This window comes from Tenrec ecaudatus, chromosome 9, assembly GCF_050624435.1.
Source record: "Tenrec ecaudatus isolate mTenEca1 chromosome 9, mTenEca1.hap1, whole genome shotgun sequence".
In the NCBI taxonomy this organism is placed as follows: domain Eukaryota; kingdom Metazoa; phylum Chordata; class Mammalia; order Afrosoricida; family Tenrecidae; genus Tenrec; species Tenrec ecaudatus.
The window spans coordinates 19,797,635-19,941,813 of NC_134538.1; the positions used below are offsets into that span (position 1 = coordinate 19,797,635).

Sequence of the window (144,179 nt, forward strand, 5' to 3'; positions counted from 1 at the left end):
TTTTGTTCTTTGATGCCTTATAACTGTTCCCTTCAGAACCATGTGGTCACACAGGTGGTGTGTTCTTCCCTGTGGGCTTTGTTGCTTCTGAGCTAAATGGCCACTTCTTTATCTTCAGGCCTTTAAGACCCCAGATGCTATATCATTTGATAGCTGGGCATCATTAGCTTTCTTCACCACATATGATTGTTCACCCGCTTTGTCTTCAGCAGTTGTGTTGGAAGGGTGAGCATCATAGAATGCCAATTTAATAGAAGAAAGTATTCGTGCATTGCGGGAGTCCTTTAATAGAGGCCCAATGTCCTTCCACCACCTTAATACTAAACCTGTAAATATAGGCATGTAGATCTATTTCCCCATCCTCGTGTATGTATATATATATATATATATATATATATATATATATATATATATATATATATATATGCATATGTACATATCTTTGTCTAACCACCTAGAAATTTTCATTATCCCTAACCTGCCCAAACAAACTCACTGCCACAAAGTCAGTTCTGGCTCATAGTATTTCTCTATAGGTGTCTGAGATCAAAATCTGTACAGCTTCATTTTCCTCTTGCAGATGTGCTGGTGTGGTTGAATTTCCAGCCTTGAGGGTAGCAAATGAAGCCAGAATTCATTTCCTCCCCTAGAAATGAACCAAATCAAGCAGATGCCATCAAACCCACACCAACTTCTAGGGGACTCCATGTGTGTTAGATCACAGGGATGTTGCAGAGGGTTTCAGGGACTGGTTTCTCAGACTGGATCACCCTGGCTTTCTTCCCTGGAGACTCTGAATAGACACAAACTTCCTGACTTTCCATGAACACCTATCCATGGTTGGCTGGTCCTTTGTACAATGGAAAGTGTGATTAAGGAGAGGGTTGATCTCAGAGCCTCAAAAGCATGCCTCAGGTGCAGACTAACAGATTTGAAAACTTCCATCTGTGCTGCAAAGGAGAGCCTTCTCTCCTCTAGTAAAAGACTGACATTGCTGAGAACCAGGTTCCAGGGTCTCATTGTACGAGTGGCTGAATTACAACGGCAGCTGAATTGCAGATCTAGAGTAGTGTCTGAAACCAAAGTAAGGGCATTAATTGGGAAAAGTCGGGACCCTGAAACATGGGATGGAAACATATGGGCTGATGATCCAGAACGAGAGGATATTGAGCCCTTAGAAACACCTGAGCTGATTAGCCAAACTATTCAAGTTGATATGCCAGGTGGGGCTGCATCACTAGCATTACCTGAGGAAGATGCCTCACAAGATATTGCTGAGAGCACCCAGGAAACACCCTCACCACCCATTGTTTCTGCTAGACCTGTCACTAAAATGAAGTCTCAGAAACCTTCTAAAGGTGAGGTTGAGATGATTATCCAAGAAGAAGCGCGCTACACACATAAAGACCTGCTCGAGTTCTCAAATACGTACAAGCAAAAGCCTGGAGAATATCCCTGGGAATGGTTACTAAGGGTGTGGGATACTGGTGCACGAAATGTAATATTAGAGCGGTCTGAGTTTCTGGATATAGGACCCCTAAGCACAGACTCTTCTTTTAGTATCTCTGCGAGACAGGCTATAAAAGGTTCTAAGTCATTATTTGGTTGGTTCAATGAGGCATGGACTACCTGATGGCCTAGATTAGACCAACTTGAAGTACCTGACCCCCCTTGGTACACTATAGAGGAAGGCATGCAAAAGCTTAGAGAAATTGGTATGTTAGAATGGATCTATCAAGATATTCCCATAGACCCAAAAAGGGGGTGTCCTGAGGACATACCCTTTACCACAACCAAAAGGAACATGTTTGTGAAGTGGTCCCCAGCATGTCTTAAGACTCCTGTAATTGCTATTCTATGTGCACCAGGATTAACAGTGGGCACTGCCCTAAGTGAACTCCGACATTGCCCACAATGGGGCTGATTGGTCCCCGTGATGGTAGAGGGCAGGTGTCAGCACTGAATCAACAGAGACAGGGTGGGCGTGGTTATAATAGGCAACAAGTTTTCAATAATAATTCAAGCAACCTGTCTCGTGTGGAATTATGGCATTGGCTACTTAGCCACGGTGTCCCCAGGAATGAAATAGATGGGAAGCCTACTGAATATTTACTTGATCTGTACAGGCAAAAGGATGGTAGATCAGGTGAACAGCAGAATAGACAGTCACGATTGCTCAATCAATTCCCAGACCAGAGCCAATTTACAGACCCACAACCCCTTGAATGAAGGGGAGGCTGGGTTCCTTGTAAGGAGGACCCTGCTACATAACTGAAGGCTCATACTGTTAGTCTTTCTTCTAGCCTTCCCCAAAGGGACCTGTGGCCTTTCACAAGAGTGACTGTTCATTGGGGGAAAGGAAATAATCAAACTTTTCGGGGATTACTAGTCACCGGCTCAGAACTGATACTAATTCCAGGAGACCCAAGATGTTTCGAAGGCTCACCAATCAGAGTGGGGGGGCTTATGGAGGTCAAGTTATCAATGGAATTTTAGCTCAAGTATGCCTCACTGTGGGTCCAGTGGGCCCCTAGACCCATCCTGTGGTCATTTCCCCAGTTCCAGAATGCATCATTGGAATAGACATACTTAGTAACTGGCAGAACCTCCATATCGGATCCCTAAAATGTGGAATAAGAGCTATCATGGTAGGAAAGGCCAAGTGGACACCATTAGAATTGCCGTTACTTAGGAAAATAGTAAACCAAAAGCAGTACCGCATTCCTGGAGGGATTGCAGAGATCAGTGCCACCATCAAAGGCTTGAAAGATGCAGGGGTGGTGATTCCTACTACATCCCCATTTAATTCACCAATTTGGCCTGTAAAGAAGACAGATGGATCCTGGAGAATGACCGTGGATTATCGTAAACTTAACCAGGTGGTGACTCCAATTGCAGCTGCTGTCCCAGATGTGATTACATTGCTTGAGCAACTTGATACTTCTTCTGGCACATGGTATGCAGCTATTGATCTGGCTAATGCCTTCTTCTCAATACCAGTCTCAAAGGACCACCAGAAGCAGTTTGCTTTCACCTGGCAGGGGCAACAATATACTTTTACAACTCTCCCCCAGGGGTACATCAACTCTTCTGCCCTGTGCCATAATTTAGTCCGAAGGGACCTTGACCACCTGTCTATCCCACAAAATGTCACACTGGTTCATTTTATTGATGGCATTATGCTGATTGGACCCACTAAGGAGTATGTATCAAAGACTCTAGATTCATTGGTACAATATCTGCATACAAGGGGTTGGGAAATTAACCCAACAAAGATTCAGGTACCCTCAAGAACAGTAAAATTTCTAGGGGTCCAGTGGTGTGGGGCATGTCGAGATATTCCTACTAAAGTGAAGGATAAGCTATTACATTTAGCTCCCCCAACGACAAAAAAAGAGGCACAATGCCTAGTGGGCCTCTTCGGATTTTGGAGGCAACATATTCCTCACTTGGGTGTTCTTCTTCGACCTATTTATCAAGTGACACGACAAGCCTCCATTTTTGAGTGTGGCCCAGAACAAGAAAAGGCTCTTCAACAAGTTCAGGCTGCCATGCAAGCTGCTTTGCCACTGGGACCATATGATCCAGCTGACCCAATGGTGCTAGAGGTGTCAGTTGTAGATAAAGATGCAGTGTGGAGTCTTGGCAGACCCCTATTGGTGAATCACAGCGTAGACCATTGGGATTTTTGAATAAAGTCTTGCCAGCATCTGGAAACAACTATTCCCCCTTTGAAAAATAGCTGTTGGCCTGTTACTGGGCCTTGGTGGAGACTGAGCGCCTCACCATGGGCCACCAAGTCACCAGGAGGCCTGAATTACCTTTCATGAACTTGGTATTGTCTGACCCACGTAACCAAAAAGTTGGAGGTGCGCAGCAACACTGCATTGTTAAATGGAAGTTGTATATAGGAGATCTGGCCAAAGCAGGACCTGCAGGAACAAGTAAGCTGCATGAAGAAGTGGCCCAAATGCCCACAGTCTCCACTCCTGTCACATTGCCTCCTTTCTCTCAGTCTGCACCTATGGCCTCCTGGGGAGTTCCTTACCATACTTTAAATGAAGACCAAAAAAGTCATGCTTGGTTTATGGATGGCTCTGCACGATATGCAGGTTCCACTCGTAAGTGGACAGCAGCAGCACTACAGCCCCTTCCTGGGATCTTCCTAAAGGACTGCGGTGAAGGGAAATCTTCCCAATGGGCAGAACTTCGAGCAGTTCACCTGGCCATTCAGTTTGCATATAAGGAAAAATGGCCAGATGTGAGATTATATACTGATTCATGGGCTGTGGCTAATGGCTTGGCTGGATGGCCAGGGAATTGGAAGGACCATGATTGGAAAATTGGTGACAAGGAGGTGTGGGGAAGAGGTATGTGGATAGACCTCTCTGAATGGGCCAAGAAAGTAAAGTTAATTGTATCTCACGTGAACGCTCACCAAAGGATTACCTCTGAAGAGGAGGACTTTAATAATCAAGTGGATAAGATGACACGCGCTGTGGAGACTGGTCCTCCTCTTTCCTCTGCCACCCCTGTTAACGCCCAATGGGCACATGAACAAAGTGGACATGGTGGCAGGTATGGAGGTTATGCATGGGCACAGCAACATGGACTTCCACTCACCAAGGCTGACTTGGCCACTGCCACTGCTGAGTGTCCCATTTGCCAGCAACAGAAACCAACATTAAGTCCTAGATATGGTACAATTCCTCGGGGAGATCAACCAGCAACTTGGTGGCAGGTTGACTACATAGGACCACTTCCATCATGGAGGGGACAGCGTTTTGTTCATACTGGAATAGACACCTACTCTGGATATGGATTTGCATTCCCTGCATGTGATGCTTCTGCCAAAACTACTATTTGTGGACTTACAGAATGCTTCATCCACCGGCATGGCATCCCACATAGCATTGCTTCAGATCAAGGAACTCACTTCACAGCAAATACAGTGCGGCAATGGGCCCATTCCCACGGAATCCACTGGTCGTATCTTGTTCCTCATCATCCTGAAGCTGCCGGCTTGATAGAAAGTTGGAATGGGCTCCTAAAGACACAATTATGGTGCCAACTAGGTGGCAACAACTTGCGGGGCTGGGGAAATGTTCTCCAGGAAGCTGTATGCGGCCTAAACCAGCGGCCAGTATATGGTGCTGTGTATCCAATAGCCAGAATTCATGGGTCCAAGAACCTAGGGGTGGAAGCTGGAGTGGCACCACTCACTATTACTCCTAGTGATCCCCTTGCAGCATTTTTGCTTCCTGTCCCAGCAACCCTGTGTTCCTCAGGCCTGGAGGTCCTGGACGCGAAGAAAGGAACCCTCCCACCTGGAAACACAGCACGGATTCCACTGAGCTGGCAGTTGAGAATGCCCCTTGGGCACTTTGGACTTCTCATGCCTTTGGATCAACAGGTCAGGAAGAGTGTCACCGTACTAAGTGGGGTGATTGATCCTGACTACCAAGGAGAAATTCGACTGGTACTACATAATGGAGGTAAAGAAGAATATGTCTGGAATCCAGGAGATCCCATAGGCCGACTTTAGTGTTACCATGCCCTGTTAATAAAGTAAATGGTAAGTTACAGCAACCCAATCCTAACAGGACTTATAATGACCCAGACCCCTCAGTAATGAAGGTCTGGGTCACCGCGCCAGGCCACAAACCACAGCCAGCTGACGTGCTTGCTGAGGGCAAAGGTAATACAGAATGGATAGCAGTAGAAGGTAGTTCTACCTATCAATTACAACCACATGATCAATTGCAAAAGCGAGGCTTGTAATTGTCAATGTATATTCTTTGTATGTGATTATTGCATATATTTCCTTTGTTCAAGTATGATAGATATAATTTGACCCAGTGTGTTTTCATTTACATGTATGATAGATGATTGATGATAAGTATAAGTGTGATTTCATTAATATCTGGAAATTATATAAGTATGTATGGTTAAAGAATTTTGTACAGGTGCCGGGTTGGCAAGGGGTGGATTGCGATAGTTTATTGTGCCAGCCTGGCCGATAAACACAAGTATGATTAACTGATGGGTAGAGGGATAAATGGCTTGGTGAGCCTCGCCTTGATTTTTCTGTGCCTCAGTTTAAAGGGGTACACTACCTTTGGGATGCCTAACCTGTGGACTGTGTCGCTGTAAGTTGAGGTCCCTTTAAGCCCACACGTTTGGAATGTTCATCTCTGGAGCTGGGTACTGACAGTTGATGACAGTTGGGGACCTGTCTTGCAGTTTGCTGCCTGGATATATATAGCCCAGCTCTCTCTACAGAAGGCGACTGGCAACTGGTGGCTCTCAAGCCTTAAAGGACTGCTAGTGTCTCACTGCTTTATAATTTAGCTGTTAATTTCTTATATTATCTATCTGTATATAATTTAACGGTTAATTTCTTGTATTATTTTATCTATCTTTATAAATATATTTATATATAATTACTAGCAATCTGGTTTGTCTCACTAGAGAACCCTGTCTACCACAGCCCGTAAGACTTACAGACTTGGAAACACTAATGAGCAGTTTCACTCTGTCTTATATGGTCAAAATGAGTTAAAATGTACTTGGCAGCACTACATTTGGTTTGGTTCATCATAGGGGAATGGGAAGGCTTTGAAACATGTCACCTGATGCACTGCTGTGGATGAGACTTTGAAAGGCTTATTGGGTCGACATGACCTTACGCTGTTGTAGCAGAATTGTAGAGTGACTGGGGAAGCTCCTGTGACTTTATGTCATAGCTAGTTGGCGATGCTGTGAAAGTTTATCATGAAAGTGCAACCTTTTCTATGTTGCTGTTAGGTGGCATCGTGTCCATTCCAACCCCTAAAGCCCTCTATATAACTGCATGAAACACTGCCCCGTACTGCACCATCCTGACAAATGTTCCCACGTTTGAGCCTATTGTGACAGCCCCTGTGTCGATCTATTTTGTCCAAGACCTTTCACTTCTTTGCCTCTCTCTCTCCCTTACCAAGCATGATGTCCTCTAGGGACTGGTCTCTCCTGAAAAACTGTGGGAACAAAAGTATGACAAGCCCCCACTGCTGAGAGAATGCTAGTCTAGTGGTCATCATGCTCAACTAGTCTGCCTCCCATGATCTGCAACTGTGAAAAAATCTTTAAAAAATCTAAAATGTGAAAAACATCTCAAGGCCTGGTGTGTAAGTCCTAGGACTCTGACACAGTTTAACTGTCAAATGAATTGAAGTTCAGTCAACTTATAGGAAAATTGGAACCTAACTGCATTTTCCCAATCAGCAAAAAGAAGGACATGTGATTATGATACTTCATATATTGTGCTCTTTTGTCCGTATACCCTATGAGTGTAGTGTGTATTTATGTGAGTATCCAGTATTTTTGTGGGGAGCAGAGCAGTCCAGAATAATTACATGACAGTAGCTTTGCGTCTCAGAGTGGGAAAATTTTGAGACTATCTATAATCTTTATTTTTTAAATCATTTCATTATGGCTCATACATTTCTTATCACAATCCATACATACATCAATTGTGTAAAGCACATTTGTACATTCATTGCCCTCATCATTCTCATGTCCATCAAGGAATTTCTGAAAGAATATTGAAAACACACTCCATTGGGCTTAACATGTTCATAGGAAAATTCTATCTTCTTTCCAATATTATGATATAATTTCAATATTATTTCATCTATCCACAAAGTGTTTTAAAACCCTTGGTATGTACATCATCAGGGAAGGTGGTGACTCCCTTCATTCCACCTCTCATCCAGGGTGGGGTTTATTCTCATGACCATTGTCAAGGTAAAGGATCCAGTGGGATGCTGAGAGATTTGCCCAAAGCTGAGCCTCCAATTTGTGGTCCCCTTTTCACAAAATTCTCTACTATGTGTGTTGTCCCAATGTTCTTGGAAGTAATGTTCACATAGAAGTTAGGAGGAAGAAAGAGTGTGCTTAGAAATGAGAAAAGGGGCCTGAACGCCTTTCTCAATTAGAGCATGCTACTTAGGAAATCCGAATGTTTCTTGTGTGCACGGTCTTTGTGGCAGCCATTTCATTTACCTCCTGATGAGGCTCCTGGCTTCTTAACCACTGAGAGCTACCATGGTGAGGGAGGCTGGCTTTCCATCTAGTTTCTGACACAAGATGGAGAACAGTCCTGACATTTACCTGGTTCACACTTGGGGCTTCTAACATGCATGTGACCTCTTCACCTTCCAGATTAAATTTCAAAACCTGGTGAGACTCTTCTCACCCTAGGCCTCTGCATTCTTCTGCAACCAGACCTTGTCCAGAAATCAAGGTTTTCCCCTGGATGTTCTTCTCCTTGTGAGTGTTAAGAGTCTCAAAATGTGTGGACATGAATGAGACCTCTATTATTTGTCATCCATGACTATTTTCTGTGTCCCTAATTGTCCTGCACAGTGGTGGGAGCCTGAGGAGCAGGAAGTGCATCACATGTCATTTCCCGCAGTTGTGCTTCATCGAGCGACGCTCTAACCAGGTAGTATCACCAGAGCTGGATGTGCTCGTGCTTTCTGAAGGAGTCAGAGTGTCTTTTTACAGTAAGCTTTGGTAGCATAACATACTATGCTTCATCTCTAAAGGGTTTCTTCTTGAGCTCCAGAATCAAGACTACATAATGTTTCTCCTTGCAGTTGAACCCTGTGACAAGTGAGAACAAGTCACGTTTACTGCTTGGGACACACACCAAGGGGCCACAAATTTCTGCACAGGAATAGAGCTGGTCTACATGGGTCATCTGGGATGGGCAGGTGCAGAGGTCAAACCTCTAGCCAAGTGGAGTGTGGGGTAAGAAAGCACAAAATGATTTCTTTTATCATCCTTTCCATCCAAAGCATAGTACTTCTTCAAAGTATTTTTCCCACATTATTTGTTATAAATACCATAGGTACTCTAAAAACCACTCATTTATGAATTGTATATGCACAATCACTTGTAATCACATATGTATATACACATTTTGTACCATGTGTTTCTATCATATACATTTATATAATTTTTCTTGGATGGTTACTTCATACTGAATGAAAATAAAACACAACATAACAAAATGGGTGAGATTCAAACTAAAGAGTATTTTGTAAAGTAAATCAATATATTATGCCCAATCAATTCTGACTGATATCAAGAGTACCTATATTATAGAAAGAAAAATTAAAAATCACTGAAATGAAGTCAATTTTGACTAATAGTGATCATTTAGGACAGAGCAGAACTGTCCCGGGGGCTTTCTGAGACTATCAATCTTTATTTAAACAATCACCATCATCTTTATACTGAGATAGAAAGATCAGATATTAATTACCTCAATTTCCTCTCATAATGGTGGAAAAATAAGGATGTTTTATTATAGTTTAGCAGGAAAAACTAACGTTTTCAAGTGACATAAAATTTAAAGAACACAATAAGTAAATCAATTAAGTTGAAACTCATTCTCCTGGAAGTTCAAGTAAATTGATCAAGAGATAGTTTGCTTGATGAAGACAAAGAGGGAGAGAACATGAATGTCCTATGCAAGATATTAGAGGGAGACATCACTGTACAGTGGCTGGATCTTAAAATGAAAAACTGGGAATGCTGTATGAATCACTTTATGAAACAAGGAGATTCCATGATTGGGAAAAATTAAGTAAAACTAAAGTAAAAAAATAATAATACTCTTAAACAAGAAATAGATTTATAAAAAGATAACATGTTGACAGGAGGCATAACCACCCTGTGCATCCACATTAATAAAGTAGGATTCATTCTGAACTCTCATATCACACAGGTTGTTATGTGTATAGAATAGTGATTAAAATGAAAAACTTCCTTAAAAAATTGAGACTACATTACAATCACCACAGCAAAGCCTGTATCCAAAGTACATGAGTAACTCTTATGAAAACTCTGTTCTATGAGGCTTAAGGAGAGCTCCAGCCCAGCTGTTCTCTTCCTCTGCTCCTAAACAGGGGAGGAAATGTAAATGCAGCGCTTGGTCTGCTGAGAAACCAGGCAGTGGCCCTGTCCTGGGAGCTTTGGGAGGGAAACCCCAGTCCAGCAACCTCTGCTCTTTGCATTTTGAGCTAACACAGGGAATGAATCATGAACTTTGGACTGAGTTGGGCTTTCATGTTGGGAATTTTACATGGAAACATGTAAAACGGAGTCCCTGTTGTGTGTACATTTTCTTGTGTGTTTGTCTTCTAATAACAGTGCCTTTCTCTTTGTCCAGTGTTAAGTGCAACTGATGGAGTCAGGGGGTGATCTGAGACAGCCTTGGGGGTCTCAGAGACCCTCTTGTGCAGCTTGTGGATTCTTCTTCAGTGATTACTGGAAGAGCTAGGTCCAGCAGGCTCCATGTGGGTGGCAGTGGACTGGAGTGGGCCGTGATTATAAGAAACAAAGCTAACGGTCAAACAACAGAGAATGCTCCATGTGTGAAAGATAGATTCACCATTTTGAGAGGATTCCCAAAGCACCCTGTATTAATTGTGGTGGGTTACTACAGTAAGGTCCTCAATATATGACTTGAGAAGGGCTGATTCCTCAAACTAGAGTTGATGTTAATGATGTATAGAGAGTTAAGTTTTCAGAACTTTCATGTGTTTATGTGGCATGACTAAAAATGGAAAGTCACACCTAAAAACAACCACAAATAATCAGTTTGTGAAATGTATGAATCTAGGAAAATGTGAAGATGTCAGAAATGAAACTGAGCACATGAAGATCTGTATCCTAAATATTCATTAACTGAAATGGATTCATATAGCCTATTTTAAATCAGATACTTCTATGATCCACTTTTCAAGGAATAATAGATTAACATGGAATGGCATTACATTAATTGTGGTGTGTGTGTGTGTGTGTGAGATAGGACAATATCCCTTTACCTACAAAGAAACTCAATAAACAATAACATCATTCAAATTAGGCTGCAAACATGGATGTCAAAGTGAAATAAATGGAAGCTTTTAATAACTTTGTCATTCTGAAATTAATCAACCACGTAAACAGCATGTATTGAAAATTACTGGAAATTAGAATGTGAATTGGAAAGAGCTATTGATGGTTGGAAAACATTAAGCTAGAGATTGTATAAAAGAACTTTGCAAAACCAATTATTTATTCATTGCTAATTTCATTTTCTGCATTTGAGTTATGGTCGTGGTGAAAAATATTGAAAATAGCATATGCTGCCAAAAGAACAGATATTTCTTGCAAGAGTTACAGCTTGTGACGTAAGCACCCACTTTATTAATAGCTAGAGCCTTTATTAAACAGCTGGATTGAGAATGGGTTTGCTCCTGGAAACCTCTTGATCCAGAACAAAGACATTCCAGGATTTTTTTAGTTTAGACTAGTGGGCTGGCTTAAGTGAAAGGATATTCTAGCTATTACTTATCAGGTTGGCATGGTAACAGGATTCAGGGAACAGCACAACTGCAGGTACTAATTAAAGGTCTTACAAGATAGTGTACATTTCTTTCTGTTTGGGCAGGCAGTTTGGAGACTTCTTGAAGCGGGAGGAGAAATGGGTGCTAACTGGTAGTGGGGGTTAAAGGCAGTTTAAAACAAAATGGGGTTCAGAACACAATGGAATTCCTCATGTTAAGCTAGGTTACTACCCCTGAATTCTCCTTTGAGAGGATGGCAAGACTTCGTCTAATATACTTTGGACATATGGTCAGGAGAGGCCACCCCATGGAGAAGGACATCCTGTTTGGTAGAGGGACAGTCCAAAAGAGGGGGCCTTCCTCAAGGAAATTTGGTTTACGCAGTGGCTGCAACAAGGTGATCAAATATAGGAACAATTGTGAGGATGGTGTAGGATGAGCCAGTGTTCTGTTCTGTTGGGCATAGAGCCGGTGTGAGTCAGGACAGACAACAGCACCATACAACAAAATCATGAGTGTTTTTCATTATGTTTAATAGTGTTTATGACTGGCATGAGATCACTTGAAATGTGTACCTATTTTTTTTCACTGATAATTCTTATAGTTCTAGGACTTACATTTAGCTATTTAATCCATCTTGACTTTGTTTTTGTACATGGGGTGAGGAATTGGCCTTATTCCTTTTTTGTGTATGCAAATGGAGATCAAATTATTCCAGCTTTTTTATTAAAGAAGATACCTATGTCCTACATAATGTGTTTTAGTCTTTTGATAACAATCAGGTGTGGGTAGGTCTTTGAGTGTATTTCTGAATTCTCTGTTCTAATTCATTGGTCTATATAGCTTTCATTGCACCAGTAGCAACCTGTATTAATAACTGTAGTTGTATCTGGGCATTAATGACTCCGTTTCTTTTTTTAAAAGAAGTTATGTTAATCTTGGGGTTCCTTTCCATATAAGCTTAGAAATTTATCTTTAAATATTTTGAAAAATAATCTGAGAATTAGATAGGAATTTCATTGAATTTATAGAGTGCTTTTGGTAATATTGGTAGTTTTCCTATAGTAGGTCTTCCAATCCATGAACATTTATCATTCTGTTTGTGTAACTCTGTTTTGGTTTCTTGAATATTGGCTCTCTTCTTTTGATTTTTAAGAAATACATCAGGATTTTTATTTGAATGCTCATGTAATTCTTAAAACAAATCCATAATACAGGAGTCACTAGTTTTTCAACAAAGTTTTTAATAATTCTTTTTGAACAAAGTGCCAAACTATTATTAAAATACAATCCTTAATCAACTTGTAGAAATAGCAAATGTGAGGCTATGCAAACTATGGTGGTAGCAATATATATTGAATACGTTAAGAAATTCTGGAAGAATGAGCATGTCAGTCTATTAGCAAGTACAGCCTAGATGATCCTTAGAAACCAGCACAATGAAACTTGATATTTTGCTTAGGACATGCCATTCCCACAGCCCCCACCCTCCCCCCAAAAAAGCCCCTCCTTGCGATTGAGGCCATGCTAACTCATAATGTCCCTATAGGACAGGGTAGAGCAGTACCTCTGTGTTTTCAAGACCGTAATTTATTATGGAAATAGAAAGTTCCTTCTTTCTCCTGAGGAGACATGGAAAGTTTACAACTGCTGACCTTGCATTTAGTAGCCCACAGCGTTAATACTACACCATCAGGACTCCTAATGCTCTTGTCATTAGCAGGAACAAATTGCTGTAGAAGGACATCGTGTTTTGTAAAATAGATGTTTGACAACAGAAAAAGGAGGCTCTTAATAAGATGGATTGATATAATAGTTGGCAACTGGGCTCACACATAGAAATGATTGAGCAGATGACACAGGAATGGGCAAGGTTGCCTTGTCTTCTATTTTAGATAAGGTCTTTTAGATTGGGGTTAACCTGACAGCACCTATAGCAAGGATAAGGTAACAAACATGGGAAGTCATTGAAAAATGTATAAATTATTATTTACAAAGATATGGAATAATATTCATTTCTGGCACAACGTATAAAGAAGGATTTATCTTGGAGGAAATGAAGTTAGAGTAAAATGGATTAAACGTGGTTTGTCGTGGGTCACGAAGAAATAATTGAACTTGGCAGAGGGGAGAATCCAGTATAATATCAACATTAACACTCAAAAAGTTACTTTCACTGCATTTCAATCATTACATCCTGTGTGTGTGTGAATTGTCTTATATTTAGATGAGAAACATCTACCATTAGCATTCAGAACAGAAAGCATCAATGATAACTCATTAAACTTGGGGTTATCTCTCACACACTATTATTAAGCAGAGCTACTCCAGCACCAATAAAAAATAAGGCATTGATCAGACCCTTTAAGACCAAAGAATGCATTTTAATTCCCTGCATCATATATGCACCCCACACACTTCATGTAATTGAAATCAGAGGTTCTCTGTCTTACATACTATCCAGCAGAGCTACTGCATTACCGATTACTCATAAGCTATTGATAACAAAGTCTTTCACATGCATTAGATGTGGAATCTTTCTCTCTTTTTCTTTTTTTTGGCAGCTTGTCTAAGTAAGGAGGCCCCAGGACTTCTGTAGGCTCCTATAATGACATGGGAATTAAAACCAAAACATTCAGTGTTGTGTTAGATTCTGTGGAGGCAATTCTGATTCAATTAGCCCAAATGTTGTGTTTTGATTTTAAGATGTCACATTAAACAAACAAATAAAAAATATAACGGGCATGGCCCAGCTGGAAGGTCTATGCGGGAGGCAGAGTCTTCCAGAATCCAGAAGCCCTCCTTAAAGTCATACAGACAACATTCAACTTGGATATAATAAAGGTCTTGTGTTGGTCTGGGTCAACTAGAGAAACAAATCCAGAGACACTCATTTGTGTGTAATAGGGAACTTTATATCAAAGAGTAATTTGTATTAAAACATCCCAGCCCAGTCAAGATCAAGTCCACAAGTCCAATATTAGCCCATATGTCCTATACCATTCTTTAAATTCCTCTTCAGACTCACTCAGAACATGCAATGATGCCAAGTGCAGGAAAATCACCAGCCAGTGGCTGGTAAGTCTTGGGTGTCAAATTGCAGTGGAAGAATTTCTGCACTGGTGTGGATCTCCATGTGGCTTCTCCAGCTCCAGGGCTCTGGCTTCATCAGCCTAACGCTATGTGGCTTGTCAGCAGGAACACGAAGCAGATAGTGGGTGTGCCGCCTCCAGGCATGAAGACAGAAGTTCCCAGAATCCTCAGGAAAAGGCCATGCCCACACAGAGTAGGCATGATTGGCTATGACATGATTGAGTCCACACTCCACCCCTATAACCTATTTAACAAGTTGACATGAAAGTATGTAACTACCACAGGTGTCCAACGGAAACTGACAAGAGGACCCTTTGTACCTTTGCCCCAAGGACCTCAGGTTGCAGGCCCACAAAGACTTGCATCCTAATACACATGAATTTCTTGACCTAATATGTTTTAATGAGAAAAATTTATTAAATTTCAATATCTTACCTCATATAAAAAAACATATACCTAGTGTTCACCAGAGCAGAGTTGAATGGCAAAATAAAGAACTAGAGATTATGAAAGAATAACTAACTTGTTCTTCAGTAGAAAGGAACCAAATATTTGAAGGTTTAGGATTGCTCTACTCTGGTAGATGAAAAGAACCAAGTGGAAATGGCAATACCAAAATTATAGGACAAATGAGACCTAACCAATTGAAAACAAAATAAAACCAGGATCTTAGAGGAGGATTCAAGACTCTTGAATATTCATTGTTGGATCAGAAAAGTTTGACCACATTATCTACTGTTGGACAATGCCACTGCTACATGGCCACATATAGATTTAGCCTTTGGTCAAGAAGGTAAAACATACTTCAGACTTGGTAGGAAAGAGAAATATACATGGCTGATTCCTTGGTGACCTTTGACTCAGATACACCTGAGCAAGTCTGTTTTAATACCAGAAACAGATTTGACATATAAGGAACTGTGGTTTCTAGGATTAGAGGCCACATTGTTTTACATGTAATATGAGAAATAAATTTTCCTTCCTGAAAAAATATCTTCTGTGTCCTGGTTTCAGACCAGGTTGACAGTGGTGTCATTAGCACTTTGGGGTTTGTTCTAGTTAAGATTGCTGTATACAATTTCATCACTTAAGCATGGATGGGATTCCCTATGCAGTGATTCACCTATCTAATGCTCTCTGCTGGGACCACTGACAGCATCAGTCTTTCGGTTGCTCCAGAAAGGACTGTTATTTCAGCACAACACTACAGTGAAATATTACTGTTGGGATCACAGAATTAAAAATTCCCTTGAAAATATTTTGACTCATACTTATGTTATAAATCCACATACCATATGACAGCCAAATTCCTCTAAAGGACTTAAGAAGATTTTTTAATTGAAAATATTAGAAAATAGTGAGTGAAACATTATATATCTATGAGGTAGTAAGCTATTATTTCTACATAACAGAAAATAATTCATAAAATTTACGTAGTATGTATAGAAGTCATTAGCTAAGAAAATGGAGTACAAATTAAAAACCCATTACACTATTAAGAGTGGTAGAGCTTCTTCATAATTCCTCAGACTTCTCTGCATGGTGGAACTTATACATAGACAAGTTTCAGGATTTACCAAACCTGTCACAACATTCCTTAAATTCCTAAGTCTTCATTCAACTCTGAGTTCTGATAAGTTTAGTTAGCTGTGAGGAGTGACTAAATTATTTCTCACATTCATTACATTCATAAAGTGTCTCTGCAGTGTGAATTCTCATATGTCAAGTGAGGCTGGAGGATCGGTTAAATGCTTTTCCACATTCCTCGCATTCATAAGGTCTCTCTCCACTGTGAATTCTCATATGTTCATTGAAGACTGAGGAGCGAGTAAATGCTTTTCCACATTCCTCACATTCATAACGTCTCTCTCCACTGTGAATTCTCATATGCTGAGTGAAGTTTGACAATTGAATAAATGCTTTTCCACATTCCTCACAATCATAAGGTCTCTCTCCACTGTGAAGTCTCCTATGTCGATTGAGATTTGCAGACTGATTAAATGTTTTTCCACATTCCTCACATTCATAAGGTCTCTCTGCACTGTGAATTCTCATATGTTTCTTGAGTATTGAGGCACAAGTAAACGCTTTTCCACATTCCTCACATTCATAAGGTCTCTCTCCACTGTGAAGTCTCATATGCAGAGTGAGGTTTGAGGACTGATTAAATGCTTTTGCACATTCCTCACATTCATAAGGACTCTCTCCACTGTGAATTCTCATATGTTCATTGAAGTTTGAAGATCGAGTAAATGCTTTTCCACATTCCTCACATTCATAAGGCCTCCCTTCACTGTGAATTCTCATATGTTTCTTGAGTATTGAGGGGCAAGTAGACTCTTTTCCACATTCCGCACATTCATAAGGCCTCCCTCCACTGTGAATTCTCATATGTTTCTTGAGTATTGAGGCACGAGTAAATGCTTTTCCACATTCTGCACATTCATAAGGCCTCTCTCCACTGTGAATTCTCATATGCAGAGTGAGTTGTAAGGACCCAGTAAAGGTTCTCTCACATTGTTTACATTCATAAGACTTGGCTTTATTGGAGATTTCCAAATCATCTGTGAATCTTAAAGATTCTCTTAAGATTTCTTTATATTCATAGAACTTGTATCTTGTTAGAAATTCTGCTGGCGTGTGGATATATATTTTTTCACATTTCCTAAATTTGTCAGCATTGAATGGAGTGTGAAACTGTTCATTATGGTCTAGTGAAGAAAGACTCTTGAATGGTTTTCTGTATTGAAAATATTCCATGGGATATAACTATTCTGGTCTTTGTAATGGAGGAAGAATAGAAATTTGACTGGAGAACTCATCAGTAGTATTTTCCTCATATCTTCCCCAGGATGTGATTGGAAAATATCTTCTATTAAAAAAAATTATTATTTTAAATTTTCTACATTTTCATCATTACAATAGACAGTAAACATACACACACACCCTCAATTGCCTAACAAATCATTAGATTAAAAACCTGAGTATAATATAACCATAATTTTCAATGAATGAATAAAATATGGATCAATGATATAACAGGATATAAGAGAAGTGTTTCCAATAATGAAAATATAACTCACATAGATTAAAAACATACAGTGGTAGGACTATTAACACATATAATTAAGGATACACAAACACAGATATATATATATATATATATATATACCACAAAATGTTTGTACTATTAAAGTTAATGTCGACAGTTTGAATTAATTCAATGGCATTTTGAGCCACAATTGGATTACTAAAACTTACATAAAATATTAATTGAAGTAGGTATAAATATTATTTATTCATATATTTATATATTACATTAAAACATAAATATAGATATAAATATCCACTGCAATTGATTTATTATATTCCTAATGAGCCTAGAAGAAGGACTAGAAATGCTATTTTTATAAGAAAATTTCTTATTTGCAGTGGCTGATATGTTAGAACCACTGTCCTTACATTTAGTAACCAAATGCTTAATATAATGTACCACCAGGATCATAGTTCTCTGTCTACAGTTCCATAACATACAAACTTTCATTTGCAAACGCATGAGTGGGGCATCAAATTTTTTGTGGACAATTCCATTTTTTTTTCTTTTCAATTCCATTTTTTTCAGGGACTATATGTCTCGAAATTCCTTTAATTGACTCAAATCTGACTCATATTGACCCTATAGGACCATGTAGGAATGCCCCTGTAGTTTTCTGAGATTATAACTCCTCCAGAGTGTAGAAGGCATCCTCTTTCTCTCATGAAATGGCTGGTGGTTTAGAACTGAAGACCTTGTGCATAGTATGGCAATAAGTAATCACCACAGCAAGTGAATTAGGTGTTGGGCTACTAAGTTATAGTTCTGTTAAAAAATAAAGCTATTCTTCAGGAATAGGATGAGATTATCTACTTCCATAAAGACTAATATCCTCAAAACGCCTATGCAGTATTGCACTCTGCACTACATTGTACACTATGATTTCAACTAGAAGAGCAGTGGGTTAATATGTGTAGATGGTGTGTTGATAGTGTACAAATTGTATATATCATATAAAATGGATACTTATATATGTATAAACATATATCAACCTCTTTCTCGATCCTTTTCATCTTTAGTGTTTTATCTGTCTTAATTCCACTACCTTTTAAATTTAATCTTCTCATTATAAGCCATATATGTTAGTTTTCCTGTTAATCTTCAAGGATGCATTTACTTGTCAATTGCTGTTTGAACACTGTAAAAACATTGAATGGACAAAATGTGGAAAATTATTTCTTATCTCAGTTTACTCTTGTCTATGCTTAATGCTCTCTGGAGAGAGAGGGATATGTTATTATCTGATAAGATAATCTTGGCTCATATCGACTTATCAATAATAAGAAGGAAATTATCAAAGTATTTCTTCCCCGTAATCTCTGGATGGTTCAGAAATGCCATATTTTGTGTTATTATCTATGTGCTTAATCATCTGTACCACATGTAATTAAAATGCCAAAATACTTGTCTCAGTGTCGTTACATATACAACATAATATTCCCATTAAACCCTCTCCTGGAGCATTGCTTACTCTCAACTAAATTACACTCACCTCAAAAGTGGGGTTTGGTTATCCCACTTTCCACGGCCATGAAATTCACAGAGTTTTTGTAAGATGGAAGCACTTGTAGCATTTCTCGAGAATCTTCCCATTACATCTTCAGTGGGTAGGTGTTCTTAGTCATTAACATTTGAGAATCAGAACCAATTTTGTATGTTGAAGTTCACAATATGAAATGAAATTGAAAAGCATTAAGTACAGACAAGAGTGAGTTGTGAAACAAGAAATACTTTTCCATGTTTTGTTCAATGTTTTTACAATGTTCAAACAACAATTGACAAGTAAATTCACTCTTGAAAATTAAAAGGAAAACTAACATATATGGCTCATAACTAGAAGATCAAATTTTAAAGGTAGTGGGTTCAAGACAGATATAACACTAAAGATGAAAAGGAGATATTTTTCTCTTCATTGACATAGGTGGTATTGCTATGCCTAAAGTAGCAAACAAACAAGGATAGGCATTTGTGCAGAAATTTTTTTCTTAGTCAAATGAAATTTTTCTAACTGATTTATCAAGAGCAAGTTATTCAGTGAAGAGCTGGTCAATGCTTTATTGACACACTAGGCCTGGGTGAATGTTCTGCATAAACATGCTGCCCAATTAGCATTTCCCTAAAGTGACCCAATACATTGATTTTCCAGATCTCTGCAAATAGGTATGTGTGAATTATTTGCAAAAGAATCTTTTTTTCCTCCCAAGTTTAATGAACACACAAAAACACTGGGGGCATAGGTGCTACACATTATGCCACTAGCTACAGCATCAGGAGTTTGATACCAACAATCTGCTCTGTGGAAGAAAGGATGCTTTGAAGATCTTGTAACCATAGGTGCTCTTCTTCTGGTGCTTTATCAGGTAATACTCCGTTATGATTCATATATTTGTCAGAGGCTTATACTGTGGAAGTGGAACACCTTTTCTGTACTACTAGTTTCCTCAGTTTGCAAGTTCCACAGGCACCTCTTCACCAAGAGCATGACTGCTAGTAATTGAAATACATGTAGGGTGACTCCCAGAATAGCAATATGCAAGCTTTGACAGTGTGACAAACTAACAGAGTAATGGCAGAATGTAATAAGTAGAGATTTGATATCATGGGAAACCTAGGATGTAATTGGTCCAGAGAGCAAATTAACTTAATTGTTTTATTTCACCAAGTATTATTATCATTAGCCCAGTTACTGGGCGACAACAGTGTGTATTTGGCAAATCACGAATTAATTTAAAATAATGAAGATATTCATACCTACTAAAGCTAGGTTTGAGATGGTCTCCACCATCACATCTCTGAAGAGTTGTTTCTGCGAAACATCCAGCAATGTCCATTCTTCTGGGGTGAAATCCACAGACACATCCTCTACAGTCACTGAGACCTAAAATATCCCACAAAATACATTTTATAATAATTATTGTAATAAAATAGAATTTAATTATTATTTAAATAATTGTCATAAATTATATTATTAAAGCATCATTTTAATTTGGTTCATCTAAGGATTAATTACTACAAATTGTGTGAAATAAAAGATTAGGTTCATAATCCTGAGGAACCTTCATTTCATAGGGAGTGGCTGTATGGTTTTATGTTCTATAAAGTCTATCTTAGGGTTCAGCCATTATTCTCATTCTCTGATCATCTGCATAAACTTCTCCTAAGATTTTTTGTTTTGGTGATCCAAATGGGTTTTTATTAAGGAGAGAAGGTGATAGAGCAGAGAAGAGAAAGAGAAGAGGAGAGGAGAGGAGAAGAGAAAGAGGGGGGAGGGGAAAGAAAGGATTGAGAGAGAGACCACAGCAAAAGAACTCTCCTAAGATTTTATCTCATAGATATAAATATAAGAACCCATCAAGATTTTTTCTGAAAAAATCTATTACCTGCATTTACATTTTCTATTTACTTCGTGAAATCTCAAGTTTATAACATAGGAAGCGAATGGTTTCCCAATTAGGCTAATTCCTGCCTACATCCAAACTTAAGAATTAATAATAGTCAGAACTCTCTACTATATCAACACCACCTCTTCTGTGTGTGGGGAGTGTGTTTTATGGGTGGGGTTGGCAACACCTTTCATAGAAACAAATAAAGATATTTTTAAATACTTAAGGGAATGCTGAAATATTATCAATTAAGAAAATAGTGTACGACAAGCAGCGTTTTTGTGTCACTGTTTGTATGTTGCCTTTCATCAAGCATTGAAGGACAAACCAAATCATCAAGATCTGAACGGATTGAACATATAATTCAAATGTTCTGTGAAGGATTAGGAATAAAGAAGGTTTCAGTAATTGAGTGAATATCAATGTATATGTTTAATAAGCACGTGCAAATCTGGAAATGGTCCATGCTTCCAAATTTGGAAAACAAATACTTGTCCACAACTATTGGAAATTCTTATTGATTTGCATCGCAAAAAGGATATATTCAAATAGAACCTGCAATATTTCAAGCATTATTAGTATTATGTGACAAATGTAAATTTCTGCTGAAAATAATTTTAAAACAGCTGTGATTCTACATCAAAGTAAGATGGGTTGAGAAGAATTCTGGAATGTGAACTTCTGACATTATTGGTGACATCAGATGGTTCTTGTACAAGATTTAGTAAGATAATACCTTAAAAATGTTAGTCTGTTTTATTGTACTTAAGGAAACCCTTACAGTAGAAAAAAGAGGAAGTTATTCAAACAACAATGGGATATAAAAATAATAATGACTATATATTTAGAATAAGGAAGGACTATATGTTTATAATAAGGAAGGACTATATATTTATAATAAGGAAGGACTATATATTTATAAGGAAGGACTACTATATATTTAATTTTTAAAACAAAAAATCTGAAAAACTAGACATATGGAGAGCACGGTATCAGGATGGGAGAGATTAACTTTAATAACTTCTCATGTGAAAATATAGATATTTCTTGCTGAAAGTGAAGAGAATGAGAAGAAATGACTGATGAAAGTCAAAGATAATAGCACTGAGTATTGATTAAACCACAGCAAGCAGGAAAAAAAATCCACATAAAGGAACATCCTAATAGTTTGACCATAAATTGAAATCAAGATTTGCATTTTACTTGGATCCATAATCAGTGTGCTTGTAAATAGCTGTCAAGAAATCAAAACATTTTATTGAGCAAATACTCTGCAAAGGACCTACTTAATGTGCTAAATCAATACGTCACTTTGGTACTAAGTTTGATTCAAATCGTCATATTTTCATCAACCTATATAACCTTTTCTAATGCACAATAACTAAAAAAATGTAAATTAATTCATTTGAATTTTGTTGTATTGGTGCAGAATATTGACTATACCTTAGATAGCAAGAGGAATAAGCAAATCTATATTGGAAGATGGAGCCCTGGTGGCACTGTGGGCTGCTAACTGCTAGGTCACTTTGAAACTACCAGCCACTGCACGGGAGAAAGTTGAGGGTTTCTATTTCCATATGAAGCTACAGTGTATGCAAAGGGGAGAGTTCTCCCCTCATCTTTACATCTGTTTGAGTTGGAATCATTTCTAGGGTAGTTAGTTTGTAGTTTTTCATCTCTTAGAAGTACAGGATAAATGCTATGAACAATTAGAGATGGTGAGCTATCATCCCATAAACATAGGATATGTTATAGGAAAAGAATTGTCCAGAGAAAAAAGGACATAATTGATTTAAAAAGTCAACAAAAATAGACCTTCAATGGCTGTAGTTTAACAATAGCACAAGTTCAAGACTGAGCAGATGTCCCTCTGTTGCACCAAATCATCATTAGTGAGGAATATTTCTACAGTGTTTACCATCACCATCAATAAAAATAATGAGTAGGGAAATCCCACATATTGACCAACTGGAAATACTGTCATCCTACTCATTCCTTTGATGAGGCTATGAGAGGATTAAGTCTCTAAACAGTGGAAGAGTTTGATCTACCATTTTTGGAACTATCTAGAAGAGGTTTCACTGCCTGAAGGGAATGAGAAAAATTGTATCCATGGAGCAAGGATGACCCTTGGCAATATGAGAATTCAAGTCTTCTGGAACAGAGTCATATCTAGATCATCTCAGGAATTTCTTTTGCCCATCACAGTGAATCAAGGCCCAAACTGGGATTTTGACACCTTATTTAACCAGCTCCAGGTCACAGACAGAAGAACATCACAATGACGCAGGATTCAATCTTGTTCCCCAGTATATCCTCCCATAAGAGTGCTACATTTAAATTGACCTCTTACAAGCAGATGGCTAATTGCTATCTGACTGGTAGCTTTAACTATAGGTGCAGACATGTGCTATTGCTCTCTAGGATCTGAAGATGGTCTCTCACCAGTACCTATCCCCAGCACTGGTATTAAGCTACTTCTCCAATGAATTCATGGACTTTTAAAGTGTAGGTATAGCCCATTTTGATATGTGCATGGTGACCTGTATTTAGTGCAGCTTAATGCTCCAAGAGTAAAAAGGTTGTTGTTGGAAATAAATCTCTCTCTCGCTGTCTGGACCAGGCTCCTGAAGTCATGATAGTGGAGGTGAGCCTACCATGCTTTATCTTGTATGGTGTCTCTTTATTTTCCCCTCAGTTACACAACTCCCTTCTGAACCCATTCGATTTAGGGGGCTGGTCCGCCACAATTTGGTGCCTGAAATAGGGACCAGGTAAAGGTCTCCACAGAGAAGCATTACCCCTTGAAATGGTGTGTAACTTCATTGAACAGAAGAGTGAATAGTGGAAAAAATTTAAATTGAGCATCCAGTTTGGGGATTAGCAGATACATAATGATAATAATAATAGAATATATATTTTAAATATAATGGGGCAAGATGGAAGTAAACCTAATACCTGCTGTTTCTCTCATTCACTTACTGAAAAACAAGAGGTAGCAGAAACAAAAAAAAAAGATGCAAGGTTTTTTACAAGTACTGAAACAGAATAATCCATGGTTTCCCAAGGCAGGAACCTTTCCTCTAGAGATCTGGGAGAAGGCTGCTGTAAATGTAAAGAAAACACACACAGAGGGGTGTAGTATTCCCATGGAGACATAGTCTCTGTGTATACAAGTTAAGGTGGTTTGGGAACCTCTACAGACAGAGCAGGAGAGGAAAGAGGAACATCAGTGTAAAGAAAAGTCTGAAATACAGAAACAGGCAGAAGTTATCGAAAATGAGGATGAGATCATTGAAAAAGCATTTAGACAAAACTGAAGAAATTTAGACTGATTCCAAAGAAAGGTTCATGGCAAATGCCTCTGCACCATCTGAGGAGTGCAGCACAGTGAAGAACCTTAACCATCAAAGGAAACCGGCCTTACAGTAGATAAGGTCAAGATGAATACAAACCATCACAACTTGTGCTAGTTACATAATCTGGTGTCAATTTGAGAGGATTATGAGTGAAGGGGTGGAGTCTGGCCTGTCAATCAAGATATAACCGATGTGGGCATAGCTTTCTCCTGAGAATTCTGGGAACTCCTCTATTTTCTCCTTGGAGTCAGGAGACACTTCTTTCTCTATGCTCACTGCCTTGGATACTTTCCACTGACAAGGCCTGCTCCCTGGGAGACGATCTACTGACAAGACACATGGAACTGTGCTAGTGCCCTGAGCTGGAGAAGCCACATGGACCTACCCTGATGCATCAGGCCTCTGGAGCTGGAGAAGTCACATAGAGATCCCTGCCAGCGCTGAGATGCTTACAACACCACTGGATCCACAAGACTTCTGAACCACTGGCCTGTGGTCCTCCTGCATCACTGCTTGTATTTCGTGATTCTGAAGAGGATGTGGTAGATTGCTATCAGGCATATGGACTAATATCGGACTTAAAGATTTGATCTGGACTGGGCTGGGACGTTTTCTAAATGTACAACTGACCTTTATATAAAACTCTCTCTTATACACATATGAGAGTCTCTATGAATTTGTTTCTCTAGAGTACCTGGACTAACCTTAAGTCATCACAGGGAGCCAGCCTTACAGTAGGTAAGGGCAAGATGAATACAAATCATCACACTTTCAATCATCAGAGGAGGTCAGCCTTACCCAAGGTAAGGGCAAGACAAATACTCAGCATAACAAAGTGTCTTTACTTTCAAAGGTAGAGAAAGGAATTGAGGAAGGAGATTTAGAGACCAGATTAGCTTTCCCTGTTCCAGTAACTGAAAGACCACCAATGCAGACAACCCATAGAGAAAAGGAAGTCTGATATGGGGCCTTCCCCTTTAAGCTGCTAAAGGACATCAACAGGCAGGTGCAATCTAATGCCTGGATTCCCCTTTGGTGACTAGCACAATTAAATCTCTCGCTGACACTGAATGCCTCATCCGTGCAGTCTGGAACGACTTAAATATGGTTTGCCTCTCTCCTTCAGACTTCTTGCAGCACCGAATCTGGTGAACTGAAGGAGCTCAGACACAGGCTCACAGGAACACAGAACAGGGGATCTTCATACGGATAGATCAGTTAATGGGGAATTGTAATTTCATAACAGTGGAAACGCAATTGTAGATTACCAAACAAGCCTTCTCACAAATACAGGATGTTTGTCTACGGCCTTGGGAAAAAGACAACGCCTTCAGAGGAGAAAGAACCCAGGAGCAGGGCCATTCTCTAGTGTAGTGAAGAGTCATATATAGTTTTTGTGTCCCAATTCCAGGGCTCTACGGAAACCTGTCAAATGCACAGGCAGCAGAAGATGTGAGTCACAAACTATTTTAGGAAAATTCTAACGAGGACTGCAGAAATGAAATAGCCCTGACAGGAATGAGGGCAAGCTCTTAGACTATCTCAGGATATGCCAGGGAGTGGGATCTGAAGTGCACAAGGTGGACTGCCTACCGTCTGCTTTGACCAACTGCACCGAAGCTCAAGGAAAATGTTTTAGCTGTGGGAAAATGGGTCATTTTCAGAGAGTTCCCACAGGATAGGCCAATCAGCCCAGCCAAGAGGCGTGATCAGTAGCTTGCACCAGAACACAAGCAAGGACCACCAAGATCCGGTTTGAAATAACCAGGACCTGTACTCCCCACAGCCACCCCACCTGCAGGAAGGGAAAGCATCAGGCACTTAAGTTTCAGGAATAAGGGAGTTCTATGAGCAAACGCTACCCAGCAGGGAAACGGAGTGGAGCAAGCTCCAAACCCGCCCAGCAAAGCTTAGGAGATACAGCTCAAACCTAACCCAACACACAGATCCTTAAACACAATTATAGGTATCACCAGTCTGGCAGCAAGGGGCGGCCCCTAACCAAACTTGCAAAAGCCCAGTCATTGTTCTCTTTGCTGTCAGTCTTAACTAGCCAAATAAAGGCTCAAGGGCTCTCAAGGCAGTCTGTTGATAACAAAAAGCAGGAGTCTCTGCTGGATAGGGCAGTACAGCTTTTATCAGGGAGATTTAACCTAAGTACTCAAGGCATCCAAATTGATATTGAAGTTATCAATCAAAGTTATGAAGAAAAGCTAAAAGCTTTAATTGAATAAGAAATTATTAAAATTGGTACTTGGGAATCACTGCCTAAAAGAACTAAACGGCATTTATTAGGACGCTCCACCCGCAATTCTCAAGGTGTTCAAATTGCTGCTGGAGTCATTGATCAAGACTATGAAGTAGAAATCAGGGCAGTAGTTAAATCTGAAGCACCATGATTTACAAAGTAGAAAGATCGCTTAAGCCAATTATTTTTGCTTCCTTTTATTCTTAGAATTAAAACACATCTCTCAGGAAAGCACACCTGAAAAAGTGGACCCTTTTATGAATCAAGGGGTCGTTTGGAATGCTGTTATGGGCAAGCAACAGTTCCCCAACATGGAATTAGAAAGTGAAGGGAAAAGGTTTTTATATTCTGGATATGGGGTCACACACATAAATCACCCACAAGGACCTAAGGCCAGTCCACACAATTCCCCTATGTCCAGCATGTAGGGAATAAGAGGAGTTACTAAAGAAACAATATCACAAAATGGGAAAATCCTACAGTTTAAAAAGCCTGAAGGGCAGTATGACTTAATTTTTTTGTACCTCATAAGGGTGCTCAGAAGTTTAATTTTTATTTTTTAATCGTTTTACTGAGGGCTCATACAGTTTTTATCACAATCTATGCATACATCCATTGTGTTGAGCACTTTCCAAATATAGTACGGCTTAATTACAACTGAAGTCACACCTGTAACCTCATGGGGAGCAGATCTGTTGTATAAATTAGTTCAAAACCAGCTGAACAAATTTATTGAGAACTTTTACAGTCTTTCAAATTATCCTAAATGTATTAAGAAAACTCAGAAGTTCCATCTGATGTCAGTCTTTTGAAAGCTTCCTCTACAGATAAGCTCTCTTGATTCTCTGAGACCAAGGAGCTAAAATTCATACATAATGAATTCTACCTAACTAGTTTGACATTTTAAAAATCAAACCAATTGCCTGGGTTAACTTACAGGGCCTTAAAACCTCCATTATTAAAACAGAAGGGGGAGAAGAAGAGAAACATTTGGTCTTTTTAACGAAACATTTTTTCTCCCTACTAAAAGTTTCTAACAAAATTAGGGCACATAAACACATTTTCACGTCTGCGGAAGGAACTGATCCTCAGAAGACCTGGTAGGATGACAATCACGTTTGGGTTCTGGGTCGCTCATCTCCTGTAGGAAGGGCTGTTCACTTTTGGTTTTGCACAAGAAAGCATATGGTTTCCTCTTAGGAGGGTGCAACCTCGTATGGAGAAAAATGAACACTATGCAAAAGATGAAGAAATCACCCAGTCTTAAGAATGATTCTGCTTATGAAAAAAAAAAAGAAAAGAATGATTCTGTTTCCAGGTTGCTAACATACCAAAGGGCAGGGTTATCTGTTTGTGTTTTCACAGGCAAAGGGGGTAAGTGGATTTCTCTTCAGCCAGCTTGGCCCAGAAGAGAAAGGATGGCTGAGGGTGTTACCTGAGAGTTGAGAAAACGGCCTATAGACCCCTGTCCTGTTGCTGAAGTTATCCAAAACATCAAGAAGACCTCAGAGATTCCTGAGACTGGCAATTGCTGCCTGCTGAGACTGATAATCACCTCTACCATTGCTGAAGCTAAGAGACACTCCAGGCGTCTATTATAACTGAACATTTATGCAAAAGGGACTGGACTTTTACAACAGATTGTTATTTGCTAAAAGATCAAGATTATGGACTTTCAACATTAATTGCTGGTTAATATGGATACCAGAACATTGAAATTTTTCTGTAACCTTTTCTTTGTACAATGTAACCTTACATAATTGGGCTTTAATTAGAAAGCATTTGCAGGGTTAAAGAGAGACTTTTCTTTAGATATGATTCACCTAAAATGGGCAATTTTCAATACATCTAAGATGGGCTAAAGTTATCCCCTAGTTCTAAGGAAATTAAATAATCGGTAGATGTTTTAGGGGGGCTTGACCTACCTGCCTGGGTCCCAAACATTTTGCATAGTTTAAGTCCTAGTTTAATGCTTATTGTAATTTTATCCTTGCAATCACATGCTGCTTCTCTAGAAAACTAAAGCATATGAAAGAAAATCATGTAGATTCTTCTATCTTCATGATTTTATACATAAGACACAATTTTATATGTAAACCCAAGGGGGAATTATGGGAAACAGAACGGGAAGAGAGTGTATGGGATGGATTCTTTATTCTCATATCTTAAGAGGTCTGGCAGGCTGGGTTTCTAGGGTTAAGGGAGGCCTTCATTCTTGTGAGTTGGAGATCCCAATCACATTCTCATAATCCATATTGTTCCACACTATACTTTCCCATAGTAGGGCTGCGTAAAGTTAACTCTTACAACACATGGCTGATTGCTAGCTAGCCGGCACCTTTAACTATAGGAGCAGACCTGTGCCATTGCCCTCGAGGTTCTGAAGACACTCACTCTCCCCTACCTGTACCAAACACCGGTATTAGGTTACTCCTCCAATGTATTTTAGGATCAGTGCACAGCCCACTGTTTTATGTATGTGGTTAACTGTAACTGGGGGAGGGGGGAGGGAGGAGCTTGCATTCCCTGAGATTATAAGCTGTTATTGGAAATATTATCTCTTTCTCTGTGTGGACCTGGGACCTGAATTCATGGCAGTGGAGTTGAGCCCCTGCATGCTTTATCTTGTCTGATGTCTCCTTAATTCACACCTCAATCACAAAACCACTCCCTTGGGCCCATTCAGTTGTTCCCCAAACCTTTCATAAGGTTAACTTATGGAAGAACCTTAGATACTGGGGCATAATATTCCTAAATTTTTTTTATCTGACCTCCTTCTGTATAATGTAAATAACCCAGGTCTCTTTAGTACTCACCATTTTGTCGTTCCAGCTTCTTGAGGTCAAATCAAAGCACTCTATAAGTAAAAGAAGCAGAGTCACTAGGAAGTTTGGAGTCAGGTGAATGAATTTGGTCCACACACAAATAATAAGTTGAAATCCCTTATGATGAATAAATGGGCAAGACAATAGTCTCAGGTTTCTAGCTCTCGAGACTTGACTATGTTTTGTGTAGCTAATCTGTGATCTGAAGTAGAAAGGATAGAGTGTTGAGTAAGTCATGTCAGGTTCTTGACCTGAACTTCTTGCCATAACTAGTAACCATGCTGCCCCCTGGCTCAAGGCCATGCTCCACCAGGGCTAAAGAGTTCACTGAACTTAATGGGAGGAATAAGATTGACATAGAATGATTTCAACAGTCAACTTAAACAACATGAAGTATCTTCAAAAACGAATTAAGCCATGCAAAAACAAACAATTGATAAAACACTTTAAGAGAAACAGAAAATACAATAGCCATCTTGACAAAAACCCAAAGTTGACCCTTGGAAAAACCAGTATAAGTACCAAAAAATTAACAAACCCAGGGACAAGGGAACAATATGGGATCCAAATTGGTGTTGAGGGGGGAGTGGCAGGCCTGGTAGGGAATGATCAAGGGTAAGGTAACGTAACGAAGAGGTATAGCTGTAACCCAGGTGGGGACGGAGCATGATGGTGGGGCAGGAGGAAAGTCAAGGGAAATAGAGGAAAGAGATAGGAGGCAAAGGGCATTCATAGAGGTCTAGACAAAGACATGTACATGGAAATATATATATGAGGATGGGGAAATAGATCTGTGTGCCTATATTTATAAGTTTAGTATTAAAGTGGCAGAAGGACCTTGGGCCTCTACTCAAGCACTCCCTCAATGCATGAATACTTTCTTCTATTAAATTGGTATTCTGTGATGCTCACCCTCCCGACACAACCGCTGAAGCCAAAGCGGGTGAACAAGCAAATGTGGTGAAGAAAGCTGATGGTGCCCGGCTATCAAAAGAGACAGTGTCTGGGGTCTTAAAGGCTTGAAGGTGAACAAGCGGCCATCTAGCTCAGAAGCAACATAGCCCACATGGAAGAAGCACACCAGGCTGTGCGATCACAAGGTGTCGTAGGGATCAGGTATAAGGCATCATAAAAAAAAAAAAATCTTACCATAGTGAATGAAAGGGGAAGTGCAGAGTGGAGACCCAAAACCAATTTGTCGGCCACTGGAGATCCCCTCACAGAGGGGTCTAGAGGAGGAGATGTCAGTCAGGGTGTGATGTAGCACAGATGAACAATACAGCTTTCCTCCAGTTCCTAAATTCCCGCCACCCCCCCACTACCATGATCCGAATTCTATCTTGGAAGTCTGGAGAGAGCAGAGGTTATACACTGGTGCAGATAGGAGCTGTGGATGATACCTTTAGGACCAGGGATGTGAGGGGTGATACTGGGAGGGAAGAGGGTGAGTGGCTTGGAAAGAGGGGACCGATTACAAGGATCTACATGTGACTTCCTCCCTGGGTGATGGGCAACAGAAAAGGGGGTGAAGGGAGATGCCGAATAGGGAAAGATATGACAAAATAATAATTTATAAATTATCAAGGGCTCATGAGGGAGGGGGAAGCAGGGAAGGAGGGGAAAAAAGAGGACTTGATGCAAAGGGCTTAAAGTGGAGAGAAAATGCTTTGAAAATGATTAGGGCAAAGAATGTACAGATGTGCTTTATACAATTGATATATATATATATATATATATATATATATATATATATATATATATATATATAGAAAAGAGTTGTATGAGTCCCTAATAAAATGTTTTTAAAAAGTACCAAAAAATTTAGCTATGAAAGATGTTTGTGTAACTGTGTGTTAGAAATAAACCTGAAAGGGGCAAAAGCTCTCAAACATTATGATACCATTGGGGATGATTGAATCTCAAGTACATAGTATTTATAAATAATGACTAGGAAATTAGAACCTAGTTTCAGATCTCACATTTTACCCCTACTATACCAGCAAAAGGGAAAGAATAAAATTGGGGCCAAACAAAACAAGTAAGAAGTTGTGAAATCTATGTTATTTTCTAATTTGAGTCTAATTCCTGTTATACAAGCTTTAGAGTCCTTTTAGGAATACACACATACACAATTCTCTTTATTAAAGTTTAAGCATAGCTTAAGGAGGCCTATGTGGGATGAAGGTCAATGACACACAGCTTCATATCTAACACAGAACCCAGCAGTTCAAACTCAACCTACAACACATAATTGAAAATTACACCAACCTCATTTTACTCAGACCAGCAAGTAAATCTTATAACAGAATGAACACCCTGTAGAAGACAGTAGCACTGCACCAGAGCCTTATCTTCAAGGCTGTGACCTTATGGAATCTGACTGTGCCATCATCTCTAGGAATATCTTTGTCCTGTAATTCCTTAATTCCAGCAAACAGCTGGTGGACTTGAACCAATGGCTATTATTTTGCATCTAAGATCTTACTCATTGCATTTCCTGATTCTATATGTAAGAGAAGAAGCAGAAAATTGAAACAGGAAACAAGCATGTCCATGTCACAAACAGTCTGCATTACTGGACACATTTTCCCTCAGTAGGTGAACGTTAGAGAAAGTCAAATTAAAATCTATCTATGACTTGCATTCAGAGACAAGGGATACTTCGCTGAACTCAAACTAAAAGCTTCTCTTAGAGAAAACACACACACACACACTAACTTGGTTTCCAATACGAAATGATATTGTTGTAACATTTGATGATTTGAAGGGGAAAAAACTTAAGGAACTGGAATTGACATCTACTAGACTATAATGTCAGTCCTTGGAGGACAGCAGACTTGGTAAATAGCAAGTTCAGGAAAAATAGAGGAAGACATTCACTGAGATGGAATGACATGGTAACTGCAGCAATCAGCTCCCAAATAACTACTGTGAGAATGCCCATGAATTGGACAATATTTTTTTTCCATTTTGACATAGGCCAACTATGAGTCAGACTATGAGGGTGAGTATGAGTCAGAAACGATTCCAGGGCCGTTAACAACAGCCAAAAACATCAGGTCAAAGGCATTTTAGGATCCATAAATATAATTTAATTCATGAATCATACATCTCAATGAAATATTCTCAACATAGGAATGCAAATCTCCCAGTATAATTCTTATGGGGCTAGGCCCACCCTGATTCTGCCAGGAAATTCCTGTTACAATCTTCCATTTATTACCAAATCACCTCCAACCACTTACTAATTGATGTTCTCTTATGCTGCACCTAGCCACCTTCTCAGAAACATCAGGAATAACAAGCTAAGAATTTACCAAAAGCCAAACGAAACAAAATAAATACAAACCCAAAATTATTCAGAAGAATGAACTAAATAGGTAAAAGGGCTACAAAGCCCAAAGACATAAAAACATCACAGTGTGATTTTCTCTGTGAATTAATGTATAATTTATAGTAATTCTGTGAACTTGAAGTCCTTAAAAGATACAAGTAGTTAATATGGTCAGCAACTAACAGGAGAGTTGTCTTCATTGAGGCCTGGTGACCTCCTTTAGAAAAATCAAACTTTGAAAACCCTGTGCGGCTCAGTTCTTCTCTGACAAAATGTCTCCCTGCGTTAAAACCAATGAATACCAAGTGCTCTGTTAAAACGCTTCAACCCTGGAGACACCGGATGGGGCAAGATATGACAAAATAATAATCTAAAATTATCAAGGGTTCGTGAGGGAGGGGGGAGTAGGGAGAGTGGGAAAAAATAGAGGACCTGATGCACAGGGCTTAAGTGGAGAGCAAATGCTTTGAGAAAGATTGGGGCAGGGAATGTATGGATGTGCTTTATACAATTGGTGTATGTATATGTATGGATTGTGATAAGAGTTGTATGAGCCCCTAATAAAATGTTTTTAAAAACCAAAAACGCTTCAACCGTATACTATGAAAGCAATTGTGACTCACAAGGCAAAGTTACGGTGAAGGAAATCTATTTCTGTGCACCAAGCAATATCTTGATTCTGCAGAGTGTTTCCTGCTAACCACCAATGAAGCCCCACACCTTTAGGCTTCACCTTTCATAATCTGACCATATTCTAACCCCATCCACAGCCATGTAGTAGGATACATTGTTTCAAAGAACCTATGTTTTCCAGTGAGACCAGTCTTGAAATAGAACATCTTGCTATGTTAGGCAGAAGACCCAAAGAAGGTGCATCCACACAGTGGCTGCAACAATGGAGCTCAAGCATAACCATTGTGAAGATGGAGCAAGAACTTATAGCATATCTGTGTGTCCTACAGGAGGGTCATTATTACCCAGAACTAACTTGAGAGCCTCTAATAACACCAAAACAGGGGATCATCTCCCCCACACACAAAAAATCATATTCCTTTTCGGAAGAGACCAGAAATATCACAGGAAAGGTATGAGAAAAGGTCCGCTAAATGCCATGAGTGAGGACCTGCCCATGTCAGGCAGAAAGATCATGCCCAGAAAAATTAATTACTGGGGGAAGGAGGAGAAAAAAGAGGGGGTGATAACAAGGCATCAAGTAGATAGATAATGTTTTGAAAATGACGATGGCAACACATGTTTGATTTATGGATTGTTATAATATCTGTAAGATATACAGATATAGACTGGGGTCTTAAAGACTTGAAGATAAACAAGCGGCCATCTAGCTCAGGGGCAACAAAGTCCACATGGAAGAACACACCAACCTGTATGATCGCGTCGTCCCGAAGGGATCAGTTATCAGGCATCAAAGAACAAAAATTCCTATCATTGGCTGCACACCTCCATGATACAATTGCCGAAGACAAACGGGTGCATAAGCAAATGTAGCGAAGAAATCTGATGGTGCCCGTCTATCGAAAGAGACAGTGTCTGGGATCTTAAAGGCTTGAAGGTGAACAAGCGGCCATCTAGCTCAGAAGCAACAAAGCCCACATGGAAGAAGCACACCAGGCTGTGCGATCACGAGGTGTCAAAGGGACCAGGTATAAGGCATTATGCAAAAAAAAAAGAATATATGTATGTATATGTGTGTGTGTGTGTGTGTGTGTGTGTGTATTCACCATAGTGAATTAAGGGGGAAGTGCAGTGTGGATACCCGAGGCCCAAATGTCGACCACTAGAGATCCCCTCATAGTGGGGTTTAGAAGAAGAGATGGGTCAGTCAGGGTGCGATATAGTACCGATGAAGAGCACAGCTTTCCCTCAGATCCTGGATGCTTCCTCCCTCCAACTACCATGATCCGAATTCTACCTTGCAGCACTGGATAGGGCAGAGGTTGTACACTGGTGCATATAGGAGCTGGAGGCACAGGGAACCCAGGGTGGATGATACCTTCAGGACCAGGGGTGTGAGGGGCGATGCTGGGAGAGTGGAGGGTGAATGGGTTGGAAAGGGGGAACTGATTACAAGGATCCACATGTAACCTCCTCCCAGGGACATGGACGACAGAGAACTGGGGGGAAGGGAGACTCCAGATAGGGCAAGATATGACAAAATAACAATCCGTGGATTATCAGGGGCTCATGAGGGAGGGGGGAGCAGGGAGGGAGGGGGAAAAAAAGAGGACCTGATGCAGAGTGCTTAAATGGAGAGCAAATACTTTGAGAGTGATTAGGGTAAAGAATGTACAGATGTGCTTTATACAATTGATGTATGTATATGTATGGATTGTGATAAGAGTTGTATGAGCCCCTAATAAAATGTTTAAAAAAGATATACAGATATATGATATCTGCAAGAGTCTCCATTAAGTGATTTTTTTTAAGAAAAAGAACAGACTGGTAACAGCAGTTGGCAGGTTCCAGATCCTTGAATCAGACGTCAGTGGATTCACTGCTCCAGAACTGGCACCCAGGAAAGGCAACCCGACTGCAGGACCTGAAGTGATTAGAATCCAGATATGAAAACCTAGCTGGAGAAAGCCTGCATTCACTCACTTTCAGTTATGTTATGGGGCAAATACATCAGGTTTGCCATGAGGTGTGTTATGTAACCATGACATCATTTTTTTAAATTTTATTTTAACAATTTATTGGGGCTCATACAATTCTTTTCACAGTTCATACACATACATACATCAATTGTACAAAGCACATCTGTACAGTCTTTGCCCTAATCATTATTTTCTCTTTTCTTCTTTTACATTTTATTAGGGACTCATACAACTCTTACCACAATCCATACATATACATACATCAATTGTATAAAGCACATCCATACATTCCCTGCCCCAATCATTCTCAAGGCATTTGCTCTCCACTTAAGCCCCTTGCATCAGGTCCTCTTCCCCCCCCCTCCCTCCCCATTCCCCCCTCCCTCATATGCCCTTGGTAATTTATACATCGTTATTTTGTCATATCTTGCCCTATCCGGAGTCTCCCTTCCCCCCTTCTCTGCTGTCCCTCTCCCAGGGAAGAGGTCACATGTGGATCCTTGTAATCAGTTCCCCCTTTCCAACCCACTCACCCTCCACTCTCCCAGCATCGTCCCTCACACCCTTGGTCTTGAAGGTATCATCCACCCTGGATTCCCTGTACCTCCAACCCTCATATGCACCAGTGTACAGCCTCTGTCCTATCCAGCCCTGCAAGGTAGAATTCGGATCATGGTAGTTGGGGGGAGGAAGCATCCAGGATCTGGGGGAAAGCTGTGTTCTTCATCGATACTACCTCGCACCCTAATTAACCCATCTCCTCTCCTAAACGCCTCTATGAGGGGCTCTCCATTGGCCGATACTTGGGCCTTGGGTCTCCACTCTGCACTTCCCCCTTCATTTAATATTATATATATATATACACATACATACACACACTTATATCTTTTTTTTTGCTAGATGCCTTATACCTGGTCCCTTGGGCACCTCGTGATCGCACTGGCCAGTGTGCTTCTTCCATGTGGGCTTATTTGCTTCTGAGCTAGATGGCCGCTTGTTCCCCTTCAAGCCTTTAAGACCCCAGACACTATCTCTTTTGATAGCCGGGCACCATCAGCTTTCTTCACATTTGCTTATGCACCCATTTGTCTTCAGCGATCCAATCATGGTGGTGTGCAGTCAATGATATGATTTTTTGTTTTTTGATGCCTGGTAACTGATCCCTTTGGGACCACTGGATCACACAGGCTGGTGTGTTCTTCCATGTGGACTTTGTTGCTTCTGAGCTAGATGGCCGCTTGTTTATCTTCAAGCCTTTAAGACCCCAGTAACTATCTCTTTTGATAGCCGGGCAACATCAGCTTTCTTCACCACATTTACTTGTTCACCCACTTTGGCTCCAGCCGTTGTGTCGTGAGAGTGAGCATCATAGAGTTCCAATTTAATAAAAGAAGGTATTCATGCATTGAGGGAGTATTTGAGTAGAGGCCCTAGGTCCTTCCGCCACCTTAATACTTGACCTATAAATATAGACACATAGATCTATTTCCCCATCCTCCTATAAATATTTGCATGTACATGTCTTTGTCTAGACCTCCATGAATGCCCTTTGACTCCTAGCTCTTTCCTCCATCTCCCTTGACTTTCCTCCTGCCCTACTACCATGCTTCATCGCCACCTGGGCTAGAGTATACCTCTTCTCTAAGCAACCTTACCCTTGATCATTTCCCACCATGCCTGCCACTTCCCCTTCTCTACCCTTTGGGGTCCCATGTTTTTCCCTTGTCCCTGGGTTTGTTAACACCACTTCCTTACCCGCCCTATCCCCCCACCCCAAGTCCCCCAGAACTGTCGGTCCCGTTGTTTTTCCTACAGATAGTTCATCCAGCTTGTCCTATTCAGACAGACCTGTGGAATCACTAATATGCACGAAAACTAGACAGAGGAAAACAAAGCAACAGTATACAACCAGACAACAAAACAACAAAAACAAACCACTGACAAAGAACAGAATGAAACAGTTCACAAGAGAAAAGCTTGTAGTTAGTTCAGGGATCGTTTGCTGGCCCGACATCATTTTTTAATGCAAGTTTCACTGGACCTTGGAAAAACAACTCTCATTCTACATCTAATCCTATAAATGCGGAAGATAAAAGAAGAATCAAAGCCTTTGAATTGCGGTGCCAGCCGAGAATTTGAAAGTGCCATAAACTGCCAATAGAACAACCAAGTTCCTGAAAGAAGGAAGACCTGAATGCCCTTAGAGACCAGCACAGCCAGCATGGACATGTTGTCAGAAGAGAAGAGTCTCTGGAGAGCACAGCATATGTGGTAGAGTGAAGGGTCTGGGATAAAGTGAAACGCCCACAAGGACAGATTGCACACACAAGATGGATGGACACAGTGGCTAAAACAATTGAATCCAACAAAACAACAATTGTGAGACTGGCACAGGACTGGGTAGAATTAAGTCTTGTTGTATCTGGGGTTACTATGCTTCAGAACCGACTCAATAGCAATGAGTAACAACACAAAGATGCATCAAGGGCCAAGCACAAAACTGTAAAAGTAAGGGTCCATAAGTAGAATTTATGAATTATGCATCTAAAAGAAAGAGTCTCACCAGAGGAATTCAAATCTTCCCAAACTATTCTTAATGGTTAGACCTATCCAGATTCCAATCTGAAAATCCTATCACAGTCTCTTATTTAGGTCTATGTTATCTCCACCCAACTTCTAATTGATCCACTCTTAAGCCCCACCTAGTAATCATCTCAGAAATATCAGTAGCAGCAAATTACCTGCAATGCCTTTCCCCTTAAAACCTTAGAGAACTTTACTAGAAAATGAAACAAACCAAATATGAATGCAAACTCAAAAATCTTAAAAGGGAGAATTTAATTAGAAAAAAATTCTTTAAAACTTTCAACATAAAAATATCACCGTGGGTCATTTTTCTTCTTGAGTAAAGTGAAATTAATGGGAACTTCTTTGAACTTGGAACTCCTAATCAAACACAGATAAAATGCTTAGTAGCTAAGTTAGAAGATAGTTGGTTTCTCCTCAGAGACAATTTAAGAGTCAAGCCTATTGACTTATTTTTGAAAAAACAACCTTTCAAACTACTAGGAGGCATGGTTATTCTCTAAAAAACACGGGCTACCATAAATTAAAAACAGAATATCAAAAGTTTAAATACTCTTGAAACTGAGAATATAAAGACAACTGTCTCTCACAAGCAAAATATATCCTGTGAGATTGTCTCTAGAACAACCAGGGGCAGCGAGATGAAGGGCCAGGACTCCACCATGACGTTCACTGTCTCTCTGTATCTCTGGGCAACAGCTATCATGAACAACAGTGGGAAAATTTCTATGGTCAGCCATTCCAGTGAGGCCATGGTTGAAGCCTCATGTTGCAACAAACTCAATGGAAAATTCCAAAATACTGGGTGGGTCGCTGAGCTCATTCTAATGGATCTACTCCAAAAGGAATCGTGGACTCTGAATGGTAAGTTGTATGCTCAGACCTCAGGAGAGCCCAGCCCTCCACAATCTTGGCCCCAGAACCCATACTCACTGGAAGGCCTGGAGTCAATGCTGTCTCATAGAGACCCTATAGTAAAGGGGAGAACTTCCGCTGTGGAGTTTCCAAGACTGTACCCTGTACTAGAGTAGAAAGCCCAGTTTTTCTCGCATCCTGCTACCCCATATCAGAAACACTTAGGAAATATTCCAGTCACGCCACTCACCTTTTCAATTTACAGATGTAGATGCTGGCAAGGCTCAGATATCAGTCTGGACCCTTCTCTTGACTCAAGTAGGTCAAATGCCCCCTGAATCCAAGATGGGAAGGTCAGATGGTAGGCTGCTTCCTCACGGGCTGTGCAGATGGATAAATCCAAGCTATATATGAAATGTGGCAAGATGCTCTCTCACGTATGGAGATCCACACGTCTGGAAAGTCGTGTAGACCTGGCCATAAGCTGCAGATAGAATTCACTTGAATTTATACTGGGGAAAACCACACCCAACAGGGTAACACCTCCCACTTCTCAGCTGCTGACAGCAAATCTCTTCATGGAAGTGATGGCATTATAGAAAACCCTGTCACCTAGGCTAATTCGTAATTCCTAAACTTCTGAGAATCCTGGCCTGGCCAAGTCGACACAGAACCACAGCCATTACACATTACCCACTGTGCCACCAGCCCAAGTAATTTCAATAACAGTAAAACATGAAAGGGAAGGAGGATGAGCAATACACTTCCAGAAATACCTTCATCAACCTGGATCCCATATAACACCGGAAGATTTTGACATTTTGAATATTTATGGTATCTATCTGGCTCTGGCCCTTAGCAGAAATTCACTGCAATTGTGTCTATTGTTACTCAGAGCAGCTTTATGAGGAGAAAAAAAGAACCCCTTTGGCTTTCAAAAACCCTCAAGCTCACTCCTAGGCATTCAATTCTCAGACATGACAACCCTATTGGAGGAACGGCTCCTGTGGGATCCTGACACTGAAACTCTTCACAGGAGGAGAGAGCACTGTCTTTCGCCATCGGAACAGCTAGCTGTTTGGAACTGCAGACCTCGGGGACACAGCCCCTCTCTCAACCAGTATGCCACCAGGGCTCCGTTGGTCTTGTGATATTTGTGAGAGGTTTATTGTGCCAACCTGGTCAAAACACACAGGTGGGATTAATAGAAGGGCAGTTTAATTTAAGGGTGGAGAGATAGATGGCGTGGCAAACCTCGTCTGTCCTATCTCTTGTTCTTTGGGGGTCGGACCAGTGTGTCGCTGCTTTAGCTAGTTCTCTGCTTCGGCTAGCAAGGCTCACTTCCTGAGAGAGATCCCTGAGAAGCCACGTGGACCTACCCTGATGCAGCCCTAAGTCCTGGAGAAGCTGCGTGGAGACCCCTGCCAACACTGAGATGCTTACACCACTGATTCTGCTTTCCTCCTGCATTCAGTCATTGTGTGTGTTTTGTGAGATTGAGGAGGACTTTGTACATCAGTCAGACATGTGGGCTAATGTTGGATTTAAGGGCTTGGACAGCACTGATTGGGATACTTTCTTAATGAACACTTACCCTTTTTATATAAAACTCTCTTAGACATATATGAGTTTCTGTGGATTTGTTTTTCTGGGCTCCCCAGACCAACACAGTGAGCTAAGATCCTGTTCTAAATATATTATGGTAACTATTTGGTTCCTGTGGTTTTATGTTAATGTCTCCCCCTTCCCCGCCCCCCATGATGGGGAATGCACAAACAAAAGAGTACATGCAAGGAAATCATCTATCATCTCAAACACACATACGTTGACACTGACTCGGATGTGAGGATAGGAACACATAACCTGATTTCATTTGGAGAAGCCCTCAGGAAGAACAACACCACAAAGAGGGGTGGGGGAGATTGTGGGGTGCATTGGTCTTACAAGGGGGAAAAACAAACCCGCACTTCCCTTGTCAGCCCTCTCATGTGGATTCCAGGGTTATTATATTTGATGAATGTAAGTTTTGTCTGGAGCTCTGCTAAAGCGAGAAGTGATTAACTGATCTTCTGACTGCAGCATTCTTTTATTTTTAAATCATTTTATTGGGGCTCATATAACTCTTATCACAATCCATATATACATCAATTGAGTAAAGCACCCTTATATTCGTTGTTCTCATTATTCTCAAAATTCGCCTTCCGCTTGGGTTCCTGGAATCAGTTCATTTTCCTTTTCTCCCTCCTTGTTCCCCTCTCACTCATGAACCCTTAATAATTTATAAATTATTATTTTATCTTATCTTACACTGCCCGGTGTCTCCCTTCACCCACTTTCCTGTTGCCCATCCCCCAGAGAGGAGGTTATATGTAGATTCCTGAGATAGGTTCCCCCTTTCTGCCTACCCCTTCCCTCACGGTATCGCCACTCTCACCGTTGGTCCTGAGGGGTTCATCTGTCCTAGATTCCCTGTGTTTTCAGATCCCAACTGTACTGGTGTGTATCCTCTGGTCTAACCAGGTTTGCAAGGTAGAATTGGGATCATGAGAGTTGGAGGGAGGAAGCGTTTAAGAACTAGAGGAAGGTTGTGAGTTTCATTATTGCTACATTGAACCCAGAGTGACTCATCTCCTCCCCACTACCACTCTGCAAGGGATGACCAGTTGTTTACAGATGGGCATTGGGTCCCCATCATGCATTTTGCTCATTCATGATATCCCCACCCCCACCGCCTTTGTTGCTTGAAACCTGGTCCCCTCGGCCCTTTATGATCACACATGTTGGTGTGCTGCTTCCACGTGGGCTTTGTTGCTTCTGGGCTAGATGGCTGCTTGTTTACTTTCAAGCCGTTAAGTCGCCAGACACCATATCTCTCAATAGCCGGGCACCATCACCCTTCTTCACACTTGCTTATGCACACATTCGTCTTCAGCATGGGGAAGGTGAACACAGAATGATGATTTTTGTTCTTTGGTGTCTGCTACCTGATCCCTTCAACACCTCGTGTTCACTTAGGCTTGTGTGCTTCTTCTCTGTGGGCTTCGTTGCTTCCGAGCTAGATGGCCGCTTGTTTGCCTTCAAGCCAATAAGACCCCAGATGCTGTATTTTTTTGATAGCTGGCACCATCAGCTTTCCTCACCACGTTTGCTTATTCACATGGCTATCTTCAGCAATCATGTCGGGAAGGTGAGTATCATGGAATGACCATTTAGCTGAATAAGGTGCTATTGTATTGAGGGAGTGCATGTGAGGAGGGAGGCCCAATGTCCACCTGCTACCCTACTGCTGATCCTATAAATATATGCACATAGTTCTATTTCCCCCATAATCATAAATATATTTACATATGTACATGTCTGGATTTAGGCTTCTATGTATGTCCTTTGCCTCCTACTCCTTTCCTCTATTTCCTTATGCTTTCCTCCTGTTCCACTGGCATGTTCAGCCTTCATTCTTGTTTCAGTAATTCCTCTGTTACCTTGCCCTTGGCCACTCCCTTCCAGTCCTCCCAGTCCCTCCCTCCACTGGTTTTGAACCACTTATTTTTCCCTTGTCCCTGGGTTGGCTAACACCTCCTCCCTTCCCTGACCTGGCATGGATGTCATCAGCCAATTCCATGAAGGGCCTGGCGTGAGTAACAGTTGCTGGTACTTACTCCATATCCTACCTATACACTGTGAATACCTGATTGAAAGTCACCAGAGATAAAGCCAAGAACATTTTTCATCTTCAAATGGACAGCCTCAACATTGATAACATAACCTTCTAGTTCAATAATGGGGATACGGAAAAGAGATGGTGGTGACCTGGTCAAGTGTGCAGCTACATCACAGTGTGATCCTTAAATTGCACTGCCAACCACCAGCAATAGATGTTATGAGTTGAGTGTGTGCTAGAATGACCAGGTTCACGTAATGCCATCCAAGTCTATGTGGAAACTGAATGACTCCAATGATCTTCAACTGAAAAATATTGTATCAATTGCTTGAAATCCTGAATTTTAGTGAACCTCATGAATTTTTGTGAGTTTTTTTTTTGGGTGTGTACAAAGCTTTTGCTTATTCTCCCCAGCAAATACTGGCTCAGAAAAACTCAGGTGACCGCCACCTTGTTCATGGATTTCCACTTTGGTAAAATAGACATTAATTGCCAGATACACTGACAGTTTAATAATTCAGTAAATGAGCAGTGTCAACTTCAAGACTGGAGAAAATACTTGTCATGATCGATATAGATGAGAAAGACATCTTAATGGGAATTCAACATTAAAAATGCATGTGTAAGGATACTACTACTGAGTTCATGGTCAATAATATGCAAATAATTCCAAAATCAGACAATTTGTGAGTTGGGTAATAAATTCAAGGTTGAGATCCCTGTAGTTATCAAGGAGTCACACCTAAACACAAATAGAGAGGCAGACTTGGGTTGTAAATGCTCAAATTTCAGGTGAGCCAGAGTCCCCTGGGTAAAGAATAGTTAAAACTGACTATGCTCCTTCCTAAAATTTTAGGACCAGAATGGATCTCATTTAATGCAGAGTGCCTTTGTCTCAACCCGGTGTAGTTTGGTTTAGGATCTGAAATACTGTTTTTGGATCTTATTCTTAGTTTGCCCTGTCTATTAAACAACTCTTTCCCCCTCCCTTCTCTGATGGATGTCTACACGTGAAGTCACGACACCTGACTGGTTTGCACTTTTCTGAACATTCTCTGCCCAATAAAGGGGTCTCTCTTCAGAATCTTTCATTTCTTAGAGAGTACAGAGTTAAAACCTTGTCTTGGCTAGGGACCAACTTTTCTAGTTGGCAACTTCTTTCCTAAAACACGATGGCACGTGAATCACTTTATTTGCATTAAGGTTTTCTTTAGCCATCAGGACTGGGATGCAGTGATGGTGTTGCTTGTTACAGCGGTGGGGATTGTGAGGATCTTGGCTAAGGTGGGGAAAGACCTGGTTGATTACCATTAGTAGGAGACCAATGCCTACTGGAGACATCCTGCCACAGGCTCAGGGCATCTGAGCATTAATAAAATACAGAGACAGAAGTGAAGGACAGCCTCTGGCCCCAGCTTACTGCTGCCTAACCTTAGTTATATGGTCTGAAGGGCACCCACCACCACGTGATCCATTTCCTCAAGTATTCATGAGTTTCTGTTGGACATTGCCACAATTCACAGAGCCCAGAAACATGAGGAAATCTACTCAAGGGAGGAGTGGGTGGAAAAGGGCAATGTATGGCATCATGGAGGAGTTAGATATCTGAGGCATCATCAATCCCCATCTCCTTGGGATGGGTCTGGTATTAATTCTTCTAAAAGATATGAAAATTACTAAGGACTTTGAGGAGGTAACTAAGTGGCATCAGTGTATAAAAAAGAAGTGTGTTTTGGAGAGTGTGAGGTAATGGAGACACTGTGGGGTGGACCTGATGGTTTCAAGGAACTCTATACTGCCCAGTCTCTGCCGCACAGGATATACGGGAGCCTCAGGCAGGGCAGGAGCAATGAAGGGCTGGAGGGAGAGAATTCTGGGCTCAGAAATGCTGGGCTGTTCTTTGACCATTCACAGACACCTCCTAGGAAAAGTGTTTTCTCATTGCAGACTAACACACAGAAGGGTTCAAAAGAAGAATTCCGCTACAATGGCTCAGAAGAAACAAAGGAGCCTCTATTTATAAGAACACGCTCCCTCTTATGCAAATCATTCTTCAGGCACTAGGTTAAAATACAAGCCATGGGCACTAAAGGCTATCAGTTCTCTTCTGACAGGGCTGTGGGTCCCTTGGGAAAGCACAGCTTTGGTCTAAAGATGCTATTGCTATGCATTCTCCTGTGCCCCGTGACAGTTCCCCAAGGTGAAGATCTCAGATTATCAATGCGGAACCTGGGGATATTGACGGAGATCAATTACCTTCATTTGCACGTGTCCTGTGCCAGGTGCAGCTTCAGGAGTCAGGCCCAGGATTAGTGCAACCCTCCCAGAAGCTGTCTCTCACCTGCACTGTCTCTGGTTTCTCCATTACAAGCAGTGGTTACTGCTGGCACTGGATCCGCCAGTCCACAGGGAAGGGGCTGCAGTGAATGGGAGGCATGTGGTACGATGGTGATACATATTATAACTCGTCCTTCCAAAGCCGACACTCCCTCACCAGAGACACATCGAAGAATCAGTTCTCCCTGCAGCTGAGCTCCGTGACTGCTTAGGACACAGCCATGTATTACTGTGCAAGGGAAACACACAGAGAGGGGAAGTCAGTGTGCTGAACCCAGACACAAACCTCCCTGCAGGGGAGACAATGGGCAGCAGGGGGCATGCAGGACCCACAGAGCACAGACAGCCAAGCCCAGACAGGCATTGATGGACGACAGGATGTCCAGTTGGAATTAAGGCTTCCTCTGTTAGCTCTCAGCATCCCCAGGGACAATTTTGCCTTTTCATTTATTTTTTTTTTCAGTCTAAATTTTCTCCTTCTCAATACAGGCTTGAAAGGAGCAACTAACATTTTCTGTTTGAAGTAGAAATATAAAAATCACCATGACCCTTTACTATCTTCTTTATTACATATTTTTTATTTTTTGACAAACAGAACACCATAGACATTCTCATCCTACTTGCCACTGGAAAATTGTTTATATTGCAAGAAAAAACAGGCATGTACATACTCATCGGTGCAATTCATGGTTTTAAATATCGTGAGTTCAAATGGTGCATTGGTCTAACAGTGCAGGGCAGGTCCTCTGAGCTGCCTCTCTGCATCGCTCCTTGACTCTGTGAGGAGTGAGTGATCGATGAGCTCTGTCTCAGAAAATAATTGTTTTGACTTCTGGTGCCCATAATGATGCAGCCCATTGTCTCCATTTATGCAGAAATAAGTGTTCTGGGCACAGGAAGACCCCTGGCATGTGAGACAAGGTCAAATGGAATGGCCTGGAAAGACTGGAGGACTTTGTTCTGAGTTCACTCATTGAAGGGAACACTCATTGGAAGGACAAGTTTGATTCCTATAAAATGGCAAGTGTGTTACCAGAGCGGACATTTCAAATGAATGTCTCAGAATGCTGGTTTGAAGTGGAGATGACGACACTTCTCACGTAGTTTGAGTATGTTGTCAGGGAGACAAGTCCCTAGGGAAGAATGCCCCATTGTACTGGAGCACCCTCCATCAGGTGAGAGTAGTCAGTGGCTGCTAAAAGGGTCTCACACACGGGAGGAGTGTGAGGATGGAGCAGGACCTGGGCATTATTGTTATTGTTCGGTTTTATACAGAGTCGCTATGAGTAAGCACTGACACAACAGCACCTACCAACATCTCTAATGGAGCGAGGGGTAGAAAACTGAAAGTAATTTTGTAAGTAAATGTAATTGCCTAAATCACCATTATAATATCTTACAGCATATTATTTTTATTTTATTTAGAAGTATTAAAATGATTTAAAATTCAATACATGTGCCATTTCTAATTATTATAAAACCTACAGGGATACCAGAAAACCGAGGCCAAGTGTAAGAAATAAATAATAACGATTATAATGACCTAAGGAGCCATGGTGACACAGTAGGTTTAGGTCAGGCTGCTAACTGCGGGCTCAGCAGGTAGTAGAGCACCACAGCCTCTCAACCCACAGGGCCCGCTGTGCTCTACCCTGCAGGACGGTGAAGACAGAGAATGGATTCAAGAGAAGGGAGTTGGGGGTTTAGTATAAACAATGGTAAATAGTCAATGATTCCATTATTGAGTCCAATAAAAATTCCCATGTAACAAGGAAGAGCAAATGAACTTGTATCAGAGGAAATACACATAAAACACTTATGATTCTGATGAGATATTGCATTCACAAATGAAAAACTAAGTGAACAGTGGACACAAAGTTCGTACTATACTCAGGTCACTGAATCCAAAGGTTATCAGCATATTGTTTTACTAGATATTAGGGTGGAAATATTTCCAAATGTTTCAACTTTTAAGTTTTAGTCACAATTCAATCCATTACCAATCAATTTGATAACAGAAATTTTCAGAAATCGTCATAATATTAAAATTTAGTTGGGATCATTGTAGATTAAAAATAAACAATAAATAAAGCTAATGTATATATATTTTTTTGATTTTCAAGTCATTTTATTAATCCAACCCTACAAGACACTCCCCCCCCCCCACATCTCTGTCATCCTACTTTCTTCCAGGAAGTAGTGGAGGGAGAGAGCAAAGACACCCTGCAGCCCCAGGGCCTCTGTTTTTTTTACAAAAAAGGGGGGAGGGTAGACAACACAAAAGTATCAAAAGATAAAAGGGGCAAACAGAAACACAAAGTTGGGTGGCAGGAGGTCTGTTCTAATGTGCCCAGGTCTGTTCTCCCAGCTTTAGAGGTTGCTGGCCCCTTGGCAGACTACTGGGTTCCTAGCCTAGGAGGGAAGGGGACACGGGAGGGGGGCTCGGCCACCTCACCCTGGGCTTCGAGACCACACTCCTGCCTGCCCTTCCCCCAGCTAATGTATATTCTTGACCAGATTCTCAAGTACAACACCATGTTTGTGGCTTTCAGACAACTATAAAACAATGAGCAACATTAGATATGATCAGTCTTTGTTGCATCTCCTCAGTTGACTGTTTTGTTGTGGGGTTTGTGTGTGTTGATTTCAAACAGTATGTGAGGGTATATCATTGTTTAATCTTACAATTCTCTAATGACAAGTAATGCTGAAGATCTTATCACATCATGTTTCCCTCCATATGTATGACTTTTCTGGTGCTATATCTTGTCTGTTTGCTTTTCAGCAATGCTGCTTATTGGTTATATGTGATGCTTAGATTTTTCTCCCAGTATGTTTTAATAAAGTCTGATTATATGGGTTATTGTATTCCTTTTTGGATGAGGTTTTAAAATCAAATCCTGTTTCCAATATTTTATGTTTTCCTAATTATAGATCCCCTTCTTGTTCCCAATTTAGGTCTGCACCTTCAGTGTTGCTGCCCCTCTCTCTGTGCCTGAGCTAACAGATCACAGGGAAAAACTAAGAAGAGCTTCCACTCCATGGAACACATGATCTAGAACAAATTTGGTAAGAGATTGACAGTATAACTGGGGGATTTACTGGGCGGGCATCTGGACGATCCTTGAACAAAAGCAGGGAATGACAGGGTTCAGATTCCACACTGCGGTCTCTCAGCATCAATGAGAATCCACCTATGGAAGTGGACAGAGGCATAGCATCATTCCTGACCAGACTGCCCCCAGCACACCTCTCAGACACCACACTCAGGCCTCTGCCCAGCAGGACAGTTTGCATCTCTGGGCTCCTGCTGCTTCACAGAAGTCTGGGAGCTACCACTACTAGTCTTCCAGCAGGCCACTTCCAAGTGTGTGTCTGATGGAACAGAGCGTTTTGGTGACTGAGGTTGGATTTCATCCACTCCTGACTTCAGAAATTCAATAAACACTTTAAAAATGAAAACTACACAGTTATCAATAACCAGAAAATGTGTAACAGAAAAATAATAAAGACTATATACAAATAAAATCATCACAATTCATGTGATATGATTAAAGTTTACCTCAGTGATTTTAAGTGAGACAAGAACAGCTTCAGCTTTTAGCTATAATCCACACCAGCTTTTATTATATTAAGGAAATAAATGATAATATATCTGAGGAAAGAGAGAGAAAATAAAATTGTCACACTTGATGGCATATGATTAAAGCTTACCTTAGCTGATTTTTACATGAGACCTGAGCTGCTTTCAGCACGAATACAAGTCAAGTTTCCAAGTATTAAGGAAATAAATGAATCTATCTGAGGAACGAGCAAGAAAACCCACATTATCCTGATGGAACATCACTGTGGTCACAGAAGACAGAAAGGAAAAAGTAGAAATACTATTGTCCCTTTCTAAGATCACCAGATCCAAAGGAAATAAATAATAACATCATTCTAAACTTTAGGAAGAATGGAAGACACATGTTTAAAAGCAAGATACATTTGTGAGATCTACGGAGGAAATAAACCTGCGGTGATTTCCCTCTGTCCATAATAGAGGAGTGGGCTCCGCCTGGTTACTAATCAGATTTCACTGGAGAGATGACTATAGTAGATCAAAATGATAAACCTGACATGAATGGTTAAAACCTTTTCAGTTAACCCCTCACTGATGCATATTGGGCCTGATGTGGCTTTCAGCATTCTCTCTCTCCTTGCCTCTCTCTGTGTTTCATATTGGGTATTCTATACTCAGATGTATATTGTTTTTGGTGGTAACTCTACTGAATTTCCATTATATATATATATTTTTTCTGATTTTGCAGTATATGAAACCCAGGACTGATGAACCTATAGAGACAGCAAGTAAAATAAGCATTCCTGAAGGATATAGTGGGGTCGGGGGCTTGGGGGACAGACAGAGTAAAGGGGAGTTGATATCCAAGAATTCAGGAAGGAAGAAAATGTTTTGAAACGGATTGTGGTAGCAAATGCACACTCTTGTCTTGATGTGGTTGAACTATGGGATGATATGATATCTGCATGAGGACCTGCAAAATGGTTTTTGAAAAAAAATAACTAAAATAAAACAAAAAGCAAGATTACATGTTTCAAAGAATGAAATGCATAATAAATTACATGGTATTAATATTTAATATTTAAAATTCCATGAAATATTATTGAGGTAAATGAGGTAAATGAAATATACCAGAAATAAATGGAGCATGTCATGGTGATTCTAAATCTTGTCATTTCTAAAACTGAATGATAAATCGAGTGCAGTAACAGTCAACATCTATGTAAGAATAAGTTCACTAGAAAAATAAAACCAAAGGTGGATAGATGGATAAAGAGAATCGCTCATGCAGTTGTAGAAGTGGGCACATCATTCTGATTCTACGTCCTTGAGTCTCAGTTAGGATGCTGCTGACTTGTGTAGCTTCGGGGCTGATAAACCTACAATAGGCTGGAGAACACCTTGATGGCAGTTTCAAAGGCAGGTGAATAAAAAGGCAGGTGAATAACAAGTCAGCCTTGTTATTGAAGAGGTATACTACTCCAAGGTCAGATCACATGTCAGACGACAAGCCACTGTGGACTCTCAGAATTGGCGGGGGCTATTTCAAGCCTCCAGTTAAATTCAAAGAACTAGAGATTGAAGAGGCCAGATGCAGGATGCAAACCCAGAAAGAATCTATCAAGTTTCCCTACCAGTCTGTTTATAAGGGAATTAGGCCACAAACACACGGAATCTTTTTTTTTTCCCAGTTGCTTCAGAGCTGTGTGCTGAGTAAGGGAGTTATATTCCACCCTAGTCATACAACTGCTTGGCTACTCACAGCGGACCCCATTATGGAATTGACTAAATTGTGTTCATTCACATGATGAGGACTTACTAGGTGCCAACTACCAAACCACTACGAACACTACCCCAGCCAAGTTCACGCAAAACCTAACTATAACACTCCTCAACAGATACTTTGGAAATCATCAAACTAATATTACCATTTATTTAAGACCATAGTGCATTAAAACACAAAAATAAAATGTAAACAGCTGGTGCATATTCCTGATCAGATTTTAGAGAACAACTCTCTGAGCTTTTGTCATTTATACAACTATCAAAACACTAAACAACATACGATATTATTAGGTTGCCCTGTATTGTTGCTTGATTCATTCATTTCAAAACTATGGTATCTCACTGTTGTGCTTTACAATTACCTAATGGCAAAGACATTTAATATGTTATCATATTCTCACCGATATAGCTATAATCTGGTGTGTGATCTGAGTTTTGTGAGGAAGTTAGGTTTTTTGACTTTTTAATTTTTCCTATTTAATTTGTGCATTCAGATATATGTGCAGCCAATATTATCTTATGATTTTTCTCCTGTCACCTTGTTGTCAGTTGTCCCCAGGGGCACTTTTTTGTTGCGTTTTCTTTATGGCCTTTATTGATCACTATTGCAGTCTTAGAAGGAGGAAGTGATATTTTCTGCATACAGATGAGAATTTTCCAATGACTGAAAACATTCTTAGTAGCCATAGTGATGCAATGGCTTAAGTGTTCAGCTACTAATGCCAAGGTAGTTGGTTCAAACCCACCAGCCACTTTGCAGGAGAATGTGATGAGGCTGTCTGCTTCCACACATATTCACAGTCTCTAAAGCACTGTGGAGTAGCTCTACTCCACCTTATTGGGTCACTGTGAGTTGGAATTGTCTCGGTGCTTCAAGGTGAGTGATTGTTCTTATACATTTTACCTACATGACATGCGACCCTTTCCTATTGATAAACAGAATACCCGAGGATTCTCATCAGCTAGGTGATTGAGATAATTTCTCAAAAAGAACAAAGAGTCAGACTGTGTGCCAAATTGACTCTTTCTCCCCTAAGACAGGATTGTCCTTTACCCAGGTGTGCCCCTGCCCTACGCCAGTCACACACTTCCCACACAGGAGTGACAGGTATTTGCTTCAAAGGAAATGTCTCCCACTCAAATTAGTACTCAGACTTAAATTAACCACAGTGAACATTTTGTATTAAAACTGAACACATTACTAGCAAGTTTCCTTTACTAGTAGTTTTCTGTTGATCAGATTTAGTTTTTTGTTTTAATTCTTGCCTTGACTTAGTATTTTAAAAATACTATATACATTACATTAATTGAATTAGTAAATTCTTCTTGCATGAACTTTTACTATCCTATGTTTTATGACATGGATTTTTAATAATCATATTTTATGTTCAGTCCATAATATGCTCCTTCCTTTATACATAAGGATATTTTAAAAACATATTTCCAATTCTTCCTTCCCTATCTTCTGTACCTTTTTAAACGAAATCACTTGACTATAATAGATAAGTATACAAATTTGTTACTGTTTTAATTATTAGTTATATTTAAGACAAAATAATAATTAATGTTAATTTTCCTTATTTTAATTTCTTTTCCCTGAAAAAAGCAATTCATCTTTAGTATCATGCACAGACTATTATAAATTAGATTATAATGGATTGAGTCATGGAATGAGATACTAGGTCACTTCACTTCTGTCTTGACACAATCGAATTTGCTCTAGGGTTAAATATTCTTATATTTTTTTCCACGAGAGAAATTTCTTCTCTGTTTTTTAAAAATATTTTTGGTAGACTTTTATTTATTACATTTTATTTTTATCTTTATATTATTATTATAATTATTTCTGTTTTGTTTGTTAACATTTGTGTTAGGTTTCCCAGTTTATGAAGCACAGAAATGGACACATAGAGACACTAACTGATGAAATGGTTTATCAGGAACACGAGATGGAGAATGTGCAGTCACTGGTGAGCAAATTATGAATAAAGGAGTTATAAGGACCACTGTAACTGAATTGTGATGATGTAAATAAAGCTATTTTAAAAAGTGATTTAACTAAGGAAGTGGATGGTATGTGAATATTATATCAAGAAAATTACTTAAAAAAAAGGAAGTAACCAAATTTGACCAACCGTTACCATGGGTGAAGGACAAAGAGTTTTTGCTAAGGGGGCATTGAGCGTATATTAATAATGATGGGAAAATTTGGCAAAGGATATCAATAATGGTTGCACACCAGAGTATAAACAATGGTGCTGAATTATAAACACAGAAGGTGTTGAATTGGAGGATGTTTTGTTGTGTATATTTTACCACAATGAAAAAAATTACATTAATGAGTACAAGGAAGAAGAAAATGTTCTAAAATGGACTGAGGTAAGGACTGTACAACTCTTGATACGACTGAACTAATGAATTGCATGATATGTGAAAGGGGAGTTGATTCACGGTGTTGTCTGTGGTTGGACAGTGAGCCATCAAGCAGGAATACACAGAAGCAGAAATGAGCAGCTACACCAGGCTGTCAGGGGTTGGCTGGCCAACAGATAGTAAAGTGGGTTACAGAAGTGGAAGGGAAAGGGGGTTAAAAGTGGGATTTTTCACATCCCACAGGTTTCTTTGTCACCAGAGCTGTGCCTTGTCTTCTCCAGAGCAGCACTTTGACCCTTCCTCAGTGAGAATGGCACAGGACTGAGCAGCACTTCATACTGTTGTACAGAGGGTCACTGTGAGGCAGAACCCCACTCGATGGCACCTAACAAAAAGAAACCGAAAGAGGCCTACACAAATGGAAGACTATCCCATGTTCATGATAGGAAGGCTCACTATGTAAATATCAGTATTACCAAAACAATTTTTAAATACGATTCAATACTGATTCAAATAACTTCATCCCATAAATAAGTGTTAAAAATAATTAATAACTTCATATGAAGGGAGAAGAGACCCAGGATAAGCAAAAAACATCAAAAGAAGAACAAAGTAAGAGACCTCACATTACCCAATCTCAAAACCTATTACATAGCCACATTAGCCAAAACAGCATAGTACTGGTAAAGTCATAGGTACATTGACCAGTAAAAAAGCATAGGCTACTCACAAATAAATTCAGCCACCTATAGGCAACTGATATTCAAAACCATTCTCTTCAACAAATGGTGATGGCAAAATTGGACCTCAATCACCAGAAGAATTACACAGGACCCATATGACTTCCCATGAACAAAACTGAAGTCAAGTTGGATCAAAGACCTAAATCCATATACAGACCCATTAAGATCACCAATAGGAAAACAGTTACATACTTAAGGGCCCAAATGCAGGGCATACAATGTTTCAAACCCAGCAGAGGACGAGCACACAAGAGAAGCAAAATAACTGACTAATCCTATGTATAATAAGACCCATATGTACATCAAAATAATACAATAAGAGAATTAACAATTATTTCCTGGACTGGGAAATCATGAGCAATGACATAAGGGACAATTACATAACTCTAAAATATATAAAATGATGCAAGACTTCAATAAGGAAAAACCCAATAACTCAACTATAAAGGCAGTAAAAAGTTATACATAGACAGTTAACAAAAATAGGCTCCCAAATGTCAAATAGACACATCAAAAAATGTTCATGATCATTATTCATACAGAAGATGCAGATAACAAAGAAGTAGATATATCACCTTACACTGAAAATGGTAGCCCATTAATAGAAAGAAAGAATGAAAAACAGAAAAAATATATACTAGAGAAGCAGAGAGATTGGAACTCTCAGACACTGCTGCTGGTAGTTCTGTCCAACTACCCTGGAAAGTGATACGGTGATACCACAAATGGGATAATAAACTGCATGCACTCCAGCAATGCTTTCAGTGCGTATATGAACATCACAAACTAAAGATAGACATATGAACTTCTATGTTCATCAAAGTACTCTTCAAAATATCAAGAAATTGGCAGTAACCAAAAGTCAGTGAGTAGAAGATTGGATAAAGAAACTTTGGTACACACACACGATGGGATACTATATCTGTGTAGAAAATACTGGAACACCGACAAAGCTCATCACTATACAGATAGACCTAGAGAACATTATGCTGAGTTAAAGCAGTCCATCTCAAAAGGACAAATATTGTATGAGACCACTATCAGCATAAACACCAACAGTCTGACACCTGTTCTCAGATTAAGTACTCATTTCACATGATGTCCCAGATTAAGTACTCATTTCATATGATGTTGTTTCATGACTCTCTATGACATTTATATCTTAAAAAAATTAAATGAAAATAGTGCTTCTTTAGTGGAGGCTCCACCTTGGATGAGGTCATTTTGGCATTTAGCAGGAAAACGGAAAGACCAAATAGCTCTTGTAATTCAGCCTCATCCTAGGGTTACTTCAATTTAATAGTATCTCCTATTATGGTGTTATTAAAGGAACTTAAATATTCCATTGGATTTAGAGTTGTAACACCCTGGACTGGGAGGTACATATAACTGCTAACCCACAGCCATAGGCTTCAGAGTATGATCCAAGGATTTCAAAGGGTAACGCCAAGATCAGAGGAGGGAATGGTATTAGAGGTTCAAGCCCATGGATATCGGTGTTGATGTTTTTTCTTTGCTTCTTGTTTGGCTTTGCACTCTCCAGAAACACACATCATACCAAAAAAAAAAAAAAAAACCCAAAACCACTCTTGCCTTTCCAGCACTCTCAGGTGCATTCCAGGATTATTATATTTGATGACTGCTAATTTTATGTGGGGCTTTGCTAATGGGAGTGGTGATTAATCCTCTGACTTTGCATCATTCTTTTTTAATGTATAAGAAAGCTTTATGTCAAAGGGTAATTGTATATTAAGAAAACATCCCAGCTCCATCTAGATCAAGTCCATAAGTCCAATAGGAATCCACAAATCCTTCTTCATAATGATACAGTCACATGCAGATGCAGAATGCAGGAAGATCACTGGATGGTGGGTAAAAAGTCTTGTGGATCCAATGACAGTGAAAGCATTTCAGTGCTGGCACAGGTTTCGACGTGGCTCCTCCATCTCTCCGAATGTGACTCTTCAACAGGAAGGTGAAGCAGAGAGAGAGGGAGGACAGCCTCCAGAGTCCTTTATCCAGGATGCCCTCCAATCAAGTTGTAACCCGATTGACAGGCTAAACCTCACCCCTTCATTCTCAATCCTCTCAAGTTGACATGAGATTACATAACTACCACACATATAATTTTAAAGACCATCATACTTGCCTTTCAAAAATTAAGTTTGATGTCTAAATAGGTATCTTATGAAATACAATTATGTAATATTTACAGATAAGTGATCACCTATGTGACAATGAAGTTTAATTAATATATTAAAAAATTATTTACTTGGGGACTCGTACAATTCGTATCACAATCCAGACATCCATCCATTGTGTCAAGCACATTTGTTGCTATCATCATTTTCAAAACATTTGCCTTCTACTTGAGCCCTTAATATTAACTCATTTCCCCCCTCCCTCGCTGCTCCCCTCCCTCATGAACTCTTGATAATTTATAAATTATTATGTCATCTTACACTGTCCAACATCTCCCTTGACCCACTTTTCTGTTGTCCGACCCCAAGGGAGGAGGTTATATATACATCTTTGTAATTGGTTCCCCCTTTCTACCCCACCTTCCCTGCACCCTCCAGGTATTGCCACTCTCACCACAGGTCCTGAAGGGGTCAACTGTCCTGGATTCCCTGTGTTTCCAGTTGCTATCTGGTTTTGTTTTTTCTCCAGTTGCTATCTGTACCAATGTACATCCTCTGGTATAGCCAGATTTGTAAGGTAGAATTGGGATGGGGGGGGGAGGAAGCATTTAGGAACTAAAGCAAAGTTGTATGTTTTATCCTTGCTATACTGCACCCTGACTGGCTCATCTCCTCCCCACTATCCTTCAGTAAGGGGGTGTCCAGTTGCCTACAGATGGGCTTTGTGTCTCCACTCGCCCTCATTTACAATTATATGATTTTTTGTTCTTTGATGCCTAAGGGGGCGCTGTTAACCTATGTCTGGATTGTGACCTTAAAAGTATCAATGTCTCTCAATAATGGGCATTATGGGCCCAGGAGAAATTTCTGACCCTCTTCCAGGATAGAACTTCTTTTTCCTTTGCCCCCTCATCCTCTCCCCACCCCCACCCCCCACCAGCTGCAGTAGTCTACCACATGTAACCATAACATCCTGTTTTGGCGTCATTCACGTGTTCCCTTAGGCATTTACATCTTATAGATGACAGGAGCTATATTATGGGGGAAAGTATTGTTCCCTCTGTTCTTCTTGGTGTCTATGTGGTTTAACAGGTGCATTAAACTTGTATAATCAGATATTATATTTTTCCAAACACTGTAATTACTAGCTATGTGCCGCAGGACACTCATATCTGCCCAAAGGCACATTAATCTGCTGATGAAAACCAGCCTAGCCTAACTCTTCAGCTCTAGGAAAGACAGCGCATAGCCATGGGCTTGCCCAGGTCTCCCCATTCACTCAGCAGGTATGATAATGCACAAATCCCAATGGAGTTTGCTGACCTAAGATTTCCTGGTGGCAATTATAAAAAGGAAGAGGAGAAAAAGATGAATAAAAGAAACAGTGGATATGTATGATGGTTTCCTGGACAGGATGTCTTTGTATTTGCAGGTGTCCAGGGTAAAGTGCAGCTGGTAGTCTGGGGGAGACTTGAGGCAGACTACACCATGTTTGAGACTCTCCTGTCTCTCCCATCAGATCTCTGCATTTACCACCAGCAGTTATGACATGGATTGCATCAGCAAGCTCCAGGGAAGGGCTTGCAGTGGGGTCAGTTACTAGTACTAATGTTGGTACTACATCCTACATACAGTTGGTGTGTGGCTGATTGGCAGTGCCCAGAGACAATGACAAGAACATTCCCCACATTCAAATGCTCAGGCTCAAAGGAAGGACATAACCTTGTATCACCATAAAAGAGACACAGTAAAGGAAATCATTAAACATCTGTACGCACCCCTCCTACAGGGAGAGAATGGATTTCGGTGAGTGCACAGGACTCTCACCCCAGGGCTTAGTTCCAGCAGACAGAACAGAGAGGAGATAAAAACTGACTTCCTGTCAATGTCTGGTGCTTCCTCTCTCTTACCATTTCCCTTGAGGATCTCTCCAGATGTGTGGGTTTGTATCAAATACTGAATTTCAAACATTTCATTGTAAGATGAGGAAACATTCTTCTATTTCCAAAGAGCAGAAGGTCACACATAGAGGCACATCATACAGAGGGAACAAGGCAAAGCTGAAGGACCTGTCAGCTCTGACGTAAATCTGTCATCAGAAACTGGTATTGGGAGAGGAGGGTATAGGATGGCTAAGATTTCCCTAAAATCTGCTGAGTCCTGGATAGACCAGCAATAGCACAATGGCATCCTCAAGCCACAATTGCTCACCAGAGCTGTCATGTGGGTCTCAAAATCTAGCTTGCCTAAATCCTGCTGCCATCTTCAGCTGCTGACTGGGAGTCAGGACAGAAGAGGTGATGGGTTCCAGAGGACACGTTTGAGGCCCCAGGAGTAGTGTGCTGCTGTGTTTGAAACAAGTAGAGGTGCTTTTTCTTCAGTAAAACTCTTTTCTAGAGTTTCCCTTGTGGTGTTGATTGTATAGTCCCCCAAAGTATTTATAATGTGTCAAATCCTATAAATAATATTAAACTAAATAATTTTATTTCATAATTTAAATATAAATGTAATTCAATAACTTTTTATATCACTTTCACTTTTTTAATCTCATGACTTTCAGGAGACACTCAGACTGCATGTTGGGAGGAATCTCAGTCTAAAGGAGAGATGCAGGTTCTAGAACAAGGTTCTGGTCTTCAGCTCTGTCTGCATTCCTAGCTTACAGCTGGGACGGCATGCCAAACTTAAGACAAAGCCATCTTGGAAGAAAGGTCTCCATTAATCTGTTGAGCTTTTCAATCGGGCACTAGGTGAGATCTGGAATGGGACCTTCTCCTCCATACCATCTCTTAGTCATAGAGTCATAAAAACAAATAATAACAAAGTAATTAGAATTTTAACCTGCAAAGTTTTATTCTTGTTTACCAATTAACAGAATACAACTGCAGCAAACTGAATTGTATTTTCCTTAGAATCATAATTTCTTTCATTTCCACATCTCAGAATATTGGTATTTAGTACACCTTGACTATATGACTGACCAAATCTAAGTCCAAGTGGTGTTTACTACTATTGCATTCAGGTTCACAGTGAATCCAGCTGACTACAAGATACCTAACAATTACACAGCATCATCAAAACAATATCTGGTCTGTGAGAGACTAGTATTGCAGTCACTGTCAATGCATCTCCTTGAGAACTTTACAGAAGGAAAATTCTCCATGGTCATTTCAGTCAGGACAGTGTATCTTCAGATTATCAGTCTGCAGTGTGGGGACACTGCCACCTATAACTATATAGGAAACACAGGGAAACCCCACATCCTGAAAATGTCAAAACTGCAGGACAGAGTGGATGACTTGGACAATTTGTTTGCTGCCTTTCTCCACCCCACCCCACCCCCCACACACTTAGTGGTTAAAACGTTGTGGGGAAAAAAAGTAAGTTTTAATTTCCTGTGAAATATTTTCAGTTTGGGGCTGTTAAACCAGCACCACAAAATAGGGGGAATATGCTTTTTGACTCAAGTCAACAATTAGACCATAAACACAGTCACCTAGTCAATTCCAACTCACAGGGGCATGGTAGGGTCTGGATTGTAAACCCTTAGGAGGCAGACCCTTTAATCATTCTTCCCAGAAGCTGGATTTCAGGGGGTCAATGCCCCACCCACAGTGCTGCCACGGTTTCTATATGCTCATAGCAACAAAACAAAACAAAATCAGTCTGGTATTGTTTTAGATTCTATTGGGGTGATTCTGATTCATTGTGACCCACTGCACACAGAGCAGAATTGCATTTCTATTTTGAAGGCTGAGACCTTTGAGAAGTAATTCACTAAGTCTGCCTTCCAAGACATTCTGGGTGAATTTGAATCACCAGCCAATTGGTTAGCAGGGCAGTGCGGTAAAAATTCTCAAGCTTGACTCATGTGCCCCCATTCTGGAATTTTAAAAATGCTGGCCTCTTTCATCACTAATGTATGTAAACTCTTTCTCCTACACACCCAGTTTTGCCCCTTCAAATTGTATCATTTCCCAAATGCCAATATTCTCCTGTCCTTTCAATGTGTCCTTTGTCCCTTACCACATTCCATGGTGTCCCACAAAGGTAAGATTAACCCTTCCACAAGCTTCTGTAAACTGCTTGCCAAAGGAATGTGGAGCCCCAACCCTTCCCTGCTTTCCCACGGAAAGTAATACCCTCAACCCCTCCTGCTTGCCAAGCTGGTTTCAGTTTTTATCTTTATGAACCCCACCTGAGTATCACCTGGGGCATTGGGGAACCCGAGAGACCCGAATCCTCCCAATGGCCTCCAGCTAGAGGAAAGACTCCCAAGTGGTGCAGAAAGGACATTATAGTGGTTATTAATTTCTTACAACGCACCATTTTGGAGGTGCGAGCAAGATACCGTAACTACTGTGCCCTCTGGAATATAGCCTTGACCTGATGATGGGAGAACTCCAGGGGAGGCGCCACCTGAAGCTGTTCCACAGCCCAGGACTTTCTCAATGACTTGGTCTCAAAGCTGCCGGGGAGTTACCCACCCAAAATCTGTATTTGATTTGGAGTGTGCATGGTTCACTTCCATAGGTAAGCCTCCATTTTCTGGTTTTGGACTAGTCCATCGGGGCTTGTGGAGGGGATAAAGGAGGATCAGAACACTCAGAGTCTGGCTGTTATGGTGTCCATTTTTGGATTCGTTTTAAATATAGTCCAGTCTTGATTGTCTTGTCTTCTTCCTTGTCTCATTGTTTTTCCCCTTGTATTGTTCTTAGTCCTTGGATTGGCAGTGACTACTCTGGTAGAGTGGGCTCTTCCTGCAGGCTGGCTCTTTTTAATGTTTTTTGGGGGCCGTGTTCTTTTTAGTCCAACAGTGCTTGATCAAATAAGTGATAGTTCTCTGGATCACTTGGGGTCTTAGTTTTCTCATTTCATTCAATGACTATATCAAGATAGTCAATGCTTTTTTTCCTTACATGAGGGACCTAGATCATTTGTTTGAGTGGATTACTGACCTCTGGTTTCAGGGAACTCTCCCAGCTTAACCCTCTATGAGTCTCTTTATTTACTCTTCTATTCTTTCTCCTCTAAACCAACTACCTTCAGGGGAGACTCATGTTCTACCAGTAGCACTCCTCTACAGTGCAGCCTGACAAATTTAAAGCTGAATTTACTGATAAGTACGGAGTAAAGCTTCATCCTAGAAATCTCCAAGCCCTTTGTGAATTAGAGTGGTCTATATTTGAGGTTGGTTGGCTTGATATGGGCACATATAACCCTAAGATATCCCAGTATGGAAGGTAGGAATGAGGCACCCAAGCAAAAGAAACTCCATTTTGGTAAGCTAAGTAACTTGCCCATTCCTCCCTCCCATCTCAGAGAGCTGACCTGCTGGTTCTCCCTCCCCTTATGAGTGTGAGGTTGATTTGGCCATGGAAAGAAAGCAAAGGTAGAAACTGTTTCAGATGTTTATTTAAGAGCTCCAGGGAGGGAAGGGAGAGCAGGAAAAAAAAAGGAATGGGAGCATCCTGAGCTCCCCAGTGAGGTTCATGGGGCCCCCAGTTGTGGCCCCACAAAATCACACTGTTCAGGTGAGAGGTGAACAGTTTTATAACCTGGGCCTGGGGAGAGGTAGTAGCTGGGGAATTTTCCACTGCAACTTTGTTGTCTGCAGGTCCAGAGCCAAGTAACAGCATTCAAAGTTATCTGCAATGGTTATTCTTCTGTACCTGGGCCTGACAGCCACTGAAGGGGAGGAGGAGTGTCCTTGGAGTGTTTTCACCAGCTCTATCACCTAGCCCACCTGCCCTGCAAACTCCCGCTTCTGCCTCACATTCTGGTGTTTTGGTGATAAGGGGTGTCATATTCTGATTGCTTCCTACTGGTAGGGGGCACTGTAGGTTTAGACATCAGAGCAGATAGAAGATGATGGGGGTGGGGGCACAGTGGCCAATTGAGTTTATGGGTGAAGCAGTGGCTGGTTTACTGTGACCCTGGACAATTTCTGTATGCCCTACTGGATAAATCTGAGAAAACAGGGAGCTAAGAGGAAAATTAAAGAGATAAGGATTAGTGACCCTAATAGGGGTAACAACCAGGTGGCCAAGGGGGATTGCAGTAAGCCAAATGGGGAGTAATTTGTCCATCTGTGACCGCGGAGGTCCTCACTTAGGTGGGGCAGTGTTTTTATGTCTTGCTACACCAACCCAGGTTCATTGATATAGTAACAGCACTCTTCCCTGAGGAGGAGGCAGGGACCCCCTTTTTCAGCAATGAGAAGATCTAAGGCCCGTTTGTTCTGTAGGGCAACTCTGGCCAGAGAGGTGATCTGGCACTGCAACAAGGTTAAAGAGGCTGTGGTAGACTCCAAAGCAGTCTGCAATTGGTCTTCGAAATCTTGTGCTCAGATGATGGAGTGGCTGAGTGCTCCTCCAGCCACTACAGATGCTGTGATTGAAGGCTAGGCTTATACCTACCATTATAGGAAGGAATATCCTCTGTCTTTGATCATCAGACAGTGTAACCATGCTAACTCAGACTGAACATAGAGGGTGAGCTGAGGAACTATGGTAACTGGAAAACAAGGTCCTGCCGTCGAGGAATTTACATATTTAGTTAAAGTTCCATTGCACCAAAAGAATTGTCTGGGGTTGGAGAAAATTTTAGTATTAACAGTTATATTGTCTACACGCTTTGTGCAGAGAAAACCCATCTACATTCTGATCTGTGAAGTAACAGACTCATTGTAGGTGAATCTGATTCACTTCCTCTGCGGGTAACCAAATCTGCTCTGTTGTTTCCCTGTGTTACCGGGGAATCATCAGTTTGATACCCTTCATATTTCTGACATGTAAGGGGCCCAGTGTACAATGGGTCAGAGGGACGGCTGTTGATACCCATGACAGACACCTGGGAAGGTTGTAAAAGACCAGAGAAGGGAAAACTGAGACGGTAACCCCTGTGGCGACTGGAAAGGACAAAACCTTACCCAGTACCTTAATTGTTACCCAAGGCTCAGAGAGGGTGATTGGGGTCGTCAAGTCCAGGCTCTGTCAGTCCTCAGTAGCCAGGCACTTCTCCAGTGGCTCCATTGACTACATAGCGGACAGGTTGTGGGCAATCTAAAGTGATTGGCCCAGTGACATTGCTGATCACACTTGAAGCAGATTCTTAGGGGTGGTCTGAAACTGTTGTGTTCTGGGCCTGAGATGGATGTTGATGTCTTCCCAGTTGCCAGCCGATGTCTTCCCGGTTGCTAAGGGCCTTAGGGCTGCAATCAAGGCTTGGGCCTGTAAGTTTGCCTTCTGGTGATTTCGGGACTCCCTGTCTGCCTCTGCCTGCTCCTCTCTTGTATTAAAAGACGTTAAAGGCCATATTTACTAGGTCACAGACAGGAGTTTGAGGGCTATCTTTGGCCTTTTTTAACTTTTCTAATGGCTGAAGCTGATTGAGTAATGAAATGCGTGCAAGGACAGTGGCGCCAGTGGCGCCTGCTGTTGAAGTTAGGTCTAAGCCGGTGTATTGGGTAAGAGCTTCAGTCAGGTGATTTAAAAATGCTGCCAGACAGTTTGAGGTGCTCACTTTCCTGGCACAATCGCAGAAGAAAACGGGTGCACGAGCAAATGTGGTGACAAAAGCTGATGATGCCCAGTCACCAAAAGACATAGCACCTGAAGTCTTAAGGACCTGAAGATAAACAAGTAGCCATCTAGCTGAGAGACAAAAAAACCTACATGGAAGAAGCACACCAGCCTGTCCCAACTCGATCATTGAGGACAAAGTGGGTGCATAAGCAAAAGTGGTGAAGAAAGCTGATGGTGCCTAGCTATCAAATGATATAGTGTCTGGGGTCTTAAAGGCTTGAAGACAATCAGGCGGCAATCTAGCTAAGAAACAACAAAGCCCACATGGAAGAAGCATACCAGCCTACCCTGACACAATGCTGAAGACAAAGCAGTGCATAGGCAAATGCAGTGAAGAAAGCTGATGGCGCCCAGCTGTCAAAATATATAGAAACTGGGGTCCCATAGGCTGGAAGATAAACAAGGGGCCATCTAACTGAGAAACAACAAAGCCCACATGGATAGGGTGATCAGACATCCTGCTTTTGGCGGGACAGTCCCGATTTTTAACAATTTTTCCCGTGTCCCGCGGCATTTTTTTAAAAAGTCCGGATTTTTTTAAAGAATGCACGACAAGCTAGGGTATACAGTTTTTGGCTGCCATGTGCCTATTTCACCAGGATATGAGTTTTATCAATGGTGTCCAGCTGGTGTCCCGCTTTACCAATGTTAAAATCTGGTCAACTTACACATGGAAGAAGCACCCAGCCTGTGAGATGACAAGGCATCGAAGGGATCAGGTATAAGGCATCAAAGACCAAAAAAACCCAAAAACATAGCATTGTGAATGAGGGGGAGTGCAGAGTGGAGACCCAGACCCCTTTTGGGGAAATTGGACATCCTCTTGCAGATGGGCTACAAGGAGGAGAGGAGCCAGAGTGCAGTGTAGCAACGATGAAATATACAATTTTCCGCTAGCTATTGAATGCTTCCTTCCCCCCCACCCTCCACTATCATGATCCCAATTCTACCTTACAAATCTGGCTGGACAGAAGGATGTACACTGGCACAGATAGGAACTGGAAATACAGGGAATCCAGGGCAGATGAACCCCTCAGGCCCAGTGCTGAGAGTCCCTATATCAGGAGGGCAGAGGGAAGGTGAGGGAGAAAGGGGAAACAAATGATAAGGTCTACATATAACCTCACCCCTGAGGGTGGACAGTGGAGAAGTGGGTGAGGGAGATGTCGGATGGTAGAAGATATGATAAAATAATAATAATGTATACATTATCATGGGATCAGGGGGAGGAGGGAGCACAGAAGGAGGGGGTAAATGAGGACCTGATACCAAGGGCTCAAGTAGAAAGCAGGTGTTTTGAGAATAATAATGGCAACATATGTACAAATGTGCTGGACACAAATAATGTATGTATGGATTGTGAAAAGAGTTGTATGGGTCACTAATAAAAACAAATGCTGCCAGATTTTTATCTGGTCTTTAAGTAATTTCCCTGTGCTTATCAGAATTAACTGCTTTGTGAGAAATTGCCAGGCCAGCCAGGACACACTGGAGCAATTTATCTCAGCAGGCCTGGCTGTCCTGGCCTGCCTGGGTATTGGTTTGGTAACTTTAGTCTGGTTCCTGCCTTGGTACCCACAGGCATGTTGGGCTCAGTGAGATAAACCTAGTCTGCATGCTGCTGGGCAGTGGTAAAAACACACTCTCTTTCATCTGAGGTGAGAGTGGATGGAAGGACTACAAAAATATCATGCCATGATAAATCATAGGCTTGAGACAAATAGCAAAACTTTTGATGTACGTGGTGGGATCATTGGAAAACGAAGTTAAGTGCTTTTCAATTTGGAACAAGTCAGTGGGAGAGAAGGGACCATGGACACAGAGGAGACTTCAGTGCCTGCAACTTCCTGGGGGCAGAGAGGGGTTGGTGCAAATGGGTATGATGATGACGGGAAAACAAAGGAGAAAGTTTAGGTCCTGGAGTTGGGGGAACAGCAGACGGGTGGTTGGGAGTTGGGGCAGTGGAGGGAGGTAATGGTGAAGGGCACCCAGAATATGGAGAAGGCCTTACTGGAGGCACAGACAAGGAGTTAGGGGGTTGAGAAAGATGAGGGGGAGTACTGTTGGAGGCTTGATTGGGGAGCAGTGGCTCTGTTTGAGCTGGTGTTTCAGGTTAAGAGAATATTGGGATAAAAGAACTTGAGTGGAGTGACAGGTAGTAGAGAGAGAGGGATGGGAGCAGAGAAGGAAGAAAGCTTGGATGTAGGGGACCTCAGGCCATTTGCCAGTTTGCTGGCAAAAGTTACTGAGATCAGTCAAAATGTTGAAATTGAAAGTACTGTCTTCTGGCCATTGAGACACATTATCTAGTTTACATTGGGGCCAAACAGAATTGCAGTTAAAAACATGGCATTTGAGCCAAAGATCTGGAGTTAAGCCAAGGGTTGAGAGATTAGCCAGGAGGCAACCTACAGGTGTGGAGGATTCTGACTTGAAATTTTTGTTTCCCATGCTGCAGGGTTCTTGGAATAGACTGAGCTAGACAATCAGCTTCCTGAGTATCCAACTAGGCCTCTGGAATGTGGGGATGGCGAAGCCTGGCTTTCCAGATCCCCCAGAAAAGGAGCAGCGAGCCTCAGGTATCCCTAAGTGCTGTCCTTTGACCACGGACATTCAGTGGGCCCATGACTCAGAAATGAAATGAATGAGAAGATGCTCTAAAGAACCCAGCAGAAAGGGGCAGTGGCCGAAATACAAATAACATTTAGTAAGGTACTGTCAGGTACTCACTCATAGATGCTACAGATGGCAGCTGTGAAGTCCTGGTCTGAGAAAAGGGACGGATGGAGCAGAAAGGGGCACCACATTCACCCAAAAGTGGGCAGGGGTGCATCAAGACACCTCTTACTCCTCTCCTGGGTTTCATGCACCAAATGTGAGGTTGACTTGGCGACAGAAATAAAGAAAGCAAAGGTAGAAAACAGTTTCAGAGCTCTGAGGAGGGGAGAGCAGAGAAAGGGATAGGAGCATCTTGAGCTCCCGGGGCTCACGGGATCCCCAGTTGGGGCCCTGTAATTTCACACTGTCCACGTGAGAGGTAGATAGTTTTATAGCCCAGGTCTGGAGGGAGGGAGTAGCTAGGGAATTTTTCTGCAACTTTGTTGCCTGCGGGTCCAGAGCTAAGCAACAGCGTTCAAAGTTATCTATAAACGCTTAGTCTTCTGTACCTGGGCCTGAAGGCCTTGAAGGGGAGGAGGAACAGGGGTAAGGGGGGTCTGGCCTCTCTTAAGAGTCCTTGGATTGTTTTCACCAGCTCTATCTCCTAGCCCATCTGCCCTGCTAATTCCTGCTTCTGCCTGACAGTGGGAAAGTGTCTACTAGTGGTTAACTTTAGAATGTACTTTGTTTCCTGGTTCTGGACAGAATTAGTTTTGATTATTTGTCAATATATCGTTTGTTCGGATTCAATATTGTTCCCTTTGATGTTGTAACCTGAATGGTGTAGTTAATCTTGTCATGATAACCAGGATGTGACAATATAATTTTGTTATGGTAAATAGAATATTATAATCAATTTTGGTATTGTTCCTTTTATGAAAAGAAATGTACTTTGTAAGGCATGCTTACTCTTTTTGATGTTACAATTAATCCATTAATTTTGCTTTCTGTTTCTGTTGATGATTGCTTGAACCCTAGACAGGTGATAAACAAGATTTTTGGCCTTAAAGGTGGTCTGAAATGTGCACTCAGGACTGCAATCAGAGAATCACTTTTACATTCTAGCAGTCCGGTTATAGCCCAATAAAGACTCCTAAATGATCAAGGCATTATAGTGGCTGTCATTTATTTGAATCCCCAACAGTAACAAGGAAACCTGGCCACCTGATCAATTCCCCTATATTGATGTATGGCTGAATCAGTGGTTCTCAACCTGTGGGTTGCACCTCTTTGGGGGTGGAATGACCCGGTTACAAGGGTCGCCTAAGACCATCAGAAAACACATACTTCCAATGGTCTTAGGAACTGAGACACCCCTCCTCTACCCATCTCCACATGGGTATGCCCACATACAAGTACGTATGGCGTCATGACATCATCGCACCAACTCCATCGCATACCCTCCATACAAATACGAGTGTATGTGACAGGGTTGGTGCCATAATGTACTTCTGTGAACCAGTCACACGTGTAGACAGCAACTATCTTGTACGAAGCAGCTGTTGTGTTGAAAGCAGCTACTATGGTAAAAGCAGCTATTTTGTTGAAAGCAGCAGTATTGGAGGTAGGGTAAAAGGACACTTCGTGAATTGTAATTACTGAATAAATGTAAAATCATCTACTGCCAAAAATATATATATGTATATATATTATATATATCTGTACCATGGGAATTTGAATTTAATCTGGATGCTGATTGGTCTATTTATAGTCAGCTTTGGTTGATGTGAATACTATCCCCTACTGATGTAACAGGTATGTACAAAACAACAGAGAATAGTAAATCACAGAAAACTTTAATGAACTGTATTGACTGAACTATGCCATGTATCATCTTTTGTACTATTAAAGCTATTGCTATATATTATTTTCATTACCAAACCATCCCATGACAATGGATCATGTAGAGAAGAATGTTAAGAAAAGAAAATATAGTGAGCATTTTTTTACAGTATGGTTTTACCTCAATCATTACAGCAGGAATTGAGAAACAGCAATGTGTCATTTGTTGTGAAGTTCTGTCACCGAATCTATGAAGCTGACCAAACTAAAACGCCATTTTGATAGCAAGCATCCGAGCTTTGCTGGCAAGGATACCAACTATTTTGGAAGCAAAGCTGGTAGACTCAAGAAATCCAGACTTGACACTGGTGGCAAGTGCCACAAACAAGTTGTAGCAGCCATTGAAGCTTCATATTTGGTGGCACTCAGCATTGTCAGAGCTATGAAACCTCACACCATTGATGAGGATTTGCTGTTGTCAGTCAGTGGCCAAACACATTGTTTGAGTTATGATCGGAGACGAATGTTACAAAATTGAGTGCAATGACACTAGCTGCAGAATAGATGGTATGTCTGCTGATATTCTTGATCAGGTTGTCCAGGAAATTAAATGTGCTCCACTTCCAATATTTAGCATCCAACTTCAATCTACAGACGTTGCAAACTGTTCAGTTACTGGTTTACGTGAGGAATATTAATGAGGGCGACTTTAAAGATGAATTTTTTGGCAAGCCTCTTGAAATGACAACTACTCCATATGATGTATTTGACACCGTTGCTTGTTTCTGAAAGAGCGTAAGATCTCTTGGGAAAGGTTTGTGGTGTTGGCAAGGATGGGGCTCCAGCTATGCTAGGATGTCGATCTGGATGCATTTCAACGTTTGCTACTGAATGAGTCACCCAAAGTCATCGGAACGCACTGTGTGATTCATCGGCAAATATTACCAATGAAGACGCTGCCACAAGAGTTACAAGAAGTAATGAAAAGAGTCATGAGATCTGTCAATTTTGTAAAGGCGAGCACCTTCCACAGTCGACTGTTTTGCAACTGTGCAACAAGTTTGATGCACCAAACAGTGCTCTATGTCACATGAAGCGAGATGGTTGTCCAGAGGAAAAATTTTACAGCGTGTTTTTGAGTTTCATGATGAACTCAAAATTTTTCATCAGAAAGCAAGACCGCAGTTCAAAACACTTTTCAGCGATAAAAATGAACTGCGGAAAATGCTTACTTAGTTGACACTTTGCCATCTTGAATAGTGAAATTGATCACTGCAAGGACAAAATGCTACATGCTTTGATTGGTCTGCAAATATCCGATCATTCCAAATGACACTTCAGCTTTGGCAAAAATAATTGGATGAAATTAAAATTTGCATGTTGCCTGCCTTTATCTGTTTTCTTTGAGGAACATGACATTGACCAGACAAAAGGAGTATGATGGTAATTTCTGTGAGAGAATATTTGCACATGTTTGCAGAAGAAATTTCATCATACTCTCCAAATCTATCTGACACCCCATTTGCACTTGCCAGAAGCCCATTCACAGTCAAAGCTGAAGATGTTCCTGAGACAGCACAAGAGGAGTTCACTGAACTTATTAACAACGATGCAGAGAACTAATTTCTCTACAATGCCAGTTACAAAATTCTGGATCAAGTGTTTGAAGTCATATCCTGTTCTGTCTGATACTGTGTCGCATTCTCCTTCTTCCATTTCCAACAACATATCTTTGTGAAACAGGGTTTATCAGTTTGCTGATTATCAAGTTTAAATATAGAAACAGACTTGTGGAAGATGATCTTCATTGTGCTCTTACAAAGACTTCCCCGAGAATTTCTGATCTGGTGAGAAAGAAGCTATCTCAACCTTCGTACTGACGTTGGCTTTTTACGCATACTGTCGCAGGATGTAGCAATGTAATTTACTGTTGTCTTATTAAGACTGTTACCCATGCTACGCCATGCTTCAACACAAAATTTCATCTATTTGTAATATAATTACATATTGTTTTGTGATTAATCACTGTTGTAATTATGCTCAATTTGTAACAAGGAAAATACATCCTGCATATCAGAAATTTATATTACCATTCATAACAGTAAGTAAATTACTGTTACAAAGCAGCAACAAAAGTAATTTTATGGTTGGGGGTCACCACAACATGAGGAACTGTATTAAAGGGTGGAGACATTAGGACGGTTGAGAACCACTGGGCTAAATCTTCTTCAGGACCCCATAGTGATGACAGAAATGGGCCAAGCTGTCAGGTCTCCAGGTGATGTTAGCAAATTCCCACTCAGGGCCTTTGTTGACAACTAAGGGTAGTTCACCACCTAGCCCAGGCTCCCAGGCTCCCAGTTTACCTTACACTAAGGCAGTTTACCCTACACTTCCCCAGGAGTCGGACCTTTCCCAGCCTTATGTTAAACTTTGTAGGGAGCAAGTGCCCCACTGACTCCTGCAGGATCAAAAAATCAGGCTTTGTCTCCTCTACACACCCATAGCGAGGCCCCTCACAATGTCCAAGTTCAGCCCCTGAAAGAGGCTCCAACCAGGACCAGAAAGACCAACCCTTTTAGTTTTGTGCCTTACCCCATTCCTTTCTGCCTCCCAAAGTCAGGAAAAATTAACTCTTATCTCAGCCTGTGTAAACTATTGGCTAAAAGGAATGCAGAGTCCTCAGCCCCTCCCTGCTTACCCACTGAAAGGAATGTAATACCCTCAACCTCCTGGGGGCCAAACTGGCTTCGGGTTCTTGTCCTTATAAACCACCTATGATTATTGTTTGGGGCCTAGGGGAATTTCCCAGACACTTCAATCATCCCAAATGTCACTGGCTAGAATAAAGCCGATTGGACATAAATGAAGTTACATCAAAAGACAGCATTAGAAGAGAGAAATGAGAGATTGGGAAAATGTTTTTTGCCAATGACATATCGGACAAAGGGTTAATTAAGAAAATATACAGAACTCTACATCTCAATAAGAAAATAACAAGAGACCCATTCGAGAAATAGCAAAGAGATATGAACAGCCAGTTAACCAAAAAATGAAGGACAAAAGATTAACAAACTTTAAAAAATGATCAGGATCATTAGCAAATTCACACCACAATGATAGTACTCAACACCTACAATTCTAGCCCAAACCAAAGACATGAAACAAATGCTGGAGAGGATATAGGAGGGATTCAGATTCATATACCTCTGGTGGACTTATAAATACATACAGCCACTGTGAAAAACCTGTGGCACTACTTAAAATAACCAGTACTTGAAATCCCATATGATCTAGCAACACCACTCCCTAGTACGTATCATGGCATTCATATATTGAGAAATATATTTTAAAGAACAACAAAGGCAAGGAGATAAATCTGAATCACAAAGTAATATTAAAAGCTACAATATATTTTAAATGAGTCAAAAAGGATCTCAAAGGATAAAGGGTTATATTTTAACTTAACTGCATCTGCAATAATCAACTTTCCCATGAAGCCTGCACGATAGTAAGGCCATTATCATTCATGTTCTATGGTCAGTTTCTCTGGTTAACGTAGTAAATACAGGTCAAAAGAGATGTCAAAGGTAAAATCAGATATTGGTCTCGCTCCCCCAAGATGAATTTATTTAGAAGGAAAGCGCTGAATTTGCAGCTCCGGGAGAGGGGCATATCTGATCGGAGCACACGAGAGCAGATGAAGTGGGGGAAGGAGGAGAGAGTGGAGCATATCCTGGCCCACCAAGCCATGAGGATCATGTTCCCAATTAGAGCAAGCAGTCCACAGAGAGGACCACATGGGCAGCTCCACTATAAGCCATGACACCCCTCCCTCACTGAACCATCGCCCTACAGGGGACAACACCAGAGACACAGTGCACGAATCGCACCTGATCTGATCCCACCAAACCGAGGCAAAACACTAAGGGAGTATAACAGAACAGCAAGGAAATGTAGCAGCGAGGTCCCCAGGGAATGCTGAAGGTGGACTTTGGGGCCAGGGCATGGTGCCCCAACAGACTGGACTAGAAAACACTCCTAAAGGCCAACAAAAAGTCCTTGAACTAACTACAAGCTTTTCTTTCTTGCGTTGTTATTTTTTGTCATTGGTTTGTTGTTATTTTGTTGTATATTGTTGCTTAGTTTTGCTCTGTCTTGTTTTTGTGATTGTTATTATCTCTGCAGGACTGTCTAAATAAGATAGGCTGGATTAACAATCTGGAGGAGAAAACAACATGACCGACATTTCCGGGGGGACATGGGATAAAGAGAGGTGGGGGGAAAACTAGTGGTGTTAACAAACCCAGGAACAAGTGATCCAAATCGGTGGTGAGGAGGGAATGAGAGGCTTGGTAGGGCATGATCGAGGGTAATGTAATCAAGAGGAAGTGCTGAAACCCTTGTAGGGACTGAGCATGATAGGGGACACGAGGAAAGCCAAAGGAAATAGAGAAGAGCTGGGAGGCAAATGGCATTTATAGAGGTCTAGATAAAGGCATGTACATATGCAAATATATTTATATATGAAGATGGGGAAATAGATCTATGTACATATATTTATAGGTTTAGTATTAAGGTAGCAGGACATTGGGCCTCCACTCAAGTACTCCCTCAATGCAAGAATATTTTCTTCTATTAAATTGGCATTCTATGATGCTCACCTTCCCGACACAACTGCTGAAGACAAAGTGGGTGAATAAGCAAATGTGGTGAAGAAAACTGATGTTGCCCGGCTATCAAATGATGTAGCATCTGGGTTCTTAAAGGCTTGAAGGTAAACAAGTGGCTATCTAGCTTAGAAGCAACAAAGTCCACATGGAAGAATCACACCAGCCTGTGTGATCACGAGGTGCCAAATGGATCAGTTATCAGGCATCAAAGAACAAAAAATCATATCATTGACTGCACACCTCCAAGATATGATCGCTGAGGACAAATGGTGCATAAGCAAATGTGGCGAAGAAAGATGATGGTGTCCGGCTATCAAGAGATAGCATCTGGAGTCTTAGAGGCTTGAAGGTAAACAAATGGCCCTCCAGCTCAGAAGCAACAAAGCCCACGTGGAAGAAGTAACACCAGTCTGTGTGATCACGAGGTGTAAAAGGGATCAGGTATAAGGCATCATCAGAACAAAAAAATTTTACCATAGTGAATAAAGGGGGAAGTGCAGAGTGGAGACCCAAAGCCCTTTTGTCGGCCACTGGAGATCCCCTTGCAGAGGGGTCTAAGGGAGATGAGTCAGTCAGGGTGTGATATAGCACTGATGAATACAGCTTTCCTCTAGTTCCTAAATGCTTCCCCGCCCCCTCTTCTATCATGATCTGAATTCTACCTTGCAAGTGTGGATAGGGCAGAGGATGTACACTGGTGCAGATAGGAGCTGGAGGCACAGGGAATCCAGGGATGATGATACCTTCAAGACCAGGTGTGAGTGGCCATACTGGGAGGGTAGAGAGAGAGTGGGTTGGAAAAAGGGAACAGATTACAAGGATCTACATGTGACCTCCTCCCTGGGGACGGACAACAGAAAAGATGGTGAAGGGAGATGTCAGACAGGGCAAGATTTGACAAATAATAATTTTAAAATTATCAAGGGCAAACGCGGAAGGGGAAAAAAAAAAGAACCTGATGCCAAGGGCTTAAGCAGAGAGCAAATGCTTTGAAAATTATGAGGGCAATGAATGTACAGATGCGCTTTACACAACTGATGTATGTATGGATTGTGATAAGAGTTGTATGAGCCCCTAATAAAACGTTAAAAAAAAAAAAAGATCGCTGAAGACATATGGGTGCATAAGCAAATGTGGCAAAGAAAGCTGATGGTGCCTGGCTATCAAAAGATATGGCATCTGGGGTCTTAAAGACTTGAAGGTAAACAAGCTGCCATCTAGTTCAGAAGCAACAAAGCCCACAATGAATTGGGGGGGGGGCAATGCAGAGTGGAGACCCAAAGCCCATTTGTAGACCATTCGACATCCCTTACGGAAGGGTTTCGGGGAGGAGATGAGCCAGCCAGGGTGTGATGTAGCAACAATGAAACACACAAGTTTCCTCTAGTTCTTAAATGGTTCCTGCCCCCAAAACCCCCATCATGATCCCAATTCTACCTTGCAAATCTGGCTAGACCAGAGGATGTATACTGGTACAGATAGGAACTGAAAACAGGGAATCCAGGGCGGATGATCCCTTCAGAACCAGTGCTGTAAGTGGCCATACTGGGTGGGTAGGTTGGAAAGGGGTAACCAATTACAAGGATCTACCTGTGACCTCCTCCCTGGGGGATGGACAACAGAAAAGGGGGTGAAGGGAGACATCGGACAGGGCAAGATATGACAAAATAATTAAAAAATTATCAAGGGCCCATGTGGGAGGAGGGAGTGGAGAGGGCGGGGAAAAATGAGGAGCTGATGCCAGGGGCTTAAGTAGAGGTGACGTTTTTTGAGAATGATGAGGGCAATGAATGTACAAATGTGCTTTACACAATGGATGTATGGGTGGATTGTGATGAGTTGTATGAGGCCCTAATAAAACAATTAAAAAACGATTAAAATAATATCTGGAGGCATGGGACTTGGGTTTGAGCACTGCTGTGTGGCCTTGCAGCAAGACAGCAGTTCAAACCCACCAGCCCCTCCAAGGGAGAAAGTGTTTGTCTCCACAATATATAGAGCCTTAGATGCCAGAGGCTCACGTGGAGAGCAAGTCTTGAGAATGATACAAATGTGTTTTACACAATTGATGTATGTATGGATTGTGATGTTGTATGAACCCCCAATAAAATGATTTTTTTTATTGTAAAAAAGAAGATATTGGTCTTGATATCAATGTACATGTATGCACACAGGATGAATCTATCAGGCTTTCCCAGTCTTTGTATTCCTGATTTCCTGCATGATTTACACTGAAGTCATACAATGTGGCAGACATTTTGCTCAACCCTCCTGTCCAATTACTGCATCAGAGTTTATCCTATGGGCGTTCTAAAACATAAAAGAAAATGTAATTGGATACTGGAGGCACTACCAGTCATTAAATGTATTCCCTAAATTCTTATGTTCTCTGGTGTACAAATCCCCTATTGTCACGACTACTTTTTGGTTATTGGCCAGCCAACCAAACTACATTACTTAGAATCCTAATGTAGTTTACTGACACAACAGAAGCCAAAAGTATTTGTCAAGTTATTATTAAACCAGAGCTTTTCTCCTGCATGAGATCAGTGTTATGTGATGACACATGACTCCCTGTGGAGAGCTTTCCCACCTTGACTGAATTTAAAGCTTTTTCAACGTTGTGTGTTTATGTCAAGAAAACTTAGAAACACAGGCAAATCTTTACCCACACTCATGACAGCTAAATGATAACGATCCTACATGAAATAACTGATGTGACATGAGCTTAAAAAGTTTATGATTTAAAACTTTACACAGTAAATTGGTTTTCCATTCAACAATTCACACCTTGATTGCAGTCCCCAAGATGTACGAGCACTCTTCCCACTTCCACCCTCCCTGTGTTTTACCATCATTATTCAACCTTCTTTCCTGTTCCTTCTTGCTTTTAAGAGTTTATCCATAAGCAAATGCTATCCTTTTGATCTGATATGGTTGATTGTTCTAAGGACTGAATACATCTCAGATGTTTCTCTTCCCCTCCAAGCCTGTATAATGTTTAGCTGAGCAGAGGAGTGAGTACATTTCCTGGAGTGAAGAGTCACTAAGGGACATAGTCTGGGGATGCCTGATCTAGTTTATGATTTGTGGTTTTGTTCCACTTTGTTCTCCCATTCAACTCATGCTTCTCTTTTGTGATCCCTTTCTTAGTAATTAGCAGGTGAAGCTAGGCACCGTCTACTTCTTATCTCAGGGTTGTGTAGGCTGAGGTTCGCTGTGGTGAAATGGTCCTCTGGATTAATTGTTCCTATACATCTTTTATCATCTTATTTTATAGTACTTTGGTGCTGTTTCTGGGGGTAACAATGAGCATGTAGATGGGGTGGGCACTACTGGCATCTGAGAGGGCAATGTACTGTTTGGTATAGCTGTGACCCAGAAAAAACAGGTTCAGCTCTTTCAGGCACTGACAGCTGGAAGAGCAACGAGGTGCCCTTGTGCCATGTGGAGGTCTGGAAGGTCCTGTCCCCACACTGATGAGCCATGTCAGTAGAGGAACAGCAATTCAGAGAATGGGTACCTGCCTGGTAAGTCACAATTGTCGGTTCCCATGCTTGATCCATGACAAATTCTAGCACTTCATTTGTTTTGAAAACATGTTACACTAACCCTAATGAAAAGGTTTCTTGGAAATTTTCTCGTTTCATGAGACTTGACTTCTACATATCAGATTTTCCACACTGAACACATGCAAAGGACTGCTTTACTATGTGAAATCTCTGATGTGCTATAAGGAAATTCTTCAAGATATAACTTTACTACCTACACCATATATAAGGTTTTTCTCAGGTATGAATTCGTAGATGAGTTTTGAGATGTTTTCCGAATGAAGCCTTTGCCACATTCACCACATACATGGGGTTTTTCTCCAGTATGAGTTCGCTGATGAATAGTGAGAGTAGTCTTCCTGATCAAAGCTTTTCCACATTCACTACATACATAAGGTTTCTCTCCAGTATGAGTTCGCTTATGAACAGTGAGATATAGCCTTTTCCACATTCACCACATACATGGGGTTTTTCTCCTGTGTGAAACACCTGATGTGCTACAAGGCATTGCTTCTGGCTGAAAGCTTTACCACACTCATGACATACAAAGGGTTTTTCTCCTGTATGAGTTCGTAGATGACTTTTGAGAGGTGCTTTCTGAGTGAAGACTTTGCCACATTTACCACACACATGGGGTTTCTCTCTAGTATGTGTTCGATGATGAACAGTGAGGTCCTTCTTCCAGAAAAAGGCTTTGCCACAGTCTCTACATACATGGGGTTTCTCCCCAGTATGAGTTCAATGGTGATCAGTGAGAGCAGTCTTCGAGATAAAGGCTTTGCCACACTCACCACATAATGTGGTTTCTCTCCAGTATCAATTTGCTGATGATCAGTGTGAGCAGTCTTCCTGGTAAAGGCTTTTGCCACATTCACCACATACAGGGGGTTTCTCTCCGGTATGAGTTCGCTGGTGATAAATGAAAGCACGCTTCCACATATAGGCTTTTCCTCATTCACCACATACATGGGGTTTTTCTCCTGTGTGAAACACCTGATGTGCTATAAGGCATTGCTTCTGGCTGAAAGCTTACCACACTCACGACATACATAGGGTTTTTCTCCTGCATGAGTTCGTAGATGACTCTTGAGACGTGCTTTCCGAATGAATGCTTTTCCACATTCACCACAGACATGGGGTTTCTCCCCAGTATGACTTTTCTGATCAATAGTGAGGTACTTCTTCCTAATAAAAGCTTTCTCACATTTAGTACAGACATGGGGTTTCTCTCTAGTATGAATTCGCTGATGAGCAGTGAGATCACTCTTCCTGGTGAAGCCTTTCCCACATTCACTGCATACACAGGGTGTCTGCGCCACATGCTTTTTCTGATGTTCCTTGAGGTGTGACATACTGTGATAAGCTTTGGTACATTCCAATCATTTATATAGTTTTTGTCCTTTATGAGCTTTTTGATAATGTTCATTGAGTTTGAACATTTTATCTCATTTTTGCCCACACTGACTGCATTCATAGGTCTTATCTATTATACATATGACCTGGTGCTCACAGAGCAAAGACTCCTCAATGAAGGTTGCCCCACATTTATCACCTGTAAGTGGTTTCTCAATTTAATCAGATTCCTGATGCTGAATCCACTGTAATTTCATGTGCCTGGATTGTTCACACTCATGGAATTTCATGTCAGTACAAAATTTCTTCTGTTCAACATGGAAAAAGTTTTTTCATCTCCACTGAGCACAACTGACTTCTTTATTTTGTTGCTTCTGCTCTGATTTAATTTCAGAATGATTAAAAATGATTTTATAACTTCTTCATGAAAGCTAAATATCTCATAATTTTCCTTGAGAGGAAAATTATTTTTGTGCTGAGAAACAATAATTTCCAATATATTAAATTTATAGCACTGTTCTATCCATGTATCTTTCATGTTGCAAGTGTTCGAGCATATGATCACCATCTTTCTGGAGGACTATAAAAGAACAGAGCATTGAATCTTTCCATTATCTTGACTTACAATGGACCTCTTAAAATTTGCATTGATACAAGGTAAATCTGTAGTGACAACCCTCTTATATGAAATGTAAATAAAACACTATGTTTAAAGTTTATCCATTGAAAGAAATACAATCATGTAAACAATCCAAATTATAAAAACAGCTATTATAGAAACGACATTGGACATGAAAGTAATGAATGAACACAGATTTGGTATTTGCTTAAATAAGGCCATGAAAATATACAACAAATGTAATACAAACAAGACATTAAGACCAATAGACCAAAGGGGTAGTTAAGGCTTGCTAATTTTAATTGGTAGATGACAGATGTATTCATTCCATCAATCTTTATTGAGACACAACTAAGTACTACATACATAAAGTTGGGAATGTGAAAATGAAGAATGTTCTACTTGGGAGAAAACCATTTTTACAGGTGTATATGAAAGGTATTACGGTACACAAACGTATTCTTTATGTTCATGGAGCCTGTATTCCAGCTGACACCACCCAGCTTTCAGTGCTGTCCTGTGGTGGTGGCTTGCATGTTGCCATGATGCCAGAAGCAATGCCACCCAGTGTTTCAAATACAAGCAGGACCACCCATGGTGCATGGATCTTAGTGGAATCTCCAGAAATAGAGACTGGGAGAAATACCTGGTGACCTACTTCTGGAACATGAACCCCCCAGGTTTAATGGCAATGAAGTAACACTGAACAAGTACTAAATCCTCAAAGTACATTCAACAGTGATGATGTGGATGGAGGAGAGCTTTGGGGACTTGAAGTGGTTGACAGGTCATGACTGAAAAGAAGAAAAAAATAGATGCAAACTGAGATTGTTAGTTTATTGTGCCAGCCTGACAGATAAACATGAGTGGGATTAATTGAAGGGCAGAGAGATAAATGGCTTGGTGAGCCTCACCTTTCTGGTCTCTCCCACCTTTATCATCGGGCCAGTGTGCAGTTGCCTTGCTTGTTCTGTGCCTCAATTTATAAGCTACTCTACCTGTGGGACGCCTAGCCTGTGGACTGTGTCGCTGTATGTTGGGGTCCCTTTAAGACCACAAGATTGGAATTTACATCTCTTGAACTAGGGACTGACTGTTGGTGACCTGGAAGACAGTTGGTGACATGCCTTACTGTTTGCTGCCTGTGCTGGGATAGCCTAGCTCTCTCTCTCTACAGAGGACTACCAGACGGCCCTCAAGACTTGAAGGACGGCTAGTGTCTCACAACTCTCTCACGGGAGTGAGTTGCACTGAGCCATTTGTACTGCTTTATAATTTAACTGTTCATTTCTTATTTATAAATATATACATAATTATCAACAATCTAGTTTTATCTCTCTAGAAAACCCTGTCTAACATACAAACATCCTCTAATAATTTGAAGGAGGAATAAATGAAGGATTATCGAGAACAATTGCAAGATGTCAAAACAAAATGAAATGTTTAAATATTGATGGTGTATGGCTTATTATACTTAAATAGACTGGAACTGGCCATTTTTAATGAGATAATCAAGTGGTTTATAAGGGTGAGATAGACAAATTCAAGAACACTCATGTCATATTCATCAGCAAAAAGTACATTGCAAGAATTCTCTGAAGTATAATTCTGTCTGTAGTAGGTTAGTATTCATATGCTTGCAGGTAAGACCAGTTACTACAAGTGTTATTTAAATTTTTGCACCAAGTGATAAAGCAAACATAAAATGTGGGATTTACCCCACAGCCAAACGGGCCCCTAGGAATAGCATGTGCATCAAGGAAGATAAAGCAGACAGCAAAAATGGGGTACGAGTGGCCTCATCTACGATGCCACAATAAGACAGCGAGGTCATTTAACAGTGAATTTATATAGTAGTAAGATGCGGAAGCCTCCAGAAGGCATAGACACACAGAATGGACAAGTGGAAATGTGGGAATATCCTGAATTCTTTTAGAATACTTCAAGATAAGTAGCAGGTTGTGGGAAACTTAGGACCAAGAAGAGGGTGGATGCAGACAAATTCTTTATTCTCAGAATTAAAGAAGACTGCAAAGCCAGGTATCTGGGAAGAGGGAGGCATTCATATTTGTAAGTTGGAAAAGAGTCCCTGTCACATTCTCCTAATTAAAAACCATGCCCACAATATCCCCTCATTATAGTGCTACCTTAATGATGCCTCATACAAGCACATGGCTTTAACTATAAGAGAAGACATGTTGTTATTGGCCTCCCTGCTCAGGGGACAGTTATTCCAGCCCCCACACCCCACCCCCACCTGCCCTGAGTACTTGCCTAAAATTGCGCAGCCAAGTACTTCAGGGACGTCCAGGGTAAAGATACTGCCTACCTTGCTAGGTACATAGGTGTCCCGGGGGTGGGGGGGTGGGCGGGTAGGGGTTGGGGGTGGGGGGAGTTGTGCGGTTGCATGCCCCAGGACTTTATACCACTTTTACTCGAGTATAAGGCAACCCAAATAACACAAAAACTGAATAAAAATTGAGCTGAAAAACTCGGCATATACACAAGCATATATGGCAAATTGGTGAAAGAATACATTCTCTCTCTATCCTGCTCAGACTTGGCATCATGGAAGAGGTGAGTGCCTAAATACTTCTGACTGCCTTTTAATGTCTGCCCTTCAATTACACAACCGTCCCTTAGGATCCATCCAGAAGATATTTAAGAGACAAAAGGATAGTTGATTCCTTGAGTGATAGCAACAAAGGGAAGCTGATTGCTTTTAAAGCTAGGCATCTTTTAGCTGAGTAGCAAGTTGTCAGTCACCTGTAGGAACTGTACACTAACATCTTACTGGAGGGCAGTGTGGATAAAACGTTATCAGGAGATTGTGCATTATGGGCTCTAGATTTATCCTTGGGGCTTGTGGAGGTTTTCTTCTAACACTAGCACTGATCTTCCAAGCCCTGTGGTCAGTAGTATAGAGATAAGGCTGCTTACACTTTGATCCAGGTTCTGATTTCCACAATAAAGAAATTGAGGGTGGGGGATGAAGGGAAAAAAGGGGAGCTGATATCAAGGAATTCAAGAAGAAAATGTTTTGAAACTGTGGTAGCAATTGTACAGTACTGTTTGATGTGATTGAACTATGGACTGTTATGATATCTGTAAGATCTCCCAATAAAATGATTAAAGATATATATATATATATATAATTTGCATAATTTTTGCAACTTGACATTGATCAACCATACAATCATGTGCACTGATGAATGTAAATTTTGGGAACATTATCAGTAATTGGAAAATGTGGCCTTAGTGACAGAAATGACACAAGTTAACCAACAAAATTTTGAGACTAATGATGATTTCACAACAAATTCCTTATTAAACAACAGAAATGGAAACTACACATATAGATCTTTCTGAAAGGAACAAATGAAAATCAAATCAACCACATCACTACAAAGAAATGCTGAGGAAGCTCATTAGTCAAAACAAGGCCAGGGGTTACCTGTGGAACTGATCATTAATTGCTCAAATGCAAGTTGAAGCTAGCCAAAGTACTTAGATCACAGAGCTTAGAGACTATCTAAAGAATAAACTTAAGGAATAAAAGACTGAGGACTGAACACTAATGACTGAGGAGCAGATAAGTTGTGGGATGACACCAAGGACATCATACACATGGAACCCAAAAGACTACTAAAAAGAAAATAAACAAAGACAGCAATATTGAATATACTATGCATTGTTTGAATAACAACAAAAAAATTAAGTGTTGGAATACACAGCCAAAATATTCTTTAGAAACAGCAGGGCATCTTTCGGGTTTTGGACCTGTTAAGAAGGTGTGGGCTTAAGGAAGCACACTGTATAGTAAGGAATATACATCAGACATGTGTTTAGTGAAAAAAGAAAACAGAAAGCAGGGTGTTAATAATGCCCTTTCCGCTTACAAAATTATTGGAGGAACAGGCAACTTAAAAAAATAAATCGAGAACAGAGAGCCGGGAAGATGGCGACAGAGTGACACACCGGAGGGACTCCGCAGAATCCAACCAAGGAGAGTTGCTCAGAGTGAAATTCAACACCACTGGATCGCAGGAGGTTCATCATAAAGATAAGTAGGCACAGATCCACGGGGTTTTGAGGGGCTGGGGGCTTTTGACTTACCTCAGTGGAAGCCAGCTGGGGCTCGACCCTAGTCCAGGTGCCGGATCTGCCCAAGCCAAGACCATTTGGAGCCTGTAGCAGGGCTTGGTCCCAGTACAGCCACAGTTTTCCCCTACCTGCCTCAGGGCAGGGACAGGATGCTTGCGGCTCTACTGGCAGGGATCGGGGTTCAACTACATTGTTGCTTCTGTTTGCTTCTCTGCTCTATATTCCCACACAGCCTTGGAGGGCTGCGCAGGGGCTTTTTCAAGGCACAGCCGCAGTCGCGCCGCATGGTCTGAGCAGGGACTAAACCCAAACCCCCACAGCTCCATAGGCAGGGATCAAGCTTCAGCTACACTGCAGCGTCTGTTAACATCTCTGCTCTCTGTCCCCCCCCACTTCTCTGGGGGCTGCTCAGAAGTTTTCTTGCTACCCTTCTCCTTCTTGGGGCTCAGCTGCAGACTACCCCTGGGGCTTGGGGCAGGGAGTAAGCCCTTTCAGATCCACAGGCAGGGAGTGGGATTCAGCTATATAGTTTCTTTTGCTTCCCTTGCTTCCCTGTACCCCTGCACAGTCTAGTCTCACTTTTTGATTTTTCTCCCCCCCACCCCTTGTTCCTGCCCTGCTCTCTCACACTCCATTGCGGACTTACTGGGCACTCCCATTGCCCTAGGGCATTTGCGCCTGGGTCACACCCAGCTAGGTGAGCTCCACCCTGCATAGATAGCCCAAGGCTAGGGTAAGGCCTGCTTGCTCTCCAGGGGATACTCCTCAGACTTCTCACCAGGGAGTTCCTGCCTGTGTACCTGGGGACATAAAGCAGCTCAGGCAACACTTATCAATATTCAAACCAATAGCGGGAACTTCAGCCCAGCCTCTGCATCAAAGGGGCAGGCAGTCGACCTGGCATCTGGGGCACTCCCCTGATAGAGAAGCCACAGGAAGATAAAGTGGTAGGTTAATCCCGTAGCAAAATCAGCTGTAGGTTAATCCTGCAGCAAAATCAGCTGTAGGTTAATCCCATAGCAAAATCAGCTGTAAGCAGATCGAAGAAGCATTCCTATAAGTCTTCCAGAGAGAGACTAGAAAATGGCACCTGGTCCCTCAAAAACAACTCAACGCAAACAGCTATCACCCCCAATGACCTCAATGAAAAAACAGGAGAAACAAAAGACGAAGGCAGAAGATGTCCTGAACATAGCAACATACATAGAAGAATCAGACATTGGGATGCCATACAAAGAAACTCTCAGAATGCTGCTTGGAGCCATGCAGGATATGAGGGAACAACACAGAAAAAGGATGAAATGATAGAGGAGATAAAAGACATACACCAAAGGGAAAAACAGGAGCTTAAGGAGCAGATAACGAAAAACAATAGCAGAATCGTGTTCCTTGAGAATCGATTGGAGGAATCAGAGAACCGCATCAGTGTTGTGGAGGACAGCCAAGCAGACTTTAATAAACGTGAACAAAAATCTAATAAGAGCATCAGAGAAGCCGAAGAAAACCTAAGAGCTATGTCTGATGCTATGAAGTGGAACAACATTAGAATAATTGGCCTACCTGAGGAAGACACATCAAAGAAGTCATCTGCAACAATAGCGAGAGAATTCTTGGAGGAAAACTTCCCCAGCCTAATTAAAGAAAACCAAGCAACCATCCAGGAGACTGAAAGAACACCAGCATGACGGGACCCCAAGAAGAAATCACCAAGGCACATAATAGGTAAACTATCCAACTTTGAGGAAAAGGAGAAAATCATGAGAGCATCTAGGGAAAAGCAAGCAATCACATATAAAGGTTCCCACATAAGGATATGCTCAGACCTATCAGCAGAAACTATTAAAAAAAGGAGAGTGGAGTAATATATTCCAAAAATTGAAAGAAAACAACGCAAATCCAAGAATACTCTACCCAGCCAAATTATCGATCAAGATCGATGGAGAAGTAAAAGTCTTCCCAGACAAGGAAAAACTCAAAAAATACGTTACAACAAACCCAGCCTTACAAAAGATCCTCGCAGACTCAGTATGGGCAGAAGAACAACACTCACCAAGCACAAATAAGAGACCAACACATAGAACAACCTCACCCAGAGCACAACAAAGAGAAAACAGACCCCAAGATAGCAATGGCTTAAGGATGGAAAGAAGTCAAGAATGATACACACACACTAATGAGAACGGAAAGTAGGAAAACTCCCAACACAAAAGGTATAAAATGGCATCACAGAGCCCGCACATGGAGATAATAACCCTGAATATCAATGGCCTGAACTCAGGCATTAAAAGACTGAGACTAGCAGAATGGCTTAGAAAACACAACCCATCAATTTGCTGCCTACAGGAGACACATCTCAAGGCTACAGACAAAAATAGGCTGAGAATCAAAGGCTGGAGAAGGACCTACCAAGCAAACAGCAATACAAAAAAAGCAGGGGTTGTGATCTTATCTCGGATAAAATTGACCTCAAAGAGCAAACCATAAAAAGAGATAAGGAGGGACACTATATAATGCTCAAGGGAATGATAGACAATGAACCACTAAGCATTGTAAACATATATTCCCCGAATGAGAGACCAGCTCAATACGTCAACCAAACACTCCAAAAGATTAAGAAAGAAATCAGACTGGACAATTATACTGGGTGACTTCAACACACCACTCACTGAGAAAGATAGATCACAGGGAAAGAAACTCAACAAGGAGACTAGAGAGCTAAACTCCACAATTAGACAATTTGACCTAATAGATATTTACTGAGTTTTTCAAACAAATATAAAAAATTTCACTTTCTTTTCAAGTCCCCATGGCACATATTCGAAGACAGACCACATGCTGGGGCATAAGGCAAATCTACATAAATTTAAGCACATTGAAATAATACAGACCTCTCTCTCTGACCACTGTGCCATAAGACTGGAAATCAACAAAAGGAAGACAAAGAAAATAAGAGCAAATAATTGGAGGATGAATAACTCTCTACTGCAAAAGGAGTGCATACTGGTCCAGATCAGAGACGAAATCAGGAAATTTCTAGAAACCAACGAAAATGAGCACACGACATACCAAAACTTACGGGACACAGAAAAGGCAGTCATCAGAGGAAGGTTCATAGAAATACAAGCACACCTAAGAAAAGAAGAGAAACTCATGACGGATAAACTGACACAAAATTTACAAAAACTAGAGCTGAGTCAGCAGGACAACCCTACAAATAGAAAAAGAAAAGAAACAATAAAAATCAGGGCTGAGATTCAGGAGAGGGAAAATAAAAAAAACTATGGAAAAAATTAATATCGCTAAAAGTTGGTTCTTTGAAAGGATAAACAAGATCGATAGACCATTGGCAAACCTAACCAAAGAAAGGAGGGAACAAATCTCAATAGCAAGAATAAGGGATGAAAGAGGGGTCATTACAACAGACCATAATGAAATCAAAAGGATAGTTACACACAATACTATGAAGGATTGTACTCCAATGAATTCAACAATTTGGAAGACATGGACACATTCCTGGAAAAATAATCCCTCCCTAGACTCTCCTCGGTAGGCATCAAGAATCTCAACAGACCCATAGCAATAGAAGAAATAGAAAAGGTTATCAAGGGATTACCAACAAAAAAATCCCCTGGATCAGATGGATACACTGGAGAATTCTATGAAGCATTCAGGGAAGAACTAATACCAATCCTACACAAACTTTTCCAGAACATAGAAAAAGACGGCAAACTCCCAAACTCCTTCTATGAAGCTAGTATAACTCTGATACCCAAACCGGGCAAGGATCCCACAAGAATCGAGAACTACAGACCGATATCCCTAATGAACATTGATGCAAAAATCCTTAACAAAATACTAGCCAACAGAATACAAAAGTATATAAAACAAATAATTCACCATGACCAAGTGGGATTCATACCAGGGATGCAGGGATGGTTCAACATACGAAAGACCACTATTATTATTCGTCACAATGACATGAAAAAGTATAAGAATCAGATGATTACATCAATAGACGCAGAAAAATCATTCGACAACATCCAACATCAATTCCTGTTTAAGACACTAGCGAAGATAGGGATGGAAGGAAAGTTCCTCAAGACAATACAAGCTATATATGAAAAACCAACAGCCAAAGTCATAGTCAATGGAGAAAACACTAACACAATCCCACTGAAAAAGGGGACCAGACAAGGATGCCCCTTGTCTCCACTCCTATTTAATATTGTGCTGGAGGTTTTAGCTAACAGCATAAGGCAAAGAAGTGACATCAAAGGTATTCGCCTGGGGAAGGAAGAGGTGAAACTATCGTTATTTGCAGATGATATGATTTTATATATGGAAAATCCCAAAAGTTCCACAAGGGGAGTACTGGAAGCAATAGAGCAGTTTGGCAGAGTGGCAGGATACAAGATCAACAAACAGAAGTCCATCGGACTGTTATACATATCAGATAAGACCACAGAAGAAGAGATCACAAAGGTGGTACCCTTCACAATAGCCAAACACAAACTGAAATATCTAGGGATACACTTGACTGAAAAAACAAAAGATATATATAGGGAAAACTATAGAACACTATTACAAGAAACCAAGAGCGACCTCAACAAATGGAAGAATATTCCGTGCTCTTGGATTGGGAGACTTAATATAGTTAAGATGTCAGTTCTGCCAAAGGCACTATATAAGTTTAATGCTATCCCGATACAATTACCATCATCTTTCTTCAAAGAAATGGAAAAACTGATTACCAACTTCATATGGAGAGGGAAGAAGCCCAGAATTAGCAGAGAACTCCTCAAGAAGAAGGACGCCGTGGGAGGGCTTGCTTTACCTGACTTTGGCACATACTATGCAGCCACAGTTCTCAAAACTGCATGGTATTGCTACAATGGCAGATACTAAGACGATTGGAAAAGAACTGAAAATCCAGAAATAAAAGTATCAGCCTACACACAGCTGATCTTTGACAAGGGCCCCAAAAATATCAAATGGGAAGCAGATGCCCTCTTTAACAAGTGGTGCTGGAAAAAATGGATATCAACATGCAGAAAAATGAAGCAAGACCCTTATCTCACTCCATGCACAAGAATAAACGCAAGGTGGATCACAGACCTTGAAGTTAAATCCCAAACTATTTGTGCCATCAAAGAGGGAATTGGGACCAACTTGAGAACTTTGGCGCAGGAAATACACAGGCTATCAGAAATAGGGAAGGACACAAACACAGAGGAGGCACAAATTGACAAATGGGATATACTGAGGATAAAACACTTGTGTACATCCAAAGAATTCACCAAGAGAGTAATAAGAGAGTCTACAGACTGGGAAAACATCTTTAGCAATGACACATCAGACAAAGGCCTTATTACTAAATTTACAATACTCTGCTAGATTCAAAAAGAAAAAAACCAATAGCCCACTTGAAAGCTCAGCAAAGGACTTGAACAGAAATTTTACAGGGACAGAAATCCGAATGGCCAACAAACATATGAGAAAATGTTCCCGATTTTTAGCCATAAGAGACATGCAAATTAAAACAACAATGAGGTACCACCTGACACCCTCAAAGGTAGCCCAATTCAAAAAATCAGAAAGCAATAAGTTTTGGAGGGGCTGTGGGGAGACAGGAACTCTCATCCACTGCTGGTGGGCCTGTAAGTATGTACAGCCACTATGGAAATCAATCTGGCGATACCTAAAACAGATGGAAATAGAGTTACCATATGACCCAGCAATCCCCCTACTGGGCATATACCCAGAAGAGGCAAGAAACAAACCAAGACCAGACATCTGTGCTCCAATGTTCATTGCAGCACAGTTCACAATTGCAAGGAGTTGGAAGCAACCCAAATTTCCATCAACTGACGATTGGATTAAAAAACTGTGGTATATACATACAATGGAGTACTACGCATCACTAAAAAGCAGTGATGAAAGTATGAGGCACATAGCGGCATGGGAAGAACTGGAGGAAATCATGCTAAGCAAGGTAAGTCAGGCACAAAAGGACAAGTACAACATGAGCCCGCTCAGGTAAGAATTAAAAAAAATTTTTAAAAGCAAAAGTGGCATAGGTGAAAAAGCTACTGTATACAAACATTTTAGGGGTGAAGACTGTGTAGTATGAAAGGGACCAGACCAAAACCAGGGATGTACATGGTAGACAATGGTGGAGCAGGGGGGGAAAGGAAAACAAAAGGATGAATATAAGGAAGAAAAAGGGAGCTGGGGCATGAGGCATTAATCCACCCAAGGGGAGGGTATTGTTTATATCTCCACAAGGAAAGTGGGACCAGACTTCAACCTAGTGCCGCAAGGTGTGAATGCAATATCCCGGCGTGGAGTAGGAAACCAGTGGAGAGGTCTGGGAGGCTGGCCCCAGCACCATAAATTAAGTGGATTCCTGCCCCTCCCCCATAAAGAATTTGTTCCAAAGGACGACATTGACTCTGCAGCTCCGGGAGATGAACATATCTGATCAGAGCACACTGGAGCAGATGCAGGGGCAGGAGGAGAGAGCGGAGCACAGTCTGGCCCACCAGGCCGTGAGGATGATGTTCCTGAGTAGAGCAGCCAGTCCACAGAGAGAACAACGTGGTTGGCCGCACTATGAGAAATGATGCCAATCAGTGACTAAGGGTGATACAGGGGACTGCACCGGAGACACAGTGTGGGAATTGCACCTGACCTGATCCCACCACACCGAGGCAAATCACTGGGGGAGTGCAGCAGAATAGAAAGTGAAAGGAGTGGCAAGGTCCCCAGGGAATGCCGAAAATGGACTTTGGGGCCAGGGCGTGATGCCCCAACAGACTGGACTGGAAAACACTCCTAGGGCCAGCAAACAATCCCTGAACTAACTACAAGCTTTTCTCTTGTGAACTGTTTTGTTCTGTTCTTTGTCAGTGGTTTGTTTTTGTTGTTTTGTTGTCTGGTTGTATACTGTTGCTTTGTTTTGCTCTGTCTTGTTTTCGTGCATGTTAGTGTCTCCACAGGTCTGTCTGAATAGGACAGGCTGGATTAACTACCTGGAGGAAAAACAACGGGACCGACAGTTCCGGGGGGACTTGGGTTGTGGGGGTAGGGGGGATAAGGAAGTGGTGTTAACAAACACAGGGACAAGGGAAAAACATGGGACCCAAATGGTAAAGAGGGGGGAGTGGCAGGCCTGGTGGGGAATGATCAAGGGTAAGGTTGCTTAGAGAAGGGGTATACTCTAGCCCAAGTGGCGACGAAGCATGGTAGTAGGGCAGGAGGAAAGTCAAGGGAGATGGAGGAAAGAGCTAGGAGTCAAAGGACATTTATGGAGGTCTAGACAAAGACATGTACATGCAAATATATATATATAGGAGGATGGGGAAATAGATCTATGTGTCTATATTTATAGGTTAAGTATTAAGGTGGCGGAAGGACCTTGGGCCTCTACTCAAACACTCCCTCAATGCACGAATACTTTCTTTTATTAAATTGGAACTCTATGATGCTCACTCTTCCGACACAACTGCTGGAGCCATAGGGAGTGAACTAGTAAATGTGATGAAGAAAGCGGATGGTGCCCGACTATCAAAAGAGATAGTGACTGGGGTCTTAAAGGCTTGAAGATAAACAAGCGGCCATCTAGCTCAGAAGCAACAAAGTCCACATGGAAGAACATACTAGCCTGTGTGATCGAGTGGTCCCGAAGGGATCAGTTACCAGGCATCAAAGAACAAAAAATCATATCATTGACTGCACACCTCCATGATAGGATCGCTGAAGAAAATGGGTGCATAAGCAAATGTGGTGAAGAAAGCTGATGGTGCCCGGCTACCAAAAGAGCAAGTGTCTGGGGTCTTAAATGCTTGAAGATGAACAAGCGGCCATCTAGCTCAGAAGCAAAAAAGCCCACATGGAAGAAGCACACCGGCCAGTGTGATCACGAGGAGCCAAGGGACCAGGTATAAGGCATCATGCAAAAAAAAAAAACAGATATGTGTGTGTGTGTATGTATGTGTATATATATATATATATGTAAATATATATATATATATATATATATACCATATTAAATGAAGGGGGAAGTACAGAGTGGAGACCCAAGGCCCAAGTGTCGGCCAATGGAGATCCCCTCATAGAGGGGTTAGGAGAGGAGATGGGTTAATTAGGGTGCGAGGTAGTACCGATGAAGAACACAGTTTTCCCCAGATCCTGGATGATTCCTCCCCCCAACTACCATGATCCGAATCCTACCTTGGAGGGCTGGATAGGGCAGAGGCTGTACACTGGTACATATGAGGGCTGGAGGCACAGGGAATCCAGGGTGGATGATACCTTCAGGACCAAGGGTGTGAGAGGCGATGCTGGGAGAGTGGAGGGTGCCTGGGTTGGAAAGGGGGAACTGATTACAAGGATCCACATGTGACCTCTTCCCTGGGAGAGGGACAGCAGAGAAGGGGGGAAGGGAGACTCCGGATAGGGCAAGATATGACAAAATAACGATGTATATAAATTACCAAGGGCACATGAGGGAGGGGGGAGAGGGACGGGAGGGGAAAAAAAAGAGGACCTGATGCAAAGGGCTTAAGTAGAGAGCAAATGCTTTGAGAATGATTGGGGCAGGGAATGTATGGATGTGTTTTATACAATTGATGTATGTATATGTATGGATTGCGATAAGAGTTGTATGAGTCCCTAATAAAATGTAAAAAAAAGAAAAGAGGAGGAAAAAAATGATTAGGGCAAAGAATGTACAGATGTGCTTTATACAATTGATGTATGTATATGTATGGACTCTGATAAGAGTTGTATGAGCCCTAATAAATTGTTTTAAAAAATCGAGTCATCTAGCTCAGAAGCAAAAAAGCCCACTTGGAAAAAGCACACCAGCCTGTGTGATCACGTGGTGTCGAAGGGATCAGGTATCAGGCATCATCAGAACAAAAAATCCTATCATTGTGCATGATAAGGAGTGCGGAGTGGAGACCAAAAGCCCATCTGTAGGCAAATGGACATCCCCTTACGGAAGGGTTGTGAGGAAGAGACAAGCCAGTCAGGGTGCAGTGTAACAACAATGAAACATACAACTTTTCTCTAGTTCCTAAATGTTTTCCCCCCATCATGATCCCAATTCTACAAATCTGGCTAGACCAGAGGAAGTACATTGGTACAGATCGGAAGTGGAAACACAGGGAATCCAGGGCAGATGATCCTTTCAGAACCAGCGGTGAGTGTAGCAATACTGGGAGGTGGAGGGAGAGTGGGATAGAGAAGGGGAACCTGTAACAAGCATCCACATATAACCTCCTCCCTGGGGGACAGACAACAGAAAAGTGGGTTAAGGGAGATATCGGACAGTGTAAGAAATGACAAAATAATAATTTATAAATTATCAAGGGTTCATGAGGGAGGGGGGACCAGGGAGAAAGGGGAGAAAATGAGGAGCTATGCCAAGGGCTTAAGTGGTGAGCAAATGTTTTGAGAATGATGAGGGCAACAATTGTGCAAATGTGCTTTACACAATTGATATATGTATGGATTGGGATAAGAGTTGTATGATCCCCAAGTAAAATGATAAAGAAAAAATCGTACAGGTAGAAAAAACTGAAGGTAAATGCTAAAAGATATCCTAAGCTGATAACAATTTTCTTGCTGGGAAGATGATCATAGACACCTGAAAATAACAGAAGTCGCACACGTATTTCACCAAAAAGAGTAAAATATGGAGAAATATGTCTGTTAAACTATTCCAACAGAGAAGGCAATTTGACCATCTCTAATAGGAAACAAATAACTAATCTCACTAGAATGAAGAAAACTTTAAGGGAGAGGAGACAAAATGAGAAAATGGAAACCGAAACCTTTACTCATTCTCAAACTGTGAGTTGTGACCCCTTTGGGGATCCAAAGCCCCTTCACAGGGGTCACTGATTCCTAACAGTAGCAAAATTAATTGTGAAGTAAGAAGGAAAATAGACAAACTCCAAGGGGGGAAGCTAAGTTAGCACAATGGAGAACGTTTATGGTGGGAGCTCGAGATCCATGCTTGCTCAGTAGTGGAGGCAAGAGGCTCGCAAGATGGACTTTCATAGTAAGGTAGAAGCATATAAAAGAGGGAACGTTTTGACAATCTTAAAGAACATTATAGACCCAAACATATACTAATGTATATCAAATAAATAGAAATCTAAAAATCTAATCTCAGAAGAGCACTGGAGTACTATTGCAACGGTAGGAAAAGTGAGGTCTCACATTCGAAGGACACCTGTGATGGATGTGAGGCCTTCTACCAGTTGAATCAACTCCCCTGCCCTGTCCAATTACCCTTAAGGTACTTTGACTACGCACCGGAAAAATTTCCACCACAGCTTGTCTCTAAAAACGACCACATTACTCCTTGTTCCTATTGAGAGGAAGCTTCTGAGGTGACAACTGGATAACCTGCTCATGAGAAATTATAGAATCTTAGACACACCAAACTTGATCTGAACTTTATAAAGCCTGCAGAATGTTGTATTTCTAGGAAAATCATGTTCAAATGAACAAAGTAAAGGGTAGTCTCTCAAGGACAGACGACCTTACCCACTAACTTAGGACCAGAGAATGCAATGAGAATCTACCTCTTTGAGAACACAACAGACACTGTAAGGATTTCAACACTTAAGATAGGAAAAGCTAATGACAGGGCCAATGACTTGAGAATTCTCCACACCAATGGAAACCAGGTTGCGATAGTTCTCCAACATCACATCCTGATATAGGGTCTTCTGAGCAGGGTTCGGGAGCTGCCATTCTTCCCAGGTGAACTTTACAGCCACATCACTGAATGTCAGTGATACCTGTAGTAAAAGGAGTCTATTAAATGACATATTTCCCATTTGAAGATTAAAAAAATACATCTTACACTAAAGAAAGCAAAAAAATAATAAAAACTATTCTGTGTTAGTACATTGCATAGGTGTGGTCAATGGAGGACTTGGTAGAAAGCATTTGACCTATTTTTCTAGACTTGCAACCATGGGCACGGAAAACTAGTCCTATTTTCAGAAAGATCTCCATTGTTCAGATAAAGAAATGTTCCCAAATACACGTCCTCCAAATAATGTGCACCCAACAACAGAGCTCCATAAAGGAGCAGTCTTAAAGGAGCTATCATACTGTGTATCCCTGAAAATAAGACATACCCATAAAATAAGCCATAGCAGGATTTCTAAGCATTTGTTCAATATAAGCCACACCCCCAAAATAATACAGTGATAGGCATGGCTATGCAGCATATCGCCATGGAGAGGTAATGAAGACGGACAGCCCTTCTCGTCTGCCCCATCGTGACAGCTGTTATCTTGGAGGTGACCGAAGAGGTGTGGGCAGCCCCATCAACCTGGCTGGCCCCCCAGTCAGGTCCCGGTTGTACCATGTGTGCTGCAAGCTGAGGCACAGCGGGAGACACAGAAAATGAACATAAAAGTCTCCTCAGTGAAGTGAGGAGCAGGACGCTCTGCTTCAGGCATTGTTTGTCCTCAGGGGGACGGAGGAAAGCTGTGGCTGCCATTTTACTCAGCACTGTGGGTCGATGTTCCAGAAGAAGACGGCTTAACTATATTTGAATAAATGTAGATTGTTAGACCATACTTAATAAAAATAAGACACCCCTGAAGATCAACCACAGAGTGTCTTCTTGAGGAAAAATAAACATAAGACAGTGTCTTATTTTGGAGGAAACACAGTAGTAGTAGAATCATTTCTCTGCCTGGATGCTTCTAACTATGCTTGAAGGTTATCTGTGGATTAGAACCACCAGGTTCTGTAGCCAGTCCACCATAAAATGTGGCAAATGCCTAGGGAGGGCTCAGGGCATGTATGATGTCAATTAGTCCTAGGTCAAGATGGTGACTCACCTTTTTGCTTGTTTGTTATGTTACCCACTTATGATATTACCCATTGACCATGTATACGCTAACTGCATGAGGTACATGCCTTATGAAAGATCTGTAAGCTCCATTATATACATCCACTGGAAAATACATTCACTCTCTCAATCCTGGCATAGGAAGAGAGCCCCGGTGTCCGGCTGTCTACTCTCCGTATTTTAATATTTACCACAATTGCAATGTTACTCCTAAGGTTCGAGTGTTGGGGAACCCTGTGCCACCAAAATAATCCACCCACTCATAAAATTAGAATTTTGAGTACCAGTGAAATGATCTGAACGGCTAGAAATCGCCAATTTATACTCACACAAAGTAGATACACACCTGTTTATATTAACAAACAAGTTTACAACACATTGAGAAATGGAATTAGGAGTCCTGGCAGGATCACCAGTATACGAGGCTCTGCATCTTCAGTGGCAATAGGTATCAGGAACTGTTCAGATGGGGAGGTCAAACATGCCTCAGCTCTCCAACATTTTTTGTCAATTCTTACACAAGTCATTGCTCCCACACCACTCTTTGTCTCACTTCTGGGTTTGATAATTTGTTGCTATGGCCACACAAAACTCATAAAGCAAACTGGTCTATTAATGAACAAGGTAAAACCTGGGATCAGGAATAAGAAGCTATAACTCAGATCCCAACACAGAAAGTTCATAGAGACTATCTCCCTTCCTGAGGCAGGAAGCTCTTATAAGTCACCTTTGGACAAGCTCCTCTTGTCAATCTTAGGAAAAATTCTTCTCAGCCACCTTGGAACAGTATTGACTTTAATTAAAAGGTCCTCTTGAACCTGCCTTCGTTCGTCACATGCTCTCCAAGAGGCCCCTCCTAATCTTGCCTAGGTGGGCAAGGTGCTAGGTTGACCCAAGAAGCCATCATATCAAGAGCTAGAAAAAGAGGGAGAGAGAGAACTGCATGCAAGCATTGTTGAGAACAAACAGTGAGACATTGGCCTGTTACGTGTTATCTGGTATTGTCAGCCCCTACAACCACATAGTTCAGAATGGATTAGGGATTTGCCAGCTTCCAGAACTCCATGAGCCATTTCCGTAACATCCCTGTCAACTGTGAGCTGCCTGTGTGACCTGATTTAAGAGCTTCTCCACTCCATGAGCCAACAGATTGCTGCCTGACATCTGAGATTCAACAACTTCCACATCCTGAAGAGTTAATTACCTGATGACTATTTAGTTTTGTTGAGAGACTGCAGAGCAAATCAAGGGACATCTTGAACCTCTACTTCATATGGACTGATCTCTTGCTGCTCCTGCACAATGTACTGTAATATTCATGAATCAAGGGCTATACCAATGGAGATAATGCCGAGGGCAGAAGGGACATAGTGACAGAGCCAATTGTGACAGGTCCAGAAATGGCTTTTCAGCCAAGATATGGGACAGGCAGGCAAGATCAAGAGGAGGACATCTCTATGGAGCTGAGAGGAGCCTATAAAGATGGCACTATGAAGAGAGCTTACCTTCAGGGGGCAAAATATCTGAGAGCGACACAGAGAAAAGGCCTGCCCTGAAGAAGAGCAAATGTGCCTACATGGTTCTGTAATATGAATGCCAATGAGTAGCCTATGGATTCTGATACTAAGGCACATTCTGTTACCGAATAAAACTTGTACGTGTGACTCTGGACTGTAAGTTGTACATGGCCACTGCAAAAAATTGATGAGCTGAGTAGGAGAGGACTGTGGGAAAGATACTAGGGTCAAAACTGTTAAAGTATTGGAGAGTACAGGTATGTTTATGTTCTGCCTCACATGAATCAGAGCTGATGCTGATGGCTGATTCTCTCTCCTGCATCTACAGTTAGAGGAGGTGAGAAGCCGTCAACCTTTTTTAAACTACTATTGCTACAAGGCCCATTTTAGCTGCATTAATAAGAATATGTAAAGCATCACCTTTAGAAAGAAACATTAAAGAAACTTACTCAGACAAAATTCCCATGAAATACTGACCTGTCCTAAAGAGGTGACCTTATTGCTCCTTAAAAACTAGGCATAGTCAAGGAGTTGGAAATAACCAAAATTTCCATCAACAGATGAATGGATCAAAAACTGTGGTACATATATACAATGAAGTACCATGCATCCTTAAAAAGCAGTGATGAACATATGAAGCACATCACCGCACGGGAAGAACGGGAGGAAATTATGCTAAGTGAAGTAAGCCAAGCACAAAAGGACAAGTATAGCATGAGTCTGCTGAGGTAAGCTTAAAAATGCAAAAGGGTCATAGGGAAAAAGCTACTTTATACAAACATTCCTAGGGTGAGGTTCAGGTAGTATGGCAGGGGCCAGACCAAATCCAGGGATACATATGGTAGACAACTACAAAGATGGGGGGGGGTGGGAAAAAAGAAAAAGACATGGGTAGCAGGGGAACAGAATATTAACCCATCCAAAGGGAGGACATTGTTTATATCTCCACAGAGAAAGAGGGACCAGACTTCAACCGGGTGCACCAAGACATGAATGTAACATACCGGCATGAAGCAGGGAGCCAATAGGGGGGTCTGAGGAGCCAGCTCCAATCCCAACAATGTGGAGAGTGCCCCCTCCAATAGAAGAATTCACTTCAGAGCACATTACTGAAATTACAGCTCAGGGAGAGGGACATGTCTGACCAGAGCACACAGGAGCAAAAGAAGGGAGAGGAAGAGAGTGGTATACATCCTGGCCCACTACGGCTTGAGGGCAATATTCCCGCTCAGAGCAGCCAACACACCGAGAGGACCATAGGGCCTGACTCACTACAAGACAGGATGTCCCTAACTAACCCACAGCATTACAGGGGACAACACTGGAGACACAGTGCAGGAATTGCGCCCAATCTGACATCATACTGAGGTGAAACAAGGGTAGGCAACAGAACAGCAAGGGAAACAGAATAATGAAGTCCCCAGGGAATACCAAAAATAGACTTTGGGTCCATGGCATGGCACCCCATCAGGAAAACACTCCTAAATGTTAACAGACCTTGAATTATTTACAGGCTTTTTGTGTATGTTTTTGGTTTTGTTGTTGTTGTTTTGTTTTCTTTTGTTGCTTTGTTTTGCTCTGTCTTCATTTGTATGCATGTTATTATCTCTGCAGGTCTATGTAGATAAGATAGGCAGGATAAACAAACTAGAGGAGAAAGCAGTGGGAGAGGGGGAGGCAGGGGGAAAGGAAGTGGTTGTTAATAAATCCAGAGACACGGGAACAACAAGTGATCTAAAATTGATGGTGAGGAGCATGTAGGAGGCCTAGTACTGCTTATCAAGGACAATGTAACCGAGAGGAATTACTGAAATCTACATGAAGGCTGAACATGATAGTGTGACAAGAATAAAGTAAAAGGAAATATAGGAAGGAACTAAGAGGCAAAGGGCATCGACAGAGGTCTAAATACAGTCATGTACAAATATAAATATATTTATATATGATGATGGGGAAATAGATCTATGTGCATATATTTTATAGGTTTTAGTACTAAGGTAGCAAATGGACCTTGGGCCTCTACTCAAGTACTCCCTCAATGCATGAACATTTTGTTCTATTAACCTGGCATGCTCACCTTCCCCACATGATTGCCGAGTGCATAAGCAAGTGTGGTGAAGAAAGCTGATGGTGCCCGGCTATCAACAGATATAGCGTCTGGAGCCTTAAAGGCTTGACGATAAACAGACAGCCATCTAGCTCAGAAGAAACAAAGCCCACAAGGGAGAAAAGAAGCACACCAGCCTGTGTGATCACGAGGTGTTGAAGGGATCAAGTATCATACATCAAAGAACAAAAACAATCATATCATTGTGAATGAGCGGGGAGTGCAGAGTGGAGACCCAGAGCCCAACTGTAGGCAATTGGACATCCCCTTGCAGAGGGGTCGCAGTGAGAAGAGCCAGTTAGGGTGCACTATAGCACCGATGAGACATACAATATTCCTCTAGTTCTTTAATGCTTCTTCCCCTCCACAATCATGATCTCAATTCTACCTTGCAAATCCAGCTAGACCAGAGGATGTAAAATGGTACAGATAGGACTGGAAACACAGGTCATCCAAGATACATAACCCCCTGAGGACCAATAATGAGAGTAGAGATACCAGGAGGGTAAGGGGAAGGTGGGGGAGAAAAGGGAAATCGATCACAATGATCTACATTTAACCCCCTCCCTGGGGAAGGAACAACAGAAAAGTGGGTAAAGAGAGACACTGGACAGTGTAAGACATGAAAAATGAATAATAATTTATAAATTATCAAGGGTAAGGGAAGGTGGGAAAAATGGGAAGCTAAAATCAAGGGCTCAATTAGAAAGAAAATGTTTTGAGAAGGATGGCAACAGACGCACAAATGTGCTTGACACAATAGATATATGTATGGATTGTGGAAAGTGTTGTACGATTCCACAAATAAAATGACTTCAACAAACAAATTTGGCATAGCATATCATTTGAATGATATTTATGAGTTAGCCATAGAATAATGAATTATTAGTTGAAAGATAATGTCATCCAAAGACTCCTCAGTGACGTATTATGTTCAATGTCAATAGTTTAGTTTTAATCCTATGAACAATATACATACTCCTAATCTTCTCCAGACCAATCTTGAAGTCAGAATCAGAGTATATCTATAACTTCTATTTCAAATTTCCTCTTTTCCAATGAACTGAATCAGTATTATACAGGTGTCTACATTTCCAGTAGGAAATATAGAAAAGGATAAAATACATCAAAATCACCTGAGTCTTGGTCATTTTCTTTTGGTCTTTAGGACACTGCCGGCAACTGGGATGCTCTATGTTTGTCTTATCTGTATCAGCTCTAACGATGTTCACAAATTTCAATCTCTCATGGGGATATCCAGAAATAATAATACCCAAACCAGGCACTTCCTCTTTCCTCTTCGCTGCTGTTGACGCACAATTTGCAGGCTGGTGAGAGAATGCAACGTGAGTAATACATAACCTGTAGGTCCAGATGTGTTACTATTCTGTCCCTCTTCTTACACAAAATCCTCAATCCTGTTAACAGTGCCCTTACTGTGTGACGGCAAACATGCTTGACGGAAAACATGCTTATACCATGCCCAATAAATCAAAAACCCTGAATTTTCAGACATGCGAGTAAAAGATGAGTTTCTGACAACTAGAGGGTGGACAATCAAATATGCATCTCAAAAAAGCTGGATCCCTACCTCACAGCATACAGAACTATCAATTACTTACTGTGTGAATCTCAAAGAGAATGACAAATCAATGAACTTTAAAGATGATTACATTAATTAAACCATCTGGCAACATTTTACATGGGCTATATAAAAACTATTATACACTGAAAATTATTTTCAGGAGGAACTTTAAATTTTAAAATCACTTTAGAAACACTTTAAAACTAACCATCAAGTAGAGTTAGAAGGATAAGCACCCGTTAGGACACAATAAAACTGCTGCACAGAGTTTCTGAGACTCTAAAGCCATGACAGGCAGCTAATGGGTTTGTACCTCTGACCATGAGGTTAGCAGTCCAACTCTTAATACATGTCAAAACCAGGGCTCCAAAATAAATACTTATGTATCATATCCGATTGAAACTTATATATTTTGAAATGAAGTAAGAAGTATACATCCCCTTATAGTGCTTTTAAGGTAGCATTATTTGTATTACCTAATGCAGTTTGCTAGTTGGCCCATACAAGTATACAGTCCCTCTAGAGATGGCCCCTTAACTCCTTCCAAATATTTACGCGGGTTTGTTGCCCACCAATGTGAATGAAGCAAAGGAGCCCTGGTGGCAATAGTGGCTACTGTTGGGCTGCTAACTGCAAGGTCAACAGTTGGAAACCATGTATTTCTCCTTGAAAGAAAGATGTTATTTTCTTCTCTCAAGAGTGGCACGGCTCTCTACTCTGCTAAAGAGATAGTCTTTGAAACCCACAAGGGCAGTTCTACCCTTTCATATAAGCTTTCTATGAGCCAGTGTTAACTTGATAGCACTGAGTTTGTTTGTTTTTTTTGTTCTTGTTGTTGTTTAAGAGGATTGGGCAGCTTGCCCAACAACACATTGGTATCCTTGGGGCTATGCAAATAAGATGTCTGAAAACCTAATGAGGGAATTAGTCACATTAGACATCGTGTTAGGTTTCATTGATCCATTTCAGAAAAAGAAATTGGGATCTCACTACCATCAAAAAAGAAGAGCCTGGATCCAAGATTCTTATTTTTATTGAGAAGGGGGGAGTAGGGGGTGGGGAAAATAGTCTTACTTATTGTTTAGAAATATCCCCCAAGGGCGTCCAGGCACGATCTTGCACACATCAGGAACGTCAGGCAGCAGAGTGCAGGCCACCAGCCAGCTACCCTGAGGACTGCCTGGTAGCACGCTCTAGTCCTGGCTCATCTCCAGCGAGTCTGTCAGGTCCATCACAGAGCACTCCCCAGGGCATTACAGTTGTCCTTAAAGCCCTTCAATCCGAGGACGTGCTTGGCACGTTCACTCTTCTGACTGGAGGGGAGGTATGTCACCTGGAAGGTAGTTGGGGAGGCTTCAAGTGATTGGGTAAGGTCTTTGGCTGCTGACTGGTGGTGTCACTGAGAGCTCCCACTTGGTGCTTTGACCGCAGTGGCCAGCTCAGTCAGGGCCTCCTGATAGCACAGGTACTCACTCTGGCCAAAGACCCCTGCCCCATAGCGGACTGCCTCATAGCCATGCAGCAGGGGATCAATGAGGGTCTTGCACATACCCTTGAAAGGAGGAGCAGCGTTCCAAAGATAGAGCAGGTAGGAGAAATGTTTGCCCATTAGGGAACAGGGATGCCGGCCTTCACTGTGAAATGGGAACTCAGAGGCAGGAATGGCGTCCAGAGCTTTCATCTTGTACAGATAGTTGTAGCAATTTTGATTTCCCCAGGTTTCCAGCTGTGGCAGTTTGGCATCATCAACTGCAAGGAGATGGGGTTCCTACTTGCTAGCCTGAACTCTGGACAGTTGAATATCAATTACTTCTTTCAGATCCTTGGGGGCATTGTGTCCCACAGGGTCATGAGGTCCCCTCTGAGATTTCATTGCAAAGTGCATCATTTGCCTCTTCACAAAAAATAAATAGTAGTATAAACACCCAGCTCCCGTAGGCCATCACCAGCGTGACATTCACCTCGGATAGCCAGTCACTACTGGATGCCATGGCCTTCCCACCCTACACAGAGCTGCTCTGGTTTACCCCGATGCCTTGACTCATCAGCCCAGGTTTGACTGCGTTTCCTGGAGCACCCCGGCCATTTCCTTATGGGGGAAGACTAAGTGAGACCCAGCCAGAAACATGGCAGCTTCGGGAGGGGGTGGGGGGGAGGAGGCATATCCTAGATTCTTGTATTAAAACTCTTCAATCCAAAAGACAGAGCTGTGACACAAGAGAGAAAGCGATGGGGAGGAGCAACAACAGAGACATGGTGACAGCAAAACCAAGAGACTGAGAGAGAGCAGTGGGCTTAGAGGCCACAGAACAAGAGAGCTCAGAGCCTTTGGGCAGGAGGTTAGGAGGTGAAGTACTGTACATCTGAGTACTTATTTGGGAACTAGATTTGCCGACCCACACAGAGCTGAGTATATTTGGTCTGAGGCTAAGGAGTAGAGAGAGCATTTATTCCACAGAGCTAAAAGACCTTTATAATATTTGCCCATTTAGGACAGAGACCAATAGGCTACAGGGCCTGACCTTAGATGCAGGTATATCTGTCAAAGTGCTGTCCGAAAGAAGAACTGTACCTTGAGACATTTATGATCCTAAATTGTGTGTTAGGGTAGAAAAGTGAACCATTTGTCAAATATAATTTAAGGAGATCATTTATTAAACTTAAGAGATAGCAAAAGACATGCGCGTGCGCACGCACGCACACACACCCCATATATTTAAGGGAGGCCAGTAGCATAAAGTCAAAATAACAACTGAAGAATCAGTCGGGACCCTGAATAAAAAGGGCGTAGAACAAAAGGCAAGTCACAGATCACGACTGGTAGCATAGGAATACATCACAGGTACAGATGGGACTGCAGCAGCAGGAATGAGACCATGATTAGGACATGCACATTATTAGAGAGAGGGACTTACAAAATAGGTCCAGAGTCTTTACACAAAGCCAGTCAAGGCAATACTCCTGACAATGGCCCCTGTTCTTCCCTCAGGAAGTTGACCTCCATCAAGGATACACCTAGGCAGGCAAGTGGAGAGAGGCTGGCTGGAAAGGAGTGCAGTCTACTTCGAAGGCATTCTTCCCCAGAGGAAAATGATCTGCCTGCTAGGTTAATGATCAGAGAGAATTTAATGGCGGCTTAATCAAAGTGGGGACACAGCAAATGGACACTGAGTTGTCACTGTCATCAGCAACCCAATCCTAAAACCCAACTCAATGCCATCAAGTGGATTCCGATTATAGCAACTCTTTAGGAGAAGATGAACTGCTGTTTCTGGGTTTCTAAGACTAACTCTCTACAAGAGTAGACACCCCGTCTTTCACCCCAGGTGTGACTTGGAATCTGTAACCACTATGACACCAGCCTTTTGTTAAGTTGGAGTGCTCAGAACTTAAGTTCTAATACAATTATACACAGTTACTTACCCAGTGAATGCTATCATTCAGGGAGACGAGTAAAGACCTTGGACGCTGACCATCAGGACAGCCTTGTACACTGGCGCTCTCCTGGGGTCAGAGTCCAGGAGACACGGATCCTTCCTGCCTCCCCTCAAGCTCCTCGCCCAGCACTGCCCTCAGGAACCCCAGGCCTTCTCACCGTGCTTGGAGTCAGGTGAACAGATTTGCTTCACAAACCAGTCAGAAGTTGAAATCCTTCCTTGTGACACTTCAATGAGCAAGACAGTAGTAACAGATTTCTAGCTCCCTAGACTGGATCAAATTTCACTGTGGCAAATCTTTGATCTGAAACAGAAGAGGAATCAGTGTTGAGAAAGGTATGTCAGGTTCTTGGCCTGTACTTTTTGCACTAAATAGTGACCACCCCACCCTCTGGGATCAAAACCATGCTCCAATCTGAGGGTGTTTACATTAAACAAGAGCCCACTCTATCTTTACAGCGTAATTTTACTCATTTCTCAAATATCGTTTTCAACTTCGGATCCACATCCTATATGTACAGTATTTATTTATTTATTTTCAGAATAAAATGGAAGTATTTAAAGTCTCAAAATTCTCAAGCTCAGTTGAAGCTAAATATCTCCTTTTCACCAGCAATCTGAAGAAAGGAATATTTTATGAAAAACATTTACTAACCTGTACTCGACCTCAGACCAACCTTTGACGTATTTGGCTAAATCATATTTGGCTGAATCATGCTCACATATGCCCTCCAATCCATGCTGAGCTTTTCATCAAGTTTAACCTGCCACAATTCCCTTCCATCCTGTGTATTCTTTACAATATCTATTGAGTGTGAAGAAATGCCTAAGGTTGGGTAGCCCATTTATGTACAATAGTGTGGTAATTAGAGAAACTTGCTGTGGAAGTAGACAAGAGACAGAAGGACACCAACAGGACAACCTAGAGGTACCTTGGCCAAGACAGAGTTATCCTAAACAAGAAAATAAGCCAGGGGAATGCTTATTTGCTACCCTCTTAAGTTCGTGGCTTGATGCATGTCCAATTTTAAAGCCTTTGGGAAAGATTGCATCCTACAGTCAAAGAATGGCAAGGGGTAGGTAGATGGGTGATGCCAAGAACCAAGGTAAAGGCAGAAGCTTAAAAGAACAAGAGGGATCCAGGAAAGAGATGACTGATCAACCATTCTGTCATCTTGGCCTAGATTCTGGATTCCAAGCTCTAGGTAATGCTGACTGATGACACACAACACAAACTGTAGGAGAGGGCTTATTGGCTTGGGTTCTAGGATGTCCCATCCATAGTCGTGGTCTTCTAGGGAGAAAGGAAAAAGCTAATGCCTAGGCTTGAGCTTGTGAAACATGCTGTACCAGGAACCTAGTTTGGCAGGATAACAAAATGAATGTGCTGGGAAGAAGCTATGTTGTGATAAAGTAGGGAGGCAGTAGCCTGAGTGACTAGTTGGATATCACTGACACTGACCTTTTGCAAGCCCCAGTGTTTCTGAAGGAAGAGATGTGTGAGGTGAAGGGATAGGATAAAGGATGTGGATTAGTGCTAGTCTAAAACTAATCAGTAAGTCAGGTTCCTACAGAAAAACACAATTTGTTTTAAACTCTCTCATGTATACCAGTCATCAGGCATACCTTCAATATAAGGCTCACCATTCCACCGGGTCTTAAGGACAGGCTTCAACTCAGGGCTCTTACATTGGTTGGTTGCAGAGTAAGGTTGGCTTACAGGCCCCTCCTTGAGCAACACTTTTAATCTAAGCTTGACTAAGCTTTAATTCCTTCCAGAAATACTGATAGCTTGTGCAAAAAATACAAAAAAACAGAATGGTGATAGTAACAGTCAAGAGACCAACAGATCCATTGCATTGGATAAATATGCCTTATTAGGCCTGTTCAGAGTGTTGAAGAGCAGGGCTCTTACTTTTGAGGACTAGGTTCACCTCACCCAAAACATGGTATTGTCAATTGTTTCATATGTACTGGGAGTTGAACCCAGCATAAGGAAGAATGAAGAAGAATTGATTTGTTTGAATTGTAATGCTGGCCAAGAATACGGAAATAACATTGGGTCTCCAAAAGCACAAACAAATTTGCCTTCGAAGAAGTAAACTCAGAGTGCTAGTTAGAGGTAAACATACTGAGAGTTCATATTACATACTTTGGACAATGTTGTGAGAAGGGAGCAGTCCCTGGAGGATAGTATATGTGGCAAAGTAGAAGGACAGGGAAAAGTAGGAATCCCAAGCTAAAGGGATTGACACAGTGATGGCAACAATGGGTTCATCCTAAATTGTGAGTCTGGCAGAGGAGAAGCCAGTGTTTCCTTCTGTTGTATATGTTATATGTTGGTCCCTAGGATGTGGAATCAACTCAATGCCACCTAACAACAGCCTCAGAAACCACTGATCAGTACCCAAGACAGGCACAAAATACCAGTGTGTTAGTTATGTTTACAAAACTCTGTTTCCATGGTAACGGAAGCCAAATCTTTCACGCAACATTTGCTGGAACAAAAGCTTTCTTATTAAAAAGGAATGTTGTTTTTTTGGTGTGTGTGTGTGTGTGTGTGTGTGTGTGTGTGTGTGTGTGTGTGTAACAAAGCAATGACAAAATCACTGAGGAATTCCTGCCCCTTATTGATTTACACCATTCTCCTGGAGGGGAGTTGAAGGAAATCCTCTGAGATGCACCAAACAATGTCTTATGACAGAGTATTTCCCAAACTTGGGCTCAAGTGTGAGGGCAGTATACAGTCACTCAGGTGTGAGTGACTATTTGTCTGTCAAGAGGAGTGTAAATCATTTATCCCTCTACACTGAGGGGTCAGCTACAAGTCCAGAAGATCCAGACAGAGCAAGTTATCTATGAGAGTTAAGTGGGATTCAGGATACTCAAAAGGTCTACAATCACCGAAGCAAAATTAAATTCCATGCAAAATTTCAAGGCTAACTGTAAAATAGATTAAAGCTAAAGATTCTGGTAGCTAGAGACCAGAGTATTCACACAGTATTTCTTTAGGTTTTGTTGTGTAAGCTCAAGTTATTGGGTACACTTACTAACATTTTCTATGAGACCAGTAAAAAAACTGATACCAAGGTCAGATGATAATTAAGAAAACTCTAAACCAATATTGGTAATGGAATTACATGAAAAAGTTCTTAAAATTATTGGGAACTGAGTCAGACAACACATTAAAATAATCAAGCACTTACTCAATGCAAGAACACGTTGTTCTAATAAATTGGCATTCCAGGATGGAAACCTTCCCGACAGGATAGCTGAAGAAAAATGTGTGCATAAGCAAATGTGAAGAAAGCTGACAGTGCCCGGCTATCAAAAGATATAGCGCCTGGGGTCTTAAAGGCTTGAAGATAAACAAGAGGCCATCTAGCTGAAAAGCACTGAAGCCCACATGGAAGAAGCACACCAGCTTGGCTGACAACGAGGTGTCGAAGGGACCAGTTATCAGACATCAAAGAGCTAAAACCCGTATCAGTGGGTGCCCACCTTCCTGACACAACCACTGAAGACAAACGTGTGCATAAGCAAATGTGGTGAAGGAAGCTAATGGTGTCCAGCTATCAAAAGATATAGCATCTGGGGTCTTAAAGGCATGAAGGTAAACAAGAGGCCATCTAGCTGAGAAGCATCAAAGCCCACAGGGAAGAAGCACACCAGCCTGTCTGACCACAAGATGCAGAAGGGACCAGTTATCAGACATCAAAGAGCTGAAAACCATATCAGTGGGTGCCCTCCTCCCTGATATGATCAATGAAGACAAACGTGTGCATAAGCAAATGTGGTGAAGAAAGCTGATGGTGCCCAGCTATCAAAAGATATAGCATTTGGGGTCCTAAAGGATTGAAGATAAACAAGCGGCTATCTAGCTGAGAAGTATCAAAGCCCACATGGAAGAAGCACACCAGCTTGGCTGACCACGAGATGTCGAAGGAATCAGGTATCAAACATAAAGGAACAAAAATCATATCACTGAAAAGGTGGGTGAGTGCAGAGTGGAGACTCAAAACCCATCGGTAGCCAACCAGACACCCCCTTACTGAAGGGTTGTGGGGAAGAGATGAACCAGGCAGGGTGCAACATATAATTTTCATGTAGTTCTTAAATACTTTCTGCCCCGCACTATCATGATCCCAATTCTACCTTAAAAATCTGGCTAGACCAGAGGATGTACATTGGTACAGAAAGCAACTGGAAACACAGGGAATCCAGGACAGATGACTCCTCCAGGAGCAGTGGTGAGAGTGGTGATGCTGGGAGGGTGGAGGGAGGGTGCATTGGAAAGGGGGAATTGATTACAAGAATCTACGTATAGCCTCCTCCCTGGTGGAGGGACAGCAGAGAAGAAGGCGGGGGTGGGGTGGGGTGGGGAAGACGTCAGACAGTGTAATATATGACAAAATAATAATAATTTATGAATGATGAAGGGTTCATGAGGCAGGGGGGAATGGGGAGGGAGGGGTAAAATGAGCAGCAGATATTAAGGGCTCAAGTAGAAGGCAAATGTTTTGAGAATGATGATGGCAACAAATGTACATTTATTCTTGACACAATAGAGGCATGTATGGATTGTGATAAGAATTGTATGAGCCGCCAATAAAATGATTTAATAATAATTATATACGATGATTAATTGAAATGTGCCCTAGAGTTGACTTAACATACAATAAGCACTCTAATATACCAATTAATGTAAAAAAACTCTTTTTCACATTACAAAAAAATTGATAATTATCAATTACCTAGACACATAAAACATACTAAACAAAGTCAAAGGATTTTAATGTTAAGGGAAAAAACCCTCCATAAACCTTACATACAAGAGATATAGTTCAATATGTTAATATGCTAATAAACACTCCTTTTTAAAAAAAGGTCAAAATGTCAGACTTAGAGAGAAGAGAAAAAAACATCACCCCACCTCAGAAACACTACAAAAATATCCACTTTCACCAATGATATTCAAAATTGGCTGTATATTAAAACTACCACATTCAGAATAAGTTTTTTAAGGACGAGGCTGCCAAAGAGAAATAAAAAGTGCTTGAATCATACATTAATGATCGTATCCATGAAATAGTCAAGATATGCCTTAAATAGGTAATAAATATATAAACGTTGTAGGCTACATTTCAACACGCAAATATAACTTTGGGTACTTAATTCACAAAGCACATGCTTCCCTGCACATCCTAAAGGTCAGCAGCAGCCGGCGTCAAATAAGGTAACCAGTGAAACCAGATGTTCCAGTTTCGAAGAAAGAGGCTTCCATACTCCATAAGCTAAGTGCCATACGTGCCTCACCACCCCTTTACGAACCCTCGCCCCCAGCTGCTGAGTAGACGTCCCAGACCTGTTGCCTAGGTCACGGAACCCCGTCCTGGACCTCCCACCCCGTAATAAAGCTATTTCTGTTTCTGCTCTCCCTCGTCCTGTCAGTTATATCCGCCTTCCTCCCTGTTCCTCAGTTTCGCCTTTACATTACCCTTCATAGAAAACTTTTATACACATGCGTTTCTATGGATTTCTTCCTCTAGCCTACTTCAACACCCACACGGCTGAGTGTGCTCCCTGCGGCCACACACCAGCTGGCACGAAGAGCCAGGGAGTTTCCAGACCTGGACCTTGGGTTATCCCTACCCCCCCCCCCCCCCCCCCCCGCACAGGTGACAAGACTTAGCAATCTTGCGGAGGAAGCCCTAACGTTTTGCGCACCAGCCGCAGCCACCCGCTTCCGGAGACGTGTTCTCTTCTTCTTAGTGAGAGAAATAACAGACCCCGGGCTCACCTTTGAGCTGAAGAGGTGCAAGGAGTCTCCCGGAGAAGGCACCGCTGTGCGGAAAGGAAACAATGAAAGGTGGAAACCCACAAGGCAACGAACCTGGGAACCCCCAAAGACAAGAACCCAAGTGTGGGATTACCCCTTTCTCCAACTGGGATTCCCACCACGAACCCCAGCCAATCCAAAATCTGGGGGAAGGGTTCAGCCTCCCGGGGCGCCCGCTCTCCTCTATCACCACCAGAGGGGCGCCGCATGGGGGAAGGGGAGGCGAGAAAGGGCGCTTGCACCCCAGCAGGGCTGCTGTGTGCGCCAGGGTACTCCACTCTGGCCGCCGCCCACACGCAAGTCCCTGGAGACGAGCGCCCCTCACCTGGGAGCGTGGGGTACACGGTGCTCAGGTTGCGGACGCTCCTCCAGCTCTGCGCGCAGCGCAAAGTAGGACCCGCCCCAAAAGCCACCCTTCCGGCTAGGACACCGCCACTTCCGTCCTGTCTCACAGCGACCCCCCGGGGGGAGGAGCTTGCGGGGTCAGGGTCTCCACCTTCATGTCACCTTTGAGGGGGCTCTGGACCCGCACATTGCTGCTGCTGCTGCTGCTGCTGCTGCTGCTGCTGCTGCTGCTGCTGCTATGCAGGTGCCTGGCGAAGCGCGGAGGGGCGGTGCTGTTTGGGCCGGGGGGCAGGGGGCGGGGCCTGGGGCGGGGAGGGGCCAGAGAGAGGCGGTCTGGCAACAATGGGCCCTCAGGCTGGCTGAGGCTGCAGCTGCAAAGGCTCAGGTAATGATGGCTGAGGCACCTGCGGGCAGAAATGATACTTTCCCCCAGCGCCGAGAGCGTGCTCGGGGGACATAAAATGATGCACAATGAACGTGTGCAAGCCTGTGATCAGATTCCCCAGATGGGGACTCCTAGTAACTAATGCGAACCACCCAGCCACCCAACCCTGCCAAGGTGTTAATGGGGCTGAAGCAAGAACCGAAACTAATGACCTTGAGGTGATGGACCATTCCGCCCCCCAAAGCATTGTCGTGTATGACTGCCTTTAGGAAGAGAAATACCTGGCATCATATGGTCTAGGAAAAGTATGTCAGTGTAACAAAATTTAAAAATAAAACAAGCAGGAGCCCTAAATATTGATGGGAGAAAGGGGTGGCTGGGGGGATGGTTGTTCAACTTGACTGCCCTTAGGGTTGGAGTTTGTATTTTTATCTTGTTTTGTTTTGCTTGAATGCTATTGGGGCAGTTAAACATACAGTTCAGTTCAAGGAGGTCTATCATGATTATTGCACTGATAATTTAATAATTTATCACTGACCAGAGGTTCTATCAATCCAGTGGTTTCAAGTGAATGTGCAGATGTTTTTAGAGACTCTTCCAAATTGAGAGGTTTGCAATTTAAGTTTACTTCCTCCAAGTAACTCTTGTCTGTTGGGTCTCTCAGAACAAGTGCTTATGGGACAGATCAAAGTGAAGCATTTCCCTATTAATTTGCATCCATAAGGATTATGCTTCTTTTATACCTGTTATATAGAGAATTCCTTTATGAAAGTTCTAGTCAGATTCCAAAGTTGCTGGCTGAAAATGAGAATTGCATATGAGAATTGTAACACTGTCACATTTCCCAATTTGGTCAGATTGTTCTGCAGACTGTACAGAAAACTCTGTTGTCTAACGTTATCAGGAATAGAAATAAGTACTTATCAGCAAATACTTACTGAATTAAACTGATTTATGTTCCCAGTTCTTAAATCTTGGAAAGCAGAGGCTAGATTTTGCAACTAAAGGGGAACTTCTCTTGAAATACCTGTCCTGTTCGACTGGGTAAGCTAGAGAAACAAATCCAGGGATACTCGTGATGTGTAAGAAAGGGCTTTATATCAAAGAGTAATTGGATGTCAAGGAAACATCCCAGCCCAGTCTAGATCAAGTCCATAAGTCCGATGTTAGCACAAAGTCCAATACTAGTCCATAGATTCCTCTTCAGACTCACACAGCACATACAATGATACTGAATGCAGAAAGATCACAGGTCAATGGCGGAAAATTATGTGTATCCAAAGGCGGTAGAATTTCTTAGTGCTGCCCGCAGGTCTCCACGTGGCTCTTCTAGCTCTCCGAACAGTGAGAGGGTGACGCAGAGAGGGTGGCTAACCTCCAAGGAGAAAGAGTAAGTTCCCAGAATGCTCATGAGAAGTCAAACCCGCCAGGAGGCATCATCCAGCTGTGACCTGATTGACAGGCTAACCTCTACCCCTAGACTTATTTATCAAGTGAATATTAAATTATATAACTACTACACCTGCTTTCAGATGAAGTTTTCTGTCTCCATGGATAAATCATGAATTTTAAAACAAAAACCCCAACTCTCTGCCATCGAGTCAATGTGGACTCACAGTGATGCTACAGGACAGGGTAGAACTGCCCCTGAGAGCTTTCAAGACTAAATCTTTGCAGAAGTAAAAAGTTCCATCTTTCCTTGTGAATGGTGGATTCAAAGTGCTAGTCTTAAAGTTAGCAGCCCAACTCATAGCCACTACACAAACAGTGCTTCTTATCTATCATTGTAGCTCTACCCACATTAGCATGCAAGTAGAGTCCAAAAGGATCCCTCAGTTATGCAAGGTACTTTCCATTGAATTGTTAACCTAATCTTAGTGAGTGATCAGAACCAGATGTGCCCAGGTACCACTACTAAGTGCTCCAAAAGGAATCCCATTAGGAGATCCTAGATCGAGTGGGAGGAAAATGTGGACCCAAACTCAAATCACCAAAGAGATCCTCAGTACAATGGCCTTTAGTCACCTTTCAAGTCCAGTCTTAGTTTAAACAAGCCTGTGACAATCATAGGGTTCATAGGTGCAATTGTTTGGATATAGTATATAAAGATCATAGTAAAGTCATAGAAGAGAGGAGAGAGAAAGTAAAATAAAGGAGTCAGACACATTTTATGGTGGCGTGCTCAACTCTGGGATGCCCATTAACTCAACAGCCAGGTCCATGCAGAAAGAGGGAAGAGGAGAGAGACAATCATTACTGTCTTGGTGTATTTGTAGGTAGCCATAAAATATGCACATTCAATAGTTCCATACATCGCAAGGTGGGTGGTCACCACAGTAAAGTCTCTGAGCTCACAGGTGAGGAAACCTAATACCTACGTTGCGGGGAGGGCATGATGGGGGATGGGTGCTGAGGTGGGAGGAAACAACAAGAATATTTGCTTCTATATAGAGATAGAATCAACCATGAGTTCATTTTAAGGCAGCATAGCTGTTAGGGGAGAATCTATGGGAATGATATTTAAAGCAGGATGATGTACTTGGACTTTATATCTAACGTACCAAAGTGGTGGCTTTCCTATTGTGGAATACTAGCTTTCCAGATTCCCACTGTTATAAATTGGGGACTATAGTCCTAGTCCCATTTCCCTCAGTCTTATTTTCCCATAGTCAGGAACTGAACTCACCCTGTTGATAGACTAGCCAACCATGTAAGATCAAAGGACAGTACCCACCCAAGAACAGAATTTAGGAAATGTGGAGGAATAGAAACAGAAAAGTCCTGAAGAGAGTGGGATGAATGATAGTGTGTTGTTGTTGATAGTTACCCTCAATTAGGTCCAGCTCACAGAAAACCTATGTACAACAGAATGAAACACTGCCAAGTCCTGCTCCATCTCAACACTTTTTCTGTTTAAGTCCATTGTTGCACTCACTCTCACAAGGATCTTCCTCTTTTTCACTGCCCGTCTACTTTCCCAAGCATGATAGCCTTTTCCAGGAACTGCTTTCTCCTGATAACATATCCAAAGCACATGAGACAACATCTCACCCTGCTCACTTCTCAGGAGCATTCTCGATGTACGTCTTCTGAGACAGATTTGTTAGTTCTTCTTGAAGTCCATGGTTCTTTCAGTATTCTTTGCCAAACCATAATTCAAATGATACAGGAAATACCAAAATTGAATGGAAGAAAAACACAAAACAAGAATAGCACATGATCAAGAACCGGTGACACTGAAGGAAGAAGTCCAAATGGTACTGAAGATACTAGCAAAAAACAAGGCTCCAGGAGCTGACAGAATACCAGCTGAAATCTTCCAACCAGCTGATGAAGCACAGGAATCACTCATTCCTCTGTGTAAGAAATTCAAAACACAGCGATCTCACAATAAAAAACTGTAGAAATTATCAACCAATAGAATTAATACTTCATGCACATAACATTTTGCGGAATAGAATTCAATAATGATTGCAGCAGTACTTCAACAGGGAGACTCCAGAAATGCAATCTGGACTCAGAAGAGAATGTGAAATGAGATGTCACTGTTGACATCAGATGGGTCTTGCCTGAAAGCTACCAGAAAGGTGTTTACTTGTGTTCATTGACTATGCAAAAGTGTTTAACTGTGTGGATCTGTGGCAGGTAGATTTATGTCAACTTGAAGATGTATGAACGTGTAGTGGTGGAATCCACCTGTCAATCAGATCACAGCCTCATGATCCCTCCTTGGGGGTGTGGCCTTCTAATAATTGGACAATATTGGAATTTCCCTCTATCTGCCACTACATATTCCTGCTTGTTAGAACTCTGTCTTTCTTCAGGGGTGATCCCATGTAGGCTGCCTGAGCCTGAGAACTATTGGCACCCTTCCACACCACGACTGACCTTAGATACATGTGATTTTGCCTGTTATCTTGCGCATCCCGCTTCACCTTTATACGTCATCATCCTGCAGCTATGTGAGTGTGCAGAAGACCCTGCCCTGCATCAGACTTGTGACCTTGAGTTAGACTGGGGTGGGATGCCTTCGTGATAGAATGTTACTTCTTGATGTAAAACTTTTCCTTATACATATGAGTGTCACTGGATTTGTTTCTCTAGACAACCTGGCCTAACACAGGATCACAGCATTGAGATGAATTTGAATTTCAGAACATGTAGTTGTGCTCATGTAGAACTTGTACATGGACCAAGAAGCTCCCATTTAAAAAGAAGAGAATATTTTGTGGTTTAGAATCAGGAAAGGCGTATGTCAGAAATGTATCCTTTCATCATACTTATTCAATCTATTCGCTGAGCAAATCATACAAGAAGCTGGAGTTTCTGAAGAAGAACTTGGCTTTATACTTTGCATTTTCTAGGACAAAGGCTTTTTAACATCTGTCAATCTACACGTGCCACACCTTGCATGCTGAAAAGGATGGAAACTTTCAGCATGGATTCCAACACGATGTAAAGAAAATGAAACTATCATTAATGGAATCAAGAGATAATATGAATAATAGGGGAAATATTGAAGTTGTCAAGGATTTCATCTTGTTTGGGCACATGTTTTCAGTGGGCATATCTGCTGTACAAGACCTCTTTAAAGTACTGAAGAGGAAAGAGGTCACTTTGAGGACAGAGGTACACCTTTTGTCAGTCCCTTCATATGCATGTGCAAGTTGGATATTGAGTAAAGAAGACCAAAGAGGAATCAATTCATTTGAAATAGGGTATTGGCAAAGAATGCAGAAAGTACCATGGACTGCCAGAAGATAGTGCCTTAAGGGGCTTGAAATGGTTAAGTCAAAACTGTGAGGGTGCAGGGAGAGTGAAAGGGTTAATCTGCTGTTAGTTAAAATATGAAAAATATGTAACCATATCAGGGGCCCAGTGGGAGAGTACTGGAATATCTGGAACAGGAAGGTTTTCTGGCGCAGGCCTGTGGTTTAATCAGCAGACAGGCACCTCAGATCAGAGAGGCACAGTGGAAGCCAAGGAGGGGGGGAGAGGGGCCTGGCTTTATGGCGGGTAAAAATGGAGTTTAGTCAGGCCTTTGTTTAGGGGGAGCGGAAGGGGAAGCAGAAAATTTTAGAGAAAGCACCGGGGTCGCAGACTCAAAACACAAACAGGTAGAAAGGGCTCAGACACACCCTCTGCGTTCCAGGCCAGGCAGAAGGTGCAGTGACTGCTAGGCCTCCTGCTAGGAGACCTGTTGTCAGCAGGAGTCCCAGAAGGTGAGCACAGAGGCAAAAGGCTGGAGGCCACGTGAGCGAAGACTGACACACAGAAAAGATGGACCCGAGAGAGAAAATGATCTTATCGTTGCACCCCTTTTGGGGAAAGGCAGTTATTTCCAGCTCCTCCTGCTTTTCAGGGCTTTCAGCTAGTTAGCCTCCCGCGGACCCTATGTTCCCTATGAGTTTGCTGGTCCTCGGTGTCCACAGCGACAAACAAGACAAATGAGACAGAACGAACATACACAGAGAGATACTGACCAGAGGTTGCTCGTTCAGACAGGCTCCAGCAGTTCGAGAAGAGAGGAGGAGTGGGCTGTGTCCCGGCCCAAGCAGGGGCGGGAGCACGGAGCCCACTTCTAAGGTGACCAGACGTCCCGCTTTTGGCAGGACAGTCGGGTTTTTAACAATTTGCCCCGTGTCCCGCAGCGTTTTTTGAATGTCCTGATTTTTGGAAAGAATGCACAAGCTAGGGAACAGCGGGAGAAAAGGAGGGGAATATACACTTTTCGGCTACCACGTGGCTGTTTCGCCAGGATATGAGTTTCATATTATTTTTGTTAATTTTATAATGTTAAACTTTAATAATAACAAATAATTGTTGAGAACTGATAATTGAGAACTGCTTATCAAAGTTCGCATTGTTGATCAGTTGTTAGAATTGATCACCATTGTTTGGGCTTAATAAACAATGGCATTTTTTGGCATTGGCAATGATGGAAACATTTTGTAACTGTCTCTCAGACGATACACATCGTACTGCGTGCTAGTGCTAGTTAAACAAGTGATGTCAATAAATCAGCTATTCAGATAATTTAGGTAAGTATTTATTTCATAAATACATACATTTTCTTGAATTTAGCAGACAGTACTTGTATTATTTATATTTTATAGTGGCGGTAAAAAGTCTAGCGCCGGCCTTGAAAGTGACTCTTATAACTTATGTTAGGGAAAATTGAGAGAAAAAATAATACAAGTTAGTATTGTTATTATTTAGAAAGAAATATAGGATTAAAATTTAAAAAATCTTAAAATATAGTTACTTTATAACAATCAAATTATTTTAATTTATAAACTAACAATAAAAGATGTTCCTGTAATTATGTACCTAGTTGCTGTGTTTTTAAGCAATATGTATATAATTTATAATATAATTAAAAAAATTTTTTTAGATTTTTAACATAATGAGTAAGAAAAGAGGATGCAAATTCAACGATGATCTAAGAAGTGAATTTCCTTTTATTAAAAAAACCAAAAGTGATTACATGGTAAAATGTGAGAAATATAATGGTGAATTTTCTATTCCGCATGGCTGGAAGAATGATATTTCAAAGCACTTGGAGACACAGAAACATAAAAAGATAATTTAATACCGCTACATCTTCCTCTAAAATACAGGAATTTTTTCTGAAAACACCTTACGGAGACGAAGAAGTTAGCGTTAGCAGAAGGACCTTATGCCATTTCATGCTATTAATCACAATCATTCCTTCAGATCTATGGACTGTACATCACAAGTTGTCAAAAAGGTAATCAACCAAAAATTTGCCTGTGCTAGAACAAAATCTGAGTCAATTGTGTGTAATGTGCTGCCCCATATGCATTTTCAGAATTAAACAAAAATCTAGAAAAAATTAATTTTATATCCATATATTGAGGCATCTAAGCCTAAGGATATAAAGTTATTTCCAACCATTATTAGAATTTTTGATTCAGAAACGAATAAAAGTTAGAATTTTATATTTTGTTTCTTTGCCCAGCAAAACTTCTGAAATAATTTTCAGTTCCATTATTAATATTTTGGGAAAAAAATTAAAACATAAAATGATTGCATATTGTGCAGACAACATGAACACAAATTTTGGAGGAAAAGCGAGAAGAGGTACAAATAATATTTTTTATAAATTAAAATAAAACCTTAGTCAAAACATTATTGGTGTTGGTTGTACAGTACACATTATACATAATGCCATTCAAACAGCTGCTGATTTGTTGCCTTTAGATGTGGAAAATATTGTTATTAAAATAGATTATTTCTATATATACACTGTGCGTGTTGAAATGCTTAAAGAATTTTGTGAAACTGCAGAAGTCGATTATCAGAAAATACTTGGATACAGTAAAACACGCTAGTTAGCTCTTTTGCCAGCTGTCGAAAGAATTTTGAAAATATATGATCCTTTGAAATCCTACTTTCTATCACAGGATAAATGTCCTGGAATTTCAGAAGATTATTTTGAAAAAGAATCTTCAAAAATTGGGCTAGAGTTTGTACACATTCAAGCAGCTCTTTTTCAAAATTCTATAAAACTTATTGAAGGTGACAAAATTTCGGTAATCCAAGTAGCAAGTGAAGTTAATAATTTAAATTTTCAGTGTCGAGCAGTTAGAAAATAATTTTCTTCCATTAACTATCTGTAATAGGACAAGCCAGCTAGAAGAACAAGGTGCAATAAATCATGCAGATATCATGAATCACGTTAAAAAGTTCTATAGTAACTGCATAGATTATTTAGAAGAGTGATGGTACATTACAATGATATTGAACATTTTCATTGGGTTACATTAAAACAAGAACTTAATTTGAATAATGTGCAAAAAACATTTGATCATATTACTCAAAATTTCTCATATCATGATATTTCTGAAAATGATCTTTTTAATCAGGTATCATTATTAAAAAATATATTGATAAGGACAAGGTTAAATCTTCGGCATCAGCAAACATCACAATAGAGAACAAATGGTTAGAAATATTTCATCATTTTGAAACAAACCACCTTCCATACAATAATGCACTAAAAATTGTGGAATACGTGCTGTCCTTACCAGGAACTAGTGCTGTGACTGAATGCATTTTTCCTATGGTAAATAAAGTGTGGACATCGGAAAAATCACAAAGAAGTGTTGCGACTTTGAAAGCCATTTTATGTGTGAAATATAATTTAACAAATTCTTATGAAAATTTCATGACCTTTTAAACGACAATCTACTAAAAAAATTCACTCAAATGAGAAATACGCCAAAGGATAAAATAATACTATACATAATTTTAAATGTATATTTGTAAATTATACTTATGTTGAAATTTAAAAAATATATTATTTGAAAAAATATATTTTTGCGTTCTATGAAAATTTTTGTTGCTCCATATATACCAAATTTTTAATCAAGAACACCCCCCACCCCCCGTCAATGGTGTCCCGCTTTACCGATGTTAAAATCTGGTCACCTTAATCTTGGGGTCATGACAAGAGAAAAGACCTTTGTTCTGAAACCAGTCAAAGTCAAAGTCTGCCCATCCCAGTCCAGGCCAGAATTAAGAGCATGGTCAGGCTCAGAACTCAGGGGTGCGATCAGATTGGCAAGTGACTTATGCCACCTAGAAACCCTCACAAAATGACCTCACCTAGACTGGCCAAAGGTAAAGGGAAGGCTCTGTAGCCCCCTTGTGGTCACCTAGCAGCAGTGTCTTTCTGCCTGAGCAGAAATTCTTGAATTTCTCTTACTTTCACATTGGCCAAGCTTGTTCTTCTCTTTCGTTTTCTGGCTCTAGGTCTTTGCACATGTCATGATAACATTTGACTTTGTCTTCTATAGCTTCTCTTTGATAGGTTCTATTCAGCTCTCTAACTTCATCATTTCCTTCATCTGCTTCAGGTACTCTGGTATGAAGAGCAAGTTTCAGAGTCTCTTCTGACATCCACAGTGATCTGTACATTCCTTCCTGTCTTTCTCATGATTGTTGGCTTTGCTCCTGAATGGCTTTCTGGATGTCCTTCCACAGCTCATCAGTCCTTTGTCATTAGTGTTCAAGACAGTAAATATGTTCTTGAGGTGTTCTCAAAGTTCACATGGCATAGACTCAAGGTCATATTTTGGCTTTTGTGGTCTTGTTTTAATTTTCTTCAACTTCAGCCTGAACTTACATATGAGCCATGGATGGTCTGTTCCACAGTTGGCCCCCGGCTTGGTTTCAGATGCTGATGTTGAGCATGTGCGTTCTCTTTGTCCACTGCTGTCATTTGGTTTCTGGTTATTCCACCTGGAGAAGCCCATGTATGTACTTAACATTTGTTGTTGAAAAAAGGTATTTCCTATGAATAATACATTGCTAAAGCAAAATTCTGTAATATAAACAGCTGCAGATCTATCACCAAACATATATTTTCCATCCTCCTCGTTCCCAACTTTTGTACTCCAATCGCAAAGCATCTTGACCCCATGCTTGATCAATTTCCAGCTGAAGGCACTGACAGAATTCTTCAATTTCTTCATCACGAGTATCCATAGTTGGTGCATATATCTAAATAATAGTTGTATTTAATTGGATTTCCTTAAAACAGACAGTTATAATCCTATCACTGATGTGCTTCAAGGTCCTTCTTAAAATGTCCTTTTAAAAATCATTTTATTGGGGGCTCATACAACTCTTGTCACAATCCATACATACATCTACTGTAAATGCCACACCATTCCTCTTGAGTGTGTCCTTCCAAGCATAGAAAAGTATGAATTTCTATGATTAAAAATAACCAATCCCAGTACATTTCAGCTCACTAAAGCCTGGGATATCGCTCTTTATGTCTTCTACTTCATTTCTGATAACTTCCAATTTTCCTAGATTCATACCTGTACATTCCAAACTTTTATCACTAGAAGATTTTTGAAGTTGCTGCCTACCTTGAGTCATGCCTCACAAGCAAATTAAGATCTCAACGTCTCAGCTCCCACAAGAGTTCTTCCAGTCAGTTCCCATGAAAGCAGCTCCTCCTCCGTCACATTTCCACTGACTCTGCCCGACTTGGCCCATCATATGACACTATCTCCAACTATGAATGCTCTGTGTCCATTCATTATGCCTTCATTATCTGACAGCATTTCTGGTACTGGATTTACAATGACAACTGTCTCAGAAGTAGGCGGCCGATTGCTTCTCGGCTGTGTATTCTTCGTCTGGTATCTCCACTGAAACCTGTTCACGTCAGATGATCCTGCTGGTACTTCAAGTACCAGTGACACAGCTTCCAGCATCACAGCAACACAGCCTCCACAGCACAGCAAGCTGACACACAATTGTTGTTTGGCATTTCACACATGCCTTTTATCTACCTCTGTGCATTGAAGTATGGAGTATTAGTGGTCCAACTGTAAGCATCAGGCTGCAAACTGAAGGGTCACTGCTTGAAACCAACCAGCTGCTCTGCGGTGAAGATGAGGCTGTCTGCTCATATAAAGACTGACAGTCACTTGGTCCTCTGAGCTACTATGACTCAAATACATTCAATGACAGAGAGTTTGGTGTGCTTTGTTTGGTTTGGTTTGGGTTAGGTTGATTGTTGGATTTGGGCCATTAAAGGGACTTCATAGAAACAGAATGGCAGAGAGAGGGCATGGATTCTACCTGGCTTGGAGCCAATTTTCACACTCATAGCTAAATGGAAGAATGGTGATTTGAGTCTACCCAGATGCTCCTTGGAAGAAAGGCCTGTGATCTTCTACCCAAAAAGCAGCCACTGAAATCCCCAGAGAACACAGTTCTACTTGGATACATGTGTGGGTACGATGAGTCAGGTGGACTCCAGGACAACTGTTTATTTGTCTTGGTTTACAGGTAGGTGATCTAGCTACAGAGTCAAATATAGGCAACACAGAGATATACTTATAGACACAGAATGACAGCACATGTGCAGATAGGCTAGTAATCAGAAAAGTGGGGATGGGATTAGGTTTTCTATTAGGTTTTCTATGGTTCTCAATATCTTAACCCATCTCAAAATGGGCAGATGAGTATTTCCATTCTTCCTAGCCAGTCACTCTGAGAATTCCTAATTCACTAACATTCTCACAGCTGAAAGGAAAGATTAAATGTGGGAAGGGAGCCACAGAGCCCTAAAATGACCCAGTTTCACTACCCAGCAAGGAGGGCCCCGGTTGCCAGGCCTGAGGGGGACTCAGAACACAACATATCTGGATTCCCAGTCAACAGCATGGGAAACAGAAGTATGGACAAGGGTCTTAGCCTCTCTCCTGGGGCTGTTTGCTGTATGGCCCCAGAGTGCCACTGTCTGCAATGTTCCCAATTGTACTGAAGCGGAGGGCCTGCAACCTCATAGAGTCTGTGGGGTTAAAGAGTTTGAGAGCCTGCTCCAAGAGGGCTTCTGTAGCCTCCATAGCTTTGAGTGTGATTCCATCCTGGACCAGCACCTCCAAACCCTCCATGCGGAGTGGAATCCCAAGGCCCAGACTTCTCCCTACCTACCTACTTAACGCTTGAGAATTGCCAATGGACAGAACCCAGCCCCAAAGGAGGACAAGCCAGGAGAGAGAGTCCCACAAGGGCCTTACGCCAGTCTCTGAGGGATGGCAATGGTGTCCAAAAGTTGACCTCAACCACACAACACCAACAGCTCACTCAGGCCCAGCGTGGATAAGGAAAGTTGGTGGCCTGAAAGTTGTCTCTTTTCCTCGTCTGCAGCAGGGTCAGAGCTGGGGCTGGGATCAGGGCTCACTGTGGGGTTAAGGGGCTCAACATGAGATTAGGGCTCAGTCTGATCCTCTATAGGCCTGGGGTCCACAGTTAGTCAGACATCAGGAGCTCCCAGGACCCTTGAGAGCCAGCTACACTCTAGTCCAGGGTCTCATGAAGTGTAAGCAACTCTAAAGAGACCATGGCTCTGGCGACACCATGTGCTTGTCTGCAGCATTGCAGTTACACCTCCATCAAAAAACGTTCCAGCCCATTCTCCTGGGTCTCAGAGCCATCAAAGGGCACTCACTGAACCACAACTTGCTGTGGATCCTTGCCCTAAGTGGCCCCTTTACCCCCGTAAAAGTCCAGGTCTGAAATAATTTCTTCTTCCCCCATCTTTTGAGTGGAAGTGAGTGTGGAGTCCTTCGAACAACCTCAAAAGAAGGTTATAATCATTCCCTTAGGGGTGCCACACTGGGGATGAGTCCAAGCCCTGTGTCCCGTGGAGTCAAGCTCAGGGCTCAGTCAGAGTCCTGTTCAGAACTGTGAGCAAGGCCAGCTATAGATCCTTACAAACTGTCCAGGTCCCCAGGATGACCTCACCTAGGTTTGATAGGGCAAAGTGTGGGCTCTGGAGCCCCCTTGTGGCCACCCTGCAGCATGCAGTATGACCTGACCAGACTGTCCACACCACATGGCAGCATGAGCTCGGTAGACAGTTCCATTTGCCAGGAAGAAATACCTACATCTCTCTTAATAATAATTCCAGAATTGGAAAGATGTGCAGCAGGATGTATCCTTTCACGTTACGTGCTTATTCGGTATACTGAGAAAATAACCCAAGAAACTATCCTATCCAATTCTGTTGGATGCATGAAATAATCACGTGGCACAGTGCTGCTTGCCTAAACCTTAGAGCATGAAAGCCTTCAGTATAGATTACAGCTGATATCATGAAAGTGGCAATGTCACAAATGAAGTAGTAAAACGTGCCGTGGTCAACGGGGAAGAAATTTAAGTTGTCAGCTATTTCAACTTTCATCAATAATCAATGTCCACAAACCAGCACTCAAGATTTTTTTGTATAAAAAAGAAACTCTTTCTTTTACTTTTATCTTTCTGTTAGTTACCCTGGCTCTGAAGCTCCATGACCTCATCACTAAAATTACAGTTCACTGGAAATTAGGCTAGATAACAGAATTTTTCCATTAACATTTAGAAGTCTCCCTCATATTATTTTCTTAGGAGCAAATCCACAATCCATCTCTTGCTCTTGTAGGTAGCAAAAAAAGTAGTGTACCAGTAGAACTTCATAAAAAATATTTTCATCAAACAAAGTTTATGGCTCAACTAGAACAAATCTGTTCAAATCCAATCTATCTAGTATTATAGCAGTGCTCCATCAAAACAATGGCCTGTGTTCTATTTTAAGACCCTTTGAAAGCAAAAGTGCAATTATTGAAACTGAAGGTTCAAATTTTTCCTCTATAGATAAAAACAATCAGCCATGAAATTAAAATAGACAATGCTTACCACCCACTTAGGGTGGGTCAGTTTATAAGCCATAGACCTTACATTCACTCTTCATCCCTTTTCCCCATAATCCTATCAAAACATGTGAAGTGCCGTTTAAACTGTTGAAAACCAGCCTCTCACCTAATAGTCAAAATAGAATGCTGACTTTTAGCTAATGCAGCCTTTTCATGTGTGTTAACATTGATTTTGCCTGACTCGGGCCATATGAGTATACAAACCATCAAAGTACTAAGTCCCTGTCAACTTGCTTCAAGCAATCTGTTTCTACTCTTTGTAATCCTGTCACATGATATAAAAATGAAAATTAAAATTATCATCTAAAAATTATCAACTAAAGTCATGTTTCAAATAGGTTATATTTTATATACATTAATATATTTATTGCATAAGTATTAGGTATTGATTTCCAAATTTAAAAACTACTTTCCAGTGACTTTCTCTTTTAAAAAAATCTTTTTATTGGGGCTCATAAGGCTCTTATCACAATCTGTACATACATCAATTGAGCAAAGCACCCTTATACATTCGTTGCACTCATCACTCTCATAATTCACCTTCCACTTGGGTTCCTGGAATCAGCTCGGTTTCCCTTTCCCCCCCCCATCCTCCTCCCTCCCCGATCCCAACCCTGGCCCCTTGATAGTTTATAAATAATTATTATATCTTATCTTACACTCTCCAGCGTCTACCTTCACCTACCTCCCCATTGCCCATCTCCCAGAGAGGAGGTTACACATAGATCTCCGAGATCGGTTCTCCCTTTCTACACCCCCTTCCCTCCTGGTGTCGCCACTCCCACCGCTGGTGTTGAGGGGTTCGTCTGTCCTAGATTCCCTGTGTTTCCAGATCCCTACTGCACCGCTGTACATCCTCTGGTATAACCAGGTCTGCAAGGTAGAATTGGGGTCATGATAATTGGGAGGGGAGGAAGTGTTCACGAACTAGAGGAAGGTTTTGAGTTTTATTGTTGCTAAACGGAACCCTGAGTGACTCATCTCCTCCCCACTACCCCTCTGGAAGGGATGTCCAGCTGTCTACAGATGGGCATTGGGTCCCCATCATGTACTCCCCCTCTTTCACGGTGATGTGATTCTCACCACCACCCCATCTTTGTTGTTTGAGACCTGGTCTCCTCTGACCTTCACGATCACCTATGTTGGTGTGCTGCTTCCGTGTGGGCTTGGTTGCTCCTGGGCTAGATGGCCGCTTGTTTGCTTTCAAGCCTTTAAGTCCCCAGACGCTATATCTCTCAGTAGCCGGGCACCGTCAGCCATCTTCACCACACTTGCTTATGCACACTTTCGTCTTCAGCGATTATGTGAGGAAGGTGATCACACAATGATTGTTTTTGTTCCTTGGTGTCTGCTACATTGTCCATTCAACACCTTGTATTCGCTTAGGCCATGTGCTTCTTCTCTGTGGGCTTTGTTGCTGCTGAGCTAGATGACCGCTTATTTGCCTTCAAGCCTTTAAGACCCCAGACGCTATATCTTTTTGATAGCCGGGCACCATCAGCTTTCTTCACCACGTTTGCTTACACACACGTCTGTCTTCAGTGATGTCAGGAAGGTGGGTATCCTGCAATGACAATTTAGCAGGGCGAGGTGCTACTGTATTGGGGGATTATGCATAAGGAGGCCCAATGTCCATCTGCTACCCTACTACTGAACCTATAAATATATGCACATAAGTCTATTGCCCCCATAATCATAAATATATTTACATATGTACATGTCTGTATTTAGGCTTCTCTGTATGCACTTTCCTCCTACTCCTTTCCTCTATTTCCTTTCGCTTTCCTCCCGACCCATTCCCATGTTTAGCCTTCATTCTGGTTTCAGTAATTCCTCTCAATTACCTTGCTCTTGGTCACTCCCTACCTGTCCTCCCCTCCTCTCCCTCCTCTTCAGTGACTTTCTTAATGAGCTTGACTTTTTTTTTTGCAGGCATTAACAGGCTTTATTATTATTTTTTAACAATTTATTAGGGGCTCATACAACTCTTTTTTGGAAATTATTATGTTTATTCATATATAAACATTCAAAAAATGATAGACTTTTTAGATCACATGAATGGCTAGTGATTCAAACTATATTTCTCCATGAAAATAATCTATTTTTTTAAAAATTTTTAATGTTTTATTAGGGGCTCATACAACTCTTATCACAATCCATACATATACATACATCAATAAAGCACATCCATACATTCCCTGCCCCAATCATTCTCAAAGCATTTGCTCTCCACTTAAGCCCTTTGCATCAGGTCCTCTTTTTTTTCTCCCTCCCTCCCCTCTTCCCCCTCCCTCATGTGCCATTGGTAATTTATATATCGTTATTTTGTCTTATCTTGCCCTATCCAGAGTCTCCCTTCCCCCCATTCTGCTATCCCTCTACCAGGGAAGAGGTCACATGTGGATCCTTGTAATCAGTTCCCCCTTTCCAACCCACTCACCCTCCACTCTCCCAGCATCGCCCCTCACACCCTTGGTCCTGAAGTTATCATCCACCCTGGATTCCCTGTGCCTCCAGCCCTCATATGTACCAGTGTACAGTCTCTGCCCTATCCAGCCCTGCAAGGTAGAATTCGGATCATGGTAGTTGGGGGGAGGAATCATCCAGGATCTGGGGAAAGCTGTGTTCTTCATCGGTACTACCTCGCACCCTAATTAACCCACCTCCTCTCCTAAACCCCTCTGAGGGGATCTCCATTGGCCGACACTTGGGCCTTGGGTCCCCACACTGCACTTCCCCCTTCATTTAATATGGTATATATATATACATATATATACATACACACACATATATCTTTTTTTTTCTTGCATGATGCCTTATACCTGGTCCCTTGGCACCTCGTGATCACACTGGCCGGTGTGCTTCTTCGATGTGGGCTTTTTTGCTTTTGAGCTAGAGGGCCGCTTGTTCATCTTCAAGCCTTTAAGACCGCAGACACTATCTCTTTTGATAGCGGGGCACCATCAGCTTTCTTCACCACATTTGCTTATGCTCCCATTTGTTTTCAGCGATCCTATCATGGAGGTGTGCAGTCAATGATATGATTTTTTTGTTCTTTGATGCCTGGTAACTGATCCCTTCGTGACCACTCGATCACACAGGCTGGTGTGTTCTTCCATGTGGACTTTGTTGCTTCTGAGCCAGATGGCCGCTTGTTTATCTTCATGCCTTTAAGACCCCAGTTACTATCTCTTTTAATAGCTGGGCACCATCAGCTTTCTTCACCACATTTACTTGTTCACCCCCTTTGGCTCCAGCAGTTGTGTTGGGAGAGTGAGCATCATAGAGTTCCAATTTAATAAAAGAAAGTATTCATGCATTGAGGGAGTGTTTGAGTAGAGGCCCAAGGTCCTTCCGCCACCTTAATACTTAACCTATAAATATAGACACATAGATCTATTTCCCCATCCTCCTATATATATTTGCATGTACATGTATTTGTCTAGACCTCCATAAATGCCCTTTGACTCCTAGCTCTTTCCTCCATCTCCCTTCACTTTCTTCCTGCCCTACTACCATGTTTCGTCGCCACCTGGGCTAGAGTATACCTCTTCTCTAAGCAACCTTACCCTTGATCATTTCCCACCAGGCCTGCCACTCCCCCCTCTCTACCATTTGGGGTCCCATGTTTTTCCCTTGTCCCTGTGTTTGTTAACACCACTTCCTTATCCCCCCTACCCCCACAACCCAAGTCCCCCCGGAACTGTCGGTCCCGTTGTTTTTCCTCCAGGTAGTTAATCCAGCCTGTCCTATTCAGACAGACCTGTGGAGACACTAACATGCACGAAAACAAGACAGAGGAAAACAAAGCAACAGTATACAACCAGACAACAAAACAACAAAAACAAACCACTGACAAAGAACAAAACAAAACACTTCACAAAAGAAAAGCTTGTAGTTAGTTCAGGGATCGTTTGCTGGCCCTAGGAGTGTTTTCCAGTCCAGTCTGTTGGGGCACTGTGCCCTGGCCCCAAAGTCCACTTTCAGCATTCCCTGGGGACCTTGCCACTCCATTCCCTTGCTGTTCCGCTGCACTCCCCCAGTGATTTGCCTCGGTGTGGTGGGATCAGGTCCGGTGAAATTCCCACACTGTGTCTCCGGTGCAGTCCCCTGTATCGCCCTTAGTCACTGATTGGCATCATTTCTCATAGTGGGGCCAGCATGTTGTTCTCTCTGTGAACTGGCTGCTCTACTCAGGAACATCATCCTCATGGCCTGGTGGGCCAGGCTGTGCTCCACTCTCTCCTCCTGCCCCTTCATCTGCTCCCATGGAGCTTGACTTTTAAAAGAGCAAGTGTGAGATATTCCTCAAAAAATAACTTTTATCATTTAGTTGGGTTGTTTTTGTTTTGTTTTAATTTTGGCTCATACTACATACAAAGGACCTTACGTGGTTAATTTCTTTTTTTACATCGTTTTATTGGTGGCCCATAGAGCTCTTATCACAATCCATACATAGATCAATTGTATAAAGCACTTTTGTACATTTGTTACCCTCATCATTCTCAAAATTTGCTCTGCACATAAGCCCCTGGCATCATGTCCTCATTTTCTCCCTGCCTTCTCACTCCCCTCCTCATAAAGCCTTGATAATTTATAAATTATTATTTTGTCATATCTTACACTGTCCTACGTCTCCCATCAGCCACTTTTCTGTTGTCTGCCCCCCAGTGAGGAGGTTATATGTAGATCCTTATAATCGGTTTCCCCTCTCTACGCCAACCTTCTTCCACCCTTCCAGAATTGCCACTCTCACCACTGTTCTTGAAGAGATCATCCGTCCTGGATTCCCTGTTTCCACTTCCTATCTGTACCAGTGTACATCCTCTGGTCTAGCCAGATTTGTAAGGTAGAATTGGGAATCATGATAGTGGGTAGGGAGGAAGCATTTAGGAACTAGAGAAAAGTTGTATGTTTCATCCTTGCTACACTGCACCCTGACTGGCTCGTCTCTTCCCCGTGACCCTTCCATAAGGGCATGTCCAGTTGTCTACAGATGGGCTTTGGGTCCCCACTCAGCATACCCCCTCATTCACAATGATATGATTTTTTTGTTCTTTGATGCCTGATACCTCATCCCTTCAACACCTTGTGATCACACAGGTTGGCATGCTTCTTCCATGGGGGCTTTGTTGCTAGATGGCTACTTGTTTACCTTCAAGCCTTTAAGACCCCAGACACTGTATCTTTTGATAGCCGGGCACCATCAGCTTTCTTCTTTCCATGGTTAATTTCAAGGAGGTTTTTAATGCCAGTCATTCATTCCAATATATACCCACTCTGCTCTCTGCAGGGGAAGTCCTGTGATTTCAGTGAATTCCCAGCCACAAAGCTAAATGATCTTCAAAGATTACCATAAGTTTTGTACCTTACAAAATTGTCAGTTCCACCATAATTGAGAATCAAGTTATCCTACAAAAAGGTATACAGACCACACCTTGTGACAAAGAAGTAGGTTAGTGTAGCCCAATGTAGATGAAGATTAAAATGAACTCTCGATTAAAGGAGGTGGTAAGTACTTACATTGAAGCAACATCTTAGCTACCATAAAAATGCTCAACTTCTCCAGAACTCACAAAGAGTTATTAGACAACTTGGGAAGTCCAATGTGTGCATAAGTGATGCACAAAACCCACGGTATTTGGGGGGAGGGGAGGAGGGGGAAGATAATACAAATATGGCTTTTACAGAAGTAACTCTACTCTCAATTACACATTAACTTACACATTTCAGTGAGAACATGCTACAACCATAATGTCCGGAAAAGCAGCTTAACATTCTCCAAGTGGATTCCCCCTCCCACCCTCACTTTTACTGTTTACTGTAGCTGTTCATACTGCACGAGTATAATCAGCAATGACGTTTTGATCTTAAACAAAGACAATGAGATTCATTCCCCTTAAATAAGTTTTCAACATCAAACCTTATGGTTACAAAAATGTTCATCTTTCCTTCTCAACTGTCTAAATATTTCCCATTAAAAATCATTACAAACATCTTGAGTGTCCTGTGCTCCAAGGGCTTCAGCTTGGTCATCGTGTGTGCACTCTTTGAGAGAGAGCTCCACGTCTGTCTCCGCTAGAAGTTCTTTCCTTAGTGCTGCCTCGCCTCGTGGTCTCTGCTTCTTCACGGCTATCGCCATGGGGCTGTGGCTGTGCCTCCGATGCCCATTGACAGTCATCAAACTGTTTGCTCTTTTCTGGCTTTCTGCTTGGTATTTTCTTTCCTTGATCCTTGATTTTATTCACTTCCTCGTGCTGGTTTTGTTCAGCTAGAGATGTATTCAGCACTTGGGTGATCACAGACTCCCTCAGCCACCAGACACATAGTCTTAAACTTGCTGTACAATGTTGTGGACTTTGTTTTCCAGTGGCGGAATCATCTCTGTGTGGTTCTGTTGCATCGTGACCTAAAGTCAAGCAAATTCACCCAGGGCCTCAATACATCTGTTCACGTCAAGATGATTAATTCGGAGCAAAATTTTAATTTCAGTGGGTATCCTTTGAAGCCGAGAATCCCCTGAGGTTTCTTTGCTTCTTCTCCACTCTCTTAACTTTGGGCTTCTTTCCTTCCTCTTTATTCTGTTGCTCATCTCCGTTTGCTCCCCTGGCTTACGTTCCCTCTCTGTTGCTCCCATCTGGTGCTGCCAGTTCAGCACGTTCCTCCGAGGAACAGTGGGAACGCTCTGCCCACCTTGCTCTTTTCACCTAGGTGACCATCCCTTCTTCAGAAACAGAGCAGCTCCTGCTACTGGTGGGTGATTTTTTCCACTTTGATTCTACTTCATTCTCCCCTTCTTGTTAGTCTGGCTCTTTTCTTGTTTTTCCTACTTTTGGCCCTCTTTCTTCTTTTTCAGTTTTTTTTTGGTGGGGGCAGAGTTGTTGTTGTTTTGTTTTTTTTTACCCACATGTCTGTTATCCAACTTTTATTCAATGTCCAAATTCCACATGCAAATGAGGCAATTGAAAATACCATGACTTGGGCCAGGCGTACCTTAGTCCTCAGAGTAACATCTTTGCTTTTCAACACCTTAAAGAGGTCCTGTGCAGCAGATTCGTCCCATGCAAGATGTCATTTGATCTCTCTTTTTTCCCCCTAATCACTTTATTTACTGACTGTGACAGTTTTTCTGTGTGTGACATGGCACAAAAAATAAGAAGATATGGGTGGAGTGTAGCCTGTTAATCAGGTCGCAGCTTGATGACCTCATTGGTAGGTGCCATGAGACAAATGGCTCTTTAGAAACTGCTCTCTCTCTTTCTTTCTCTCTCTCTCTCTCTCTCTCTCTGCATCACCTTCTGCTGAAAAGCCATGTAGAGCCACACTGAGAACTGAGTGAGCCCAGCAATGCAGCCACCAACATTGGATCCACCAGACTTTGCTCCCACCAGCCTGTGATCTCCCTACATTCTGCATCATTGCTGTGGCTGCGTGAGTCTGAAGAGGGACTTCTGGGCTAGTACTGGACTTATGAATTTGATCTGGACTAGGCTGGGATGTTTGCTCGATATACAATTACTTCTTGATATAAAGCTCTCTCTTACACATATATGAGTGTCTCTGGACTTTGTTTCTTCAGTCAACCAGCCTAACACAGGAGATAATACAGATATCAGGTGCTTTTTAAGTTGTTTTTCCTCTTGCACTTTTTTTCTTACTTTTCTCTTCAGTTCCCACTTCACTCTCTGAAGGGCAAAGCTGTTTTACCATTTTGGCTCTGCTTCTTGGTTTTAGAAGTTACCTTCTGTAGCTGCAAGCCATCCTCTTTTAGATGAATGGGACTCGACTGCTGTTATCCCTCCTCCAGTCTCCTCAGTTTCTACTTGTTTTTCTGCCGTTATCTTTCTCCCTCTTCTGGCAGCTTTCAGAATAGTTATATCAATTGCTTTAGTCACAAAATCATTCCTGGCTTTTGCCTCCTACCCCAAAATTAAACACTAGATTCCTTTTCTTCAGCTTCAACATTAGAGGACAAATTAGATTGCTTCTTGTGGCCCAGTGACTTGAAAATTTTCACTTTGGGGTTATCTTTTTCCTAGAAACCTTCATTAAAATCTTTTCATTTGTTTGACTTGCCATATTTTTCCTTATTTTCAGAGTAAGGAAATACATCTTTTGGTCCTAAAAAAGCATTCTCATGAGTTCCAAAAAAGAAAATGGGTGGTTTCTTTGCAGGTGGCTTTACACTTCCATCATGAACTTCACCTACTGGAGCTGGCCAACGAAGTTATCCTTTGATCTTGGCGAAAACTAGGCCTCTGGGTTTGAAATCGTGAGTCAGGTTTCTTGTTTTAATTAATCATTCAACTGGGAGCTCTTACAGATGTTGTGACTATTCATAATTCAATTAGAGCAACAACAACAACAAAAAAGAACCAGCATAATTGTACCATTGCTGCCACCATCCGTTTCAAAAAGTTTTCTTTCTTTGTGAATTCCTTGATATCAGCTCCCTTTTATCCCCTCCCACCCCTGCCTATCACCCAGAAACCCTTATTGTTATGTTATATATTAATATAATTGTTGTTTTCCATGTCTTACACCTTCCCATATATTTGTTTACCTACAGTACTGTTATTCGTTCCCCTAAAGTGGTATTATACTGTCATCACTACTGTCAGCTACTCCTTACCTACCCCCCACCCCTGTCCTTTCTTCCCATATCTTCAAGGAACCATTGATTCCGTTACTGTTTCTAAAGGGTTATCTAACTTGGCTTTCATTCATCAAAGGATCCCAATTGTACAAATGAACATACTCATGTCTCACAAGAATAATGAGGTAAAACAGGAACCATAATAGCGAGGGGAGGAAATATTAAAGAACTAGAGGACAGCTATATATTTCATCAGTGCTACACAGCACCTTGGACTTAACATCCCTTCTGTGTGGCCGGAGCCCAGCAAGCAGGCAAGTCAGGTGAGGTGGGGTTCAGTGGGAGGAAGGGATGCCCCTGGGCATCCCAAGCACCTTGTGCTGCATTGCTTCCCACTGTGGCCTATGGAGCAGTGGTACCCAGTCACAGCTAAGTTCAAGAAATTAAATGATCCAGGATATTGATCAAATCTGATGCCCAAGAAACTTTTTGAAGTTTAAAAAAATAAAGGTGACACTTTGATAACTAAGAGGCACTTGACCCAACCCATGGTCTTTCCTTCTGTGCATGTGTGAGAGCTGGACACAGAATAAGGAAGAGTGATGACGGATATATGCAATGGGACTGTGGTATTGATGAAAAAACACTGAATATATTGTGGACTGCCAGAAGAACACATGAATCAATCTTCAAGCAATGGAATAAGAACGCCACTTGGAAGTGAGAATGATGGGGCTCCAGCTTACTTATGTTGAACATATCACCAGGGAAGACCCACCAGTAGAAAAAGACATCATGGTTTCTAAAGTAGGTCAACCAAACGAAGGAAAGCCATCATAGCCCCAATAACGGACTGAATCCCCAAAGCTCATGGAGATGGAAGAACATCCGGCCATGCTGCTGTCTCTTACTCACAAAGTCGACATGACTGCCACAACTTGGACCAGCCATCTGTGGCAAGGCCCAAGCTGTCAGAGCATCATCAAGAGCCCCTTCTGGGTTCATAACCAGCTCAGTGTAACTGGCATCACTATGCAGGAGATAGAACAAGGTTCCATCAGCGATCAGGTGATCTAATCAAGTAAGGCAAACCTATGCAACAGTAACAACCAATGGCCCTTAACTCCGTGACTTAAGCAGTGAGGTTTATCTCTGGCCTAGGCTCCATGTCCAAATTTTGCCCATAGGAATCTGCTCACCATGTTCACTCACAGACCTAGGATCAAGAGCAAGCCTCGCCCTCCTCAGCTGAGCCAGGATGTACAGCCTTCACACTCCCACAGTAGAGGAAAAAGATTAGATGTGCATTGTGCTGGCTCATCTCTGTTGCAGCACAAGTTTGACACCCCCACTTTACCCCCCAACCTGTGGACCAGCACCTTATTGCCATTGTGGGCAAATGTGGGAACAGGTAAGAGTTCAGTGAGCCCACCACCCTAACAGATCACGGTCACTCACTCTATTGTGCTCCTCAGTGTCCACCCTTCACCATGGTCTGGTGTGAGTGATGTCTGCCAGCCACAGCTCCTCAAAGACTGCCCTCACTCCCACAGTGGCCCCAGTAGGCTTGCCTTGGGCAGAACTGGCACACTGCTTACCCCTTGTGGCCATTGTGTGTCACCGCATGCAAGTAGGCAGCCTGGCTCCGTGTGAGGTTAGTGGTCCAACAACTCACTGTCACCGAGGAGAGTCAAGTCAGAGTGACCCTATTCGACAGGGTAGAATTTCCCCTTGGTTTTCCAAGACTGTAAATCTTTACAGGAGTCAAAAGAGTCATTTTAGACATGGCCGGCCCCACTGTGAGACATGATGCCCCTCACTGAAACATAGCCCTACAGGGGACAGCACTGGACACACAGTGTAGGAATTGCACCTGATCTGATCCCACCACACCAAGGCGAGGGGCTAGGGGGGTGTAACAGAACATCAAGGGAATGGAGTGGCGAGGTCCCCGGAAAATGCTGAAGGTGGACTCTGGGGCCAAGGCGTAGTGCCCCAACAGACTGGACTGGAAAATACTCCTAAAGGCCAACAAACAATCCTTGAACTAACTACAAGCTTTTCTTTATTGTTCTGTTGTATTTTGTTTTGTCATTGTTTTGTTGTATATTGTTGCTTGGTTTTGCTCTGTCTTGTTTTTGTGCATGTTATTATCTCCGCAGGTCTGTCTTATTAAGATAGGCTGGATGAACAATCTGGAGGTGAAAACAACTGGACTGACAGTTCTGGGGGGATATGGGAGAGAGGAAGGTGGGGGGAAAGGTAGTGGTGTTAACAAACCCAGGGACAAGGGAACAACAAATGATCCAAAGCGGTGGTGAAGAGGATGTGGGAGGCCTGGTAGGGCATGATCAAGGGTAATGTAACCAAGAGGAATTGCTGAAACCCTCGTGGGAACTGAGCATGATAGTGGGACAGGAGGAAAGTCAAAGGAAATAGAGGAAAGAGCTAGGAGGAAAAGAGCATTTATAGAGGCCCAGATAAATACATGTACATATGCAAATATACTTATAAATGAGAATGGGAAGTAGATCTATGTGCATATATTTATAGGTTTAGTATTAAGGTAGCAGATGGACATTGGGACTCCAATCAAGTACTCCCTCAATGCAAGAATACTCTCTTCTATTAAATTGGCATTCTATGACGCTCACCTTCCAGACACAACTGCTGAAGACAAAGCGGGTGAATAAGAAAATGTGGTGAAGAAAGCTGATGGTGCCTGAAGTCTGGGGTCTTAAAGGCTTGAAGGTAAACAAGCGGCCATCTAGCTCAGAAGCAAGAAAGCCCACATGGAAGAAGCACACCAGCCTGTGTGATCACGAGGTGTCAAAGGGATCAGGTATCAGGCATCAAAGAACAAATAGTCATATCATTGTGTGCTCACCTCCATGATAAGATCGCTGAAGACAAATGGGTGCATAAGCAAATGTGGCAAAGAAAGCTGATGGTGCCCGGCTATCAAAAGATACAGCGTCTGGGGTCTTAAAGGCTTGAAGGTAAACAATTAGCCATCTAGCTCAGAAGCAACAAAGCCCCCAGGGAAGAAGCATGCTAGCCTGTGTGATCACGAGGTGTTGAAAGGATGAGGTATCAGGCATCAAAGGACAAAATATATCATTGTGAATGAGGGGATGTGCGAGTGGGGACCCAAAGCCCATCTGTAGGCAACTGGACATCCCCTTACAGAAGGGTCGCGGGAAGAGACGAGCCTGTCAGCGTGCGATGTAGCAACAATGAAGCATACAACTTTCTTCTAGTTCCTAAATGATTCCTTCACCCCTTCTTCCCCCACCCCATCATGATCCCAATTCTACCTGGCAAGTCTGGCTAGACTAGAGGATGTATACTGGTACAGATAGGAACTGGAAACAGGGAATTCAGGATGGATGATCCCTTCAGGACTTGGTGTGAGTGGCGATACGGGGAGGGTAGAGGAAGAATGGGTTGGAAAGGGGGAATCGACTACAGGGATCTACATGTGACCTCCTCCTTGGGGAATGGACAACAGAAAAGTGGATGAAGGGAAACATGGGACAGGGCAAGATATGACAAAATAATAATTCATAAATTATCAAGGGTTCATGAGGGACGGGGGAGTGGGGAAAATGAGGAACTGATGCCAGGGGCTTAAGTAGAGAGCAAATGTTTTGAGAATGATGAGGACAATGAATGTACAAATGTGCTTTACACAATTGAGGTACGTATGGATTGTGATGAGTTGTATGAGCCCCTAATAAAATGATATTTTAAAGTCATTTTTGCAGAAAATCACTCAGGGAAGCTTTAGAGAAAGGGGAACCCTGCAATCAGAAGTGTTTGGGGAATAAATGTTGATGTATAATATGTGCTTTAGAAGCAATGGCTTCACATGATAGTTATGCTTAAGAACGTGTTCTATGGTTTTGTAGCAATATAGTCTGTCTTACCCTCTTAGAAATCCATTTTCATGAAATTACAGAACAGAAATCTCAAGAAATAGAGAGTTGTGCATAGCTGCTGAGGACTTGAGGAAGAGGGAGGTAAGAGAAGTGATAGCTAAAGGGTATGGGTTTCTCCTTGAGGTAATGAAAATGTTCTGAAAATGATGATAGTGATATACAGCCTGTTAAAATGTAAACTCTTGAGAATAGAGTTCACAAAAGTTAGAAAAATACAAAGTTTAAAAGGCGTAGGAAAGGAGAAATGGAACTAGGAAACACAAGCAAGATGTTGAATAAATGATTGCACATTGAGGGGACTGCAATGAATAAGATGAAAGAATGTGTATGAATTGTTTAATGTAAAACAGATGATTTGTTATGTATACTTTCACCAAGTTCACAATAAAATGTTTTAAAAAAATAGGCCTTTGAGGATAAGAACAGGAGAGAATGCAGCAGAAAAAATACCCAAAAAATCCCCCCCAAAACTTACTGTCATTGAGTCAATTCTGACTCCAGCAACCTTATAGGACTGGGTAGAATTGCCCTTGTTGTTTTCCAAGACTCTAACTCTATCTGGGAGTAGAAAACCTCATTGATCTCTCTTGGGGCATCTGGTGGTTTCCAACTACTGACCTTGAATGTAGACGTTTAACCACGACACCACCACCATGGCTCCAATGCCACAAAAGAAGTCAACAACATTTTGGAAGATGGAAATGTGGTGAAGGAGTGGGAATTCATGCTTCCAAGGAAGCTATCAGACAACAAACTGAAAGCCAACTCCCACCACAAAATCCCCAAAGGTGAGCAACCTAATGACAGCCGATTTTAAAACATTTGAAAGTTGCATTGTTATAAGCAGGATTCTCTGATATTTTTATATTTGTATTTTTAAAACATTTTAAATGACTGTTTCAAAATGTCGGTACTCTGCAACATTTTATAACATCTTGGGAATGGTTACCATTCTTCTACTATGTTAAGCGCATCCAAGTATTTTTACTGGGACAGCACATTATAAAGATGTTTTAATGATGACACTGTAAATTTCTTTCTTTGGGCAGTGGTGGTTGCAGCTGAGAGATTCAAATTCAGAAATATGAAACATTATCCCATTCATCAACTTCTACATGCATAATCCAGTTATTATTCCAACAGCATTAACATAAACTCAATGCCCTCTAAGCAAAAGCCTTCCTCCATTATCCATGATAACAACTGGTCAACTTTGGTTTCTTTTTCTTTTTTTAGTACTTTTCTTGATATCAAATTCACATGTCATACACTTCCATAGCTTTGTCATTTTAAAAAAAGAGTTGTATATACATCATCACAATTAGGAGAAAGAGTTGTTGCTTAGGGGGGTTATTTTAGACAGGGTTCTCTAGGGAAACAAAACTAGGAAATTTATGATTATATATATATTTATATATACAACATAAGAAATAAACTGCTAATTAGTCTATAGAGCAGTACAAATGGCTCAGAGCAACTTAATTCTGTGAAACAGCTAATACACTGCCAGTCCTTCAAGTCTTGAGGGCCGCTGGGTGCAAGTCAAGGAAGCAGACAGCTAAGTCCTCTGTTCAGCAATTCAGGCAACCCGGCCACAGGCAGCAAACACCAAGGCAGGTCACCAACAGTCAGCCAGATGACAGGGCCCAACAGTCTCAGCTCAAGCGATGAACTGAATCTCCTGGCCCAAATGGGCCAATCCAGGTATAACCCCCACCTAAGTTTACCACTCCTTCCTAGCCAGAAGCTCAAAACTCTGAGCATATACCATGGACAACCCAGTCCCTACCATGAAGAGGTATGGACCCAAATCTTTGGGGTACTGGGCAATGACATCTCTAGCTGCTTCCTGCTGGCAAACGGGGTGAAGTGGGGCTTTGGGTTCACCCCCTTCTGTTGGAAGGAGTGTAAAACTCAAGTGGGGCTTTGGGTTCACACTCTTCTGTTGGAAGGAGTGTAAAACTCTTCTTGATATGACTAAATCATTGCATTGTATGGTATGTGGATGAAGTTCTAATAAAACTTTAAACAAAGATAAAGACTTCCAGCCGTAGAAACCTTATGGGGCCATTCTATTCTGTCCTCTATTGGGTCATATGGGTTGGAATTTACTTGATTAGAATGGATTCGTTTATCTTTTTGGGGGTATAGTACCTCAGTTTGTCTGTAAAATGGGGATGTTAACATGTTGCTATAAAAATGCTTATTAAAATACCTGAAGAATTATAAGCACTCTATGCATTTATTAATAAACAAAAACCAAACACCCACCCACCACCCAAAGAAATTCTATTGACAATGAGGGTTCCCCCCAGATGGACAGACATTCTTATCAGAGCTACTGCTTCACTGTCAGTCCTGTGGCATCAATGCCATCTCCCAGACCAAGAAGGTTCATTGCATAGAGACCTCGGAGTGCAGAGGACAAGCTTCACTCCTGGCTCTTGCTGGCAGTGAGAAACCCCTACTTTCCTGTGAGATGACTCCTTTTATATGAAGCAGGAAGGAAATCACAATGAATCTCATTTAACAAGCACTCCCAATGTAATCTCAACAGTAGCACACAGATGGGGTGACTGAAAGTAGCATCTCCCTTCTCGTTCTCTTGTCTCCAAATGTCCTTATAAGGTTCTGGAAGACCAGAATAACGAGCTCTACACAGAGACTTGACAGAAAGATGTCCACAGAGAGAGAATCCATAGGGACCTCACAATGGCAGACAAGAAACCTCTCCGAGAGACCTACCACAGAAACCCAACTGAGAATCAAAAGACCCCCCACACAGAATTCTCATCTCAGACACATCTCCAACTGAAACTTCTCACAAACAGTCCTCCTACAGAGGACTGTTTTAGAGTTACCTCATAGAGAAACCCCATATAGAAATCTGTCACCAGGAGATGCCCCACAAAGAGACCTTCCAAAGAATTATCACACACAGATCTGAACATCTCTCAGGGAACTCACACAGAGACTAAAAGAAACCTCAAAGATCTCCAACAGAGACTTCCCTTAGCAAGCAATCAGGGACGTCACCAGGTGACTCCCATACAGACCTCACAGAAAGCCTTCTATAGAAACTTTCACCACAGACCCCTGACAGTCACCATACAGCAATCTCCCACTGGGACCTCTCAAACATAGACCTCCTACGGGGAAGAGTCATAGGCACCACACAGAAATCTCCAAGAGAAACCTCTGATAGAGATCTCCAAAGAGACCTCCAGAGAAATCTGCCTCGGAGACACCCTCAGCCATCTCCACAGAGAACTCCTACAGAGCTCACATGCTGAGCTATTACCTCCATTCTCAGGAGCCCGAGTGAGCAGCCACCCACTGAAGCCTCTTCTGAGTAGCTATGGAACTACTTATCGGATTGGCAGTGCAGAAGGAATAGCACCAGCTCCACTTAGCAGAGGAAATGTTTCTGTATTTGCGTCTTTTATCTTATTACTTGCGAACAAAGGAATTCTAATCCTCATAGAAACATGCACAGGCTGTCCCTTAACAGGCTTTCATTAGACTCTGGTCCAAGGTAAGAAGACTTCAATCTAGTCTTCTTTATATCCTAGACATTAGTGAATTGACGTGAGTTCACTAGTTGAGTTCAATCCTCAACTTTCTAAGGAGGGTAAAATATCTACTTGTCTAAATTTGGTTGACATCTAGTTTACTGACATCAGTGTTACAGCTATATTTTGTTGGGCATCACTTCTGCCACTCAAAAGGACTGATTTCTTGTCTGTGGATGCATGAGAAAGTGAGTACTACAATAAATGGACTTCAGGAGCAAAATGAACCGGCAAAGATGCCATGCAACTAGTATATTATTTTGTACAAAGATTGTATCGTGTTTGTGGGGTTTGCTTGATTTTTAAATGAAACAAGTTATATTATCAAATATCTGAATATTTCACAAGTGAGGCCAATTTCTAGAAATAGCTATATTCTTTTTGCAAATTTTAGAATATTGCTTAAAATAATTATATACTAGTACATTTTACTTATTACTTTTCTCCCTAAAATGTTCTTGTTAATGATGACTCTCACAGCTTTCCTTTACAAATTTATCATTCCAGGCAAATGGTCAATATGACTCCATGTCAGTTCACTAATGCCTAGGAAATCAATGTTTAGATATTTTATTTCATTCTTGATAAATTTCCATTTACCTAGGTTTGTACTTCAGACATTTCTATATTCCCATTAGTAATGGATAGCTACAGTTGATTATTCTCATTTTGAGTCATGCCACTTCAGCAGAAGATCCTGAAAGCTTTTCTCCCTCCAGCCCATTAAGGTTGAGGGTTGCTATGAGTCAGAATTAACTTGATGGCAGTAGGTGGGTGGATATGAGGCCATCATACTTTGAGTGCCTTCTAACCTGAGGAGCTCATCTTCTGGCAACATATCAGACAATCTTCCTCTATTATTCCTGAGGTTCTCAGTAGATAATTTCTCAGAAGTAAACTACCTCTTCCTTCTTCCTAGTCTGTAAGCTCTGTTGAAATTTGTCCAAAATGAGCCACACTGCTGGTAATTGAAATACTGGTGGCATAACTTCAAACATCTGAGCAACACACAAGCCACCATAGTAAGAGACAATTACAGACAAGTGGTTATGTTTTCCACTAGCGAACAGTAAACATCGAGGTAAAACAGTGTGTTTGCCATAAAGCTCCATTTAATGTATCGACCCTATACATTTCATAGTCCATTACAAAGTGGGAAACAAACAAAAATCTCTCTTGAAAGGTATTCATTTTCTGGAAGAGTCAATCAGATGTGAGGACAGAAAGAGACCTGGGATCATGAGATCATGGTTGTCATACAGCAACTAGTTTCTCCTCCCAAAATCTGAGCACAGCAGCTAAGGCACAATCTCCCTAGATGAATAAGAGCTGTGGTATTTGATTTGAAAAGACAGTACTCCCTGTCCTAATTAGACTCTGAAGTGAATTGGGAGACAGAAACTTGCAGACTTTCATTGCTGAATGTAAAATCTTTCTATTGATTGATGCACAGGAAAAAAGTTGACAAATTAGAGTGATTTTCTTCAAATTAATGTAGAAAATTTCAACTATGTTCTTTACCCATGTCCCTTGCAGTATTGTTTATCCCTAGGGTTAAAAGCCCAGAAAGTTAAATAGGAGACAACCATGCTTCCAAATACTGCCTTTTTAAAACAAATTTTACCTGGTTTCCCAGAAGGGTCCTTGAGTACTTCCCTTTGTGTGGCTTACCTTTGAGGGTGAGCAGTACTGTGGTCTTGTTTCTGGCTCTATCACAAACTGGGCGACCTTGAACAAATCGCTGGCCCTCAGACTCACAGATGGTCATGTCAACCTCTCTGAAACAATGTGCGCTAGCACGAGTCCCTGGCGGTTGGATAACCGCCTAATTACCTAATTCTCAGAACAACACCATGAGGTAGTCCTTCTCAATTTCTTCATTTTCGTGGAGTGAGCTGACGGTCAGGCATCACCGTGGGTGTCCGTGGCAAGTTCGTGGTCAGTCCTGTAGTGTGCTTTCACCTCGGCTCTGCCAACCAGTGTTTCGTCCAGCCCCGAGGAGTATCAGCCCCTTCCGGAAGCGGGCGTGAAGCCGACTGCGCAAGCCCACATGGGGCCCAGGCGGACCATTATCAGGCATGCGCGGGGAGCCAGGGCACATTTCCCATAACCCTCTGCGTCCGAACCGTCCTTTCCGAGTTTAGACTGAGGCACAGTGTTGTCTAGGACGGTTCTCTTTATTGGGTTCTCTCAAATTACCTAGAAGTCATGGGTTCAAATTCACTGAAGTTGATACCCCTGATCAGTTCTCCACTGAAACACCAACAGATGCCCTGGATGTCAGGACTGATTGGAAAAGTAGAAATAGGATAACATGAATGATGAATACACATACTCCCAACTTATGTTGGGGGTACCATGGAGTAGGTCTTGAGGAAATTTGAATACCTGCCCCCCCCATCTTTATTGCCTTTTATTATTATACGTTTCTTTACAAATTCAATCTTTGTCTTTAGAGGTTAAAAACATTACATATTAACTTAGATATATTTTAATGCTGACAAAGAGTATTTCAAAACTAATGCTTAGATGTGACTAAAGACTCCTGATTAAGGTCTACTTTTAGTTTCTCATCCCAAGTGAGTCTCTTTTTATTAAATTAAAAGTACCACTTGTCATTTTTTGGAAAATATTTGACACATATACAAGTTGTTCCTAACAGGAAAATAGGGTTTTGCTTATTTCAATTCAGTTTTGTGGTTAGAAACAGATGTTGTTAAGTAATGATTAAATGTGAACAGTTTTTTACATACACTGTTAAATATGCAATTTCGGTACTTAAAGTAACCCTACTTATAATTACAACTCTTTTGTAAACTTAGTCCAAGTAATTTGCAGTCACATTTTATCTCATTTGACACCCCCTTTTCAAGAGAAAATGTTTCTGTAATGTGGCTAAGGGCCTGCCACCTACAGCTTTGCTTATGTTATTTAATCAGAAAATACCCAAGTGTACCACTACAACTGGTTTGTGGTGGCTAGCCCAAAATAATAAAATTTTCAGTGTACATTGTCAGGGCTCTTGGCTCTGTCCTCCCTGTTTGTCGGGGAAAAAAACTTTCTGGTCTTAATAAAGCATTTTACTTTACGTGTCATTTTTTTCCTTTATGACACTTTTGGTGTCAGAAGAGGGATTGAGGCAGCTACTAGCACAAAGGGGCCACAGAGAAGGATACCCTGCACATCCAGACAGTGTGATTCTCAGCATCAAAATAGTCACAGATTTATTAAAAGAGAAGTAATGACTACTGATTGATGTCCCCTTTATCATTGGCCCTCAACACAAACTGGAGGAGTGCAGATCTCAAACTCTCCCAACTGATTTTTCCAGGTTCTGGAGCTAAGTAAGGTGCCTGGCTGGATAACTTGTGGGGACATAGCTGTGCATGACCAGCCTGGGGCAGATATGAGCACAAATAGACTTGGTTCTCGGCCCAAGCTAAGGGTGCTCTCTTCCGATCCTCTCTCAGCCCTACCCTCACGATAACAGGGATAGCACAGAATACCAAAATGTGGGCATAATTCATCAGGACAGACTGGAGTGGGCATGAATAGTGAATATAACTACCCACACACGTTGAGACAACTCCAATCTCACTAAGAGGAACAAATCCCTTGTCCTTGAAATACAGCTCTGTACAGCCCCATCTTAAAGCAATAGAAAAGTACGACCATTCCTGGCTTTCACTTTTTTCTCCCCCCCCCCCTTTGTTAGCAAACAACACACTCCCGGCCCATTCACAAGGTATTTAGTATAATAATACAAGTAGAAATTGCACCATTGGTTTTACAAAGACAGGAGTTTGTAGATGAGACAAGGACCATAATAAGCCCCAGGACCCCAAAGCAACTCCCCACTGAGTTACTGGATATATTGAGTCATCTACCAGCTGTCCCATGACACTAGCCCCAGGTCAGCACCCTAAGCCACTCAGAAATCAACCTGCCCTCTGAGTAGGATACTGCTTTATCCTTCCCTTCTAGGCCACCTAGGTATGCAGCAGCAGTAGACCCAGCTACCCCACTTGGACTTGGTCACCTCCATAATCCAAAATGAGTGAACCCTGTCCAGTCCAACCTGGTCCACCAGAGGTCTAGTCGTTTAATATATTTAACCTAAATCATAAGAATATAGGACTCGAAAAGGGCGAGGGGGAAGATGGTGATACAGTGACACATACCAGAGGGACTCCGCAGAATTTGTTAGGTCTCTCTCTCCAGGCTAGATTTCAGCCTCGGTCCTTGGCTCCATGCGAGAAAGATTTCACTCCGAAGCCGGGCTCGTGATCCAAGTGAATTTAATGAGAGTTAAAAGAAGTTTCAGGTTTTACACGGCACCCATAGGATTCCTTTCACCATGCGGCCTGGCAGAGACCGCCCCAGGTCACGCAAGTATCTCTCTCCTCCCACAAAGACGACCAGACCACCCCACACCAACCCCTCTGCCTTCCGGACCCTGCCTTTTCAAGGGTTCCTGGGGAGGCGTGGTGAACAACCCCAGGTCGCTCCCATTGGCTGAATTGCAATCACCTGGCCCAGGTGGGCTGCTCCAGGTGTAACGCCCATCTACGCCCACGGGCGGAAAAATCCAGCTTTGTCCTTTGCTGGCTCTCCTGGGCATGCATAAATGGACTTTCCCATGCCTGATGCTAGCTGCCTAACAAATTCAGCTCAGGAGAGTTGCTTAGAGGGAAATGCAACACTGCTGGAATGCAGGAGGGGCATCATAAATATAAGTAGGCAGAGACCCTTGGGGTTTTGAGGTGCTGGGGGCTTTTGGCTTACCTCAGTGGAAGCTAGCTGGGGCTTGACCTTGGCCCTGCCACTGTATCTACCGGAGCCATGACCATTTGGAGCCTGTAGCTGGGCTTGGTCTCAACAAAGCCACAGTTTTCTCCTGCCTGCCTCAGGGCAGGCACAGGACCCTTGCAGCTCCACCTGCAGGGATGGGGGTTCAGCTACATTGTTGCTTCTGTTTACATCTCTGCTCTCTGTTCCCACATAGCCCTGGAAGGATGTACAGGGGCTTTTTCTCTGCACAGCCACAGCTTGCCACCAGGGACTAAACCCAAACCCTTGCAGCTCCACGGGCAGGGATCAGGATTCAGCTTCTGTTTACATCTCTGCTCTCTGTCCCCCTCCCGCGGTCTTTGAGGGCTGCTCAGCGGCTTTCTATCTGCTCATCTGTGGCTTGCCTCACTGCCTCCGGGTAGGGACTAAACCCGTGCAGCTCCATGAGTGAGGTGTGGGACTCAGCTACATAGTTGCTTTTGTTTCCTTCTCTTCCCTATATTCCCCACACAGTTTAAACGGTCTTACTTTTAAATTTTTTCCTCCTCTGTGTCTCTTTCCTGTTTTCTCACACTCCACTGCTGACCTCCAGAATACTCTCTTTGTCTTAGGGCATTTATGCCTGTACTACACCCAGCTAGGTGAGCGCCACACTGTGTAGCTAGCCCAAGGCTAAGGAAAGCCCCATTCTCCCTCCAGGGGATACTCTACCCAACTTCTCACCAGGGAATTCCTGCCTGTGTACCTGGGGGCATAAGGCAGCTCAGCCAACATTCATCAATATTCCAAGCAGTTGCAGAATCCTCTGCCTAACCTCTGCAACACCAAAGCAGGCACCCTACCAGCTTTCTGGGCCACTCCCCTGATAGAGAAGCCACAGGAGGATAAAGAGGTAGTAAAATTAGATGTAGGCAGTTTGAAGAAGCATTCCTATAAATAAATCTCCCAGTGAGAGCCAATGCTCTTCAACTCCCTGGAAAATTGCACCTGGCTCCTCTAAAACAATGCAATGTAAACAGCCCCAACAACCTCAATGGAAAAAACAGGAGAAACAAAAGGCAATGGCAGAAGATGTCCTGAACATAACAACATATATAGAAGAAGCAGACATTGAGCTGCTACAGAAATAAATGTTCAGAATGCTGCTTGGAGTCATACAGGATATGAGGGAAACAATACAGAAAAAGGATGAAATGATAGAGGGGATAAAGGCCATACAACAAAGGGAAATACAG

General features: G+C 41.8%; 1 protein-coding gene and 3 pseudogenes across 5 annotated transcripts; all 4 read right to left on the reverse strand.

Moving 5' to 3' along the window:
* Window positions 1–12,917: 12,917 nt before the first annotated feature.
* LOC142456719 (uncharacterized) lies at window positions 12,918–92,512 on the reverse strand. Of its 5 annotated transcripts, none has more exons than XM_075557939.1 (7): window positions 92,389–92,512; window positions 44,773–44,997; window positions 39,024–39,154; window positions 29,378–29,418; window positions 20,323–20,449; window positions 19,064–19,187; window positions 12,918–17,349 (listed from the first exon to the last, which is right to left on the reverse strand). In XM_075557939.1, exon 7 carries the CDS (start codon window positions 17,235–17,237, stop codon window positions 16,200–16,202), a length of 1,038 nt encoding a protein of 345 aa, XP_075414054.1. In that variant the 5' UTR covers window positions 17,238–17,349; window positions 19,064–19,187; window positions 20,323–20,449; window positions 29,378–29,418; window positions 39,024–39,154; window positions 44,773–44,997; window positions 92,389–92,512; the 3' UTR covers window positions 12,918–16,199. The 5 variants fall into 5 exon arrangements, with proteins under 5 accessions (XP_075414054.1, XP_075414056.1, XP_075414051.1 ...); XM_075557941.1 differs by having other exon boundaries at window positions 12,918–17,346; window positions 39,024–39,257; XM_075557936.1 differs by having other exon boundaries at window positions 39,024–39,257.
* A 7,457-nt stretch (window positions 92,513–99,969) lies between these two features.
* On the reverse strand, window positions 99,970–100,785 carry LOC142456304 (protein C1orf43 pseudogene; annotated as a pseudogene).
* A 27,291-nt stretch (window positions 100,786–128,076) lies between these two features.
* On the reverse strand, window positions 128,077–129,186 carry LOC142457149 (PC4 and SFRS1-interacting protein pseudogene; annotated as a pseudogene).
* A 64-nt stretch (window positions 129,187–129,250) lies between these two features.
* On the reverse strand, window positions 129,251–131,566 carry LOC142457150 (PC4 and SFRS1-interacting protein pseudogene; annotated as a pseudogene).
* Window positions 131,567–144,179: the final 12,613 nt, after the last annotated feature.

Bases quoted from the DNA above. Each gene is read 5' to 3' on its own strand.
- LOC142456719 (XM_075557939.1), bottom strand. From the start codon at position 17,237: ATGGAATATTTTCAATACAGAAAACCATTCAAGAGTCTTTCTTCACTA.